The 131,832-nt window shown below is 42.5% G+C and overlaps 1 protein-coding gene and 1 pseudogene across 1 annotated transcript; one reads left to right on the forward strand and one right to left on the reverse strand.

Moving 5' to 3' along the window:
- Positions 1-14,138: 14,138 nt before the first annotated feature.
- Positions 14,139-114,370, reverse strand: GPC4 (glypican 4). The gene is made up of 9 exons (XM_017658774.3): positions 113,703-114,370; positions 47,556-47,714; positions 34,416-34,807; positions 23,950-24,115; positions 18,731-18,861; positions 18,489-18,635; positions 17,474-17,610; positions 16,621-16,796; positions 14,139-16,525 (listed from the first exon to the last, which is right to left on the reverse strand). The coding sequence occupies exons 1-9, from the start codon at positions 113,860-113,862 to the stop codon at positions 16,323-16,325; spliced, it is 1,671 nt and encodes a 556-aa protein (XP_017514263.1). The 5' UTR covers positions 113,863-114,370; the 3' UTR covers positions 14,139-16,322.
- On the forward strand, positions 30,266-31,351 carry LOC108396070 (large ribosomal subunit protein eL30 pseudogene; annotated as a pseudogene).
- Positions 114,371-131,832: the final 17,462 nt, after the last annotated feature.

The raw sequence follows: 131,832 nt of genomic DNA on the forward strand, positions 1-131,832 counted from the left end.
TTATTTTTACACACACGCATTTGCAGAGAGAAATCTTCCCCAAAGGTATATGAAACCCCTCCTGCCCCATTTCCTCCCTCTGGAGGTCCACCTTCAGACCTTGGGTACCCCCTTAACAAGGAGGTGTCCCCCAGGAACCAGTCTGGACAGGCTTCACAGGAGAGTCCACTGGAAGATTCATGACAGTGATCAATACTGCCTCCCAGCCCCCTGCCACCAGTCGCTGATGAAGAACAGGACTTTCTCAGTTGTTTACCAGGTATCAGAAACATGGCCAAAGAACGGTCCCCTGGGGGACACTGTGGAGAGCACCGTTATAGCATTCAAGTGAGAAAATCAAGTAGAGTACTCAAGAAACAGAAACAAGGGCATGCGTCCCCAGCCAGAACAAAATGGAATTTGAAGCAATTACCCAACTAACTCAGCAACAAGATTAGAAAGACCCATTCCATTTCATGGGCGCTTAAGACCCCAAAATGGTCACAAACTAAATGGCCCCCAGTCTCAGCTCTTCTTTGGCTACACAGCTATGCTGTCCAACTTCAGGCTCAGACCCACAGACTGCAGAAAGGCAAAAGGGCTACAGGACATTTTGATGGCAACCAGAAAGCCACCCCATGTTTGCCCCTATTTTTACACGGAACAAAGTTGATCACTGTCCAGTTTTGGAACTGAATTCTGAGAATTGCCTAGCTCTCTCCTGGACGCTCAGCAGATACTGACCTGCAAATTTGTCAGGATTTGTACAAGGCAGTGATTCTGTATTCAGTGTGTCCCAGTAAGCATTTGAGAGCAATGACTGTAAAATCTTGCAGGTTATCTTCCCCATAACTCCATTCATCCCAACAGATAGCCAAATGTGGCCCAATACACTGGAAAAATCTCACAGTAAATTTTCTTCATTGTATTCAAAGCCTTTTAAGATAAACCACAATGAGAAGTGATGCCAACAAGAAGAGCTACTCTTAAGCCGTTGGCTATCTTCCCCTAACTGTATAGGACTAAAGTGATTCTTCAATTTGTCCTCAAATCACTGAAATTTAGAGCAGGCTGAAACCATAGAAATCACATACAAACACCCAAGCATTACCAAAGCCTACTTTTGAGCCAAAGGAGGCTTCCAGAGTGGGCTGGTGGGTGAGGGGAGCCCCACCGTTCCCTCCTTTCAACCTGTCTGAGACCTACCCCCACATCCATGGAACCAGCTCAACTGCACCAACCCACACAAACTCCATTGACCAGTTGTAGCCAATATACAATGGTGAGTGCGGTTTCTTTTTTAAAAAGATGATAAAATATTAAAAATTAGGTCACTTAGGCTAGCAGAGGGTTTTGTGGCTTATGGAATAGACCCACTGTTTATAGGCAGCAATGCTTGGACAAATCACTTTCAGACTTACCCTTGACTGCACTTGAGAAGAAACACACTGCAGGGTGAAGATGAGTGCAGTAGGCAGAGAGAAAGGGAAGAAGATGCCTCATTTAAATAATAACCACCCCTCACTTTAAAAAGACCCATACTCTTACCTGATTGACATCCGTCTCCATGGAAGGAGTTTATGGAAAGAATGAGCGAATGCATCAAGGAATGCACAACTGAATCAATTCTACTTATAAAATACCCTCCACTGCACTATAGCAAGCTTCCAGACAACAGTCTAAGAAACTTTGCTGGATACCACTTGGTTGGTAATTGTGTTACCTTCTATTGTCATCATTTTCTGTACAGCTTATGTTTCACGTTAGCATCTCTCCAACATGCTCCCACAGTGGCTGGTGTATAACTGGGGCTCAAACTAATTTTCACAGCTGCTTATGAACTTGCCCCTCGCAATCCTGGGGTAAAAATGTTGACCTAGAGAATGTGAGCTTCCGGCTGCTCATACGGGTAGCCTCCGTTTCTTTTCCTGCTCTTCACCCTTAGGCAAGGTCTGCAATTTAATGACAACCTCACATCCTTGGTGACCTTCAAGGAGACCGCTACAGAATAGAGGCTGCAGCAGCCTTGTCCTTAGTGGAGATCCAAACCCACAGCAGGCTGAGCCTGGGGAGCCAGAAAAACACTGTGGGCCTCAGACAATCCGTTTTAGAGAGCAGGCAAAAGCCCAAACACCACCTGTTTTCAATATGAGTGTCTCCATTACCAAACACACATTTTTACTTAGGCCTCAAATTAGGTCAAATGCTGAACTGCCCTCCAATTCCCCACTGGCCCGGCCTTCCCCAGAGCAGGGATCCGCCTGTACAATCACCTTGCCTGGGCCTGGCTGGCAGCCACTCATGGTGCCCTCAACCGAGGGCTCACTCAGTTTATCTGCTATCCATGTAGCACCCAGCAAGTCTGGCCATGTCACCAGCCAGGCTCTGCCTGGTATTAAAGGACTGCATGGGACGAGCCATGACTTCCCACAGGGGCAAAGCGGAAAGTATAGACTAAATGGAAAGCATTATCCTTTTGGCCAGTCATGACAAGGTTCTGGAGACCATCTTGGTGGCACGTTCTCTTGAGGATGTTGAACAGTCCAGCGGCTGGTGGTTTTTGGAGCTAATGATTTGGGAAACTTGGAAGCAGACTCCCGCACCCTGCCCTTCCTCTCCACCCTTGCCTCAAATCCCTAAATGACAATGTCATTGCTTCAGCAGAAAACATTGCTCCTTGTCAAAATGCAGACACTCCAGGAGGGAAAGCAGGCCATCAGAGCCTCTGAGGTTTGGGGTGGGCGGTAGGAAGAGGCTGATACCTGGGAGGCTGAGGGGACCTGGGACAAACCTGGCTTTGCTCACATTTTCTCTCCGAGTTTCAGAATCTGTCAGTGAGAGATCACACAGACCTCAGCTCTGATTGGCCTGAGCAGGCCAGCGGTGATTGCCAGAGAAGTTTGTCGGGGATAACAAGATGATGGAGTCCAATCTTTAAGGAAGCTGGGTAAGAGCTAATGATGAGGTTTACCACAAAACGGATGGCACTTCCTGGAGCAACTTCCCATCAGCCACTATGGTGGCCATTCAGTTACAAAACCAGTGACTTTTAACAAAAGAGTGGAACGTGCTCCAGCCATACTGTTACCCTCACCTGACTTGTTCACATGACCTGCCCTTGGAAGCCATTTCTGAGACATGTCAGCAAATCCCTCTCCTCCTTTCAAATTATGTCTCATTACTGAGCAAAATTACTTACCTGGAGGCTGAGGAAAACCCCTGAGAACTCTCCTTCCTGGGCACCTGTATTACAAGCAGAAACAGATCTGGTTGGTGACAGAGCCCTCTGGCTAGTGCTCCAGACTTAGCCTTTACTAACTTCAGGCTAACAAATGATATCCATCCTCAGAGGCAGGAGATATGCCCCAAACTGGGGGTGACTTCAAGGGTGCTGCAGGCTGGGAAGGCATTCCCCACTGAGGTGCAGGAGCCACAGCTGACCTCTTGTGGGAACAACGGAAACACACACTGTTGGAAAACTGAGGGTCCCTCTGGTAAGGGAGAAGAAAGGCCAGCTCATTGGGAAGTGGCAGCAATTTTCTAAAGGGTGATTCCACAGGCCACGTCAAGGAAGGTCTTAGCCACTGCTGGGGAAGTATGAATCTGCATAACCATACTTTGACAAAAGCAAAACCAAAACCAAAGCCCATGTCTAAACATGCGGTGTCTGGGCGGAGAAGGGAGGTGGGAGGAGGTGGAGGGAGGTGGGGGGAGTTGGAGTGAAGTGGAGGGGAGGTGGGGGGAGGAGAGGGGAGGGGAGGTGGGAGGAGGTGGAGGGAGGAGGGAGATGGAAGGATGGTGAGGGGAGGGGAGGGGAGTGGGAGGAGGTGGAGGGTAAGAGAGAAGAGGTGGAGGGGAGGGGGGAGGTGGAAGAGGGGGGAGCAGAGGTGGGAGGAGTTGGGGGGAGGTGGGGGGAGGTGGAGGTGGGTGGACGAGTGCTGCAAGGACTGTGGGTTCAGTGTCATTGGTAGAGGATGGGCATACTGATCAGGAGGGTGGTGAAAAGAGCAGCTAACATTATAGATGGACTCAACCTTGCAATACCAAATATTATTGTGTCTCTAACAATTCAGAAAATGATCTGACAAATTCAGGAATACTTACAAGCACCTTCCCAGCTGGAAATGAAAAAAATCTTTTCATAGCATATCATACTGAGACTTGAAAACAACTGACTGGAATCTATGACTCTGGCGAGCCTGGGCAACTCCCTTTGGTCTGGTCAGGCAGTGGTGATCCACGTAGTCAGAGAAGAAGAGACTCACTGGGGCACAAGTGGTCCCTTGATCTCTACTCTAGGTCTTCCCTGGGATTCTGCCCCTATATGCCACCCACTACAGCATAGCAGTCAATGCTACCAAGCCCCTTAACTGTCTTGGCCAAGGCGGGAGTCATGGTTATTCCCCATTTATGTGAATTCACACAAACATACCGAACACACCACTCTACTCTTGCTGTGTGAGGTGGCACTAAGGCGAATGATCGCCCCCTCTGCCAGGGCCAACCAGGAGTTCAGCTAGGCTTTTCCAGTCTTACTGGGTAAGGAGAAACGTGGGGCCCAAATGTAATGCCTACTTTCAAAGTTCATACTGCAAGGCATTTCCTTAAAACATTTTCCCCAAAATGTTAGTTGTTAGGTGATACTATGGTCTAATATCATGTTAAAATTAAACCATTCAAGCCAAAAATGGGCTTCAATTATGAAAAATATCTAAAGATCTTAACGCAGACAAGCCCAAATTTTCCCAGTTACTTGGTTGTATATTTTTTACAAGTATCTCTTGGCAACATGTATGAGTCTGCAAGGAAATTTTAGTTAGAAACATCTGAAAATGTCCATTTCCAGTGGAAGCACTGACAGCAAGTTCAAAGGCTTTGCCACCTAATCACTGAGCAAACAGTACATGTGTACACACTTTGAAGTTGGCAGAAAGCCCTTTCTAATATTTAGTGCTGCCTGCCTGGAGATAGAACACCATCGTAAGTAGTGAGATCCCTGTCACTGGAGGTATCCAAGCAGTGGTTGGGCAACCATTTGGCAGGATTCTTATAGAGGACAATCAATCATCAGGGATTCAAGATTGACCTGAACAACCTGTAAGGAGCCATGGGAACTGAGTTGAGCTGGTGTATGTCTGGAAGATGATGAACTGATTTCTGTAGCTCTGCATTCTGGAATCTCAGATGCTCAATGAAGGTTCCTATTCCTGCCAAAGTTGCTGATGGTTAATGCTGTGGTGTAGCCCTCCACTTCCATATGGCAGATGCAGCAGGAGTACTCTATGCTTCTACTAGTGTTACATCAGGTAGTACCTGGGTATAGCCCGTCCAGCTGTTTGCCTACCCAATAGCCATTCCCTCCCTTCCTCCATATCAGTCATCCCCTGATTTGCTCAGTGTCCATCCTCCTCCCTGCAGCCACATTGTTCAGATAGGACTGGCCTCAGCCCAGCGCTTGAATCCTGCTTAGCCTTTATACTCAACAATTTAGGGCATGTGAGCTGGTTCTAGGCAGAGAGGTGAGGGGATGTTTCCTGGAAGAAGGTATCTGCTAGGAAAGATTTCTTAACCTTTCAAAGGAGACTCGAGGGGAAAAAATAGTGTATTATTGCCACCAACAGAAAGTGATATGTGAGGATATATTATTACTACAACTGTTACACCCATCTTTCTGTCCAGCTTTATTGAGGTTTTACAGCCATCTTTCAACCATGAGGGAAGGTATCCAACATGCTGAAGTCGGCAAAGATGAAAGATAGAAACAATTTGGATCCTTGATAAAAGCATTGAGAAATAACCATCCCTGGAGCTTCCCTATATTGTGGCTTCTTGTTATATGAGATGACGAATCCCTTATTGTTTGACTCATTTGGAGTTGGATTTATCTTACTCCACTTTTACTTGTAGCCAAGAGCATCGTAACTAATACCCGTCTTTGATGGATCTTGTTCTCTCAACATGTTACAGCAATGTGGTGAACCCACTGTTTTAATCCATGTGGTCTGGGCCAGAAGATTATGGGAAGACAGATTAGGGAAGTACTCAGAATCACCCTTTCCTCCCAGTACTGCTCTATAGTATCCCCATATCTGTATCCTTACTCAGGCTTCCCTTGTAGTGTGATTATGCCGAGGTAACTCCTTGATCCCTTAGAAAATGAGACTTCTACTGGGTCCACCTCACTGACTTGTCTGCACTTGCCTGGCCTGTTCTGGAGTCTGGGGCATGGTGGACAGAGTTTGGGCTCCATTTAGGAATACGAAAGCCTAGCTTGTCACCTTGTCACTGTGGCAAGATGATTGCGGTTTAAGACAATTTAGCTGATTCCTTTCTTCCCAGTTTTTCTCTGGAGGTACCTCTGACTGCCCAACTGGGCTGTCTGTCCTCCATGACAACTCAGGCCAAAACTGGTTCACTTAGGCCATGATTCTCAAAGTGTTGTCTCCAGACCAGCAGCAAGAGCAGCACCTGAGAAACTTGGTAGAAATGCAAATTCTCTGGCCCCATCCCAGATCTACTGAATTTGAAACTGGAGGTGGAACCTGGTCATATCTGTGGCTTATTGATCCCTCCAGGATCCATTCTGATGCACACTCACATTGGAGAACCACTGCCCTAGACCTTGGCTACTTCCATGACTGATAACTCAGTGTGGGGGCTTTCCAGGGCTCTAACTTGATTATTTTATACCGTGAGGGTCCCATATCACTCTGTAATTACACTTTTGTTGCTGTGACAATTTGATTGTCTATCTCCTCCACCAGTGGCAAGCCCCACCAAGTCTATTTTGCTTTGATAGTGTAGCCCCAGTGCCTAGAACAAGGCCTTGCAGATAATATGTACTCCTTCGATGTTTGTGGAATGGACGAAGGGCCCTATGGGCTACATACACTGGATGGCATATTGTGCTCCATACTAAATGCATCCAATTCTTAAGGTAATTATCTAGTTAAGACATTCAAATGGTACAATGTTTCCTAAGCTGGGTACAACTGATAAACTGACTTTCATATTTTCTCAACATGAACTTAACAATGAAGACAACTTCAAATTATTCTACCATGTGACTTGCACTGAGCCAGCTGCCTTGCTAAAGAGCCACAGGTATGGGATACGGCTTATTACAGGATCTGTCTTGAAGTACACTTTTCTGAGTTCATTTTTGCCAAAGCCTCGACTCTGCAGAACACTGAAGACCCCAGGGCTGGTCTAAGAGGAAACATGCAGAGTGCCTAAAAGGCCCAAGAGGGGCTTTTGTTGGCACCAGCCCACCCCTACTCACTCCCTGCCATTCCATGACCACCTTGGATTCTTCGGGGACATACAGATGGGAATTTGATACTGGGAAACACTTCTGTGTAGCTTTCTCCTTTCTCCTTGTCAACTCTGGAACCACGGGAACTGGTGCAGCTTCCCTATGTGACCAGGACAGAAGCTTTAATTTACAAAGGAGATGGCAATTCTCCAGGAACTCAGAGACTGGCAGGAAACTGGGGAGAGAGGTGGGGTCAGGCGGGTGGGAGCATGGGCAACTAGGAGCATGGAGAGGTGCATGTCCTGGCTGCTGGCCTCCTAGGAAAGAGGCTTGGTGTGTGGAATTCTTCTCCCTTAAGCTGCACTGGTAGGGAAGACTAGAAAGGTTATGTTTTATGGATGGGGAACAGTGAAAGGGCAGGGTTAAAGGACCATTTGGAGCTTCTCCTGTTTTGAACCCTTAAATCAGAATGTCATTATTAAAGATTTAGAATCTTTTCTTGCCAGGAAGAACCAGGTTTTATGCTCCCATCTCATTTTCTATGAAACCCCAGCCATAAGCTTTGATCTAAATGCAGCCTTACTGCTATCCCTTGGCAATGGCAGGTGTACAGGCCAGTTTTACTCACAGCATGCAGTGCACAGACAGGGTGCCAAGAGCACTCTAGTAGATGGAGCCGGGAGCCATCTCAGGGGCCCTGCAGCTGCAGCTCCTGCTTGGCCAGGCTCCAACCTGTGCCCATTGCCAGAGGTGGGGCTCAGCGACCAGGCCACGAAGTGCAGTCATCTCTCATCTAGGGGCCCTAGTGTCCATGGAGGCTGGTGAGCAAGGCCTTGTGAAATAGCCACTGCTCTGGGCAAAGCCCGGGTTGGAGCAGCTCCTGGGGCCCTAGTCCCCTAGAAGGGCGCTCCTTACCTTAGAATACCACTCTGTTTTCCAGCTCCCAAAGTCCAGGTGTGAGCACCTTCCCAGTAGTTCCTCATAACAAGCCTGTGCAGTAGACAGGGGGATCAGTATTGTGCATGAGAAAAGCCCAGGAAGAAGTTGAGGAGCTGCTTTGTGGTTTTCAAACTGCGATCCAGGTCATCCAAGGGCTAACACGACACAAATCACCTGGGGTAGCAGAAGCAAGTGGACTGGGCTCTGTCCCTCGCCTGCCCTCTTCAGAGTAGCTCCTCCTTCACCTGGTATTTATTTGGCCCATTAACTCCACTACTTGGCTGTCTGATGCCTGAAGACATTGCCCATCTTCTCTGCAACCCCAGGTGTCTGAAGGATGGTGTCTGGGAAACAAACTCCTCTGTTTCTCTTCAGGGCCAGGAGGCCAGAGCAGAAGAATGGCCTATGATGCCTGGAGCTCTGGGATGCCTGTGGGGTCAGGGCTCTGCGCGTGAGCAATGCTCGAAGGCCTCGATGCTTGAAGAAATGGGGATTGGTGCAGGTGGCTGGCCAGAATTCAAGGGTGTGATGGGGTGGTGGCTGGGAGTACCATTCTTAACCTGTCTATATCCATAGAGTACCCCTTGTGTGGAACTCTGTCAGAAAGCCCCCAGTCGAGATCATTTGATGGAGGCTAGAGGACGGGGTGCAAAGGGTCCCCCTTCAGGTTGCACACACTACAGGGCTGAGCACATTGTCAAGCCCAAGGACGACCCCATGCAATTGACGCCACATACTTCTACTTAGTTCATCTTTATACACCCCAGGCAGCATGTAGCTCCTATTCACTGGCATTAGATCACAACCACTTGAATTTGCAATTAACTTGCCTGGCTTTTGAGGGCTTCATACTCTGATCCAACCCTGCCCCAGTCCTGTACTAGCAAACCCATTACCTCGGCTTTGCAGCCACATTTCCTCTCTGCCCCTTCACTACCCACACCTATCCTACTACCATCCCCAGACCAGTTAGCCCCACCTCCCTGCTGTTGCTCCTTCAGTTCCAAAGCAGCCAGCACTTCACTGTGTGAGGTAGCCTGTAGCACCCAAAGTGTACGAAGAACCTGTGCCAGGTGATGCCCACAGGGAGCTCACACGAGACTTCCCTCTCCTTCCGACAAGCCTAGCTTGAGTGCTGCCTCTCCCAGGAAGCCCGGACCAGGTTGGCAAGTAACACGGCCCCTTGACCTGCAAAACAGCTAAGCGCTTATGCCTTCCTGGCATCTTTCCTGGGCGATGCCTGTCTCCCTGATGGAATTACAGGTGTACTCACAATGAGAACCCCATCTGACTTATAACCTCACTCTTGTCCTTCCATACAGAGACCAAGACCAGACAGGTCACAAAGCGACCTGTGGTTTTGCAGGCCCCACACATCCACAGCTAGAGTGACTGCCTTTAGACACCCCTGTTAACCAAGGGCTGGCCTCTCAAGGTACTTCATCTTTGGAGTCTGTTTCGGTATGACAAGCACCTTCAAATTCTTTGGACGGACATAAACTACTGTTCTGCAAAAGGGTTTGCATGCTAGATAAATATATATATTAGATGCAAAACACTGTTTGCATAATAGATGAATCACGCAATGTGGGGCATGTAATGGTCCATCTAGCCCTGATGCATGGGCCAAGAGGCCAACAGGCAGGTTGAAGAGGCAGATCAATCTCAGATGTTGCCTCCCTCACCAAAGCCTAATTCACCTTAAATCCAGGCTCACTGTCAGCTGGCTACCATCAGCCAACAGCATCTGTGGCTGACCAATATGGAAGCCTCTGGTCATTGAGTAGAACCCCTCTTTGCACAAAATGGAACATTTATTCATTCTAATTAGGCAATCCACTTTTAGTTCTATGAATTCACCCTTCCCCCTGCCCGATTCTATAGGGGGTGAGTTAAGTCACCTCTCAGCTTCCCACGGCAAACCAAGGTATGGCTTTTTACTTGGAGAAGGAGCCCTCAATCAAAATCTCTTGTCCCTAAGGCACAGTTTTTGTCTCTAGAAGTTGTCTTTTCTAATGTGCATTAAGACCAGCCCAGCAGGAAAAACCTACTGCTACACTCTGTGTCTAGAATGGTAGTGCCTGTTACCTCAGTTCGCTGTGTCCAACCTCTGAGCCAGGTGTAACTTTTAAGGTGGAATCTTGCCAAGGGCTCTTTAAGAAACCTAGATTATATTCACTGGGCCCCACTGATCCCAAGACATAGTTACCTCCTCACAAAGGTCCAGCTGATTAAGCAGGTATTAATTTTCCACACATAAACCATGGTGTTTTTCTTGACAGACTGTGTTTAAGTAACAGGTTGTGCCTAAGTGCTCTGTGAGTGGACAGGCACCAACACTGCAGCCACCGCAGCAAGCCCAGGGCCCTTTCACCCAGGGTCATATGAGGCCATCCTAGACAGGATGTCCAGCCACCCCAACATAAATGTCGGTTCTTCCATAACTGGCACAGAGGCCATGTGATCCCTAGGCACTATCATCCCAGCTCTTTCTGCATTGAAGTTTGTTCATCAAGAAGCCACTTGTGGGGTTAGAAAACCTTTTCATCAAGATTTGTCTCTGGGTGGTCCTTGAGTCCCTACCCTGTGCTCAGGTCAGCCCAGCCCACCACCGACAGCCATGATCTTCTGCAGGGCCAGGGCAGCTCAACTTCCAAATCTGACAAGCCACATCCCTTCCTGATGATTCTGACAAGGAATAAGAGGAAAAGGGTACTTGGAGGAAAAGTAGCACTTGAAATAAACAGGCTCTGATGGCAGACCAACCTCTGTCCCAAACCTGGTTCTTGCATTTCGTACCTACATGTCACCCTTTGAAAAGTTACCTAACTTTGATTCCCTTTACTCACCTGCAAAAGGGAGCGACTTCTCTGCAGGATTGTGTGAGTTAATCGACACAGCCTAGCCTTAGTGCTGGGTACAGAGGTCTGTGCCTCTCACTGCTCATTCAGGCTAGTACAGGTGAATGAACAGCAAATAACGATTTTCTTTTTACAGTGAATATATGGCAAATAGCTGTTTATCGCTGCTGCCAAGAGCTTGGTGCAAGTTACTTGGAACTGAAATACCATGGAATAACAATTGTTCATTACATTTTAGAAGAGGTGAGAGCAGGTGACACCTGTAAGGACAAATGCAGTGAGAGTTGGGATCCTGCCTGGGCTTGGAAAATCACGCAGTGACCTTGATTAAGTCCTTGTGGTCAGCCTGGTACCAACTGCACTGCAATGGGGATTCACCAAGAACAGAGGGTCACACTCAGCTTTAGGTTATCGATGGTGATGCAGAAAAGCAAACCCTAGGCTGTGAGAAATCTAAGCAGTTCTATCTGGAATGTATTTTATATGTGGGTGTATTTTTTTCTTGGCAGGAGATGTACCTTCCTAATTGCATTTCCCTTAGGCTGTTAAAATTACTCTGCATTCCCCATGCATGCAGCACTGGCAGCAGGAAGACAGCCTGTAAGTGGCAGGATAAGGTCCACCTGGGATGACGTATGTGAAAATACACAAGTCTGTGTGTATAGGTAGGCATGTGTGTGCGGGCACACGTACCCAGGCTTCCACACTCGACTTCCAAGCCTATCACATAAGGAGCACAAGAACATGGAATGGCAAGGAAGTTGTTTCAAGACTTCCTCACTGCCCTGGGACTACCACCATAAAACCCTTCAGAAGAGCACCTTGAGTCATCACATACCTGCCTTATCTTCATTCTTTAACCACACCTGTCACCTCTCATCAGATTTTACCTGGTTGGATTGATGCATGCAAGTATTTTCTTTCCAACAACCTTAGGCTTTTCAGAATTTCTTGTATTTCTTTCAGAAATGTCAAAAGGAGAGTAAAATGTGCATTCAATTCCAGATGTGGACACTCATGCTGAGAAATGGATTTCTCTAGAAATTACTGATTAATTCTAAAGTCTCTTCAAGCATTGACAAATAAAAATTCAACCTTATGTGAAAACTGAACTTGGACATTTACTTATTCTAATGGCTCCCTTGACCACTGTGGACAGGTAATTCATGCAGTGACCAATAAGTTCTAGTTACATATTTTCCTAATACTCTCATCTCCATCCTCTGTGGTGGTCATGCTGCTTCAAGACATTTACCTGGGCTTGAGGAAAATACTGAGTAGAGCTGACCCTTACCATGGCTTTGAACTGCACGGGTCTATGTATACATGGATTCAATGAATACAAAGGAAAATTTTTTGGAGATTTGTGACAACAAGAAAAAAAAAAACATTCTTTTCTCTCATTCTAGTTTTGGAGAATCAAACATTAAACACGAATTAGACTACGTGGGGGTCAGCTCCCCTAACCCCCACATTGTTTAAAGGTCAACTGTACTTTATTCTAACAGAATATGAGTAAATTCCAGGGCACATTTCCTTTGAGCCATACCCAAGCATTAACGGTGGTATTTAATGTGTTGTATTCTAAGGGGATCTTCCTAATTGCTTTGGCCAGTATCATCTTCACTGATGATAAGGAAAAAGAACCTTACCACAAACAAAGCATCCTCACTAGAAGGCCAAACTGCTCCTCCTTCAATTCAATGCTTCGTGAAAACCGAGAGTACCTGGGGCAAGATGAAGTAAAAATCCAAAAGGTGGTACCACCAAGGTACGACATGCCTTTAGAGGAGAAAGCTGTATCTTTAGGGATACACCCCTCAATATTTCTAAATTAACCTAAAAAAAAGAGGACATTATAGGGCATAATATACATTTCATATATTAAAAAAGTAGTATTCTACATTCCCTGTAAAAATAAGAGGAAAAAAGAGAAAACTTTCTTCATATTTTTGCTTGGATATGTAAAAAGAAACTGGAAGAAGGTATGTACACGTACACAAACTAAGTTATATATGAAATATTGAGGGGTGTATCCCTAAAGATACAGCTTTCTACTCTAAAGGCGGGAATAGGAGGGAAACTTTCCCACCAGACCTTTCGATGTGTTTTAGATTTTAGACCCTATCAAAATATCATCTAATTAAAAACTAAATTCGCCAAGTAAATATTATATGGCATTTCCCTTACCGCTGGACTTGAATTCCTATATTACCATATGTCAGCTTTCAGATATTTCTCACATACATAAGCAGAGAATAATTAGGAGTTTAAAAGTAGAAACAGAATTTGTAAAGTGCATCACAGAATGACGGGTTGTATTTTTCCCCACTAAGTTCTAGGTTGGAAAATTTTTGTGCTTTTCTTGTTTCGAAAAAGATACAAAGTCTTACTGGTAGTATGGCATTTGTTTGAAAGCGAGCACACACACACGGAGACCTCCTGTGGTAGATATAACTTATTATCCTTAGTTATGCAAATAGATGCATCCCCCAACACTGAAGGGCAAGCAGAATTTTGTGTGTAGTACCATCTACACCTATTTTTATTTCACTTCTATACCCACAAATGATAAATTTTACTTCATGTAAACTGTTAGGTTTCTAACACTCAGAAATTAACTAAAAATGCAAGTCAATTCCTTGTACTTTTTCTTTTATCAAAATAATAGGTGCTAATTACTATTTTTACAAAGAAATATAAATCTAAGAGTCGAAAAATGTTTTAAGGTACAAAGTGAGTGAAGAATATAAAGAAAAGTAATTTACAAATGAGTATATAAGACACCAACCGTTCACATGCTATTTAACTGAGACTTCGGAAAACTCACGTCTCCTAACAAAGCCTTTATTCTACCTCATACTCTGAACTCTTAGGGTTTTAAAATATTCAACTTGCCTTTATTCTTTTAGGGTGGGGGTGGTAGGTAGCGGTGAGCCTGCCAGCTGGTTAGAAGCCAAGAGTTATCCAGTCAGATCTGAATGGAAAAATCTATGATTTGTTTATTTCATAGTTCAAGTTCAAAAGCAAGAGACAATTTAAATAATAAAAGGGCAACAGGAAAAAATGCAAAGAAAGAAAACAAATCAGTAAGAGTCCAGAAGAACCTTCAAGAATATTTAATTTGGAAAATGTTATTGGTTTAGAGAACTTGACTGAAAGAAAACAGCTGGGCAGAGTTCAAGGTTTTAAATTAAAAACAATCTAACAAGGTCTATGGGGATAACTCTTTGAGCCGCATTTTGGAGACGAGATTCGTTTCTACCAAGTAAAAGTAATAGCAGTCTAAGCTAAAAAGGAAATTCCTCACAACTGAGGTAGTTACTAAATATCAGCACATTTTCCAAGTTCTCACAAGGCAGCTTAGCTATTTACAATCCGTTTTTGCTCATACATAAATGGAGCACCTTTTCAATTCTATGTCATCTGTGATTCCTTAAAAAAAAAAAACACTTATACACACCAGCCAGAATATCCCTATTTTATTAACATCATGCTTTAATAAATAACTGGCTACTTCTAATAAAATTTAGCCTGTTTACAATAGCCCCCAATATCCCACTTCGACCATTATGCAGAATTTGGTGTAAAAACTTGAATGAAATGTAGACCCTGAGCTATCAAGTAATTAGGTTTCAATATAAAAATAGAGAATTACTCTTATAACTGAAGATTGAACAATAACACAAACGACCTTCTGTGGGTTTTAGCTTCTATAGAATTGGTTGGGATCTTAATGGCTGTCTAAAGCTGGAAGAGACTTGCAGAATTTGATTCTTTCTGAATACTTTTGGTATCTCCTTTTGAAGTGAGCTGTTTCATTCTCATAGTATTATGAGCTGTCATTTGGAAAGGACACAAGAAATAAGTATCCAAGGGGTCAAGGCAGTTGTTAGTCTTTGTCCTGGGACAACAAATAGGATATTTGCCAGCTCACCACAGGGCTAAGGGTCACTGCTAAAATGGTCTTAGCTGTACCTATGCCAAACACACCCCCAAATACCACCACCTGAGAAAAATCTGGGTACCCAGATCTCCCCAAGTGGGCTTATTGGCTGATAGAGCTACCCACATCTGTGAACTACTTCAAGTTCTCTGCCTTTCTGATCAGATGGGTTGGGCAAGAAAAAGACTCAAATTAAGACAACTTAGGAACTCTTAAAAAACTGGGATGCAAAAAGAAGTGAAAATACACATGCACAGATAAAAACGTGGCTCCAATGTTGACAGCTATTCTCTGACCCCAGGCTGTACCCCAATACTGGCTAGCCCCTTGACAGCTCCCTCTACATGGCTGGGTTTGCAGTCTAGTACACTGTAACAAGGGGGACCAAATGAGCTTGTCGGTCACATATTTCTGCGATTGGGATATCAATTCAAAGAGGGTCCGTGTGGACACGAAGACCAGCACACAGGGACTTGCTAACTTAGTTGGATAAAAAAGAAAACCAAACCCACCCCCCAAACTAAGTGTGAACACGTGATAACCAGAACATCCAATACCTTATATATTCCTAGGGAGAATCTATCAAGTTTCTTATAAACGGATTACACTTTAAGCAGGCTCAAGAAATGACCTGTACATGATCTTTGTTTATGCAATTCAACTCAACCAAAATGGGTACTCTGCAGTCTCTTCCAGTCACCAGCTCTAAGTATAACCTTCTTCTTGTATTGGTGCTTGAATACAACCAAACCCCACCATGTGCTTTCATTCTGTCCTAACTTAGTAATAAAAACTCAGATCACCTCCACTTCTCTCCAGATAAGGCAACTAAAACAGGGATAAATGGAAACTTTACTGCTTGTTGGGCTTTTTCTTTTAATAAGATAACATGATAAATAAAACCTGCTTCTGTACAGCTATTTAATATTTCAGAAATACGTACATGTTACATGCCAAGAAAGGACCCTGGTTTTTTTGTGAGAAACAAGGTGAGATCATAATTGATGGGGAAAAAAACCCCACAAACAAAAAGCGAGAACAAACAAGAGCGTGATAAAATCACAAATGCACCACTAACTACGTACGGCTCTGTACCTACACTGTTAGCCACGCTTAACACGATTCCAGGGCAGCAGGAAGCGACTTGACGTGCAAGTCCCTTTCCCCCGTAAAACTGAATGAAAAAACAAAGTCTGCATTTTTTAAACCAGTGGCCACATAGTAAAAACTGTACATCGTTGTCCATTCATTTAAAAAGCAAAGTCACTAGGATGGTAGAAAAGTGATAACCGGTGCCTTTTTTACTTTCTGATGATGAACACTTTTTCTCTAAGATTAGGAATTATCTCCATTCTCTCTGGATGAGCAGGAGCAAGATGCAGGAGATAGTGAGGAGGTAGGGCTGCGCCCCAGCACAGGCACCAGCGTTGCCGGCTTTATCGCTGGCACTCTTCCCAGAGTGGTCAGTTGCGTTGTACTCAAACTCCGCAGGGCACTGCTGGTACTCACATCCACTTCCGCTCCCTTCTCCACTGCTTTCATCACCTATTTAAAAAAAGTGGGATAGAGATTTCATTGCACTTGTTTTCATCCTAAGGTGTACAAAAGCAATGTGTGCATCCAAAACTACAAACACTTACTGATATCAAAGAAGTCCACATCATTCCCATTGTAAGCATTCTTCATTTTACTGGTCATAACCCGAAGAGCCATGATTTGACGAAGGACCAGGACGTCCGGTTTGCTGGTGTCGACCTGGACCTCAGGATTATTGCCCTGGTTGGCTAAACCATTTCCTGTCACTGCAAAGAGGTACCTGAAATGAGAAATGGCACCGTTAAGATGATCAGTAAAACAAGAAGTTATAGAAGGCTATCAAATACTTCTGCCTAGATTCTAGTGTTTCCACTGAGTGCAATTAACTGTAAGTTCTTCTATTTCTAATAAACTTGAATATCTCCTTTTCCTGGGTATATATCTTGTTCCTCCAATTTGATGATGACTTTTTTGAAAGCTATCCCTTTTGCAGAGGTGGGTGGGTTGGACTAAAGTGCTGATAAAGTGGGAAATTATCTAAGTTACTGGGTGGGGTGGGGTGGGGTGGGGTGGGGTGGGGTGGGGTGGGGTGGGAGGGAGGGACACAGAACATCATCAAGTAAGGGAATGAGATCTTTTAAGAAGTGGTGCTTTATGAGGCTCTTACAGATTTTAATACCACACTGCTGAACACCTAGATCCCTGGTTGCAGCCCTAATGCCAGAAATTAACTATCACAAGCTTTTGCCCAGTGCTTTTTTCATGTAACCGGGTGCCTTCCGAATACTTTACAGCAAAGCCCATTCCTAAGAACAACTTGAAGCCTTCCAGGTTGTTGCTACCTACTGTGAATTGCTTCTTGATGCCTCCTCAATTCACACTAAGAAAACCCTCTCTTCAAGGTTACCCAGGCATCTTGGAAGGGAGAGGCCGCAGATCCACTGCACAGAGGCTAACCTGCTTTTGCCTTTTCCATTCCAGCAGTCATCCTCATTGCCATTTCCTGCAGCCATTCTCTCATCGTTGCACACACTGCTGGGAAGAGAGGACCAGAACTTCTTGGCCTGTCTGAGTTTCTCCTTGACATCAGTAACCTAATCAGCAGAAAAACAACAACAAGAAAACACAAAATCTCTGTAAGAACACAAAACTACCTACAGATGTGCCTTTGGATCATTTCCTAAGTATCTCCAGAGTGATATGCATTCATTTTCCACATCAGTCACAAGAGAAAAATGCAGATCAAATTTATACCTAGAAGGACCAAATCACTCGAATGAGTAAGTGAAATGCTGGCACTGAAGGAGTTGCTGAGATCCACTGTCCACTCTACCTCTTCGTTATAACTACGATCTGGGGCCCACTGGGTTCTGTGTCCTGTAGATACAATGTTAAGACACAGGCCCTTCTTGCAAGGCTTTTATACTTGGGATCCCGCTTGCGTGATGTCCCCTCTGGGAAATGGCTGAGTGCCTGTCATCGCCCTGCCTGGACTCAGGTTGCCCCCCACTGCTGTATTTGCAGCATGGTGCTGTGTGCGGAGCAGTGTGCTCTTATTTCCTTACCCTTCTCCCATCCTAGCACTTACGTTATGCTAGTCAAGTCTGGGATGCCTGCTGCTCCCTCTCCGTTGGGGAGTTCTGAGAACAAGGACCTGTCTTACTCCTCTGAGTCTCCCTGCAACTAGCACAGTGATGGGCTCACAGTAGGTGCTTAGTAAATCCATGGTGAAACAAAAGGGAAATTTTGCGGTAAGACTTTTTACATCACTCTAGCTAGAATACATATGAACTTTCTGAGTTAGAAAATGAGAAAGGTAGATGTATTGATGTCTGCCTGCAATTGGCTTGAAAAGTTTCACCTGAGAGACCTGGACGACCCACACCTGCAAGGTTTTCAACCAAAAAGGCACTTTTAGCAGAAGTTTCCAATTTCTGGCATAAAATTTGGCCATTTCTACTGAAGTGCTCACCAGTCGGTCCAAACTAGTGCCAGCTGCCGTGGTTGGACGTTCCTCAGGGTGATGGGGTCTAAAGCGAGCACTGAAGGCACCTTCAGAGATGGAACGGGAAATTCGTCCAGCTGGGAGGGGCTTGGGGGGTCCACAGCCCTGGAAAACCTGCATGGGAGGGAGCAAGCATGGCCATATGAGGACAGTCACATCACAAGCTGGACGGGGCTTCTGGCTCGGCTTTGCAGTCCTGCCTTCATTACCTTCTGAGACACTTGCACGCTATTCTCCTGCATGTTCATAATAGCATCAGAAATCTTCACATCGATGGGATCCATGACTGATTCAATGTTGAAAGGACCCTCTAGCCTCTCCGCCACCATCAGCATAGCATCTAACACGAGGTTTAGGGGAGAACAGTAGAGCATAAAAAGTAAATCATTAGGTCGGCCTTGTGTAATCAGTCTGATTACTGCCTTTGTTTCCTGTGGGGAGGAAGGGGAAGGCACACATCAAAATTAACTCATGCCTTTATATCTATTTATATTACACCAAACTGCATTTAGTCACTATGTGCTGTTAGTGCTCAGAAGTGTGGAGTGGCCAGATGAATGCTTTATTCCATAGCAAGGCAACTCAATCAGGAATATTCTATTATATTGATTATTCATTCCTTCGTGTGCCCCGGGGCTGTGGCTGAATGGCCCTGAGATAGCTCCCAGCTGACAAACCTAAGGCTGGAGGCAGAACAATCTGCCAGCTCTCCTAGAGATTCCTAGGATCTGTTCATTTCAGGTTCCATTTACAAGAGTCAAAAGCATCCATCAGTTATAACCCTGGCCTATCAATTCTTTCCTTTCACTTTTTGATGAAAAACCCTTTTTAGGTCCTCACATGCACAGTTGGAAAATACAAATGAAGTGTCCCGTGGAATTCTAATGATTTCAAATAATGCCAATTTGAAAAATGCAATGTTCATATTAAGCTAGACTTCCCACTTCAGATACAAGGGCCTCGAGTTCTTTTAAAGCAAAACATGTACCTCTTTTCTTTGCATGAAAAGGCTCACACAGGACACAGCACACAAAAACCAGGTGTGCACAATGTGTGTTTCCAGTGATGACTCTTCCAGGGACTTTTACATTTGGGGGGAGTCTAGCATTTTCTACTACAGTGACCCTCTTAAATAAAATATGCTGTAGTTGTTCTCTTGCCATACTTTTTTGTTGGGATTATGACTTTTAGTATTTTTGCCTGATACATATTGTGCAAAATTAGAAGAAACTGGAAATAAAATCTCAAAGCGAGAAAAAAGGATGCTTCATGACAATCAGGGAACTTTGCGACTTGTTCTCTCCCCTGTACATTCTAGTGCTTCGAGCATGGCAGGAAAAGGATAGGCAGGCCCACATTATCCACAGCCTTCAGGGAGCCCAAGGGCAGCTGCTCGAGAAGTTTCTAAAAGACTGTGTGTCCTTCTCAAAGAGCCCTGCAGGCCACAGATGAACTTCTACCTCAGCTTTGCCTGTGGAAAGGACTTTCAGCAACAGCTTATCAATGAAACCAACCGAACGCAGTCATCAACCTTGCACCTTCAACCTAGAACAAATGCAACACACCATTTGGAAGCATGGGAACATTTCTCTAGGCTGCAATCCTGATGTCACAAACCACAAATAGATTTCCATGAAACACAATTTTTTTTTAAGTAATAACAAATGAAGTTTCAGGTTGCTCACTGTGGTTAGCACCAATAAAGTGATGCTTCCAACCTCTGAGTAAAGGCTGCCAACATGAATATACCATTGTACTGGAGGAGAGGAAAAAAAAACTTTTGATGTGCTAGCAAAAGGAGACTTTTGCAAACAAGTGGAGCACAACTTAAACGTGTTCATCACTGTCAAAGCATCAGGGCTGCCACATACAGACAGCACATTCTTCATAGAAGCTGCTTCCTCCAAATAAAAATATTATGAATAGACAGATAATAAACATCCAAAATGCAGAGGTTTAAACAAGAAAAAAACAGCACATTTTGTAACTACTTATTCCCCTAGTGGCAAGGAAAGGCCAGATCACTAATGTGTTTTATAAATAAAAGACTGAAAGGAAACATAAACCCTGATTCTTCTGGCTGTTTGGCGTCTTTGTAAACTCTGAGCCCGCTGGCCGTACACAGGGGCCTGGGAATGGAGGGTGAAGCTGGGCCTTTGTGGGGCCTGGTGCCATGGCATTGAGGGTTGCGCAGCTAAACAATGTGAATGAGGCTGCGTTAGGCTTGTAGCCCAGGAGCCAAAGCTGCCTCTAACCCCTGGGGGAAGTCACGGTTGGCTATCGTCACGGTTGGCTATCGGTTGGGCAGCCAGCTGTGATTAGAAGCCCTGAGAGAATTCCAAAGATGGTTGGTTTTGTGGTTTTTCTTCTGGCCGGTCGAGGCCACGGGTCTCTCCTATTTGTAGGCTATCTGACCTGTTCCTGCCTCCTGTTGGCAGCTGGCTGGCGTCCCTGCCGGCAATCCCAATACCCCAATACTAAATCCTGCTGGCAACAACATGTCATGGTTATAAGGTTGGCTATGAACCAAACGAATGTTAGCACCAGCACGCTGTAAGCTGGAGGACAAGTTTGCACCTAAGCGTAATTGATGATTCTCTAGACACTGACTTTTTTGGTGATGGTGGAAGGGAGAATTTCGTTTGGTTTTTGAACTGACAGTTTCGTCAACCCAATCTCTTACATAAAACCAAGTCCAAAGTGTTTCAGCTATTCGGATGCACTTTGATAAAGGCTGACAGCACCTTAATAGATGCAGTTGGAGAGAGAAGGCGACAGCCTGGTAGCAAGGCGGCAGATTGGGAAAACTCATCCTTAGTCTCTGAAAGAGTCTCTCTCATCTACCTGGAGGATTTCCCAGCTCAGGATGCAGACATTGAGCTCCCCCAACCCCACCACAAAAACAACAAAGCATACCCTTCTCACTTGGTAAAGTGATTACTTTTACACTGTGCTGCCAATAATCAGACACCTACATCTTCAGCCTGAAGACCGCCTGTAATAACAAAAAGCAGTTTCTCAACTTAACCCTGAGATTTTATTTAAAGAAGCAGGGGGGTGGGGGGAGCCCTTGACCACTCATTAATTGCAGGCATTTAAAGGCAAAAGAAAAATTACTTGCAAAGAAAAAAAAAGAAACTCATAGAGGCATGCAAATTGGGACTGAATTCTACAACCAGAGCAAATGAATTAAACCCTTGTGAAAACTCATAAAAAAGCCCTGGAGATTAACGTTTATTACTCCTGTGCTTTGATATCAGCTTATTACAAATACAGAATAGAATACCCAACACAAATCAAGCTTCGGTGCAACTATTTACCTCATCCTTCCAAAAACTATTGCATAAAATAAGTAAGGAAAATTGACTCAGAAATCCTGTCAATTTCCACTTGGGTTTCATTCTGTTTTTTGAAAGACAACACATGCAATTTTAAAAAACACAACAACATGACAGCAGCAACTTCAATTCTCCCTGGTTGAAAACACAGTATGGTTTTGATTTAGTTAGGGACCTGCCAACTCTTGGAAAAGTACGTCAAAGAATTTATATTTTACTCCAAGGATATGAGCTATAGTTTCTGCCAGACACACTAGAGTATAAGAATTGTGCCAGGTACATGGCCTCTGGACCTTATTCTTGATATGCCCATAGAAAAAAAGTCAATAGAACTAGATCACTGTCACCATTCATTCTGTGTACTGTATGGCAGATTCTACTCCTCTGCCCAGAGAATGAGTACATTAGATGTTACAGGGGCCAGTGCAAAAGCTAACTCAACCTTTTTAAGTGGGTGGGTAGTAGTATCTCACTGTGTTTTTTTTATTAAAGTATCATTGATATACAATCTTATGACGGTTTCGCATAAACACAGTGGTTTCAACATTCACCCATATTATCAAGTCCTCCCTCCCTCCCCCCCATTGAAGTCACTGTCCATCAGCATAATAATATGCTAGAGTCATTACTTGCCTTCTTGGTGCTGTACCACTATAAATTATAGTGCCCCTTAATCCCCCCCCCACCCTCCTCAGCCCCTCCCTTTTGCTAATCGAACTTTAAAAAAAAAATGAATTTAGCAAAAGTGAATTGCAAACTTGGCATTGGGTGTGGACCAGAAAAAGAAATAAAAAACATCAACTGCAGATCTGGAAATGCCATGGGCTTTTATTTCCATGGGAAATATTTTGAAGCAACAATTTCTCCCATGGCTTCATTCCGGACATGACAGGCAATCAGTGTGCGTGTGTCTTTGCTGGTCTTACGCCTTCCCTTTCACGGGATTCTGCCTGTCTACGTGTGGAAGATTTTTTCAGGTCTTGCTCTGAGCTATTTAGGCTACAGTTGTGCTGAAGTGCTTAATATTCACATCTTTTTAAAAATTTCCCCATGTGTCAGTGTTCTCAAGAATCTGTTAGAGCCAATTTACTGATGCATTTTCAAACAGAGTTAATATGGTAATTAGCTCTCAGGAAGACTAAAAAGCATTCCCCAACTCCAATCCCTCCACCAAACAAGCAAACAAACAAAAACCCACAAGCCAACAAGTTGCACATGTTCCCATAATGTGGGCAAATAAGTGAAAAATGGGTGCTTATAAAGACACTCAAATTCTACAATTATGCAAATGTGACTGGTGGGGGAAGTGGGGAAAAAGATCCGAGTTTGTTTTTGTGAACAGTCCTACCAACACTCTGCATTTGGAGCTTCAGCTCTGGTCACTCATGTTTCAGGGCTAACAATGGCATTATGTAGGCATCAAGGGAGTCAGTGACTGGACATTTAAATTATCCTTGATTTTCCCTTCCCCATAAATCATAATTAACCCTTTTGGAAACCAGCTCCTTCACTTACATTGCTGGCTGGGTTTCAGTAATGGTTTTCTAGGTCTTAGGGAATATTGAGAGAACCCTTACCTCTAAAAATATTGGGGTAAAATTCCCTGCATTCTTATCAGAGCAGTCTGTTAAACCTGCTACAGAAACAGAACCCCTAAATTTGCACAGATTTCAGCTGATCCAAACAGCCAATGGATATCCAGTCAGTTCACAAAGATCAGTTGCAGTGAAACAGATACAACATCTTAAAAGACACTTTCACAGCTCTGTGATGGCTGTACTCTAGCATCTATATGGATACAAGCCTATGATGCATATCTAAAACACACCTTTAGGGGAGAAATGTGATGAAGTCAGTTTCTTGTTATTAAAACTTGGTATTCACTGTGTCTAACATCTTCAGAAATGTACCAGTTGTTGAAATGGACATTTACTCATAGAATGGTATGAACACCTTTGAGTACAGTTAGAACTCTGGTAAACACTAAATAATAAATAGAAATTTCATAGCTGAGCTATGGCCATACTCCTGATAGCCAGAAGCTGAGCTATCCCCAGCAACACAAATACATACATTCATTACTTGCTCACCTATGAAATTGTTCCACTCAAAGTCAAGATCCCCTTGGTTGGCCAGACAGCCTCTCATGATGTTCGAGCAGTAGTTGTAACATGGCTTCACTGTCACAAGACCCTGGCAGTGGGAGCAGTAGATCATCTTCAACAAGGCGTGCGTACACTGGGCTGTGGGATTTACCTTATTTGAGAGAAGAAAAAGACAATGGTGGTGCTAAAACAGACACAGAAATTGCAAGTCTATCAAACTGACTTTGAAGGCTTGGCCATGAATTTAACTTCAGAAAGTTGTGATAGATCACATTTAGCAGGTCTGGCCTGCTTCCTAAAGAGGTGAACTAGGATAGAGCAAGCTTAGGCAGACAGAACGTGTATGCTGGAGAGGGTGGGAGGGGGGAGGGATGAATATTAATTACATCACCTTGAATAACAAGTTGCATATATCTCCAACCTTGTGAACTCCGCTTCCTTCTCCATCCTCCTCCCTGTCTCAGTCTCTGCCTCTCACATACATATATTCACTCTCACTCATTTTAAATGGCTCAATTATTTCAACATCTTTTTATAAATAAATTTCCAGGCTCAGACATGAGACGCAGTAGCAGAGGCTACCTTTACCTGCCCACTGTGCATGGCTGGCTATGGCCTTTACTATTGCTGTTTGCCTTGCCAGACTGAACACAAACACATCTTTCCAGACACACTGACTGTAAGATTGCCTTTGAAACTTAACCCCCAATCAAGGTTTGAAAGGATACCTGGCATGTCCTCTAGTCTATGGCAACAACTGTGCAGAAGGCAAAGTTACTGTACACTGCAGGAAAGAATGTGAGTGAACTTCAACTTGGGTTTGTGGGAAGGCCTTCCAGGGCTTGGGAGCAGTTAAGCACAGTGTTCAGGGAATACTAGATGTAGGAGGTGGAACTTCAGTATAATTTTGAAGAAAGGGCTGGATGTAAGTGGTCAAATGAAGGAAGAACATCCCAATGAGACTGAAATGAACAAAAGTTCTAAGAAATGAACCAGCAAATCATGGCACTTTGGAATGGGGTTGAGGAACTGTGGGAAGTAAGGCTGGATGCGTAGGAAGGATTATGTGCATGGCCAGAATTTTAGAGGCCTGAATACCATGCAGAAACTGAGACGCCAGGTGTTAGGAGATGGGGGCTACTAAAAGCTCATGAGGAAGCGAGGCAGCAAGGATGAAAGATGTACTGAGGTCAGATGCGCTGGCTGTCCTCTGCAGAGAACTGAGACTCCGTTTCATCTTTCTACTTCTGTAAGGCGAAAAGTGTTTCGGGCATAGAAGAGCCGATTCTATCCTGTCACTCATTTCTTCCACTGCTTATAAAGGGTCATAACTGGGCATCGCATGCTGGCAGCCAACCAAAAACTCCTGTCTGCCATATCCTCTTCCCCTCGAGTCATCATCAGAGGACTGATGCCTTCATGTCTGTCATTACCAACCAGCTCTGTGAACACAGACTTCAGAAAGCATATACAAACACAGACTTCAGAAAGTATATACGAGCACAGGGCATAGATGTGGGGGTGCAGGGCTGGTGGGAGAAAAACTTAACCTGGTTAGGTTCCTATCTGATACACACACACGCATATCCCAAATACTAGTCTAGCCTAAAAGTAGGGTGGGGGGACATCCAACAAGATGGCAATTGTATGAGGTCAACATTCCCTATGAAGAATTAGGACTCTAAGTTTTAACTAGTCCCAAATCAGTCCTTTTAATTATCTATTAATGTACAGCAAACTTTTGGCTAACCATACCCTGGCTAGCCATTCTGGGTAGCTAAAAGTTCCTTCCTATCAAGTCAGACATGGTCAGGACTCTGATACCTGTACCTGCCCCTAGCCCCCATTTTGCAGATGAGCAAGGAGGCCTGGAGAAAAGAGGTTGGCTGGAGAATCACAGGATCACAGACATCAGAGCTGGAGGGGCCTTAGAGATCACAAAGCATAGCTCTCACTTTTAGGAGTACTGCACCTTACCAAACATTTGACCAGAGACAGCAGGTTTCCCTGCCTTCTTAAGCAGAAGATGTGAAGCTCTACTCTTAGGCATCTGTTGCTGCTTCTTCAGTTTTAGTTAGGTTCCACGCAGTTAAATGACTGCATTTTAGAGGGGAAGAATCCATTATGTAAATGCCTACGAAAACCCAGAAAATAGCCCATGGCATTTGTGGAATATTATGTTTAAGAGGAAATACCCTCATAAGAAGAAACGTAGAAGCAGAAAGTGTCAACAAATAGTTAATGAGCACCTGGGATGTGCCAGGGATTATTCTGGAATGTATTTGTGATTAGGTAGCAAGGCAAGCAGGAATTTGTTAGATTACAGAACCTGTTCTAGAAAACAAATTCCAAAATGGTATATAGGCCTTTAGGTAATAAGCAAAGCTTTCAAACTCTGTAGTTAGAGTCAAGAAACATTTTCCCCAGAACTCTTTCCCTTTTGTTTTTCTTTAACCCTAGGAAGTGGTCCACTGTATTCTTAGTTCAATTCTAAGTCAGGGCATTTATGCAGTACATCTTGTAGCACACCCTCTCCTAAAATAGGCTGAAGGAGGCTCAAGTTTTAAAAACAGAGACCAAAGTAAATGACATAGTAGAGTTTTATTAAAGGAAGATTATGAAGCTGGGTTTGGCAGAGTGTTTCCATTTCATTTTTTGGCTAAGTACTGGCTCATGCTCTGCACATGATTTGTTGTATAATTACTAAAAATGATCACAAGGAACTCAGCTATAACATGCTATGGAAACACTAAATAATACCAGAACTGAGAAGAAAGATGGGTAAGTTGCAAGAAAACTGGGATGAGAAAGGACATATGAAATACCAAGGTTAGAGAAAATCTTTTTTCATCTCAACCACTAATCAGATCATCATGCAATGTTTACATGAAGGGAATTCAGAACCTGGGAAATAAACCCTTTGTGTGGGGTAAAGCCCTAGCATAAAGAGAAGAGTTTTAGACCCATCAAGACACCCTTTCCCACAGATGAAGTGCCAGTAATGTGACCATTCCCCAGGCCCTGTGTCCCTATTCTCACCAACCTGACCACACTCAGGACAGTGAACCCAGAGTGCCAAGCAGTGCCTTTTGACTCTGAAGTACCCCAGTGGACATACAGAATGGCTCTCTCTCTTTCGGAACCTTACTGTGGCCTAAATCATGTTTTCTTCTCAGACTTGACTCATTCTGAATGGAAATTCAAGTTCATTTACATTCTACTCCCTTCTAACCCGCAAAATCAATTACTTCTTGAGTCCCCCAAATAACTTCTTTACTGATCTAGATTTACTTTGAAACCCAAGACCAAGTGGTAGATGATGCCACGTGGGGATTAACAAAAAAGGATAAAAAGGGTAACTATACTCCAAGGTCTTCCTTTAATCCTTTAGTCCTGTATTGACTCTCTAAGGCATGACACACCTCTTAAAATGATCAATCTGATTGTGTTCCTTTAGCTCACACTTCTTGACTAACATTTTGATGTATTTTCCTTTTCCTTCTGTTTAGATAGGTCTACTGAGCTCCAATGTCAGTGACTTCTAGAATCCTTGGGCTGGGATAGGAGTGGAAGTGGGGGTTATGACCGCTTTGAGGATTCACATTTTCATGCCTGTCTTGGAGATTATTTTTTAAATGATATTTACAAAGTACAGGGAAGAGAAAACTACACTCCTCACTTTTCCCTCTGAACCACAAAGAATACACTGACACAAAGAATGGAATAATGGTCTCAGAGAGAACATGTTTATTTAGTTTCTATGGTTTTATGATCATGAAGGTCTTGATGTCAAGATTCAAGTCAGAAATATTCTGTTCCATGTCAGAATTACGAGTCTACTGACACCTTTCAGTGGACTTTTTGATTTGTATGATACAGTTATATAGTACTTGCTATGTTCCAGGCTTATGTATTAACTCATTTAAGCCTCAAAATAATCATGTGAGATGAGTATTATCATTTCATTTCACCAAGAACACAGAGGCCCAAAGAGATTAAGGGACTCATAGAAGATCTCCCAGTAAGTGTCCAAGATTTGAGCCCAGACACTTTGGATCTAGAGCACATACGCTAGACCTCCTTGATGTGTACGTGAATGGCTTCCTCTGACTCATAAGACTTCAGCAACCTTGAGGGAAGCACAAGGAGCTGCCCGTTCTCCACAGCTCCCAGACCTTTGGGTACAGGATACCCACACACAGTGAACGCTCGGCTATGGAGCTACAAATTTTCTATTTAGAATTTGCAATTTGCAAACTCCTTTACCAAATGAATCCGTTTTTATGTTGGAGGCCAAGTTAGAATGCAACTCTTCTACAAGGAACAAGGTTTGACTAAACACTTGGGTAAGATGGCATACTGTTTAATAAACAATGACGACTTATTCAGCCAATGCCGTAAACTTAGAATGGTTCAAGAGGCTACAGGGGTGAGGAAAAAAAATATATATATATATATATATATGTGTGTATATATGTACCTCACTCACCAGCCCCTGCTCACAAAGAATGCAAAGGTTCAAGTCAAACACTGCAGGACATGGAGAGAAAGAGTTCACTTGAAAGAAACCAGACCAAAAACAGTACGCATTTTACCAAAATTTTAACCTTTTGAAAGAATTATAGCTTAAATGTAGCAGAGATGATCAATTTGTACTAGAAAGTTGGGCATTATTTAAATAAGAAAAAGGTTTTGACATTATTTATGTAAGAATGAGAGTCTAATTTGTTCCCTTTTGGGGGCAACAGAGAAGCAACATCCTCTGGACTCAGTGCTTCTGTATTAACTCAAAATCAATCCAAGTTACTGACTCATAATGACAATCCATGAATAGCCAATTTCCAAGCCTTATAAAATCCTCCAAGAGTAAGCAAGGTAACTCTAGGAGGTACCTTAGAATTCAGATTTTAGGAGTCAGTCTATGTTTCATGGTAAAAGTCAGTGGAGGGAAGAATCTTCATTTCCTTTACAACTCATTAAGACTCTTAAAAACTCATTCCCGCCATCCTCAGGACACACATTGAATGTGACATCTGCATGCCATTTCTGCTATAAAAAGCCTTTCTGAAGTCCCCTTGTCTGAAAAGACTCTTTTAACATCGATTGAGACTTGCTTCCAAATAACCTGCATTTTCCAAACACCACATTAAAAACTACTACGAGCTGCCTGAAAACAGCAAAAATGCTGGAGAACTCTTCACGCAGCCTGGATTTCATTTCAGTAATTCAGAACGAGCCTTAAGCCACATTACACAGTGATGGCAGTCAGTCACCATGCTGCGCTGAAGTTAAAAACACATTTCCTTTTAGTTTATTCCAGTTCCTAACCTAAGTTTGCTGCAACATTGTTTTTCTATACATCCAGTAGTACCAAACAAATGGAAAGGGTCTAGATTTTATCTGTTGCTTGGTAACATAAGCACCCAACAAAAATAACAGGAAATATTTCCCAAAATTATGGTAAAGGAAAGAGATAGGGAACCCAAATATCCCATGAGATGTGATGAGTTTATTCAACAACTTCCTACCTAGTTTTTAATTCAATGCACACATGCAAAGGATGAGACATTCCTATTTTCCTGATAATTTTAAAGATGTAACAAAATATATGGAGTAAGAAAGGATTCATTCAGGAGTATTTGTAGATACATTATAAATTGAAGCTGTATTACTACTTGGAAGTACGTCTTTTGTTTTAAATTGTTAACTCATTTATGACCTATATGCCAAAGCGTCATTGCATTAACCCCTTGTAGATGGCTCACAATTTGTTTTGAGAGAACACATAATCTCAATTTATTCAGTCCTTGATACTTGGCCACAGCCCTGTCTTCAACTCCATCCCCCCGCCATTGCTAGAGTCCCACCTTCCTCTTTGCAATTCTAGTGTTTTTGGTTGTTGAGTAAAAATAATTTTAAGGGTTGAATGAATGTTTACACTTTGTTCTTACTGTGTTGCATATTGTTAAAGTGTACATTTATAATGACCCGGGGAAATGGCAAAGTCATCTGGGTAGGACTCTGGTAGGTGTCGGGACATGGTGACCGGAAGTGTGGGGGGTTTGGGGGAGTGGCAATGGAAATTGTTCTCAAGGCAGGACAGTCATTTAGACATCAGAATGGTTAACTCACTGATTTCTAATTATAGACCCTGTAGTTTGGGGTGGGGGTATAGACACAGTCCCATTAGGAGGTCAGTGTTAATTGAAACCATGAGAATGCAACTCTCTGGCAAAAGAGCTATTAATTCTCATGGTCCATGTAACCACTTGTGCATTTTCGAAAGACCACAACAGACTTCACCCTTCTAGGCAAAACTGCTGCTACAGCAGGTAAATAAGAAATGTATCATGAACCATGACAAGTAAAGATGGAATAAGTAATACAAAGATGTGTAGCACCAGGGTATTCTTGAACCATCTGCTACTAATTAAGGGGACTTTTCTGAAGTCTGAATCGTAAAGCTCAATGGAGTAAGCCAAAATCACTGCATGTTTGTTTCGTCCCAGAAAAACTGAAGAAAGTAAAGGATATTTCAACCAAGAAGCGACTTTCTCTTGAAGCAAGTTAAGCCTGCTGGTGGCAAATGGCCTTTAAACGGCTTAGTAGGGATAATGAGAATCACTGTTCAAAGTATAACCACAACCCTTTTGTTGTTGCAAAAGTAAGGAAAAGCAGGACATCCACTCAAGAATAGCAAATGGGAACATCTCTGAGTGAAGTATGCAATACCCAGCCCCAAGACCACAATGCTTTTCAGAATTTACTTTGAAGACCTCTCTGTAGATGAAGTGGTGAGGTGCTCTCTTTAATTAGGAAATACACTCTCCACTCTGAAAGGTCTTTTTCAGGCCCAAGGTAATTCATTCTATCGTACTTCCAAAGAAGGCATGTTTCTTTCTTGGGTTGCTCTAGCTCCACCTGTGAACGATATTTACTTGGACAGCAGTTGGCAGGAGTGGAAACCCATATGAAAAACCACCGCTCTTTTCTTGCTGCCTGGCCATCTTGGTGGCTGTTTTTGGTTGGGAGCCATCCTGCATCTAAGGCAGGAAGATGGTGGCTGCAGAGAAGATGAAAAAGTCACTGGAGCCGATCAACTCCAGGCTCCCATTCGTTGTGAAGAGCGGAAAGTACATGTTGGGATACAAGCAGACTCTGAAAATGATCAGACAAGGCAAAACGAAACTGGTCATCCTTGCCAACAACTGCCCAGGCCTGAATACTATGCTACGTTGGCCAAAACCGGTGTCCACGACTACAGTGGCCATTGATATTGAACTGGGCACAGCATGTGGAAAATACTATAGAGTATGCACACTGGCTCTCACTGATCCAGGTGACTCTGGTATCGTTAGGCATGCCAGAGCAGACTGGTGAAAGGTAAGCCATCAACATTTTTCTTTAATAAAACTGTCCATAGCTTGTTTTTTTAAAAAAATGGAGAAACCACTGCTTGGATACCCAAACTGATGGAGAAGCTTATTTATTTGATTAATCAAATGTAGATTTTCAACATTTTTGAAATACGTTTTTGATGCTCAGATCATTTATTGTCTTCCCCAAACCACTGGATCTTAAAATAAAATCTATTTAACGTAATGAATATTTTCTCAAATGTGCAAGTGTTCCTTACATGCTGCTAAACAGAAAGATTACATAGGTGGTAGACTTTTTACATAATTTGCATTTTAACGCCTTTAGAAATGGATTTGATGCCTGAGTATCTTATTATTATGTAATTTAGATAATATACCCTAACTTAGTTGACGGGTTTGATTTCACTAAGCTTAGAAGCTCAGTAGCAAAGCAAAACATTTTAAACAAGTTTCCAGTTACAAACACGACATTAAAGTAGTTAAAAATCAGTATTTTCAACTTAACAATTGGCAAGTAACATTAACTTGTAGTAGATTAAGCACTATAGGTTGTATTCATTGTGTTTTTGTATAACAATGCAAGTATCTCTTCACAGATTCAGAATACGATGAATACAGAATATGATGAATACAGAATACAGATTATTTAAAAAAAATGTTAGGGTTATATTTAGAAAGCGATTTCCTCAAGCAACTTAACAATACTAAAGTACACAGGAAATCTCTTTAAAAATAATTCACACCAAAAACAACATCAGAAATTGACTATGACTCTTGCGTTTTAGGTCACGCACTCTTTATGTGGTGAGGTGTGTTTGAATCTTAAGTGCAAAAGTCAATCTTATTGATTTCCCACAGTTAATTCTGAGAACCACTTCCAGGAGAATGCCACATGGCTCTCTCCCCTGGGAGCTGGGGTCGGGCGGACAACGGCAAGCCTCATGGCCCCCCCATCTTTTAACCTGCAATGAGCTGTCTCTAAGCCACATACATCCTCATTTCATCCACTGCCCTCCACCCCAAGCTTGGTGGGGGCTGGTGGTGGGGGGTGCGGAGGCGTGGTTTCTGGAATCTCAGTTCTCTAAAAGGACTCCAACCTTGCAACGTGAAGACAGGCTTGCAGCAGCCTGGTCTTTCTTTTCCAGAAGTCACTCAAAGGTGGGGAGGGTGGGGAGGGATGGTTAATGTAAAGAGACCACTTTTCAAACACTTGCAAAGAGCCTTCTCCTACGCACCAGCACCTTTCCTCCTCTTCAGCTTAGGATGGATACAAGGACTTGCTGAAGGAGGGCCAAGGTGTTAGGTAAACTACAAGGTAAATAACTTAGATCTGGACTAACGGTGCATTGTTTACGGACTCTGACACAAGTGTTAGTGATATGAGATTAATAATGTAGGTGGACAGCAACTCAGGAATCAGATTATCCCTTTAATTATAGCCATCATCCTCCTACTTGCTCCCACCCGCATATGCCCCAACCAATTTTTGCAATTTACAATGAAAATATCAGGAGGAAAAGGAGTGAACAAAATCATGCTGGAAAGAGTTGTTTCTTGACAGTTAATGGCCTAGAGATAAGAGGGAGAACAAATAAAACTGTAATAATGAATGCAACCAATCAACTAATCCTTATATCACCCCAATGCTAAGATGAAATATCATCTAAGAACTTAATTTTTCATCACCGAGAATTCTTTAGAATCTCTGTCTTCACTCTGGTGCATGTTGAGTTTCCTCTCTAACTAGGGTGACCATGAATCTTGGTCTTCTCAGGACAGTCCTGGCTGCTTATTACAAAATCAGTGTCTCATGTTGCCTGGGGATGATGGTTAATAAGCACCTCCTGGTTTAGAAAATAAGAATCCTGGTTAGGACAATAAATTATATGCTCACCCTAACTCTAAATCAAGTCCCTGATAGGCAATCAGGTTGATATTTTAGTGTTTATATTGTGGTCTGGTTTTTATTTTGACCCCTCCCTCCAGTCCTCAAAACAAACGGCCTAAGTAGAAGCTGCTGTCCTTAGGTCTCCAGACTTTTTAGCAATAGACTAAAAATTGGCTTTTCCTTTGAGGGCCTAAAGATGAGGAAAAGCATTAAGATCAGTCTTGCAAAGATAACTATGCCCCAGAATATTCTATTTCCTCACTGGTATTGAGTCGTGAAAGGTTAGAGGTGGAAAGGCGCCTTCAAGAAGTTTTCAAATTTCACAGTTTTTGTTGGGGGGGCAGGGGGGCGGAGGGCAGTGAGGGAGCCATAGAAACTTTTCCTCCTTGAAATCTTCCTCAAAATCCTACCACGTACAACTGAGGAAAGCACAGATGCCGAGTGTCACCCACCAGAGGACCCCACGGCTCTCCTGCCTCTCCTCCAGGAGGCCCCTGAAGTACCTCCTTGGCTGGCTCCAAAGAACACAGTCTGAAAAATACTGGTCTAGTCCAATTTCTTTAATTTACAAATGGAGAAAATGTACTTCATGTCATCTGGTCTTGCCCACATATTACAATTTCATTCTCTCTCCTGGTTATTCTATAAACAAAGATGCAAGTCAAGAGCGGTGGTCTACATTAATTGTCACAGAAAGCTCTGTCTTGTAAAGAGCTCTGATTACACCTTAGAACAAGGAAACATGCGGTAATGGACGTTAAATACTTTCCTAGACAGTAACTAGCATGCTCACAGTCACTCAGAACAAGCAAATGTGGAACCTATCTGTGTATGTTTCTTTCTCTGGAGGGAAAGTAGAACAGGAGCCAATAACCGAATGGAGGTATTCAACCCAGTTTTAAAATGAAGGTTCCAAAGTGAACATACCTCCCACTTCTAAGTATAGCTACCAAAGAAACCACTGAAAAGAATGATAATGACATAAGGAGATGTTCATTACGGTATTGTTTTTAACTGTATAATGTACATGTATCTGGATACAAGTGTGGAAGAGAAGAGGCAACAGAAAGAAGAGATTGTTAATTTAGCCAAAGGAATTCTTATTTATTTTTCTACCTCTCCCAAATTTTCTTTTAAGATCAAATAAAACAGGACAAAAAACAGAGAATGCAAACAGCACTTACCACGGAGACTTTGCTCACTACATCTCTTGCAACTGCTAAGCCTTGCGCAAAAGTACGGGCTGCTACAAATGCACGGGTAACTTGTAGTTTCAGTTTCCGAGGGACGTCTCCAAAAGGCTTCAGCTGTTCGGTATACTTGCTCACGCATTCCAGATACTCATCTGTAAAGTGGTACTGGGAGTTCACCAGGCGGAACATCCGCTCCAGAAGGCGAGCCCAGAAGTCATTTAGCATTTCTTCCAGGTTCACGTTTCCCACCACATAGTAGCGCTTCAACTCTTCGAAGAGATCTTTAAATAGCTCAGAATTTTGCATGTATAAGTGGCCATATGTCTTCACAAACATGTCATTCAGAGATTTCTCTGCATTTTCAAGTAGTTCTTTGAAGAATTCTAAAAAAAAAAGAAGAGAAAAGGAAAAGAAAAATGTAATTACCTAAGTGCCTTCTCAGGTAAGTTTGAAAACTGCACACAAAGATAAAAACCCATAAAATTAAACTGGAAAACATGATTGTATATAGAGTGGCTTTCCTTTGGGGAATTTGGAATCTCTGATCATTTGTCGATGAAAGGAAACTAAGTCACTAAGTCTCTTACATATACATGTACATCACAGAGGGAAAAAAAAGGAAATTTTAAATCGACAACTTCTCAGGAATCAATATAAAACACACACAAACACTTTCTCCTCTCTCATTCAGTTTTAAGGTAAATGAAGAGCTGTTTCCCATAACTTTTTACTGCAAGAATCTAAACCAAAGTTAATAATGCCCCCTAATTTCAACCTGACCCCAGGGCAGGTGTTTTCAAAAGGTGTTTTACTTGGACATGAATTTTTTTTTTCTTTTCTCTCCTTGATTATCTAAATGACATTGAAAAAAACTGCCCAAGAAATGCTTGAGGCCAAGAAACATGATAAAAACACCCCAAAAGCCATGCCCGTTCAATATTCTGAAAATAAATTCTCAGGTGTTCATTGTGACATTAGTACAAATTTGGGATATCCAAGTGACCTTGGGTTCTTAAAGGATTTGTGGAATAACATGAGATTTCTTCCCAGGGTAACTTGAGAGAAAAAAAAAAAAAGAGGGAAACGAAATGCATAATAGACTCAACCATACCTTTGATATACTTATAAGACAATAAGGAAAAATAACTGAAAAAAATATGCAACAGTACCTGGTTATTTCATATTTATTTATTTGTCCACCACATACCCACAGCCTAAGTGTTAAAGATTTAATCTCTTGAGTACAAATGGCAAATTGTTTTTTCCTGAAGCTTTTCTCAGGAAGTTCAATCAAGAGAGGAGCTAACAGTGCGGAATTAACACTGTATCTATCAATATTAATCATTCTTAAAGAATCTATGCCTGGTACAAAAAACAAACACCTCATGGTATCAAGTGTATATACCAAAGCAAAGTATGAGGACCACATCAAATATGAACCTGCCTCTAAGAGAACATGGAACAGAAAAGTATGACGGACACTTCCTTCAAAGACAGACAAACATTAACGAGCTCATCAAAATGCAAGAGCACTACAAAATCATTCTCTTCCATGTTGGGTGGGCAAGTCAGAAGCTAAGAACTAATTCCAAGTAGTTTCTCAAACCCTGGACTGAAAACATGAAGCCTGTGTGGCTCTCCTTACTTCTAAGAGAGTCCATACCTATGTTCCTAACTCATCACCACATGGTGCCTTGAGGCATGCGGCTAAAGCCCATAGTCCCCAGGGTTCCAGCTTTTCCAACCATGTGTGTTTAGTTTGTGGATTTTTTTGATGGGTGGGGGTGGGGGCTCTCTACTTTTCCTTTTGTCTAGCTTTTCTTTCTACTACCATTTGACTTTTATTTCTTGGCTTTATTTAGAGAGAGAAAGGGAAATGAATTCCCTCTGAAGAGTTTTTTAAGGAACTAAAAGGGGAGCTGGTCAACCCCATTCGAGTGCACAGCCTGGCATTTTTACCCAAGTTATCTACCTGCAAGGAGGCCAGAAAGCACCCAAGGAGCTCCGGGAACCATATGAAAAGTATTACTTAAGTCAGGTACCTGGAAAGGTCTCTGCTTCTCTCCAAAATCCCAAGTGCTGCTCAAGTGTGGCCCCACAACAGGCATGCATCATATCATCATCACTGGGACCCCTGTTAGAAAGGCAAGTCCTTGGGCCCCACTCTAAACCTACTGGATTAGAAACCCTGGGGTGGGACAAGCCACCTGTGACTCTGCTGTTCCCCTACACTTTGAAAACCACTGCTCTAGCTGATGAAAACGATTCCCGTTTTACCTCTCACAAGCAACCACCAGCTCGGAGACGCTGTTGAATGTGAAGCATTCAGGGTAAAACATTAAAGTTTTAATTACGGGAAAATGGTTTTCCACTCTATTGCTTTTTGTTGCATTATTGGGTATAATTTCTTGATGATGTTTTGGGGATGAATTTTCTTGTGTGGAAGTGTCAGGATGCAGGCGGCACTTTCTAGAATTCAAGCTTGTGAGGTCTTGGGGCCAGAAAAGAACAAGCTTTTCATACCTTGGTTGAATCACTAGTGCCCTTGCTAAGTGGTGCTGGCTCATCGGAGCTATCAAAGGCAGACTAAGTGGTGCATGTCCAGTGTGGTGCACACACTGCACTCACGTAATGGAAAAATATAGCTGGTCACTGAGATCAGTATGCAAGCCTTGTGTCAGTCCAGTGCTGTTAGTATTTCCAATCCAAAAGAGATTCCAAAGGGAACCATAGGTCCTTCCCTATATTGGATACTTATATTGCTCACAAAATTGGCATACATAATGTAGTGTAGAAACGAAATGTTGAGAATTATTTGACTTGCGCTTTGATGACTTGTTAATTAATAACAATAACTTTCTGACTGCTCACTTGAATTTCTAATGAATGGCACCTACAGTTGCACTGAGTTTAGGGGTGGGGGCAGAGAGGCACATCAAGTTAAGTTTTAGTTTAGAACTTCTGTAAAATGTCAGAGTTCATCCTTTAGGCTTCAAAGTGCTCCAGGTCCAAGAAATGCTATGACACATTTTATGGAAAAAATAAAACATTCTTAGAGTTCCTTATTCACATTAAGAGCCTATGGGTTGGTGTAGCTGTAGAGAATATAGCTACTTTGGGGTACAGGAGGAGGCCTGATTTTAAACTGGCTTGCCCGTTCAGCCCAGCAACCACCACGGGCCTTCATTTGTTTCCTGCAACTCAAATGCTGTCTAGGAAGATTGTGTGTGTGTGTGTGTGTGTGTGTGTGTGATGTTAATTTATGCTTAAAGAACTTAGCTTGGTGCTATATACATACTTGATTCTAATTCATTTTATCATTCAGAAAATTGAGTTACTATCCTTTACATTTTTAAAGACTAGTATGGCAAGTAAGTTGCAAATGGAATAGAACAGAATAGAAGTTGCAAATACAAACATCATTTGAGTGGGCTAGATACTGAAATTGTGTTAAACTGATGTAATAAGTTAAAATCTGATCATTGAATGTCTCCAAATGGCTACGCAATTTGACAAGTATGTACTGAGTGGCTATCATAGGTTCAAATCAAAGCACACAGTTTTACCACACATTTCAACTTTCCTGCCCAATCAAACTGTAGTCAAAATTTCTAGAAAGACAAATTCCAGCCAATTCACCTTTACTATAGGCCACTCTCCACCTATGGTTTTATGAGTGCAGCAGAGATTTTTAAAGCGTCTATGAAATTCTCAATGCTTCGTTTCATATAGTGTTCAAATATTCATCTATTTCACCTATGGAAATTAACAGAACAAAAGTCAAGGGATCCAAAGGACCCAAACTCATTTCTCCCTAGACTTTTCTTACTGGCCCCGTTAAATGGGACTGTTCTACTATGCTTTTTGCCTCAGAGACCTTGTAAGGATGCAGACATAACTGAAATTCTAAAATCCATACCAATTAAGCACAATAGGAACCAAAGCATAATAATGTGCTGCAAGGAGAAAAGGCGAAAAAAGACCTTTTGCATCTGTTCCTCCAGTCAAACTAGCAGTGCTCATATGTTCTTGTTTAATTCTTTCACATCCTCTCTCCCCCTTTTCTTCCTATGACATTTCCTTCTATGAAGAGGAACAGAGCACAAGTCAGGTCCCGGTCCGCAGCATCAATAACAACTTCATCAATCGCTGTTAATGCTCTTCTCTATTATTTCCCCCATGATTCAGAACTCAGGTTCTGGGTCAGATCTTTACTACTGTAGAACTATGTGGGCCTGAGACACCTAGCAACCATCCCTTCCTTCATCATCATTATGCCTGAAGCCAATTATGAGACATTCGGTGCCAGCGAGGAGCAGTGTAATGTTAAACCAGAATTCCACAACCATTAGAAGCTGAGTTAATTGAAAATTAGACCTCCCTGCAGCAACTGCTTGTCGTCATGAAAATGCTGCTCATGGAGTCTGTTTTAAGTGACGTTACTGGTGTCTGAAAGAAAGGAGATCATTTACAAGCATTTAGAATAGTGTCTGTGGTCACAGTTTATTTTCCCTTCGATTTTCAGTTTGGAGGCTTCAGTATTTATGTGCTAAGGATCAAGCAACTGCTTGCTGCTCCAAAGAGTTCATAAATGAACAGTCAACATAGGGAGGGAAATAAACAGTGTACCGTGCTATGTATCTAAACCAGTGTGACACAGGGAGGAAAGCATGGGACCTGTCATTTGTGAGCTGTGCGGGTCTTGATTGGCCAAAAGATCCAACTTCTCTGACCCTCTGTTGTGTCATCCATGAAATGGAGTTATTACTCCTCACCTAATATGGATAATACCTGGCACACAATAGATGCTCAATAAATAGACACACTATTTGTATTATGTGAAGTGACATTATTGTCATCTTCAGAGTTTCTTTATATCTACAACCACTTAAAAAAATCTTTTAAGGGTGGTTTTTACCTTTTATGGCAAGGTCAAATACTATCCATCTGGGAGACTGTAAATTAAGCCAAAGCTACTAGGAATCGTTTAAGAAGACCCAAGGCCTTATAAAACTGGGAGCAATTTAAATTTAGCCAAAGGAAATGCTTAATGGCTCTAGCTTCCAATGCTGTGAAATGTCCCAGACATCTATGCGGGTGGGAGCAATTAGTGAGTGAAAAACATGGAATGGAGAAATGTCAACGCAGGAGATTTTACATTATGTTCAGAGAGAATTTCATACATGTCACATATAAACACAAAAAAATGTCAGGACAAAGAATCAGGCAAAGAATTTAAGGGAAGGAGAATTAAGAATTGAGCATCTGGTCAATTCCAAACCTCCCCACATAGTTCATCTGTACACTACGTCCTTTGTCTGAAGTCTGTTCAGTAGAAGGACTGAGCTAGGTATTTTCCAGATCTAAAATGTGATTATTCTTAATGTCAGTAGTACCAATCTAACATGGGAAAAACTAGATGTTAAAGCAAAACTTTTCCATACACAAGTTTTCTATGTAAATATCCTGCCTTTTAAAAAAAGCAGTACATCATGTACTTCTGGAACTTCTATACCCGGCCACTTGTCTTGCATCAAATAAACATTCAAAATTCTTCTAACAGGTCAAAAGGCCCCCAGTTCTGCTATTAAATGCCATTAGTTACTCCTTTATAAACAATCGACTGGCTATTGATTAATGAGCTAGAATGCATTCTAGAATTAACCTATGACCTTAAGAGATTGGAAGCCCTCTCTATTCAATCCATTTGCTTGGTGCTATACATTACCACCTTGTATTTATATTATTAGGAAGCTGCCTTTGACATGTAAGGATTAATTTTGTCTTTACTGTAAAGGCCATATTTCAAAGCCCTGGCACAGCATTTAAACATTAAGTTACCACATGGACAAAATTCCTGAGAAAAGAAGCATCCTTGTAAATGTTTTTCACAGTTAGGAAAGCTCAAAGACTTATACCCATCCATTCTTCTGCCCATGATGAAGTATTTAAGAACAGCTAATATAAGCACTTACAAATATAAGAAAAAAAGGACATTAAGCAAGCGTTTTACTGACTGCAACCAAACTGATCTGCTTTATGAATCCCCTCTTCCTTGGCCTTTTTTCAGGAAAGTCTGTAGAAGTTTTTAACCTGCACTTTCTTGTATCTTGGCATAATGTCACTCCTCCAGAGTGCCTGCTAGGGCATGGTGCACTAAAGGACATGAACTTGACTAACGTTTGTCAACTGATAGCACATCACCAGACCTGTCCTAGGAGGACAAGACACTTAACCAGCTGCAGCCCCTATTAGGGGCCATTAACACACAAAAGGGTGCTAGGGGATCCTGCTGGAAGTAGGAATAGCCCTTTCTTCTCAAGGTCAATGTTCTTAGTTCATGCACTTTGAAGGCTAGAGCTTCTTGCTACCCTGACCAGGGGACACAGGCATGGTACCCTTAAGATCCATCCCATTTGTACTACGGGTACCCCCAGCACCAGCTAGAGAATTCACTTAAGCAGACCCATATTCCTTCTCACACAAAAGAGTCCAGAGAAGGCAAGGGGCATGTTCAAGTAAGCTAGGAGGTGGGAGCTGCCATTCCAAGTGTCCCATATACTAACTTCTAGGTGGATCTATTGTATTTTATGGCCTCATATACAAACCTCATCATATAGTCTAGTCTATCTGCTCATGATCCAGTATCAACAGATAAATCAGGATACAAAATAGCATAATCAGTTCTGATTCCAGTTTGGAAGGCTGTATATGTAGTACCTACGTGCACACAAAAAAAGATGAGATAAATACAATGGTAGTGATTGGGCATTGGGGACCAGGGTGACCTTTTCTTCAATGTTTCTTGGTTTTGTTCACTCAATTATTCAGTGACATTTTATAATCAGAAAAATAATATACCTTTATGTTTTCAAAAGTTACTTCATTTTCCTCTATTCTATTCACTCAACTTAATTGCTGGAGGCTTTGATGCATTTTTTTACTTTTTCCAAATTGGGTCCAGGATACATTGTGATACTTAAGAAAAAACCCACACATTCTTTAAAAACATCACCAAAGCAGTTCTTACATTTTTCATTAAAAAATAAAATTTTTCTTTATAAAGTACTCCTTTCCAGTTGTAGCAATCTAAGAAATATGGAAAGGTATGAAGAAAATATAAATTACCCATAATCCCACTGTTAAAGACAGCAACAATGTTTTATTGAATTTCCTTCCTGTCTTTCTCCTTTGATGATATGTACTGTCACATGGTTAAGATCATACTGTATACCCTGGTTCCCATGTAACGCTATATGGTTAGCATAAAAATTTCCTGTGTGATTAAAAGTCCTTTAGAAACATCTTTTAACTACATACTTTGACACCATAAAGATCATCATGTAATCATTATGAGACACTTTGGCTGATTTCCTATTTTTCGTTATTATAAATAATGCTGTGATGAACACTGTTGTACATAAACCTGCATGCAGAGCTTTCATTCTGAGATACCCAGAAGTAGAATTGCGGCATCAAAGGGTAAGAGCGTATTCAAAACTTCTGACATACTGCCAAATGGACCTCCAGAAAAGGTACGCCCATGTAGCACCCTCCTTGTTTGAGTCACATTTATTACAAGAGTTTCAATTGCTCTGCTAACTCTTTCAAGAGAGAGGGTGATGGAGATGGGCAGAGACAATAAATAAGAAAAGCCTGACTGGCTTGGGAATTCTCTCAGTCAATCAATCGGAGTCAGTGCTAGATCAAATGAGCCATTTTCTTTTTGCCAGGACAGACAGACGCAATAGAGAGGGTGGGGCAGAGATGGACAACATTTCAAACTCCCAGGCTCAAAGTGCAACGAACCAACAAAGCACATAAAAGCGGTCGAGCTGAAGCGCTTCCATTTATTTACTTGCCTCCAAACAGCTTGGATGCTTCTTGCTGGTGCCATGCCTTCTTAAGAAGTCAAAGCTAACAGCAGAGCCCCACAGTGAAAGTGCTCAGGGCTCCCCGGAAGCTGCTTAAGCATTGTCAGTCCCATGACATAGCCAGTGCTAGAGCCACAATTGGTCACACTTCAGATAACAACTCAAAAGGCAGAAAACCTTTGTCAATACAGAAATGTGTTTTGTCTGCGCTCTTGATTTGATTACAGTAAGCTGGCAGGGGCTCATTCTCGTCAAGTTTCACAAAGAGATTATAAAAAGAATTAGCGAAAATACCCAGCATTTTAGTCTACTTCAAATGGAAGGACAAGAAAATAGAATTGTAAGAGAAAGAGTAGCAGTGCTTCCCAACTAAGTCGAAGAGCATTAGCATGGTCTGGAAAGAACAGTGCATTTTTGCAGAAAGGCCACAGGCCTAGTGTCTTTCTCTGTAGTTCAGTAGCTACTCTTCCTGTGAAATGTTGCCCACTGCACTGAAGCAGACATTCAAAAAAGCACGATAAAAAAAAAAGCCCTGAATGAATGAAATCCGAGGTGAGGATTAAAAAACAACCCTATATTATCATGTATGTTACACAATTCTACAACACACTGAATGTGAGGATGTTTAAAGACTTTTTAAAATAGAAGAGCCGTCTTAGTTAAGTCAGTATGGCTGTGCACAGGACAATAACGAAACCACGGAGTTCAAAAATACTTCAGGTCAGGGTTCAGGAAAATTCCAGAAATATCAGCTTAGCTAATGGCCATGAAGCTTAGTTGGATGTATTTGTCTTTTACAGTGAATGGCCAGCTCACTCCCACTGAGGTCATAACTCTGGTGGCCACACAAACTCTAATGCCATTAACTCACTGAGCTTCCTCATGGCTCTTCCGACTGGCCCAGGAAAGTAACAATGGCCAGTAGGAAATACGGAAAATTTTCAAGTCAGTGATTAAAATACAGATTTGGCTAAATCTGAGGAGTGCCACATGCCCTGCCTTTGTGAAATGATAGAAAACAAGGGTGCTTGAGTGCTTAAGGGAAGGGTGGCCACACTCTGATTTACACTTGGCCCATGCAGATAGATGGGACAGACAATTATTTCTTTTATGTGCATTTTAAGCTAATTCAGAAAATTTCTACTCTTATTCAAGTTAACAAGCTTCAGGCTCATGGGAGGGTTTTCAAAGACCTGGTGAAAGTAGCGGAGAGTTCAGAAATGATAGGAGGAAAATAGAGGGTACCAGACAGGCGGCTAATTAACATCTTGTAAGACCTTTCACTAAAGCAGCTGGTCTAGTCACATGTTTAGAAGATTCGCAGAATGTTTTTAGAATTGAAAGGGTCTTTGAGAGCATCCAGCTCAACCCCTTCATTTTATGGATGGGAAAACTGAGACCTGGTTCATTGCCCTGGGTCATAGTGGATTCACAGCTCAACCAGATGGACAATTCAGTGTGCTCTGCCTCCTGTCCAACGTTATTGCATTTGCTCCTAAAATGACAAATTCAAGGAGTTTTCCCACTGGACTAGCATCAGACAACATCTTTATTTCTTTAAGATTTCTTTAACATGCAAAATATCTAGTGAACAGTGTGATTTGGGTAGACGTTAAGCAATAGACCTTCACAGTTGTTACATCATTTTTACTATGCAATTCAGAAATACATTTCACATGTCAGCACTAGTCTTCTTAGTCTACTGGGGTTGTTTGATTTAACTGTGCTTCATTAAAAACGCCTAGGCTCTCACAAAGTGTGACATTTTGGGGTGGGTCTTTATGTTGTGGCCCCCAAACACGGATTATGCCCTACTTGTATTATTTCTATTCCCTCTGCCAAGCAATTCTTTCAAAGCCCCATGAACTGAGCATCTTATTAGCATATTCATGAGACAACTGATTCAGCTATGTTAATTAGCAGCTGTAGTTAAAAGGGAAAAAAATCCCAGAACCCGCCAAGAGGGGGAGCACCTAGCTCTGTCACTACCATTTTCTGGTGCTTTGTCTCCAGGCTACTATGGTAGGTTTCTGGTATTGAATATCCTAAATTAGAAAGTGGATAAAGATTACAGTGTAGGTCTTTAAACTCAGATGCACAGGTTTAAAATATGGGAAACCTGGGAACTGGGAAGAGGGGGATGTGGGGGCAAGGTGTGGCCTAAGAAGGGTTCCATACTTCACTCAGGTCTGAACCGCATGCACACATGCAGTTTACTACTGAAAAACTGATTTATAAACTACAGTCTCTTTAGATGTGCAAACAATAGAAAATTAGACATGTAGAACAAAAAAGGACCTTAGTGAGAAGGGCACTGGCTCCAAAATGCCAGAGCTGGCACTGGAACTCTGACTGGGGCTCATCAAGGCCGAATAATGGAATATTGGAACAATGGGATGATTTCTGATTAAAATAGGCCAATCCCCTAAAAGCTGCCAAACTTTATTTTTATTGAAAAGTTTGTAAAAATTCATTGTTCCTGCCTTAGAATGAAGTGGTATCTCATAAACATGCCTAAAATTTGATGATAGAGGAAACAGTTTAGGCTCAGGGTCACTACTTCAGATTTATACCTTGTAAGGTTTGAGGTGGCCAAAGACTCTCCTTTTAAGTTGCTTGACCCCAGGTGCTCCCACGTGTCCCTTCGCTATTTCCCCAGTACTTGCCCTCTGCCTTCTTGGTGCAACGTTGTTGCCCCACCTTGGTTCACCAACCACTGTCTTGTTACTCTGGCCAACTTACTCTCTTCTGTTCACCTCAACAGCCTGGGGTTTGACTTGTGTAATGGCTTAGGCAATTCTTGGACCGAAGCACCTCACCCTTGGATTTCTGAGAATCAAGATGGCCCCTATACAATTTCACTCAACATCCTCTTTAGGCCTTGAGGACTGCTGGCAGGTGTTACTTGCCATCCTTAAAAACCAAATCAATCAATAAATGCAACACCCAACTTGATGGCGGTTTGCAGGATACCACTCAACTGAGGTTTTACCCTACAAAAGCATTTAAGTGCCTGAGAAAATCTGACTTGGAGGAAATAGGCAACGAATCCCAGTATTGTGCTCATCTCCAGACCAAATACATTTCAGCTACTACTCCTCCTTCAAAAATAATTATGCTATCTTTATTTTTAATTTGAAGTCAGACGAAACAAACTGGAGTTTCATAATCATTTTTCAGGACCAGTTTTGAAACTGATAAACACACAGTGTCAACACATTTGTTGAATGTGAGGCCTGGTAGGGAAGGGCAAGAGAACTGGTTTTCTGTCCTTTTTTAAAAAAATTATACTAACACTTACTGATAAAGTTTCTCTGTATGGCTTCTTAAAAACTGCACATTGGAATCCTATAAGCAATGCTATAAAACCATGGGGAGGCAAGAAGGGGAAAGAGTAGCTAAACCATCAAGCCCACAGGGAGAAGAGGCCACTAATGTCTGTGGGCTCCACACCAGGAAGGGGCATGTCTAACAAGAAATGGGGTGACTCGGAGGAGGCGCCCTTGCAACTTGCATTATCTCCACTACATCATGCTACTAACAGGCTAACCATTCCTAAAGAACAGGATTTCTCCCTTCTAAATGCCATTATTAAACCCCCAAGTGGTCATTTTTAAATATCAGCATCTCAAGTTTTCAAAGATGAGCATTTGACTATCTTTGTAAATATTCTCTTCAAAGTTAAAAGAAAATGCCTTGGTTACTGTCTTGAATGAGAAATGCCATAGTAAAAGAATATCATTCTTTTCATTAATCATACTAATCATTTAGTGACCAAGAGAGACAGAGGTGGTTTAATGATGCCTTTTGACAGGTAACACCCATTTTCATGTGGTTTTAATGTATTGCCAAATAATCTTTACAGTTACACAGTGGTGTGTTGGGGGCTATGGGATAGTAAACAGGACCTGTGTGTGTATAATTTCCATCTACCCAGAGAAAGGAGATAAAATTAAAACTAAACACAATTTTGCATAGCAGGTACCTATTTGGGGCACCATAAATGGTATGCTACATAGAAAAAATTTTACTTCAACTACATTGCAAATTAAATATGCATTCATGGTCTAGCCTGGGAAGCTAACTAACACTTATTAAATTGGTTATAAGTTTCAAATAAATCTCAAAGCCAACATTTGAAATACAACCTGTTCTTTAGCTGGGGACTGCCTTATCAGCTATATCAAATCTAATTTAGTCCAACGTCTCACCATGGTAACAAGCCCTTTGCAGAAATACTCAAAGACATTTCACATCTTGAAAATTTGCCTTGTACTTCTCCACCACACATAATGTCAAGAAAAGCATGCTTCAAAGGTACTTTGTAATTAGAGTGGCCTTTAAAAGAGGCACAAAGGAAATCATTCCTATTAAAATAAAATCTACTTCATAACAATCTTCAAACTGACTGAACAACACCGGAGAGAATCCTGAGGTGTTTGGGACCCCATACTCTAGTTTTTAAAGTCTGTCATCTGTAACGTTGCTTCAGATATGATTGAAGTGCCTCTCATTTGGCACATCTTGGCTATCTCTTCACTACTAAAAGAAAGCATGTGTGTTAGAATTCATGTTTAGCACAGGGGATTGAAATGGGTTCGGCTGTAGCTCTACATGGCGGCTCACCATGGAGAGACTAAGCCAAAGCCCCAGCTAAAATGAGTCCAGGGATGGAGCCCAGCTTAATGCAGACTACAGGAGAGTAGCTACTTCTGGATCACTGCTGCATGGAAAGTCAAGAACTGAGCTTTAATCCTGTCTGCTTTCTACAGTTGCTAGGAATGCTGGTTGTCTCTGAGAGATCCATTTTGAAATTAATTTGAAATCCAGCATCTGCAGAATCTCTACGGTTATTTTGACTAAGTTTTCAGATGCCTGCTTTTTATTAGGGAGATTTTTTTTTAAGTGACTTGCGTCAAGAACACTATTCTGTGCTCACCCAAGAAACTAAATGAAAGCACTGAAACCACTTTAATCCCTTTTTTGGCTCCTTGTGATCATATTTCCATAATGCCTACCATACAGCTTCTAGTATATTCAGAAGGGTTTTAGACATAACTCTGTAGGGCTAACTTGCCCCAGGATCCAACAAGGAGAGCATCTTGGGAGAAAAGTTGAGCATTGAGAGAAAAGAGGAGCTCTGAAAAGGCAACTGTACAAACTTAACACTTAAATGTGGCTTCAATGAGAAGTGTAAAACAAATTAGAAAACAAAGCAAATATCAACGCTTACTTGGAGCACGGTTCCAATACATACCATCAAACTTCTTGTAACGGGAAGCAAAGACGGCTTGCAAGTGATTGCACTGCTCACTGACCACACTTTTGAAATCATCTTTACTTTGTAAGCTGTACTTATCCTCCATCTCTTGGGAACAGCAGGTATAACCCTGGGGACAGATCTTCAAATGATCACCTGGAAGATAAAACGTAGGGCAATCAACCTTCATTCTCATTCCCCAAGTCCAAGAGGGAAGAATTTGACTTAGGCCACACTCTTGCGCTTCATTTCCACCTGTGAAGTTCCTGCAAAACCAAGGCATCATGTGTATTTGAAGAGTTTCATTGAACTAAAAACATGTATTCCCTTCATGGAGAAATAAAATAATAAAGCCACTTCCAAAAGACAAAAGAACTTTCCAAGATGGCTACACCACAGGAAAACTGATGTGGCCAAAGAACACATTATCATTTAGTATCAACTGAAATTTCTTTTCTATGCTAAATACTGTACAAGTCATGCAAAGAGAGAGTTTTCCTAGCTTTGGGAGTTTATACTCTGAGAGAGGGTATCCCTTATTTATAAAATATGTGACTGCAAACAAGAACTGAGCAAATATATGAGCAATACTTAAACTGTGGGGAAGCGGAGGGAAAAGCACATTTCAAGGGATTGTCAGCCAGGAGAAAAATCATAGAAGTTGAGGTAATTTGAACCCATGATAAGTCACAAAGGGTGATGTGAAACAATCTTCAAATTCTGAAGATTTTTCTTATCCAGCATCTGTGCAGATGTTAGACACTGTATTGGCCTTATGGTTCTTATGATAAGTAGCCACTCATCCCAATAGAGACTAGTAAGAACAAAAATTGTGCTTTGCAGAAACTATACCTCTACCTCATAATACAAAGACACGAGGTGCTATTCAAAAATAAACCCCACTAGGTACTATCACTTTAGTCATTCCAATATTAAGTGGTGTGGCATAGGTAACTCTAGCATAGATTTGTACTGTTTTTCCAAGGATGCATTTCCATTGGTCCTTCTGCTATTGCTGTCCAAGTCACAGATAAGACAAAGGGTCTGCAAAGACTCAAGAGCTCAGGAACCCCAGGAATGAGTAGGTAGGAGACACTTGAACCTGTCCATGGCAAGCATGTACAATAAAGGGATGGAGAATGAGAGCCAATCCTTCTGACAACACTATTGATGGGTTATGAACCGGGCCATGAGCTGGCCATTGCTGCTCCTTGGCCGTGTGTGCTGAGAGGAAATAAATCCATCAAAGGTAGATATCAAAATGGCTTGGAGAGATGGCATATTTCCGATTAAAAAATGGGTTGACAACTTATTTGACTAAATTACTGTCAACTGCACATACACAAACAATTACATAATCATATATTCATTCCTGATCATTCTTCCTTCCGGGCAATTAAAAAGTCAGGAGAATTGTTACTGCAGACCAAAAGGGGTATGCAGCATTAAAGGAAGCTAGGGAAACAGTCTTCAAATGACTTCCTCACCCAGAAACTGCTGAAAGTTTCTTATGGCATTTTTAAAACCCTAGGTCAACACATGATTCTAACAAAAAAAGTGTGGGGTGGGGGGGCGGCAATTGTGAACCTGCAGAATATATCTCATTAGTGCAAGAAGGGTTGCTAAGGCTCAGTTTTCTGGAAACACCTTTGTTACAATCAAAAACAAAACTCCCTCTCTTCACTGGCTTAACAAGTTCATAGCAGGCCTTGGGTACTGGGATGCATAATTAACAGAGAGACAGCCAACTGTCTCCTGTAGTGGTACTACCACTTTAGTCATTCCAATATTGAGCTAGTACAGTCTCAACCCATGAAATAACATGAAGGAGACTGACTAATACAGTGCTCGTTGCAGCTGTATTAAATAATCTTATCACTCCACAGAAAATTAATTGGAATGCTGAGAATGAGAACTTCAGACACACAGGACTATTTAAATGAATTACGGTAACAGAGCAGATGCTTTTTAAGATTCTCATGGGGTGAAAGTTCATCATGTACTGGTTTTCAAGCACCTGCAAAGATTCTGTTGTGGATGCATTGAATTTCCAAGGCAAAACAATTGACAAGTTTGGAAAATAACCTATGTTCACCTCATCTTAACAGGGTTCACACATATCAGTCATTTATTGTATCAAGAGAGGCTCCTAAATCAAGGAAAAGCACCCCTTTTCCCACCCCCAATGTGCGCGCACGCACGCACACACACACACGCACGACCTGAAGTCAGAAAATGTGAAGAGACCGCAGGAGAGGATAATTTTCTACAGCTAAGAAGCACTAGACTTTGAGGGTTTGAACTTATCCACAAGAATTTTACATTGAGGGGACACCCTTCAAAAATTGGTAACAGTAGAAGTTCGTTTGGTGACGTACTCAAAGCAGACAGCACGGTTTACACGGGCACGCATAAAAGGCCAAGCACGGCCCATGCACCCTGCCCAGTTCACAGCCTTGGGGGCCCTCAGCAGGACCTTATGGAGACCTACTTGTATGTGAACGTTCATTCGAGCACATCTTTGTTTTGGCAACAGCTAATAAGAGTCCCCCTTCATTTTAGAGAAGATCTTTCCAGGAAGACTCTGTCTAATGGTAAAAAGGCTTGCCTTGTACAAAGGATGACACATGGTAGAAACCTGGCTAATGCTTCTGCTGGTAAAGCCATCTTCCTCACAGTGCAAACAAGCCCACTCCAACCTGCCACTTTTGCCCATATAGCCTCGAATGTACCACTTATTCCATCTGCATTTCTAGAGAGCATTCCTTGAAAACGTGACTTGACATTCTTACTAAAAGCCCTGACTGAGACACATACAGTCCAAAACACACTTGTGAATTAAACCCCAGGACATACTTAGGCTACTAGGGATTCAGTGCCATAACCAAGTTTCTGATGGAAAGTACAAGGAGGAAATGGGGGACAATCTTGGAAATGGAATTATAGCTCTGCATTCTGTTAAGAAATCTAGCAACTCATTTGATTTTTAAAGCCTGAATATTTTTACTTTCAGCACCAAAAATGGTTTGGTTTAGTTAAAATTCAAGGCATGCATATTACTTGAAAGACATTGTTTTGTCTGAGCCTGCTTCTGAAATGCTGTGGCTGAACGATAAGTGCCTTTTCTTTATGGAGATCTCTCCTTTCTGAACCTGGGGACCCTATATACTTCTCATTTACAGAGGGTATCACAATTTTTTATTTAGGCTGAGAGAGTTGAGCACAGGAGGAACAAACTGGTATGGGATGGGGACAACCACAGCATGGCATTGCACTGGGCATGAGCATTAAAAACAAAAAGGTCCCAGGTGATTCTGAAATATGCCATAAGAATTATTATTTGAAAGGCTTAAGCATCAGTGCCACAGATGAGCCAGGAATAGTGAACAATCCAATAGTTCAAGTTAGCAGTGGGTTATGATCCACAACTATAGTTTGAGCTCCTTTTTCCCTAACTCCTCCTCCCTTTTTCTCTCCTAGTAACACTTTCCTGTCTGCTTTCTACTCTTTTACACTGTCCATACTGGTCTTTCTTGCCCCACTCCACCCACCTCTTTTAACTGCATCCTGAAACTGAGGGATTTTTTTTATTTGCACTTGTTGAGTGTTCCCTGTTCTTCTTTGAGAAAGCAGGTGAACTGAAAGCTTTATGGTTTTCTAAGGAAGCACCTAAATTAAGTTGCTTTTTGTACATGGCCCTTGATTAGTTTTTTTCTTTATGGGTCAGTGGCCCTTAAGAAAAAACGTCCCCTCGCCCTGTCCTCGGAGGCTTGGATGAGATTCAATGAAGCATGCTTTTAAAGCTTAACTCTAGGGCATTAAAAAAAAAAAAATCACTCGAAAGAGCCAAACTTTCTCAATCACACCAGTTCTATGTAATTTCTCTTTAGTCTTATATCAATGCCTTAGTTTTCAAAGCTGAGCAAAGACAATCACAATAAATTACTACTCAGTCCTGCCGAGTGCGTATTGGTTCTTTTTTCAAGCCACTTCAAATCAATGGTTAAAGAGGTAGGTAGGCATTGAATCCGAGGCACCTACTCCATCCTTTAACAGAACTTTGTGGTGAGCTATCTGTGCAACTGTGTTTTCTCATTTTATCTCATGTATTCCTCTCACTAAAGGCTGGCCCCGATGTACACACGGGACGCAGCTGTCTGTTGATTTTAAGTTGCTCATAAGCCACCTTCCTGTAGTGAATGTTAGCAGTGGTGGTTAGGTTTTCAGGCCAGCCCTTAGCTTATTTACTACTAACTTGACTATTTTAAACTCTATCTCAGTCTTCTACATCTCTCTCAGAAAGTTCATTTTGAAGTCCAACTAGATGCCAAGAAAATATTCTCTCGGGTTCTCACATGTTTTTTGAGGAGATGGTGATAGAGGAATACCTGTAGTTACTGCTACGTGTTAGCTTTCTGTACCTGTAGGAGATAAAGCAGATCTCTAGTGATGACTCCCCCGGAGTCCTCAATGAAGAAAAGGGCAGCTAGAAACCTTTATGGGACACGGGGGCAAAGAACCCAGGCTTGTAAGGCAGACTTATTCTGTACCCCAGTGGATTTTGCCAATAAAGCAAACAAATGTCTTTGGTAAATAACAGAGACATCAACTACACCCCATTTAAGAAGAATAGACTGGAAAGCACTTTGGAAACCGCAGATGTAAGAGGCTATGATTTTGCACTGGCCTTTGTTGCAGAAACTGAGCACCTCACTTGGGTTTCCAAGAAATCTTAGCTCTTCACGAGAAGTTTTTAAAATATGATTTTAAAAGGTTCCCAATACTTAACACTATTTGGATCTGTCATTCTGCAGGGCTAGTCCAGGAGTAAGAAGACTGATCTGGGGAGTTGGGATCTGGGCTTGAGGTGAGTTGGGTTTAAGTCCCAGCTCTACATGATTCAACTGCGGGCTCTCGGGAACATCATTTACCCACTTAAGCCTAAAAAAGCCCTTTGTAAACAAGGAAGTATTACGTAACAAATAAAGAAATGAAGAACATGTAGTATCCCCCAAGGACTTCACTGAAGTTCTCCATGAAGAGGCTTTCCTGACAACTTGAATGAGGAGAGGGAGAGGGAGAGAGGGGCCAGGAGGGCAGCACCTTCTCTCCTGTAGCTAGTTCAGAAAAATTTCTTGTGGGAGGTGGAATTTAGGAAGACAGCCAAAGAAGAGGAGTTAAGTAGCATGCCTAAGAGATGGTGAACTCATGACTAAGCACGGACATCTAAAGGACCATCAAAAGCAAGGCCTTTGGAGCATAAGGAGATGTGATGATGAAATAGAATATGGTATCCTGGAGAGGAGCCTAGAACAGGAAAAGACCTTAGGGGAAAGCTAAGGAAATCACAGAAACTCATGTGAATGTTCATAGTAGCATTATTCATAATAGCCACATGGCCATGAAGGGATGGGTAAACGAAATGTGGTATATATCCATACAATGGAGTATTATCCAGCCGTTAAGGAGGAATGAAATTCTGGTCTGTGTTAAAACAGGGCTGAACCTTAAAAACGCTATGTTAAGAGAGCCAGTTACTGAAGTCCATGTATTGTATGACTCCATTTATACGAAATATCTAGCACAGATCTGTCTATAGAGCCAGAAAGTGGATTGGTGGTGGTTGCCCAGAGGGTGGGGGGGTGAGGAGAAAGGGGTGGGGGGGTGAGTTGAGGAAATAAAGGGCAATTACAGCTCAAAGGTATGGAATTTCTAGGATGATGAAAATTTTTTAAACTGATTTTGGTGATGGATGCACAATTCCATGAGTATATTAAAAGCCAGTGTACATTTGAAATGGGTGAATTGTTTGGGATATGAATTATACCCCAATAAAACTGTTAGTAATAAATACCTCAATAAAACTGTTAGTAATAAAAATGAAGGAAATCAGAATCAGGTATAGACTTTAGTTAATGAGGTTTATCAATTGTGACAATGTCACACGCTAACAAAGTGTTAATGAAGAAACTTGGGTACAGGAAAACTGTGCTAGCCTCCCAACTTCTGTAAATTTAAAACTCTTCCAGAATAAAAAGTTGATGAGAAGAAAAAAAAAGCTTCAGTTTTTTGAATAAAAATGATAAAAATGTGCAGGGCATGGAGTAGAGGGGGGACACTTTCATCAGGCTTTTAAAAATATAAATACTTGATGTAATTCTAATCATGGAGAGCTATGTTAAGCTATTATTTGTGGGGATAATTTCTCAAATAATCCCTCAATTGCTACTTTACTGTTTTTATAATTTTTCTTTGTTCTGAAGCTAAAACAATTCCTTGCCATTGGTCTAAAGAGCCGCTGAAGTTGTTTCTGTTCACCTTCTACATCTAAATTCATGTAGCCACAAAGTGAGCTAAAATGCAGGTTGCTGTATAACTCCAGCCTCTCTGAGCCACCTAAGAATCCCTGGGGGAATATACAATCCTCTGCTTCCTGGGAACAAAGAAAGAAAATCTCTGAAGGTTTTTAATAATCCCAGGGAAGTGGGGAATGTACACATTAATCCATCCTCCCCCTCCTTGCAAAAAGGAGCGAAATTACTGCATATAATGTGCTATGCACATCGAAAACCTGAAGTCACTTGGCCTAAACCTGAATAATAAAGCACATAAATTACAGTCATTATGCAGATGTATGATTTGAGATAACCTACCAATCAGGAGGAGAAATGCAGTTAGTTACTATTTTGTAAAACCTTGCCAAAATATAGCTTGGAGAGCTTAAGACTGCCAATTATTTTTAGGTCCACTAATCCTGCAAGGTAAGATAGTGGAAGGCCAATCAGAAACATACATTTCAAAACCAGTTTCATTATATTTCTCTAAGAACAGTCCCCTAAGTGTAGTTGGAAGAGTTAGAGTAACTCCACACTTCATTTCAGTGAGCTTGAAACAGCTTTAAAATCTGCTCCAGATAAAAATCAAGCAAGGATTTTTATTGCTTTTTAAATGACCAGTAAATTATGAACCAAAGTTTATTTATATCTGGCAATCTTAGAACCCCACTTTAAAAGCCCCAAAGGTTAACTGAAGTAAGGCACATCAACCAAAGTGCATGAATAGCCTGAAATGCACTTTTGCCTTATGTTACCATCACTTTAGAGTACCTGGAGCAATGGCAGCTATTGGGCACATTTACAACCACTCTCATCCAAGGCCCAGTACTCACCAGGAATAATAATACTGGCAATTAACCCCAAACTCCTCTACAATTCTGAGGGGCTAATAAATACCACTAAGCAGACAGTACTAATGATAAAAGACTCCTGGAAATGTGCGGGGGCACTTGGAGGGTAGGGGAGGACAGGCAGGCAAAGATGGAGCTTTCTGGTTTTATAGCCAACAAGAGAGGAGATGATCCTTCCTGCCAACAAGTCAGGTGCACACACCATGGTAGCACCATTTCAGAGTTTCTCCCAAATAATGATGTACCATTTTCACTGGGCTCATAATTGAACAGAATACCTGGGGATAAATGAATGGTTTCCAATGCCTCAGTTACATATTCAGCTACAAATGGAAAGTGGCCTAGAGAGGAAACCCCGTTGGCTAGGGCATTTTTTTTCTTTGGTGCCCAACAGCCCTTCTGGTGCCTACATACTCAGGCCATGTACCATAACCTCTGGTAGACCAAGGCCTTGGCCAGGCCATCTCCAAGACAGCTAAGCAGGCCAGCCAGGGCAGCAGGCAAATACATGTTGGTCACAACACCTTGCTCTTTCTCTGCAGCCCTAAGTGTGCTGAAGTCTTATGACTGGCCATGTGAGCAGTGTCCTGTGGGCAATCCCACAGGACCTCAGAGAAGATGAGGAAGGTCTTGTCATGAAAACACTGGACACACTCCTTCCCTTCTCCCCCAAGAGGGCTGACTGAACACCAGCCTCCTAACAGGGAGTGATTTTCCTTATTATTTCTAAATAATATCCAAAGAAACCCCCAGGAACCCCATTCTCAGATATCCTGCCATAGCCATTTAGGCTTTCCAGCAAGATCAGAAAGGGCTGGTGGCTGAGCATGAGTTTATCACGGGTGTAGAAGAAAGTGTGGTCAGTGGGTGGGGCAGCCATCAGACACTGGCTAAATATTAATACAAATATTAATACCTTCCATTTTATATGCATATCATGAGTTATGAATGTCATAAAAATATTCAAAAAAATTTTTCCAGCTTAACTAGAAAAATGAAAACCATCCTTAACTTGTTTTATTCTCCCTTTCATGATGTACCTAAAAATTCCTCCCTGCAAAATACAGTGTAAGAATAGGTTTTCAGTAAATCTGTTTTCCAGGAAAAATATACCTAAACAACAACATATTCATTTATCGTGAATTCTCCCCTAAGATATTTCTCCAAATGACTATCTAGAAAGCTTTTATACTAAGTGATAGCAAAGTCTGCTACTTCACATAAAGAAAAATGATTCTCTAACATCAGATTTCAAGCCACACTTTAAATTCTTTAAATTTTAGCCAGGCATCAATGAAATGGCGAAGGAGAAAGAAACATTTACATTTCCAATGTTTGTCCTTAATTACATCCCTTAAAATCCACTTCCACAAAATTCTTATTAAAGGTCACAGTAAATTACAGCTTACTCTAATATAGTCTGAGTTGAAGGACTCTTAATTAGTCTCAGTTCCCAAGGACATGGTCATGAGACACCACTGAACAGGGGTTAATTTTTGTAATGAGAGAAGATTTCTTCTGCACCTGAACACAGGCAGATGGAGGAGGGGCACAGTCCCTGGTTTTGCAAGGCTGTTTCCCCAACCCTCAAGAAAGCCCCACGTCACCATTAAGTTTCCTGTCACCCTTGGGGCATACACCCTAGAATTCATTCCCATTTAATGGGCCCTGTAGCATCTAGAAAACTTGTGCTTACAAAAGTATTCAATGCACACTTCCTCTTCTAGGTCACTTACTGGAACTTGCAGTAAAATTGAGCTCAGCTGTAAGTCTGGAGAACATGCCACTATTAATCCACAGAATTATCTTATTCATCCCAAAGCTTGGCTTCCTGAAGCCTTGAAGTCAATTGTAATATTTGATGGAACAGTCCCACAATTCTGTGGTGATGCCAGTTCTTTTTAGTTTCCTTGGCTTGGTGTGCAATCCCATGGAGAGCTTTTGAAAGCCTAAACTGATCACTTGCACTGGTTTCCCTTTGCCCACATTTGCTTTAGACTTGAAAAACATGTGGTCATTAGCCAAGAACAGATTGCCTTTCCCAGAAGACTGGGTTTGCTTAAGTTTTCAGTGTTCCCACTGTTGATTATAGATTTTGCTAGCTGGCCTTTATAATTGAGGCACCCCAGGTATGATAGGGATTTATCCTAATGGCAATCTACTACCCGCCTGGAACCATTCAATTCCCCAGTCTAGTCTTTCAGAATTTTTCCTTTAGGGCCAGACCTGTTCATCAACTACATATGATTTGTTTGTTAGGATTAGAAAATCCAGGAACCTACCACTTCTTGGCCTAGTTGTTTCAACTAGTCCACCTCAAGAGATTTTTCTGGGAATGCAACCCTGCCCTAAAATTTTCCCCAAGCCTAAATCGAATAATTGATTCACTTCTCCCAAACTAACCTTTGACCTGATGGCAACAGAAGAACATTGTTGGTGCTTAATGCAGTATTTATCAAGTAGCTCTTATGTGCCAGATGCCATTCGTAGTGCAGAAAATACAAAACACTTGGTCTCTGCCCTCTTGAAAATTATGAGATGAACAGACTTGACTTTACTGTTACTCTGTGGGCTTTTTCCTTTCTCCCTCTTACTCTATAATCTGAACTCCTCCACATTCCCTCCCTCCCTCCCTCCCTCCCACACCTCCCCTAAAGATCTCTGAGGTCCTCTAACCTTATCTCAGAACAACTCTAGTTCAAAAGACAGGAGGGGAGGTGATACTAATATCAAGGCAAAATCTCCCAACCCATGCTCCTCATATTGGGACTTCGACAGCTGTACCTCTAGACAAACTGGGAGACTTTCACACTCTCAAATATAATGTATGCACTGCCAGATAATGCTGTGTCCATTTTTGAAAGTCATCTAAAAGATACTAGACTGGACTTGAAGCAGAATCTTGCCATGAGGGGAATAAGCAAACTCCTTGGGGATGTAGTTCTGTTCCCTTTCTTGGTCAACAAAGCAAAATCCAGAAAGCAAAAATCTCACATGAATGCTTTTTAGTTATTTGGCATTTGACAACTCAGGTCACTAAACATTCCAATTTTTTAAAAAATTCACCTCTCAGACAATGTTAATGCTTGGATTTTTTAAAGTCTCTAAATTTGGTCACTTGATGACAAGGTTCCCTTAACTTAAGATTCCGATAGTCAATGAATCACTAGCATGGCACCATCCGATTTTTGCAGCTGAGCTCTCAGGAGAGGAGCTTCTATGAGCTCAAGTGACTGATACCAAAAGCAAAGGGACTGCGATATTACACAATTCCTCTCTACCACACCAAGAATAACCCCTGTTTGTCCTTGGCTCTGAAACTCCCATAAAAATGGGCTTCAAGTTAAATGTAAGGTGTCAGGAAATTCTTCAGCTGGGATGCCATGCCAAGCCACCTACCATTTTCCTCACACTTCTTAACTATGACAGAGATGGAAAAATTAAAGCAGGTCTTGGGCACTAAGTTAAAGTATTAATGATTACTTATTTATGACACGAAAAAATTTACGTCAATACAGAAGATGAAAAAAGGATTGCCTCTCTGCCAGCGAGTAACGAGGAAAACAGAGACATCAGGCATTTGCTCTGCACTCAAGTCCCTACAGGCCTATTCAAGTCCTGACCATGCTTAGATACAGACCTGCCAGAGGCCTCTAAAGTCACCCCAGGGCCACAGAGATATGAATGTTACGGAAAGCACTGGTGTACTGGAGGTGGCCCACCCGGCCCTCTTTACTGCACACCTGTCAGGTAACCAAGAATTAAGGGGCTGCCTGATACCATTTTTGCTTTGGGTGAGGAAGTGAGGAAGGAGAGAGGCCTTTCTAATTTGAGCCTCTAAGAAGAAATGAAGGTCGCTGCCCATAGGGCTGACATCAGAATCACTATAGAACGGTGCCGTCTGTCACAGGACCTAGGGGAGGCACCAGAGCTTCAGAAATCTGGCCAAGAGTCAAGCTTGAGACCAGTGGTTCACAAATTCAAAGTGTCAGACAGTTTTCTTCGGCCTGGAATTAGTGGGTAAGCAGGTGCTTATTTCGTTATTTCAATATCCAACTTGCCTACCATAAATTTTCGGGGTCATGGGTTGGCTCTAAAGCAACTGATTTGGTCAAATAGATCTGATCCTAAAGAAGTTCCAATTATTCCTTCAGTACTAGACTGTGACCCATCAACAAGGCCCATTCACTATTTAGGATAAGCAACAACCATGGGGGGTGGGGAGGTCAGGATGACAGCCATGAAGGGGGTAGGAGGGAGAGAGAACTGGAGAGATGGGCCCAGGGAGAGAGCACAAGAAGGAAGATAGATGGCACATGATCCAGGGCTGAGTAGTGGGAGGGCCACTGAAAAGTGATGTGTGGCAATCTGGCACCTGGGCCTCAAGTTCCATGGTAACTCCCATCAAGCACAGAGACATGTTTTTCTCTCTAGTTTCCATTACATAGAGCCTGCAGATGGCACACAGCATTACTACTGCAATTACTGACTATAATTACCATGAAAAGTCTTTGATGTGATAGCAAAATTATTAAAATGGCCCTTCTTGGAAAATAAGGGCAGTAAATACAGCCTCCTTCGAAAAATTCAAAGACCCAGTTTCATACCAGGACCATCTACCAGAAAGGAACAAGTCGCTATAATATACTTGTTTGCAGCTCCTCTCCTTGAAGATGTTTTATCCTACGTGGAAAATGAATAATGGTGTGTGGTTCAGGATGCATTTTAAGAGTATACTTAGAGGTACGTCAAGGGAAAATAAAAAATAAAATAACATTCTTCTTGCAGACACATGTGTATTTGCAAAGCTCCTAGAATTTCCTGATCCCACAGTAAATAACAAGAGGCAATTTTTGAAACTGAATTCAAGGATGAGAACAAATGACAACTGACATTAAACGTTGGTCTTGTTTTAAAGGTAACACTTGGTAGAGCTGCACGTATCTGTTGGAAGAAACATTTTAGTGTACCTAAATGAGCATCAGTAACCAGAAATATGAAAGTACAAAGAATAAGTCACTTTGTTCTCTTTGTCTTTCATAGGCTCATAAACCCTACATGGTCACATTTTTCATCTACCTAGCGTTAGGTTTTAACTATGAATCAAGACAGCATAATCCCAAATTACATTCAATGTTCAGAAGTACATACATTACCATAGTGTAAAATTTTAAATTGTCCTGTAATTAGTTTTGGTGGAGGGTTGGGGGGAGACCATTGCAAAGCTCAAGTAAAACTGAATGTCCAGCAACATAAGGCTGATTTTTGCAAATGAACTGCCTCAGTTAGAATGAGTGCAACCAGACTATCTTGAAAAAATACTTAGGGTTTTTGCCCATGGGTGTTCCTATTTTTTAATATATGACAGACAGTCAACACAGCCAGATACAAGAAAGACCAGCTAACTTAACCCAAGCTTAACTCTACTATGGTAAGTTCACCCATAGAGAATGACAATACTACAATTAAGTAAACTTGGAAAACAACCATAGCCCAATCTCAAATTTCATAAACATATTCTTGAAAAGGCAGCACAAGTCTGAGCTTCCACTTGGCCTAATGACCGGCCGGGTATGGGTAAGTGTGGCGCATACTCTTATAAAAAGGCATTGTTTCATTATAGTGAGATAAACCTTCATGATGCCATGATTTGTGGCCACAAACATAAACAGAAATTATGTCAGGAATTATTACAAAATGAGCCCATGTGTAAAACAAATCATGATGTATTTTGCTTACTGGTTAAAAGTCTTGTAATGGCACTGACCATTCTGATAGCCCTGGGGTAGCACACCGAATCCAAGCTTCTGTTTATCCCACCTGAGTGAGCAGCAACTCAGAACAGGCTCTTTAAGAACCAAGAGTTTCAGCCTAATCAACACCAAGATGCCTCAGTCAGACAAGTTCAGTGCAAAAGTACAGAACAAATTAATAAAGTCACAACAAGAAGGAAACTTAATAAATAAAGAAAACTGAAGAGACTACAGACAGTACTTGTTCTCAGTCTTTGAGGCAGAGTGGAGCCATGTTACATAGAAAGTATACGGGCTTTACAGTTAAATAGGCCTGAGTTTGAACTGGGTTGCTTACTACCTGTGCAACCTGGGGTTAGGACTCTTAACTTCTAGGACTACTTCATCTTCTGTAAAATAGGAACAAAAACAGAAGAGTTGTGACAGCATTAACTGTATACAGTGCCTCACTCAATAGTAGCTATCATCACACATACATTGGAAGATATTATATATTTTCTTCAGAATGGGGATCCTTTCTATGATTCACGGTTCAGCTATATTTAATCGAAGGAAGAGTACTATTTTCTTCTTATTATTTTTACTAGTACTATTACAGTTGGCCCTTGAACAACACAGGTTTGAACTGCATGGGTCCAACTTATACATGGATTTTTTTTTCAATAACTATACTGGGAAATTTTTTGGAGATTTGTGACAATTTGGAAAAACATTTTTTTTTCTAATGTTATTCTAATACAATATATAATACATGTAACAGACAAAACACATGTTAATTGGCTTTATATGTTATCTATAAGGTCAATAGTAGGTCAAGAGTAGGTTACTAGTGAATAGTGAAGTTTTGGGGAAGTTTAAAATTATATGTAGCTTTTTTACTGCTGTGGGAGGTAGGTGGCACCCCTAACCCCATGTCAAAGGTCAACTGCATCATCATTATTGTTGTTGTTGCTATGTCTTAGGAAGCGTTTATTCTAAAAATTACAGACCAAATAGCAATTTAGCTTTATTTAGCCAAAACATGAACTGTCCCTTGGTAAAAATTCAAGCTATAGCAATAGTACTCTGGGATTTCACACTATAGAATCTTTTCTTTGGTTCCGAAATGGCTGTTATGACCTTGGAGATTAATGCAAAACAAAATAGTAAAGGCTGGTTCCTGTGAAATTATTATTTTCGGTCAAAAAGGTCAAGTATTAGCAATTACACATGGTCCAGGCTAGTATTTTGTGGAATCACATTTGTATCAATATCCAAATAAACTGAGTAATTTGCAATCTGGAATTCCCACACTCATGAATACAATTCAAAAGACAGAAGTAAGACACTTCTATCTAGTTAATTAAATATGCAACTTATTTTTAAAACATTTGTGTGCCTATTGCATATATGTATTTGATGTCACTGCACTACCCTTACAAGTGATCTGTTCCCTAATAGCCAATCATTTTGTTAAAAGAACACTCTCCTCTATAAAAGTGTATGATTCAGATATTTAGAATATCTAAGGATAAATGTATGTCAAAGCAAAGAAAAAAAAACCATCCTGAGATGAAGGGAGTTTGTTCCCTGTCACATCAAAGGAAGGGAGAACAAAGATGGAAATGACAGCTCCCTGCACAATTGTGATGCATTTAAGAGCTGACTTTTTGATGTTTCTAATGAGAATATATCGACCTCACATCACTTGTCAGTTTATCACCTGATCGCTGCCTTATACTCTCTTTATTTCTTAAATATTTCTGTCAAATAGGTCTTCCTCTACTAGGTTTCAGACTGGTGCCATAGATTTCCCTCCATTACCCGCTTACAACTGTGCACAAGATTCACAGACATGCATGAGAAAAAGGAAATTCATCAACATAATACCTACCTGCCAAGATGTGTAGGCAAGGCTTGCAGAGATGAAAAATAACTTTTTCCTGAACAAATGTTTCTGTAACGGGAGGGGGGAGGGGAAAGGACGATGCCCTGGGAGATACCCTGGCCTTGGTCCTGAGTGGTCTATCAACCACAGGGCACCGAGTAACTGGACAAAACGACTATGAAATGGTGACCACAGCACTATTCTACAACATGGTGGGAGGGGGAAAAGCAAACTTTAAAACCCATTACGTGTGTTTTTCCTATTCTAGACTATGAAGCTATGACAAAACCAGGCATTACTGAGGGAGAAAGAGTTCAAAAGCAAACAATATGCAAGATGCCTGGAGACGGGTTTAAAAATGGAGGGGGAAACAAAAAACACCTTAGCTATTGTTATCTGAGACTAAGTGCTCCCAAGCTCTCAAGAGGGGTAGAGAGAGAAGAGATTCTTCACTGTGGCTAAAAAGCAGAGTGGAAAGAAAAGAAGGGATCTTTGATGAAATAAAGCCACACTAGGAATAGAAAAGCCCGTAAGGTATAGCGGGTTAGACACAAAATAAAAATGAAGCAGGAGCAACTTGCAAGAGATTGGAAAGCCTCTTTGATAGAGGCTCTTTCCCTCTTTCAAAGGGAAGAAGCCATTTGGAGCATTCAAGGACCCACTTAATCACAGTCACCGGGCTAGAAAAGGAGATGGTTGATAGACTGAATGAATTCTTTGTCTTCTAAGGAGATTCACATTCCCAAACCGCAACACTGAACTCAACAGGTCAGAGGTACTAGATCAAACAGTGGTAAACATGATGCTCTGCATCGAATCAACAAACCAGGAGTAGATAAATCATGGTGACCAGATGGCATCCACCAGCCAGTTTTGAAGTAACTCAAGGGTGAAACTGTTTTGGCCAACATGTGTAGGCTGCCTTTACAAACAGCCACTGTGCCCGAAAGACTGGTGCTTGTCAATGTGATTCCTATTCACAAGAAGGGTTCCAGGAGTGACCCTGGGAAGCAGAAGCCAGTAAGACTCATTTCCATATCAAGTAGGCTGGCCAACTTTCCATAAAGGTAAAATCACTGCATGTTTATAAAAATGAAGCCTGCGAGGGAAATAAAAAACCAACCGTTCTGGCAAAAGAGAAAAATCATGTTCATCAAATAAAGCAGAGCTTGTGGGGTGGGTGGTGCAAGGAAAATAGGCATTTGAAAAAAGGGGACCCAGAATAAAATTTATGGAGGGTGCTAAAGCACAACAAAGTATTATCACGTACATATGCTACTGTGTACTGGCATTGAATCTTTGAAGATCTGAAGGAGATAAGCAAAATTCAGAAGTTAGGGTAAAAATACCAGGGCCATTATTTAAGGGAGGTGAGGGAGACTAAGGGAAATAAATTAAGGTTCAGTGTGGAAAGATGGGGATATTATTTCTTTTAATCAAGCATACAGAGAAGCTTTAAATGTGTTCTTTTTATAACCTCACGATACACTGAACTTAGTAAACAACCCTACAAGTATAGCAATGGCTCACTTTCACATTGCTTCAACTTTTGGGACAACCAAACGCAAGGGAAGCCTTGGTCTTACCAAAAAAAAAAGAAAGAAATTAGAAAGGACCTTCCAAAGTCTGTGAAATTTACTGTAGAATATTGGAGCCACCCTCTGGGACATCGCCTTTATTTTGCACACAAATACTCCAGTTGCATATTTAACTGGCTCTGCTGTCTGATTTCTAGACATTCAGTTCTGCCCAGGGTTAAAAAGGACAAAGACTGAGCCCAAATCAATGACAGCAGAAGTGACAGCTGAAAAGGGAGGCAGAAGCAACAGTGGCAGAACAGTCTGGGGCCATTTAGCTTAGGGGCAAAGAGTTCCTCATACTTCGAAGAGCCCTAAGAATATTGCTGCATTAGAGCACTATTATTTATTAAATGATTTTCATGATGATGACCCTGCGTCTTCTTTAACTGATTAATTACATTTTTTATCCCCCTGTTTCATAAAACAGGGGAACAAATAGTTCAGAAATATTTTCAATGAAATCTTTAGAACACTTTTTTTTTCAAGTTTGTTTTGATAGACAAAAGGGTAATTATCTGGAAAAATCTCTTACTCAAAACATTTCCTTTTCAGATGAAGCAAGATAACGAAGACATTTTTTTAAAGACTCAGCCTAAGGTCAACAGTTGGTACAGGTTGCAATTCAAGAGCTTCACAAAAGTTCTAGATACATCCAGAGAGAACAGATCAATGTGGTTGATTTACTAAGGAAAACTGACTTCTTTTGTATACATTTAGATCCTTTGCATTTGTGTTCCAAAAAAGAACATTCATTTTCCTTCCACCCGAGCTTGGTGTCCTTGCCAGAGACACAACTGACCAAAGAGCTGACCCACGCAGCAAAGCTGCTTTTCCTTTCAAAGGACATCAAACAGCTGATTTATGTTACCAAAAATATTAATCCCAGGAGATTTAGAAGAAATGAGTTAAGAAAACATGAAAATAAGGTTTATTTCTTAGAATGGGGCTTATGTATTTCTTCAAATACGTGTGTTCCCCTTTAGGAGGAGAGACTGCTAACTGCACTTCACACCACTCCATTTCTCTCAAGACAACTTGGGCCTGGTGAAGGAAACAGGTCTGAAACACCCAAGAAGAAAGCAGAACTGAGACGCTTCTGCAGAGCTGAGTCTCACACCACATGCCCTGAGGCAAGCCACTGCAGAGCGCCAGAGAAGCAGCATTGCTCCACTTGGTTGAAAAAAGTGTTACGTGCTCCATGGAAATTAAATGGCACAAAACTTGGGTAACAACATCTAAGGCTGAAATAACACAGTGTTCTGGAAAACAGAATTGCACGAATTGTATCACTCATTCTCCTGTAGATAAGAGTACCTAAATGTGAAAGCTGCTCATCTCTCACAAAAGAGAACAAGTGCCAGGGCAGGATTCTCAGTAAGAAAAAGATCAACGAACAAATTAAATACGATAATGGAAACAAAGACCTTGAAGAAAATGGAGAGAGAATGCAAGAGAAGGAAATACAGCAGCTCATTCTTTCTCATGCTAAAAATGCCAGTGTACCAAATGCCACATGCAGTATCTGTGCCCTGCATGTAGCACAAATGCAATACACATGTTCTACATTTGAAGGAACAATTTAAGAACAGTTTTACAATTTTAAATGGCCTTGATTTGGAGACTGAACTTTGCTGTAAGCCCATCACTTCTCCCAGTCTTGTAAGGCATTTTATAAATGGACGTGTGTGTGGTCATACATGCCACTTAGCACTGATATTCAGAGATCATTTCTTTAGAACAATGCCCTCTTAACATTTCCTACTTCTTAGCAGGATCAGACACCGAAAGCGTCAGAATAATGCCTTGCTAAAGCAGCAGGGATGAAAAGCTTACAATATATTGCCAGCATTTCTGAGAGGAACAACCGTCCTCTGTGAGGGCTGTCCTGACAACAGCCCTCTGTGATGGCGCACACCATCTTTACTTCATGAAAACCCACACAATGACGACTTTTCAATGAAACCTTGTAAACTCCTTGTTTCCTCTCCGAGGGGTGAATGAGTGCTGCTGTGGTTCTGAACCCCCTCAAGCTCCCGTCTACTGCACAGCTGTCCCCCACTACAAAGAACAGGTAAGTCAAATCAGGAAAGCCAGGCTAAGGGCAGAAAGGGGGAGGAGGAGGAGGAGGTTCATTTTGGTAAAACAGATGGTGGTGATGGTTTGTCATTCTGACAGAAATTTGGGGCATGATTGGGAGCTGGGAATGTCACGGCAGGGAGGCCGAGGGTAAGTCATTGGCAACACTCGCTCTGGTTCAGTAACGGGACTTAACCACATGTGTCAGGCCTCCACTCAGTGGTCTGAGAAATCATGTTCATTTTCAAACATATAGCTCTACAGACTGAAGATTTGTGTCCCCTCCCCCAAATTCATGCTGGAACCTAACCCCCAATGTGATGGTATTTGGAGGTAAAGACTTGGGGAGATGATGAGATCCTAAGGGTGGAGCTCTCATGGAATGGGCTCATAAGTGCCCTTACAAGGGAGACCCCAGAGGCCCTCACCAGATCCAGAGTCTGCTGGTGCCTTGACCTTGAACTTCCCAGTCCCTGGAACTGTGAGAAATAAAGGTCTGTTGTTTAAGCCATCCATCTAAGGTATTTTTGTTAGAGCAGCCCCAACTAACACAAGTTCTTTTCTTCTCACCCTTCCCCCCAAACACCCTCAAATCCTTTTATTATGAAAAGGATATGTCATTCTGCATTGGGGTATGGGTGGGGACTTGATAATATGGGTAAATGTAGTAACCACATTGTTTTTTCATGTGAAACCTTAATAACAGTGTATATCAATAATACCTTAATAAAAAATTTTTTTAAAATAAAGGTTGTCATTTTCCCCACTCCTCACCTCCTGGCATCACCCTTCATTCTCTGGAGATGGAAAAAAAGAAAACAATGAAATAAGGTTACATGTAAATTCTATCAAAGTTGCCAACAACTAAGAACTGCAAGGAACCCATGTGATCTCGAGATCTAATTTCTTATCTATAGAAGAGGATAAGATGAAGGTCCCTGTCAATGTGGGTGAACTTGGCCAAGGTGGCACAGCAATGACTCAGTCAGTCAGGACTAGAACCCTGCTCTCCTGTGGTCCACTGGCTCCTTAGGACTTTCCTACCCCTTATCACTCAGCTGAGCCCTGACATTAGCCCCCAGAGAACTGCAGATTGGAATTTCATGAGACCAACATGCTGCTAGATCACTCTCCCCCATAGACATTTTCCTCCAAGTTTTCTTTAACCAAACTATAATTCACATACTATACAATTCACATTTAAAGTGCACAATTCATCAGGTTTCAGTATATTCACTGAGCTATGCAATCACCACTATATGACTCCAGAACTTTTCCATCACCCTCAAAAGATATCTCATACTTCCCAGCAGTCACTGTCACTCCCTCCCTTCCACACCCATTAGCCCTAGGCAAACACTATCTATTTTCTGTCTCTAGGGATTTGCCTATTCTGTGCATCTTGTATAAAAGGAACCACACAATATATAGTCTTTCTGTACTGGATGTCTTTTCCTGAAGCATAAAGTTTTCAAGGTTCATCCATGTTGTAGCATATATCAGTGAGCTGTTCCTCTTTATGGTATATAATATTTCATTGTATGGCTACACCATGTTTTCTTTATCCATCCATCAGCTGATGGACATTGAGGCTGTTTCCACCTTTCAGCAACTATAAATTGACTGCTGCTACAAGTGTACTTATTCATTATTATCACTTGATCTTTATTTGTATGCTGGATACAAACATTGATAGAAAACCCTCTACAACACTAAACTCTTAGTAATCTCCAAATTTATAGCTTTGTTTTTCTTGTTTTTGCCCAAAGGGTTTCAATTCTCTGAGGGTGGAATTGCAGGGCCACATAGCCAAAAAATATTGAACTTTTTTAGTATGCCACCCAAGGACATTTTGGAGTCAAGAATTCCATCTGGATTGGCCTCAGATACAAGCTTAACACAACTATGGGTCTCCACAAGCTGCTCTGGCCATGAGAAACAACAATGGTATTTAAATTGGGTGTGATGACCAAAACAAACTCCAAAACATGGGTTTTATTCTCTCAAATAAGAAAACATGCTTAAATTTAGTAAACTACTTCCTGTTTTCATCCTAAAATTTAGACAGCCATCCTGCACTTCAATACACACATGACAAAGTGGAATGCAATAGTAAATGAGAATCAGATACCTGCCCCTTTAATAACGCTTCCATGAATTCTATATACTTCTCGGGGTAAAAGGAATACACAATCAACCTTCTGGACCAGACCACAACAAATCATCCCAACAATATCTAGATACATACAAATGTTGCTAAAAATCTAAGAATATCCACTGTTACTAAGACAGCTAAAAAATGTGCTTCCTTGTAGTAAGTAAAAAATTTACGACGATCTCATTCTCTCTCAAGAGAACCAACCCACTAATGCAAACATTATCAACTCATTTTAGGAAAATAAATAGCTTGGGTGGGTAAAAGATGGTGAGAGGCAGCAACTGGCCTTTCTGTGGAGAGTCACAGACCTCACTGATTGCTTTTCATTCTGAAATTATTTTTATTCATCACCCAGGCTAATGCACTGAGAATTTTCCCTGATCACAGCTGCAGAATTTTAGCCCCCAAATCAAATAAGTAATTTTTTTGCAACTTCCCTCATTTCTTTTTTCTACACGTTGTATTCTATTTCAACTGTAGTTTTGATGGCTGCCTGTAGACGCACCCTCTGGTTTCCACCTGATTTTAAAAATTTCACCATTCCATCCCAATTTCATTAACCTTTCCCCTTCACCATGTTTGCTCTACTTTTACATTGCCACCAGCTTTCTTTTCCTCCTCTAGTCACTCAATGAACATTTATCGGCTACCAAGTATATGCGGTATTGGTGCCAAATGCTGAGGATAAAAAATGAGCATTCTCTCTGCCCCAGAGGAGCTCGGAGTCTAGCACGATTATTCCACCAACCCAACCCCCTTCTCATTTCCATTTCCATCCCAGTTATGACAATCTTACCAAGCTTCCTAGTCACGATGATGTATCTGAGAGCTCCTTAACTTTCCCTGTTCCCAGGAAACCCTGTGACTAAAAGTGCTCTAGCATACTCAACTCACTGGAGTTTTATGATGGTGGATACAAACATTGGTAGGGAAATCTCTTCAGAACATGAACATCTTAAGAATCTCCACCTTATTTAAGAAACCAAAGTCAGAATGATTCTATTTTCAAAGATCTTACAAACCCACAGACTGTGATTGATTTTTTTCTGGGGGCAGAGGGGAGGGTTAGAAAGCCTGTTAAAACCTGCAAAAATGCACTATTTTCTTCATTACTCATCCTTCCCAAAGAGTTGCCACTCTTTCGCATGCTTTTCTCTGCAAAAAGACGGAGCAACATTCTATAGTGGATATTAGGTTTGGATAATGAAATGGTAATAAGCAATCCCTCAAGAGCTGGACAGAGAAAGAATATAATAGTATAGTAGGAAATTCATCAGCCCTCCATATATTTACATGCTGTCAGAGCAGCTTCTTAAGTCCTTATCAGCTTCATGAATTTCAGGTCTAAAATATGCAGTGAAGCACGCATCGGGTATGCACTGAGCTGATTCAAGTTTAAAAGCATTTCAGATCATAGTATCAAGTTCTGAGACCAAAACTCCAAATGTTATCATTACATAAAAGCACACACATGTTTTTGATGGCTCAGTTCAGGGATTGCCAACCTGTGAGTCTTAGGGATAAATCTATGGATTTATAGGTCTGCCAAGTACTCTCTTCGCACCCAATACTGAGTATGGTGTCACCTACAGAACACGCTAGTTTTCTCATACTACAAAAGGATCCACTGTGGCCAGCACTAAGCGTTCCTGTGCATGGAATCATCAGGGAAGAGATCAGCCAGTTCGTGAGACTGTGAGGGCGGAAAAAGTAGCAGGTCAACCTCAGTGAGCTGGTGCACTTAAGACAAATTATCAAAATGACTTATGAAAGGACAGTGAACCCTTCTCAAGTGTGCACTCAGCAAATGGTCACCACAGATGACACCAAACCAAGAGTCTGCTGGGGCCAAAAAGAAGAGGGTACAACGTTGCACAGTGTCATTTGAAGACATGATGAAGACCAGAACCCTTGGTCCCCACACCACCACAAAGTGGCTGGGTCATCTGGGACAGGTATCCCCCTCTCTGGGTATCAACGGCTTTATCTGTAAAATGACTTCTGACCTCCCCCCTCTGGCTCCAACATTCATAGGAGCTCTTAGATCTTATGTTCCATAGATTGTTTCTTGGGGGCACCCCGAGGCCTCCTGGGGAGAACAGAGCTAAGGAATGTCAGCTCCCACGTGAGTCCTAGACCGGACCTGCTCCCAATAGCCACCGCCTTAGTTTGTGCATCTGCGCATTCTCAGAGCCACAGCACCTGGTGGAGGGGCTCTTAATGAATACTGGCCGGATGAATGTGAAGGCTGGAAAGGGCCTTCTGAGCAACAAATCAGACCTCTCATTTCTTAGTCAACTGGGGTCCTCAGACATTTTTACGAAGATCATTGATCATTTCTGAGTCTGTCTGCAGTGTACCTTCTCGTTCCTAACTCTGCCTCTCCAAGTTCAATGGCAATTTCTATATTGTGCATTCACTAGCAGGCCAAGGAGAGTAGCTGTATTTTTATAAATCTGAGTCTAAAGCTCTGTCTACCTCTGTGGGGTGGTTCAGTTTGTCTATTCTAATGTATGAGTGCTGAAGGCTGGGAACCAACCAAGTTTTCAGTCCATTACGTCTGCAGGGCTGGAGGCCTGCCAGGGCTAATGGGGGAACATTTCTAGAGATAAAAAAAAATGGGACTGCTTTACAGACTTTTGCCTTGGAAGCCAATTTAAACTTACACCACTGACCAACAGAATGATTCCCATTCTATCAAAGGGTGAAGGACTGAAAAGCAGTAACAAATTAAAGAGTAATGAATTAAAGCAAAACATTCTTCCATGGGCACTCCCAGACTAACGTACCCTCAGTGCAAGCCTGGCAGGACAGAGGTTAAGTCTATAGGACCAGCTTCATACACTGTATCCAAGCAAAGCACTTACCTTTTGGGGTCCCAGTTTCCCTATCAAACTGGATGTCTCATGGGCTACTTCAGCTCTAATGCACTGTGTGGTCTTTCTCTAATTTTTCTTTTACAAGAATCCAGGGGAAATCATTTGCAATTGATTAAGGTAATGAAGTCCTAAGAAGTGTTCTAATAGCTACTGAAACTGAAAGTCAGCAATACATAACCTGTTCACATTACTGTAAAGGTCCACTTTTGAAGCCCTTGAACCAGGGACTGCAAAAGCACAGGGCACCCTGGACAGCATGCTGAGGTGGTCCAAAAACTTCTTGGCACTGAATCTGGACTTTATGCACTAAGGTAGTTTCTAAACATGGGGGTCTGTGGTTCCATCCTTGCTAATTGCCCTATTCTCCTCTCTATCATGGTATCTCTGAACCAGATTGCTTAAAGAGCACTTACCAGCTGCTGCCAGGTAATCCAGCCATCTCAACTGTGATATTCAACTGGTTGTATAACTTTTAACTGTCCTACCCATTCCTGTTCAAATAACCTAAATTTTACTACAACTGGCCAAGGCTAGACTGGGACCCCTCCTGGCTGACTTAAAGCTTTATGTGGGCCCTGCTGCTCTGCTCCAGGCTCCAGTTTAAAACGCTGCCCTGGAAAGGGAGCTGGCCCATCCTTGAGGCCCCAGAACTAGTCATCCTGCAGGCCTGTGGGCTGGCCAGCTCTCCAGGAGGAGCGAGTACTCAGGCCTTCTTACCCTCTGCTACACTTAGTAGCATATTCCTGTGGAGGAACTCTCCGCATTCTGAATCTCACGCTCTGGACAAGGGATGGAGCTGAAGCACTTACATAAAGCCCTCCATGTCCTCATCAGTTTTAACAAGTGAGACACAAGGCTGAGTGAATAAACACATCTCCTGGAAGCAAGCCATTTACTTCTTTAACCCCAGAAGAGGATTTCCACAGCCTGGTTAAGCCTCAGAAAGTAGAAAAGGGACCGAAGTCACAGAGGGATTAAGTGACTTATCCAAGGTCATCCAATAGAGCCCAGGAATCAGTCTCCTGGCTCCAAGTCCACTATACCACACATCATAACAATGAACACATAAATCTGACTCCAAAACACCTATTCTACACTGTTTGGACATTTCTGTCCAACTCAGGTATTATGGTATTCCCTAGGCTGACGACATTTGATCACAGGTACAAAACCATAATTTATACTTTAGCCTATAGCACTGTAACCAGTTTTAAAAAATAAAATGCACAAATAAAACAGAAAAGGCTGCCTCTTTGCGACACTTTGTTGCTCCCTGGGAAGAAGTTCACAAAGAATAAAAGATTTGCTTTATAGGTCATTTCAGGTCATTTCAAAAACAAAAACACTAGCAGGCCCCGGAGAATGCAGCTGTGGGTTCTGCATTCTACTTTCATACAGAAATTAAACTATATGGAAGGAGATAGATATTTTGAGAGCTGAGTCCACAAAATCCCTCCGAGAGCATGAGCACTGGCTCTCCCTGCATCTGCAAGGGTAGCCAGGGCAAGTGTAGCCCTGGGGTGCCATCAGAATGACACTTAGTTCTATTCTGTTGATTTTTTTTAGACACTGGCATATATGGCTATCGTGCCTCTTTGAAAAGTGTTCCCAACATATGCAGAACCTGCTTAGCCAGGCGATAGATCAACCTGATGGTGCCACATTCCTCAACCTTAGGCTAGGTTATATCTAGCAAAGAATGTAAAGTTCACTTACCCTTTTTTTGAAGCAAAACTACTTTAAATCATTTTTAATTATCGGGTTCTTCACGTGAATATACTATTTACTGTTCTTAGGATGACCATAAATTATAGTCCCGCACCAAGACACATGTGGGAGTGAAAGGAGACACTATTTAACAACTGTGCTGGGACAACAGGTGTAAACTAGGACATGCTGGGCAAAAGGGAACAATGAGCCCCTCCCTTACCTGTACCTCTCAAGTAAAGTATCTATTTGCTGAGATTCTTTAATAAAAGGGTAAAAATAAAAGAAAGGCATGACTGTTAAAACTCCATGCCATCTATCTTTCAACTGTGAATCATCTTGAAATAGTACTAGAGATGAATCAGATGCACTATTTTTTTTCCTGGCTGCATATGAAGTCTTAATTTAATCTCAATTATCTGGATGGCCAATCTAGGCCCTTCAATAAGGACACAGGCCTCTCTGAATTAGGCACCCTGGAGACAGCAATGCAGTGCATTTTATCACATTATGCAAACTGTCAACCATCCTTCTTTCCATCCTCCACACCAAAGTCTAAGGGGATGTTTTCAATTCATAAAAGCACTACTAGTAAAATCAACCATCTTTCAACGTGTTTTATACTCATGACTTTTCTAAAACATTTTGTCTATTCCTTTAAAGCATCACTCTCTCAAGAATTTTAAGAGCATGGTAATTTTATCATCTAAGAAAATATTGAGACCATTACTTCAACAGAAAGTAATATAATATTGGGTGAGTGGCACATTTTTATACTTTGACATGGCTTCCTGATTTTGTTCATGTACCCAAGTATAGGTCCTCAAACACAGATGCATACATGGAAGATGTCACCAATTACAGTATATTATGATATGCAAAACCGGGAAATTAATTTTATCTTACCTATAATTAATTTTATATAAAACCACATATTTTAATTCCCCCCAAAGTAGGATGTACAATTAATTTAATCCTTACTAATGCTATATATTTGATTTCAACTGTTACTGCATTCTGTCATGCAATCAAATGCACTTTAAAAACTACTATATCAGTTCAGTTTGCCTCTTCTGAGAAAGGTTATGACCCTTTTATACCCCATGGGGCTTTTGACCCTACTTCCTGTTTTTCTTATATTTCTGTTATAGTTCACAGAGAACCATTGTCACTTACATGAGATAACTAGAGTCTGTCTTTAATGATATTAAACTTGTACCCATTAGACAATACGAGCTAAGCAAAGCAACCTAAGTTAGTATTACAATGTACTTGATAAAAGAATGACATGAAAACCTAGTAAAGAATGTCAAAATATTTTTCAAATGCTTTGCTTCCACAGTGAATTACAATGCAGCCACTCAATCCATGGTACTATTCTCTTCAAAATGAATTTAAGTTGCATTAAACACCCCAGTATTTATAAAGCTTTCTTTCTAGGATAAATAACTTTTGCATATGGTATGGACATTTAAATGAGGACTTTTGAACAGCAAGTAACTTGCTAGAGGTACAGTACTGGGCACTTAATTATTCTGAGGTATTGGGGGGCGACCAAGGTCAAAAATTAGGGTTTATGTAAATAGTTGTCATCAGTAAATTGTTTAGTGACCTATGAAACGTTCAACCAAGGAATCTGGAGCCCAGCACTCACAGCCCAGCTGTGACTAATATTACTATTAACAACCCACCATTCAAGAGGCAGATCAAAATAATTAGCACTCAACTTGATAAAAAAAAAAGGCCAAATTACTCCCATATGACTGCTTCTAAAATAAGCAAGCTATGTCAACTAGTTGATTACTTAGTTAAAAATGCAAGCTGACAAGGTAGATTGAGTGGAGGTGAGAGGTCAGGTCTCAAGCCAGTATGTATGAAAATAAAATTTCAAAGTCAGGTGTCTTCTTACCAAATACTTTAAAACAAAAACAGAAGAGCTCCTCAAAACCCACCCACATCGCTCCAGAAATAAATTTTACCCTGAGAATAGAGGATATGGAATCTGAGGTTTCTGTTCACCAAGTTTTCTGGTAAAGTCTTTTACTGTGTTAACCCAAAATAAAAACATGGTTGGAGTGGGAGCAGGGGCGAGGGTGGGGGCGAGAGCTATTTTGCAAGAGTTGGTTCAGAGTTCTGGAGTTGTTTCATACCACTTGAAATAAAGAGGCAAACAACCAGACAGGGAGATTGGGAAAGCTCATCATTCTAGTTCAGTTCATCTGAGTCCATTGATAGTTCCTATGAAGTTCCTGAGGTTTGCTTGGAGGGGAGGAGCTCATTTTTCATGCCTTCATTGTTCCATCATCTCTACTTTTCAATCTTGATCACATTCCCAGGCTTACCCAAGAGATGCTTTATATGCTTCAGTTGTAATAAGCGTTTTTCTACTTGGATTTCTTCAGCCTCCAGAAGCCACTTTCAGATTTAACTCATTTCCCTTCCAAGGATTGAATGACCACTAGCTCAATAACTACTTGAGGACCTAGTTCTACGTTCAGGAAAATTCCACAGAATTGCTAACCAAGAGAGATGCTCTTTTAAGACTGTAGCTCTTGGAAGGGTTGGGCAGGGGGGAGAGCTCTAAGCACAAAGGAAGTTTCAATTACTTTGTGAAATGAAGCAGAAAAATTAAGTGAGATCCAAGCAAACTTTATTAGCTATGACAAGCAATCCTTAATGCTTTTGTTTCCTGAATGCTCTGAAACCTTTGCTAAATATTTGAAAAATTCAAACTATGGCATCCCAATTTAGTTGCTGTGTGGATGTATGTGCACGCACACATACGAAATTAGTCCTTATGCAAATTCCCATTCACTGTGCTTCATGAGCACCATACCATTAGGAAATTAAGAAAAGTCCTAAGCCTTCTTGTTCAAATACAAAAGTAATTAGAAACTATGGCAAATTTAAAAACTGCTCATTACAAGCCTACTTTAATTCGTGACTTCTAGGCCTAGTCTAGCTCAATATCTCTTCTCTGAGATTATGATAGCCACTGGAACAAACAAGACAGGGTCTAAATACAAATTGCTAAAAGGCAACTTGTACTCAGTTTAGGCAAATATGCAGTCCTTTGGATCACGGTGTTCATTATTTTCAAAACTTTCAGTTTTAGGACTAAAAACTCACACACACACACATTACTACAAACTCTTTTTAAAGTTTGCCCAAATCACTGCTGTCTTTCGGGGGAAGTCAGCAGCCTCCCTGCCCCAATGCTGAAATATGCTCACGTTTGGTAATCCAACCAAACTCATCAAAATAAGGCCTGCAGCCATCATTTCTAAATATAAATATAGCCATCTTTATAAACGAATGTCTGTAATGGATATACCATTTCTTTGACAGAATGCTTGAGTCGATTTCTTTTTCCAAATTGGTTAATACAAATACATGAAACCTTAGGCCATCACACCAGTTTCTCAGGGGACCGAGGCAATTAGCTTACCAAAAAGAAACTGAGGCTCTAAGTAATTTACTTTGCAGGACATTCTAAAAGTCATTCTACAATTGAGTCAAGGGCTGCAGGTGATCTCACAGAAATGTGTGCTGCTCCTCCCCAAATGAGCATGTTCACCCCTTCAGCCCCTTACCTACCCAAACATCAAGCCACTCCATCCAAACTCTGGCTCAACAGCTTGAAAGACATTATATAAAATTGTGCTTTTAAATTTCAGGAAGTGTTTTAGAGTTTTGTACGGAGGCCCCCAAGGGTATAAAATAAGAGTAATCTTAACACGCTGGTGACCATTTTCTAGAAGGAAATTTCTGACCCACTCTAAAGTTTAACACTTAGAGCCCTCTCTCCAGAGTTATCTACACCTACTTGTGACTAAGGACCCCCATAGCCAACAGCTTCAGGGTTACTCTTGACAAGCACTACTCTCAGATGTTCACAGAAAAAACACCAGAAAATGTAGTTTCTGGTTCAGTAAGAACATCTACTTACTAGCTACTTTGAAATTCTTCCAGTTTCCAACATTTTCTGGAAGTCATTAAAAATTGAGACACATGACATAAAGAGGGATGTGTTCTCTCTCCTCCTCTGTTTCTGTCTCACACACACAAGCACACATCCCCCCCACCCCCAAAGACAGATTATAACAGTTTTCCTAAATGCCAAAATATAGTAAAAGACTTTTATTCCATTGCCACATGTTAGAGAAAAACAGCTGTGGTCTCCACTTACTGATAAAGAAACCACTATCCATCTTTCCTGAGGAAGATTGTATCATTTAAAAATTGTGGTTGCTGACAGTTGTACTTACAAAGTTACATACATTGCATCTCCTAAAATATTTCTGACCCTCTCTTTTACCAACCTACTTAAAAGCTTCTCAAGAAACACAGACCATAATTCTAGGAAAACAAGTTATTGTTTAAAGATCACAGACACCAAGATGTTTTCCTAACATGGAGTTTGTTTCCTGAACCATTAAAAATTCTTTATAGGAATTAACAATGAGAGCAAATTTTTATACAGGCTTGATTCCTAGTTGTAATGGCTAAATGGGGCCTGAGGGGGGAGTAGTGAAAATTCAGAGCTTAACATGAAGCTAGTTTTCACTGAGGTAGTTAACATTTTTACTACGAGCTCTAACATCTACAGTGCAGAGTAGGGACACGGCTCTTGGTGGGAAAGCCATGCCAGTTCTTAAAAGAAGATGCTCTCAAATTCCCTTCCTTTTCTTATCCTTTTTCACTGGCCCACTATGTCTGCTCTCAGAAAGTCCACCTGCTTTGATAGTCCTAAGTAGAATGAAATGATCATTCCCACTCCCCACACCATGACTCAGAAGTTAAGCTCAACTAAAACTCATAATTGCGGAACTGGAAGTTCTGCAAAGCTCTTTGATAAGGTCTCCGGCACAAATTAGGGGCATTTTAGGCATTAGCTTAAGAGCAAGCATGTGTCCTAAGAACTGCTTACCACTTTTTGAAAGTGGCTGGGATATTTTAGGTAGCAAGATTTGAGAGTTCAAAGCAATTGTCAATATTCTGCTCCTCAGTGTGTGGCTTTTAATATCCTCTTGTTGGACATTAAAACCAAACGACTCTACAGTTTTTGATTCTGAATTTCTGCCAATAGCAGAGGGATGTGAACATGTGCTGTGCCTCAAAATGCCCTGAACTCTGAGTATCTGCACTAACATTTATTGACACTCAACTTCTAAACCAGGACCACTGTTACTATAATCAGAGGAATCTGAGGTAGAATCTCTTCACTCCCATTTATTTTCTGACTGCACAATTCAATGTGTGTACTCGATGGCAAGAAAAAACATTCCTTACCAGACACTCTTCCTCAGACAAAGAGCAAGCTAAAAACAATCCAAGCAGCTACCTGTAGTGCTAATTTCTATAGCATTAGTAGGAAAGTTCATAACCATATCCTCTAAACCTTCTATTTTTTTCCCTTAAAACAGAACATCATCTTGTTTTCTGCTAGGTAGGACCCAGACTCACAAGACAAGAAACGTAAGGAGAGACAAAAGCACACATTCCTGATTAGCACATGAAATGGGATACATCCAGAATTTACTCTGACATCAGTTTTGTGTGCTATTTTTAAAAGGTTTCTATATGGAGAAAGGGGAACCCTCCTGCACTGTTGGTGGGATTGGCAACCTGTGCAACTGCTGTGGAAAGCAATATGGAGGTTCCTCAAAAAACTAAAAATAGAAATACCATTTGACGCAGCAACTCCACTCCTAGGAATTTACCCAAAGAAAACAAGTTCCCATATTCAAGAAAACACATGCACCCCTCTGTTTATCGCAGCACTATTTACAATAATAGCCAAGGTATGGAAACAACCTAAGTGTCCATCAGTAGATAAATGGATAAAGAAGAGGTGGTACGTATTCCTATTATGTTAATATGTGTGCGCAAGTTAGTCAGTAGTTTAAAACCTATACATGCTTAAGGTACTCTACAAGAAGATATGTCAAAGAAATAATCAATCCTCCCATGTTTTCTTCCATATGCTACCTCTATAGCTTTTCTTCTTCCTTCCTAATTACAACCCTTAAATAGAATTCGTGCCTCATATCGAATTTACCGAGTATCATAATTCCTCCAGGTGGTAAAGATACCTCGAGACAAGTGCTGGGCATAGAAGCCACAGGGCATAAATCTGCAAAGAAGTAAAAAGCTAACCTTTTCAAACAATATGGCTTCTCTCTCACTTACCAACATTACATTTCCCTGTATGGCCCCGGAAGATGACTGGTTAGCCAGAGACGGGTAAGATTCCTCAAGGGAGGAACAACCTAAGACAGGCACAGTCGCAGGGGGGCCATCAGGTGAGAAATTGGGGAACAACAGTGGTGAAGCTTAGAACCTCACCCCCTCCCCCGTTTTTAGAGAAAGCTTCTGCATCCGTGGATGTTTTATTGCCCTTGTCTAGCTTGGATTAGCACATAGTCTACAGGCACACACCTGATCATCTACAATTGCTCTCTTACAACACTAAACTATGTTTTCTACCTTTATCTTGCATATACCTACCACTTCAGCATTTTATTAAAAATAAAAATAATAATAATAATAAAGGGAGAAATGTGGGATCCACATATAAATCAAGTATAAAAATCAAACAAATACTCATATTTGACCTGATTGTTTATAGTTCATAATGAGTGATCAAAACCGAAAGTTTCTGTGATGACTGCCCTTGTACTGTTCACCATGTAAGAACTTATTCACTATGTAAGAATTTGTTCACCATGTAAGAACTTGTTCGTTATGCTTCAGAAGATTGGAGACTGATGAGAATTAGGCTTGAGATGGATTAATGATTGTGCATTGAGCATTGACCCCCCTATACAGAATTTTATTGTTGTTAACAACCATTTGATCAATAAATATGAGAGATGCCCTCTCAAAAAAAAAAAAAAAAGAAGAGGTGGTACATATACACAATTGAATAGTATTCAGCCAGAAGAAGAAAAGAAATCCTTCCATTTGCAGCAACATGGATGTAGCTAGAAGGTATTATGCTCAGTGAAATAAACCAGGCGGAGAAAGACAAGTACCAAATGATTTCACTCATCTGTGGAGCATAAGAACAAAGAAAAAACTGAAGGAACAAACAGCAGCAGACTCACAGACCCCAAGAATGGACTAACAGTTACCAAAGGGAAAGGGACTGGGGAGGATGGGTGGGAAGGAAGGGAGGGATAAGGGGGAAAAGGGGACATTATGATTAGCACACATAATGTAGCATGGAGGGGGGACATGGGAAAGGCAGTATATACAGAGAAGACAAGTCATGATTCTATAGCATCTTACTACGCTGATGGACAGTGACTGCAAGGGGGAGGGGCGTGAGGACTTGACAATGCAGGTGAATGTTGAAACCACAATGCTGTTCATGTGAAACCTTCATAAGATTGTATATCAGTGATACCTTAATACAAAAATTAAATCATTCTATAATTGGGTTAATTAAAAAAAGTTCCCAGCAGCATAAATGAGCTCAATTAATTAACAGTGACAGGTATGTGTCAGAAAGCTAGGGCAATTTAATCTTCATTAATATCAGTACATTAGCTCATTCATTCAGTAAAGACTGGGTGTCTACTATGTGGCAGGCAGGCACTGGGTTCATAGCTGGGATTACAAAGGCCTTGCCTTGAGGAAGCTTCCAGTCTAGGGGTTTCCCATCACCAGGGCTCAGGGGCAAAGAGTAAATGATCATCTGGCAAAAATGGGGTTGCAGACAGTCAGACGTCAGAAAAAGAGTTCACACAGAGGCTTTCCAAGGTCCCACTGCAGAGTCTATACAGTAGGAATGGGAGTGCAGAGGACCCTCATCTCTAAGTTTCCTTGATGTGGAAGTAGTGAGGAGAAAATGGGCCAAAACTAGAAAGGCCACTGTCCTGTCAAGGTGCAAAAGTAAGGAGCCAAGTGAGTCCTCTTATCACAAAGAAGTGACCATAGACTGGGCCCTCGAGATACAAATCTGTGCACAGAAAGCAGATCAGAGGTGGCCTGGGGGCGGGGGATAAAGGCGACACCACTAAAAGGTAAAGGGGTTTCTCCATGAGGACTACAAAATGTGCTGTAACAGACCGTGGTGATAATTGCACAACTGTGGGAATATACTAAAAACCACTGAACTGTACACTTTTAAAAGGGTGAATTTTACACTACTCTATGACTGATATCTCAATAAAGCTGGGGGAAAAAATAAAACAATCTATGATACTGCTTTAGCTTCAAGTGTCTGGCATCATGGGGAAAAGTTAGAGAAAACCAAAACTCTTCCCCTATAGCTGCCAAGGGAAAAAAAAAAAGCCCTTCTTTTTATAAAAAGGGTAAATTCAATTGTACCTAGAATACCATGCTATTCTCAAGCCTCATGAACACTACGAAGAGACTGTCTAGAGAAGGGCAGCACAGAAAGGAAAAGGAAGTGAGAAAGGAAAAGGCAGTGAGAAAGGAAAAGTAAGGGAGAAGCCCACTGGGCAAACCAGAGTCAAGGTGGAAGGCACATGGGGGAAAGACAAGGGAAATACGCAAAGTCACAGAGAGTACGGCCATGGTGAACCAATAACTTTGATTATGGAAACCTTTAACAGCTTGGGTATCCAACTGGGAGAGCAGGGGAGAAGGGCAAAGGCAACCTACAGTTGGTTATATACGTTGAGAGGAAACAAGGCCTAGTGAGTCCAATCTGCCTCCATGACCTTGAGAACAAATCAGTGACCCTTCTTGGGCTTCCACTTCCAGTCTTCAAACACCATGTGCTTCCTCATTATGCTCAAATCCTCTCTCATTAATCAAGCAGAGCCCTTAAAGAACCAGGAGCTCCTCAGCAAAGCTATCAGATTCCACTCTGCATTCGCAATACAGAAATTTGCTAAGAAAATCATTTAACAGGTATGTGGATGACATATTAATGGACGAGCATTTCACATGAGATACCAAAACCCTCTGAGCATTCAGTTTTAAGACCTTGGCAAAACCTTTGACAAACCTTGTTGGCTTTTGTTACAGGCTAAGCTTATAAAGCTCCCCTAGAACCTTGGGGCTTGTTATGAAATTGTTGCAGCCTATTATGAGACTGTATTTTTTGCTGCCGTGTTGGCCAATATAGTCTGAAATAAGTAATATAAACACTTCTGCTTCCACATACTGCCTAATAAAGCATCTTCAAAGCTTCTGACCATTTCAGACCTCAATTTGTAAATATCATCTATCATGCATGACAAAGTATCTCACAGGATTAATACAATCGCTGAAATCCTGCCAACATTTGCGTACTGGGGGATTACAGACACTCAACTACACACCCCTGGTATGTGTATATGTACTAGTCTACAACTTTTTGACTTGTTAATGTGTCCTCAAGGAAATAATTGGAATGGAAGCATTCATAGTAAAGTTCTCCCCAAGTACCAAAAGAAACATGGTAGATGGATAGAGGCATTTTTGTATATTTACACCAAAGGGTAATTTATGGAAAATGTGAAAGTCCACCCATCTATCATAATAATCAGATTCTCAAAAATAATTTATTCATAACCATGGAATAGGTTTTTTTATGGGAAAAGGCATTGACACTAAAAAAACAAAAGCTTAATAAGAAACCACTTTACAACTGAGGCAATTCCCATTTCTTAAGAAGAATAAGCTGGAGAAACTATAAGCAGTTACACATTCTTGAACGTGGCCCACTGGTACTTGGGAATGAATACCACAGCCCCTGGCTGTTCAGCAATCCAATTCTTAAGCTCTGTTCAGGACAGCAAGGCCTCCCTTCTTTCTTTTTCTTTCCAGCCACTGACAAGCAGGCTTTTTTCTTCCTTAGAGAATGAGAAATGCTAACCCAGGAAAGCAAAGCAGTGGCTCTAACTGGTACAACTATTAAAAACAAGCACCCAAATTTGAACTTTCCTTCATATTGTCCATTTCAACAGTCCTTAAAATATTTTCTTGGTCCAGATACCACTCTAATCCTCTCCATAGCTGCAGGGGATTACACCGTGCGGTTTGCAACAGTAAAAACTCGTTTAGGAAGGAAGAGAAGAATGTAACCTGAAATAAGACAGAGAGAAATGGCCCCTCCTCAAATTTCCCAGCACAGCTTTGAGAGCTGTCCTATAGCCAAGTCTCCCCAGGGTTCTCCTAATCCTCGGCAGCCACTGAAGAGAGTCAGGATGAAACTTTTCTGAACAAAAAGAACTGAAAAGGGCCAAGTCTCAAAGTCACAGGCTCCCAGCTCGCCACTGGCTCAAAGCCAAGGAGCAGCCCGAGAGCTCAGGCCAGAGGCCCTGCAGCTAATGGACAGATAGCAGGCTTGGGAGGGCCGGGAGGACTGGGAGAAGCCACACATCTGACCCCAGGCTCTCTCCTGCTGCCCAGAAAACCCCCTCCAGGGTAACAGGCTGCCCACTCCGGCCCCCAGTCCTTGCCAGTGGCATTTCACACTCACCGGCCTTCTGGCAATCAAACCCCCACATCTGACACGATTGCCCAGGCATGTATTTGGGTCCACTGTGCATGTGTGTGTGGCTTCGACATAGCATTCCTACCTCCGTGATGGAATCCAACACAAATAGACCTTGCAGGGGCAGACATCCATGCTGAATGTTCTCTCATTGACAAATTACTTAACATGTTGGTCGGTAGCTCAGGGTTTTCCCAGCTGTAAAACAGAATCAGTCACCGCACTGCACTGGGTTATTGAAACGAGATGCAGAGTGAGGTGGCAGAAAAGCCCCTTGTGAAAATAAAGCGTGACCCAGGTTGCCTTGGCACTTTGCACACTGGGTCTATAGCCTGTCCACTCGCACTTGCAAGCTTGTTCTCTGCACATGTTCTTCAGTCCCTTCATGTTTTTGCTCTGGGTCTGTCTCCTCAAGTGGCTGGGGGTATGGGAGGCAGGCTGTCTTTGTTGTCTGTCTGTCCCTCATTGGGAGGCTGACTGGGGGATGGTGACTGCAAGGTGCCAGGCAGATGCTCAATACCTGGGGCCGGCACATATGAACACAAAGTACAGTGGGGATTGTGTTTTTCAGGATGGCCTTCAACCTGACAGCAGCATTTGTTCTGCTTTTTTGCTAATAGATCTGTGCCTTTTAGACTCCTGCCTTCCATCCCAGCCCAGAATTTTGCCTCCACGTCCCTTGAAAAGCTGCTGGCTTCTTTATTAGCCATGAGCACCTACCTCCAGGTATCTCAGGACCCTGCGGATGGGAGGCATTAGAGGAAGAGAAAGGAAAACATATCCAAGGAAGCTAATCTATACCAGGACTCCTCCAACTGTGGGATCATGACCTCCAAAGGAACTGGAGAGAATTTCAAGGAGGTCAGAGGCCCTGGAGCCCACAGCCCAGGACCTCCCAACATCTGTTGTCAGTGAGGGCAGAGCAGCCTTTTTAATACAATTTCCTCTCCCACATCAGCCCAATATTCTTTTTCTAGCCTCCAGGTCTACCCAGTACCCCCTGCCACATGACCTCACCTCCCATTACTATCTGAAATACTGCCTCATGACATTGTCCTGGATTGCTCATTTCCCTCGGCAGCAGGGTTGAAATACAAATTCACACCTAAAGAGGAATTCTATGTATTTCCTGGCTTCGTTGCCCCATCATGAACACCATCTATCAGTTGGATCTTCAAAAAACATTTAATGGTGCTCATATTAATAGTTAGCAACACACATTGAGTACTTACGTGTTAGGCACCATGCCAAGCAGTCTATTATACATATTAGCTCCTTTGATCTTCACAAATCTATGGGGTAGGTGTACAACTATGATTTTACACCCCTTTACACATAGAACACCGGTGCAGAGTCAGACTCAGAGCTAACTAGCAAGTTACATTTAGGGTTTCAGAGCCTACATTATTTTTTCATGTTTTAGTGAGATACCACACAATTCACCCATTTAAACTGTACCACATAATGGTTTTTAGTATATTTAGACTTGTGCAACCATCAACCACAACCAATATTAGCACATTTTCATTACCCCCAAAAAGAAACCCCACATTGGAACCCTCCTACACTGTTGGTGGGAATGTAAATTAGTTCAACCATTGTGGAAAGCAGTATAGAGGTTCCTCAAAAAACTAAAAATAGAAATACCATTTGACCCAGAAATTCCACTCCTAGGAATTTACCCAAATAAAACAAGACCCCAAATTCAAAATGACATATGCATCCCTATGTTTATCACAGCACTATTTACAATAACCAAGATATGGAAGCAACCTATGTGTCCACCAAGATGAATGGATAAAGAAGACATGGTACATACATACAATGGAATATTACTCAGCCATAAAAAGAAAACACATCCTACTACTTGGATGGAGCTAGAGTGTATTATGCTCAGTGAAATAAGTCAGGCAGAGAAAGACAAATACCAAATGATTTCACTCATCTGTGGAGTATAACAACAAAGCAAAACTGAAAGAACAAAATAGCAGCTGACTTACAGACTCCAAGAAGGGACTACAAGTTAGTCCCTTGTAACTACAAGGGAAGGGGTTGGGGAAGGTGGGTGGGGAGGGAGGGAGAAGGGGATTAAGGGGCATTATAAAATGAGCACATAATATAGGTAGCTCACGAGGAAGGTAGTATAGCATGGAAAAGACAAGTAGTGACTGAATACCATCTTACTACACTGATGGACAATGACTACAATGGGCTGTGGGGGGGAGACTTGATAACATACGTGAATGTATTAACCACAGTGTTGCTCATGTGAAACCTTCATATGATTGTATATCAACGTACCTTAATAAATAAAGAAACCCCATACTTTATTCGTCACATCACTCCTTAAGTCCGAGGCAGTCACTGATCCTACTCCCTCTCTATGGATTTGCCCTGGACATTTCTTAAAATTGCAATCATACAATATGTAGTTCCAGAGCCTATGTTCTTAGCCCTGACACCAAGGAAGAGGAACAGGATGTCCATTAATAAGTCTCAAACACCTGTCCTTTCCGCAAGCCAAAGTCATACACCAACAACTTCCCCTCATGGCGGGAGATACCTTGCACCATGCTTCTGTAGCTGGCTGGAGGTGAGAGTTGGCAGGGGTTGCTGGAGCCCTTGGGGAGTTATTAGGAGACAGCATGGCCTAAAAAATGGGCATGGCTGTGGAGTCAGACCTATGTCTACCTCACACACTGCTGACAAGAATGTAAAATAGTGCAGCCACCATGGAAAACAGTTTGGTAATTCTTCAAAAAGTTAATCATAGAATTACCACGACACAAGCAAACTCCTAGGGTTTTGTATGTGTGTATATACTTAAGAAAATTGAGAACGGGCGCCCAGACAAAAAATTGTATACAAATGCTCACAGTGGCACTACTTACAATAGCCAAAAGGTGGCAACAACCCAAATGCCCATCAAATGACAAATAGATTTTAAAATTATGGTATGTCCATACAACAGAATATTATTCAGCCACAAAACGAATCAAGTACCAATAGATGCAACAATGGGGATGAACCTTGAAAACATGATGCTAAGTCAAAGAAGCTGGACACAAAAGGTCAGACATGGTATGATTCCATTTATACAAAATATCCAGCCAGAACAGACAAAATCCAAAGCGACAGAACCAGATTAACGATTGCCAAGGTTTGAAGCAGGTAAGGAAAGATGACAGGTGGTGGCTTAATGAGTATAGGATTTTACTTTTGAGATGCTGACAGTATTCTGCGATTAGGTGTGTTGATGGTTACACAGTATTGTTAATGCACTAAATGCCACTAAACTGTACACTTCAAAATGGTTAAAGTGGGAAAAAATTTTGTTACATGACATTTGGCTCAATAAAAAAGTAAAAAAATAAAGTCACAGTAAGGCAGGGCAAAAACCTCCTCCCAAAATCATATAGAACATGAAAACACAACAAATACAGGTAGGGCTGAAATCAACCTGAAGACTGTGGAACTGACCACCTGCATCTGGGGGAGAAGAGAAGACCCTACAGAAAAATAAAGTCTTTGGTACAAACTGCATGCTACTGGATCCTATGAAAGTGATTTAGAGAAGTCCCAGTTCCAGTAAGTGGAAAATGGAAAGCGGAAGTTTATCAAGAACTGAAAGAGATGTGCATGAAAATCAATGCTGGCACAGAAGAAGTTCTCAAGGAAGAGAAATAATCAGGGAGCAGAAGATGGAAACCAGTGCCTTCCCTCTGGAAGCCCACATACCAACTCCTACTCTCTACCTCCAACAGCTTTGTTTCTGTAGATGACAGACTAGCCCTGAGCAGCCAATCATAACAGAGAAATCTGGGGCTCCATGAAAACTGGACTGCTTTGACCTGGAGATTGGAGAGTCCTGCGTTTTCTGTACAAAACCTCTTTAAATTCAGATTCTAACTCCAAGGACCCATTCCCAATCAAGCATACAGCAGCTCCATCAATTTGATGTAGCTCCTGGATGGCAAAAAGTTTTAAGGCTAAGGATCTATCAAACTCAGCCAATCTACAGAAAAACCCAAAGCTTTCTAAGATTAAGAGAGCCACTCCGAGTCCAAAGCATCTTTAGTGAGGGGGATTATAGGGAATGATACACACCAAACAGAGCATTTGTACTTTCTAAAGAATCCTTCCCTCCAAGTTGAAAATAAGGTATTTATTTCCTAGAACAGAAGGGCAGCATTTTGGTGGTGGTGGTGGTGGTGGTGGTGGTGGAGCACGTCTATATATTTATAGGCAAAATGAATGTCTGTTTTTGAAAAAATAGATTCCTCTCTTAAGGTGTTGCTTACCCCTTGCAAATGAGTCTTTATATATAGCATGATCGAAAGATTCCCTAGCAAGAGATGGTTTCTGTAATCCATAAGGGGAAAAGAAAAGTGCACAGAAAAGAGATGCAGACACAACTGAATACAGTCCTGTTAAGATCCATGCCAGAGACTGGAAAGCCCTGCTTCCAATAAGCTTTTTATCTCTCTGTGAAGACAGTCCATTTGAGGGCTCAAATATACAGCCAGTCCTAGTCAGACCAGCTCCACGGAAGCATTCTTGCCATTCAGTGCTGGCCAGTCCTTCAGCCACACCAGCAATTTGGAGCAAGCAATAGTTCTTCAACAACCCAGCATTACCCCTCATACAATAATGCCAGAAGTCAACTCCTTGCCTGCTAACTGGCCCTCCCCCAAGCAGCCCAAGAGGGCCCCTGTGGAGGGACATATTGGTGAGAAGAGCCGTAGTCAGTGGGCCCTCAACAGCAGTACTTCTGGGCAGCGCATGTAAACGAGGTCGTATGTGAGCAGCTGGCATGAGGATGAAAGGACCTACATCCAAGCGTACAACAGAGGCTCTCTCCTAGGGTCTGCTATGCTAGAATGACTATTTTGAAAATGTGATTTTGTTCCAATGCAACTGATGTATTAGGTAACAACTTGAGCATGTGAATCTCACATTTGCTAACTGGTGATTTAGTCTTCAAGAAACACTAGGCAGAAGCAGGACTGCCACCAGCCAAAAGAAACCATGTAGGAATACATAAAACACACGTGCGCACATAAACGTACACACACACACACACACATCAAACATCCACCAGCTCCCTCAGTTCATTGTTATGGAGTTACACCCATTCACATTTAGTATTAATGACTTTACATCTGATTTCAGATAACCTTCCCTCCACTACTTCACAACTCCCAAGTACAAACCCTTCTGACCCCTATGTCCACAAGCAAACTACAGGTGTTCTTTAAGGTAAAGTGCCATATTTATTGTAGCATCTATGTATTTCTTTACCATTCAGCATGGGCAAAACCAAACTATTGTTCATGTTAGGTTCCTTTGTTAACGTGCCACTGGGAAGGTTTTAGTGTTGTACTCTAACCCTCATTTTCCCATAAGGCCTGTGGTTTTACTGCATGTTTTTGCACAGCACAGTGATTTTTAGGAATGATTATGTTGCACTGTAGCAGAACTGACTGTACTTTCTTGCAAGGTTTGTACATTCAGTAGGTTAATTGGCAGCTGCACACTTAGTTGATGGCTAACTTTTTACTTGCCCTTTCATGACAATTACGTTAATAAAAGTGAATCGTTCAGCAAGCCCAAAGGAACATGTATCAGGCATGACCATGACCTGCCTTAAACCCTACACACCCAAGTCAGATGTAACCAAAATCAACATGTCCAGCTGCCAGTTAGACCAAATTAACATCTGTCATGGGATGAACAAAGTATTAGTAAGAAAACAAATCACCTGATCAAAAAAAATCGGGCAAATACCTGAGCAGACATCTGACCAGATATATACAGATGGCAAATAGATTATGAAAAAATGCTCCACATCATATGTCACTGGGGAATTGCAAAGTAAAACTACACACCTATCGGAATGGCCAAAATCCAAAACGCTGATCACATCAAATGCTGGGGAGGATGTGGAGCCCCAGAACTCTCATTTATTACTGATGGGAAAGCAAAATGGTACAGCCACTTTGGGAGACAAGTTTGAAGTTTCTTACAAAATGAAACATACCCAATGCTCCTTGGTATTAATCCAAATGAGCTGAAAACTTTTCACACAAAAACCTGTGCACAGATGTTCATAGCAGCTTTATTCATAATTACTGAAGCCTGGAAGCAGCCAATATGGCCTTCAGTAGGTGAATGGATGAACCGTGGTATCCAAATAATGAAATATTATTCAGCACTAAGAAGAAATGAGCTGTCAAGTCATGAAAAGACATGGAGGAAGCTCAAGTGCATATTACTAAGTGAAAGACACCAACATGAACAGGTTACATACTGCATGATTCCAACTATATGACATTCCATAGTCATATAGAAAAGGCAAAACCATAGAGACAGTAAAAAATCAGTGGTTAGCAGGGGTTGGAGGGAAGGATGACAAGGCAGAGCACAGAGCATTTTTAGGGCAGTGAAGCTATTGTATATGATACTATAATGGTGGATACACATCATGACACATATGTTTGTCCAAACCCACAGAATGTACAACACCAAGAGGGAACCCTAAAGTAAACGATGGCCTTCAGGTAATAGCATCAAGGCAGGTTCACGATTTTAACAAATGTACCCTCTGGCCCAGGAGTTCACCATGCTGGCAGTAGGGGAGGCTGTGCCAGTGGGGAGGCAGGAGGTAGATGGAAACTCTCTGTACTTCCTGCTCAGATTTGCTGTGAACCTAAACTGCTCCAAAACATAAATTCCATCAAAAATTACTAAATCAAAGTGAAAAAGCCCTTTCAAAAACATTTATGCTTATGACAATGCAGCATGAGAATTTTCTTCAGAGAACTCAAAATTACCCTTTAATGTGTCCAGATGAACCCCCTACCTACCCAGGGCAAATGGCCATGCACAAGATAAAAAATAAAATGCCTAATTAATTGTGACAATGTGGACTCCTTTCTAAAAAGGAGCCATGCAATCTTTTTCCTGGAAGGAATAGGGCTACCAACTTTTTAAAAGCGAACAAGTCTCAAGAACCTCTGTTAAACAAAGCCATGTCCTTTAGCCGAAGACAGGAGCAGGGCCATACCCTGTTGTTCAATCTGCAGTGAATTAAAGTCGTTCCTTTAAAAGAAAAGGTTTTTTTCCTTAAGATCTCAAAGTTAAAACTTTGAGAGAGGACAGAGAGATGAGAGGGACATTGAGAGGGACTTTTAGGGTTGCTATAAATGTCTCAGTCTTCAGTTTTAAAAGGTTAAATAAGGATGCACAATTACCTGAGTAGGAGAGTGAAGAGCCCAGACCAAAGGCAGACTCTGTGCATTGTCTTTAGCACATGGAGAGCATTTTCAGAAGGCTTCAGACCTTGGGCTATCAAACTACACTTATAAGAGGGACCTTGAAAGGGCCCAGTCAGTCATCACTCCCCACGGGTGTCACCCAAGACCTTAAGAGTAACGAGGAGCCTTAAGAAACCACCAGCACAGATGTCAGGTCCTAGGCACACCCATCCCCACCCACCTGCAAATCTCTTAACTAGCTAGCATTCCCCTTTCTGACCCGCCACTCGCTCCCAATAAAACAGGAAGACTATCTAGATTCAGCCTCAAAACTAAGGCCCTCTCTGTATAGTTCCTAACCCTGCTGGGAAGGAAGCACTGCCCTTCAGGATCCTCCCAGAGCCCTTCTGAACTCAGAGAAGGCCTCGGAATGGGGCCAGAGAACCCTAAGCCAGACTCATAATGAATGCACATCTCTTTTCATAAAAATATTAAAATGCGTTTTAACACAGGTAACTGATGCCTCCAAGACCCTAGTATTACACCTTACCAATTCCCTGCACTTTTCCAATTTGGGGGGTGAATAAAGTGAAATGTATTTATGGGCAACCTAGCCTCAGCTTCACAGGAACATGTCTTTTTTGACTTTGTAGCAGAGCACTCAGTTCAAGGACTCAGTATTGCCTGCAAACAGGTTGACCTGCAGCAATGTTTGCAAATCAGTCTTTATGGGAGGGGGGGTTAAAAATGTTTGTAATTGAGATGGTCTTAGGACAGATGTCAAAAACAGTAAAGAATTCAGTTTTAAAATCAAGAACAGTCAAAAGAATGGGCTCATTTGCTTTTGATATTTACTTGAAAGTACGTATAATCTGAACAGAATTGTCTTAATAATGGCAACACCTCACATTCATGTGGTGCTTAAAGCATCTTCACACACATTCTTTTGTCCTCACCATGAGCTCTGCAGATATTTATCCTATTTTACAGTTACAGAAACTCAGGCTCAATTTCTGATCAGAAAAATGAAGATAAAAATTCTCTTCCAAGCTACTTGTGAAGTTAAAATAAGATTCATTGAAATAAATACTTGAAATGCCTGGCCCCAAGCTTATCCCAGAACAGGCACTCCAGGACTAGTTAAAATGCAGGTCATCTAACTGCCGAGTGCTTTGAGCTGTCCCACGTCAACATCCCGGAAAGCCAGACAGCCAAAGCTAATGTTTGATTTGTGGATGGATTATACACGTGTACGTATTATTAAGCTAATGTTCAAATTAAAGGACATTCCTAAAATAATACCAGTTTGGCAAAGGGGTAGGAGTGGGATTTGGTTGAGGGCACTGAAGCTTGCTCTTCGTGTGGCAGCTTTCCTACGTGGGGGCCCTGGGTGGGCAGCAGAGGCTGTTAATAGCAGTAAGGGCACTGGAGTGCGTTTTACTTACGTTTTTTGTGGAGTTTTTTTTTGTTTGTTTCGTTTTGTTCTGTTTTAAATCCTAGTAATTCTTTCAGAGGATTCTACCCGGACACAAATGGAATTGCAAAATGTTTAAACAAAGAATACGTATTTGCTTGTTTAAATTAAAATTACTTGTAGGCACACTATTGAGAAACTTTATCGGGAAAGTAATTGGGCAAAGCACAAGGGCTCTTAATTTTAACACATAGTGTTTCAGAGAGAATAAAAGGGACATGATTTTATTCCCTTTCAAAGAACTGCAATAAAGAGCCTGATGATCCTGCATTATACTCGATATGCAGCTCTTAATGACAGTAATGGCAATGGGAGGCAGGTGCACGTACTCAAGAGACTAAAACAACCTGAGCAGTGGCTATCAAGTCAGCGATCTGTCTATTCAGATCCCCCTCGCTGCCCTTGTTTTAAGGACCAGCTCAATAACTAGCAGAGTTGTTAAAGCATTAATAGTCCTAATTCACTCTGACACACTTGACATAAAAGTACCTATTCTCTGAGTACAAAGGACTCCGCCCCCCACCCCAGGCTCTAGTTGCTAGTCTGTTATGTTTTTGAGACCAGAGCTAATTTTATGCAGAATTAGATTTTAGAAAAAATAAACCACATGTTAATCTACCAGTGCTTCTGGACCCCAAACTGATTCTCGTGGCCCTTAGAGACCAGATTCCATCTTAATTTTTTTAGGGGGCAGCAGCCAGAAGGCCCGAATCCCTCCCTCAGAGTTCAGTCAGGGCGTTTCACACAACCCGGCATGGTGGTGGTGACAGCAGTTGGAACCTGTTGGACAAAAAAAGGGGACCTGCCCCGCTGATGAACAGGCCATTTAAATCTGTGTGGGGACTTCTGATGAGCTATATCCTGGCGGGATCCTGTATTCACATATGTCCACTAAATCTTACTTGGCCCTAACACATCAGCCTCAGTTCACAAGAGTGAAGTGGCTTTATGGATGAAGCTCTACAGTTATCCCTGGGGTGGGATGAGTCTCTCCATTGGTCTTCCAGTACTTCCTGTTAATGGAGTAACACCGCCTGAAAGATGTCAGTGGGTTTCAATTATATGCTGCAAATAATTGTCCTAAAGCATTCTGTAGTGATATTAATTCCTTGCTATTTACAGTTGTCTACCAGAATGGACACAGCAGAAAACTGGAAGCAATTCTGGTGAGTAAAGGTTAATCTTTGAACAATAAATAAATAAGCAAGCACAGAAGACTAAATGAGATTTCCACCTTCTTAGTGAATTATAGTTTATGGGCTTAAAATATGATTCTCAAATTTTTTCCTGAAAGGTTTAACAGTAATTATATAGCACTTAAAGGACAGGCATTACCAGATAAACCTAGTAAGTTTGTAATTTGTGCTGGAGACAGACATTCCTGCAAATGAGAGCGGGATTTAATTCCATCATGTACTTTCAGATGTCTGTTGATTATCAATCACATGCATATGGGACTTGTGAGCTTGTGGCCCTTCATTTTCCTAACTGTAGAGCAGCCCTGATATGTAAGGGCTCAAATGCTTTAACAGAGTTTCCCCAATAAGTTCTTGGGTGTTTAACTTTGAACACCCATTTGTGCTCAGTGTAAATTCTCCCTAGCAGTATTATTTTCAGGTTAAACTTAAGCTCAAACCTAGATGATCAGAAGCTGTTTTTTCCTAGTCCCGCTGTGTGCTCTAAGAGCCTTATTCTTCTTGGGACAAGTCTTCTGCTGGGCTCTCCCACAGCCAAGTAAACGGCCTCAAGTTTTTTCACTGGATGCATAGGTTTGTAGCTAAAGGCACATAAGCAACTCTGGGCTTAATAAGATAGGTGGCATGCTGGAATGTGTCCTTATCCACAGGCAAAAATGGCATAAGTCCTTACCTTTGAGGGTTCACAATGAGAAGACCCTTCCTGTACCTGATAGTGACCCATCTTAACCCTGTGTTTTTAATCTACTTGATGTTGGAAGAAGTGTGCTTCAAGGTCAAACATCCCCAGTGTTGTTAAATCAAAGTACTATATACATGAAAGCTGATGCTTTTGCAAAGGACTTCTGGAAGGTATGCTTTTTTTTTATGGGAAAGAAGGTGGGTGGTTTTCAAATCAAGCTGGTAATTACTGAGCCCCTGTACTGTTGTCAAAGGCATGATAGAGGGGTGTAAAGCTGAGCAGGACATGCCACCTGACTTCAGGAAGCTTACAACCCAACCCTGTAGAGATAATAAAACCAATAGCCTATTTTAATGTAAGGTGAGTAGAATTTTCTTGAGTACTGAGACTGTATCTGGCTTATTCATTTTTATAGCCCTAGTAACTGACACTTAGCTGGTCACATAGATATTTAATAAATACAGAATGAATGAATGAACAATTCACTATTCTAATGTCCATTCACCCATTCATAACAAAATGCTATGGGGAAAGGGGGGAGATGTCCAACCATGGGATGGGTTATCAGAGAAAACAGGTGCTAAGGTCTAATGAGAAATGAGCAGAATTTTTAATCGGCAGAAGGAAGAACACATGGGCCATGGGGAGGAGGCGACACGGAGCTGTTCTTGGGGAACGAATAGCCTGACTTGGCTATATGTAGACAGAGTACAGGGTGTGGGAAGAGGGGGACATACTAGGAAGGAAGAAAAATGAGGGGGGAATAACCTATACCCCAGGCGACTATCATGACCATCAAATACATGTGGGCCAGTGCCACATACTGCTGCTGGGGTGATGGCCAGAGAGTCTATTCTGAACATAATGATTGATCATTTGAGTTTTATTTCGTGCAGGAGCAATTTAAAGAAAATGTGGACCAAGGAAGCACATCTGGATGTTAATGTCTTACTGTTTTAACTTTCCAAAGGAAGAATAGCCTGGTTCAAATTTCCACTCTGGGACGGTGCTCTGAGGCAAGGGTAGCAGGGTCTCTGTGGCCTTCCAGAAGTTGTGTGCAACATGCCAGGCACCAGGCAGGCAAGCAAGCCCTAATCATACCAGGGCTGAGGCAGACTGCACTTCCCAGCACCCTACTTCACGCATAGAAGCACACCCAAGCCACATTTCTCTGTAGAATCCAAGCTACAAGTGAGACACCTGCTTTCTCAAAGAGCTCCTTATTGTAGTTCTTCAACCTCATATCGCTTTTTCTAATCTTTTACAAAATGAGGTCTGTTTGACGCACGTCTGTTTGGCTAGAACCTGGGATGTGTATACTACCTCTCTCCCCGGCCCCCTCCCTAGTCTAAGTGCTTTCTTGCCTCCTCTCATCCATCTACTCTTCTTTCTTAATTAGCATACAGAAGAAATGTGCTTATTAACTACATTATTATCTAGCCTAAGACAAATAGGGATATGGTGACACATCGCCTATCTGGAACCTAAAAATAAGCCCCAAAGGCTGATCAGCCAGAAGTCCATGGCTGGAGTCCATGGGCTGGAGACACAGTAGAGGCCCTCCCCTCACAACCCATGTACACTGACTTGACACAGAGTTCTGATGAGCTTAATGCTATGGTTTCTAAGACCACAAGGGAAGCAGCCAAGAAAGAGGGACAGGAGTTGCTAAAAGCAGGCAAGCTGACAGCAGCACAGAATGGCAGCTGATGGCAGGGAAGGAGACAAAAACCATTCAGAAAGCTCACTTACCCAGAACTGCTCATTTCAAGGTTTTATTGTATTCAAGAATACATATGCAATAAGGAAAGGGCTTTCCTCATATTCCTCTTATATTTCCAGGTCATCTCATCAGCTCTCAACACATTTGCAGTGAAACACAGAATAACTGAGCCAGAAAGGATCTTAGCGATAAATTTAGTTCAACACCCTTATTTTACCAACACCAGGAGCAAGTCCCCGAGAGGACGACTTACTGAGTACGAGTGCCCATCACCCAGTTGGGCAGTGGTGCAGCAGGGAGCAAGGAGCAGCCCCAGGTTCCCTGACTCACAGCCCAAGGCTCTTTCTCCTGCCTAGCAGTGATGTTCATGTGCTGATGTTACCGTTTGTGCCCACTTACTGGAATGGGAAAAACAAACAAAAAATCAGCTTACAATCTAATTAAGTGCTGAAATTTAATAACTGGAAAGTAGCTTACAATTTCTGAAAAGGTCAGTAAAAGCAATTACAAAGTATATATATATATATTGTCAAGTTTCTAGAAACCCCCCTCCCTAATCAACTTTTCACTGTTGTTGTTGTTATGTGATCAGCTGCCTTCACTTATGAGACTGACATCTTCTTTAATATCAAGGCTCTGTAAGTTACAGTGAACTCCTAGAACAGCATGCAACAGGCACCCCTCATGACAGAAAGCTTTTTCGGCCTCAGCAGATGGCCTTCTTTCCATGCCGTCTTTGTTAACAACAGAGTTCTAGTACAAAAAGGCAATGTGAACTGCTTGCAGCTCCCGGCTTTCACCTTTAATGATCACTCTGTTTCCTCTCAAGAGGCCACTTGTAAGGCAGAACTGGGAGAGAATAAGAAAAGGGGGTCTGGACAAGAACTGCCTGGATCCCAAATCCTTTTAGTTAGGTACTGTCGTGGCTTTGGTTGTTTTTTATTGGTTAATTCTTTAAATCAGTTTGAACCTTACATCTTGTTCATAATTATTAACAGGCTTTCATCTGTGAAATGTTCTGTAGTCAGCAACACCACAAAAAAAAAAACGTTCATGTACACAGGGAGAGCATGGGGATCAGGAAACATTCTCCCACTTTTCTGCAAACCACCTGGATTACTGTGGAATTCTGGGCTGTGCACGTAAAACAAGAAACAAGTTGAACTGAAGGCTCAGGAAAGGGCAGCTGAAATTATGCAGAGTGAGGGGGGAAAGGTGGGATGAACTGTGAGGGGAGTCCAGTACCGGAGAGGAGATTCAATGCGGTACATACATAGTTCTAGCTCTTATAACATAAGGGTCCCACTAACCCTAGAAGTGACAATCTCGGGAAGCTCCCAACAACCAAAAGTTAAAAGAGGTAGAGTTATTTTAGTTGTAACAAAGCAGCACACCCTTCCAACAGTCAATCTACTATCCACCACAGTGGTAGAAACTAAAGACAGCACGGCTCTAAGGCAAATCAGAGCTATTGGGAGTATCTCTGGACACCAGGGTCCCTGGGACCACCTAAGACACGGGGCTCGCTTGGACCCTGTGGCTGATCCAAAGGGACAACTCCTCCTGATAAAGACACCTAGCTTTTGAATGATGTAGCACTCCTGTTCATTACAGGTAATTCATCTACCCACTTGCATCTTTTACATCCTGATTCTGTTCCCATAGAAGGTGCTTTGGTAAAAGGCAAAGCCCCAGAAATGGTCCTCAAAAGGGTACAGCTGTCTCCCAAGTGCAGGCCTTACTGGCAAACTCCTCTTTGAAGGCCCTATTGAGGAAAAAGAGCATAATAAGCCCTTGCCATTTGTCAGGCAGCCCCCAAAGCAGCAGCTAACCTCTCCCCTCTCCCCCCATGCCCCTCCCCCTGCACCCCACCCTTTAAGCACCTCTTTCACCAGCCACCTGTCAAAATAAAGCAAGCCAAGGAGCTTTCAAACACTGACACTGGAAAGAAGCCCTTGGATGATTTCTTTCCAGGACCTGTTGAAAGATAAAAGATGAAGCAGACAATTTAAAAGGCGAGACTGTACCGTCCCGATCACAAAGCTGAGAGCAGACAAACCGTGGAAGCCAATGACACAGGAAACGCCCTTTGACCAGGGACAGACATTAGGCATAGCAAAGTTATTTTCCATAAAGAATAAGAAGCTGAATTAAGCCATTTCACAACTAATAGTCATAAAATCTTCTCATTGTAAAAAAGTGGGAGGGGAGGGAGAATGATGGGTTATTACGAGCCCCTCCTTTTAGTAACAATGACACTGCTTTCTAGGAAGTTCTGTTTAGATGACAAATGTTTTAGGAAGGGTTTTGTTTGGGTTTTTCCCCTTGTTTTGTTTTTTAAAGCGGGACACACAGACATGTGGGAAACTGTCCTCCACTCAAAGGGCGGAAGAACCACAGAAGGCGGCACTGCCCTTTGAGCAACCAATTCGTACTCGCCTGCAGGTTTAAGCCCCCCTCCCACCAGCCAACAGTTCGTTTTCTGGGAATACTGCTGAACTAGAATTTTAGGAGCAAAAGTAGATGTAGGTCCCTGGCAAGGGCTCGAGAAGGTGCATCTGGGAAATGCTGGGGTAAAAAAAAGCAAAAACTGAACTCTTAGAGCTGACCAGGGTGAAATCTGAGATTTCTTCCCCTTTCCCTCTGCTGCAGACCCGGCACACACGAGCTCTGGCATGTGCTGTGGTCAGACTAGGCTTTCGACGCAAGGGAAATTGTTTCCTTCTCTTAAACCTTCTGCAGGTTAAAAAAAAAAAAAGAAAATGACCATAAAATTTAATTTAAGGAAGTTATTCAACAGAAGCCACACACAGAAATAAGGATGATCATTGTTGTGCTCAATACACAACCTGCACACACACACAAAGATGCATACCTACAAACCACCAGAAAGAACCTAAACGTCTCTACCTATGGGGTGCCTCAAATACATTACGGTACCTAAACAGGGAGTATTATGCAGCCATTTGAAAGCTAACTGTTAACAGAACTCTAGAAGCACTTTTCATGCTATGTTAAAAATGGCAGATCTACCAAATACGGGATACTATAATTAAAACCACATGAAACGTAGACGCATGAATAGGGATTGGACTGTGATATGCAAAGGATGTAGCAGTTACTCTTTATTATTGTGGTTATATCATCTTTTTCAACTGGAAAAAAATTTAACCTACCATAAACCATGATCTCTGGAGGCCAAATGACATGATGACAACTCTGAGTGCCAGGTACAAAGTCCTGAGAACAGAGCTGGGCAGGGCAGGGAGAAGGAAAAATGGCTCAAGATGCAGCAAAGATGCTGTCCAGATCCCCCACACAGTTTCAAGTCCTCCCCATGTAAAGTGGCTGCATCCCACAGGCGCTCACTTGCCCTGATGTACAACTCTTCCTGGTTTGCTGGCCACGCAGGTGGCTCTGTCTGCTGTCATCGTGGTGGTGTTAGCTACTGAACGCTCTGACTCAGAGACCAAGAGAGAGGAATTCACACACAAAAAGGAAGCATTTACTGATAAAGATGGGAAGAGTTTGATTCTCCAGACTGAAGAAACTACCATGGACCCAAATGCTTTGAGTTTCTCAAATGCTGTTTCTTTTGAGTTTTAAGGGCGATCAGCACAAGAAATGAAATCATGTTGATGACACAGATGATTATACTGTTTAACGTCTTTTACATAAGAACCTATATAATAAATTCTTTCTAGACTTAGCAACAAGAAACTGTCTTGCCTGAAGAACTGTTATGCTTCTTTTCATCAGACAAATGAGCAATGCCTAACACAAGTATGGCATCCTGTTTTACTCCTACTACCTGGAAGCCTACTGGTCAAGTGATGATGGCTTGTTCAATATAATAGTCTTGCTTTTAAAATTCCATCCTCCATGTATCTTTTTATTTTGTTTTTATAAAATGGATTAACCTCCAAATGCATTCAAGAAAAAGACCACTATTGAGTGCTCAGTAAATGCTAGTGTTGTTAAAATGACATTATCAATTATCACTATGACAGTAGGAATCTTACTGGATATGGATTAAATAATTTTAAGTAGGTAGGGTTTATATTACAATTAAATTTTTAAAACCTTGGAAGAAAATGACGTGACTTCTTCAAGTTTCAGGCCCTGCCAGATTTTTAAAAATTAAAAACATATGGTTGAAGAATTGGTCACTAGTTCCTTTCAAAACTGCACCCTAGATGTTTCAGGACCAACAGACTTCCATTAGTGAAGCAATTAGAGGCCTGAATGAATGCTAGTCTCTTCTTGGTTGTTTTTTGTTAATGGGAAAAAATTATCAATATTGACTGAGTAAACAAAATGAATAAAAATACTAGGAAAGAGGAGATGAGAAAGGTCCCGTCAGGCTTATAAATGAACTGTTTAAAAAGGAACAGGGGCACCATGTAAGAACTTATTCACTATGTAAGAATTCGTTCACCATGTAAGAACTTGTTCGTTATGCTTCAGAAGATTGGAGACTGACGAGAACTAGGCTTGAGATGGATTAATGATTGTGCATTGAGCACTGACCCCCCTATAAAGAATTTTATTGTTGTTAACAACCATTTGATCAATAAATATGAGAGATGCCCTCTCAAAAAAAAAAAAAAAGGAACAGGGGCACAAAGTCAGCTGCTTCAGCAGACACAATTCAGCACAACTAAGGAACATACTTCAGTTACTCCGACATTTTACATTTACCTGGAGTAAAATGCCCTTCTAGTCTTAGTCTTCCATATTTAAACTAATGACCGAAATTGTCCTTCATTTCAAAGAATGACTATCACAATTAAAATACTTTTTGGTACACTGTAATAGTCCCTTGGAAACTGTGTGCCGTTGGAGTAATACCTTCCTCAACAGGAGTGTATGCTGCTAAATAAAAAGTATTATACAAATTTAAGGTTTGACATAACTGATTGCACAGCCAGTAACTGTTGAAAAATGGTATAAAATTCCTGTACAACCAATTTTTGTTAAGGAAAATACTTAATACTTGAGGCAGTTTATATTTGGCAAAATGTAGACTCTAAATCTACTTTTCTTAAATGTCACCCCAGAAAGTCAGAGAGCACTAGTATAATACTCAAGCATACAGCACAGATTCAAAGACATTTCTGAAATGTAACTGTGCCAAATGCAATCAGTTGCCTGTATTCTTAGTGATCAGCTTGCATGCCTCTCACATTAAAAACACATCTCAATTTTGGGCTTGTTTTTCCTTTCTGCAAAATATGAAGATACAACAGCTGCTGGGACTTCAAGAAGGAAAACAAATACCCTGTCCTAACAGCAGAGTTGCCATTTAGACTCTCATGTTAATATGGTCAATTACAGAAATGCCTTCAATAAATCCGACTAATTGGAAGGAACATGGGCTGAATTACACAATATTTTTTAAGAAACAGACATCATTTTCAAACCAAGTAGGCGGTCCCAGCAACTCAAGCAACTTAGAGACCTACTTGACTGCACAAGTATTTGTAATTCACACAAGGGTTTCAATTAAAACGGTTGTTCCTGGGGTGTTGGATATGCTCTCCCCCTATGTAGGTTCAACATCTCCTAATATTGTATTTACACCCTTCATTTGCTAAGCAAACCCTTTCAGCATTGACCCAGGAGAGAGAAACTAGCTTGGTGCCTTCACTCGCCCAAAATCTCATTGTATTTTACTTCATTCTTGAGCTTAGAGCTCAGAAAATCGCAGAGCTCCAAACACTAAGAGGTTCCTAGTGAACATCGTACTTGGGTCTGCTTCAAAACTAAAAGCAGAGACAATCACTTCTCCCTAAACTTAAAGCAGGGTTTAGATAGCTAAGGAGTGGTTTGCCCTGAGATGACCACTTCATCTTAGCCCTCACCACGGGTACTTCGTATCATGGGAACAATCTGATTGATTAGACAAGAAATTAAATGCTTATTTCTGTTCTTAATCGGACAATTTATCTTTATAATAATGGCAAACCAATCTATAGTATTTAAAATAGGGCATATGCCATAATCTTCATATTTCAATTTGTATTTAAAATAGGATACACCTTAATCTGCAAGACCTGGCTTTCGCACATTAACATATTCACTGGGCTTTCCTACAGTGCAGTCAGTAAATAGGGAGCTTGGAGCTGCGGCCTTTGTTATTGCCGTGTAGTCTGCCCTCCTCACAGGAGTCTGCATTAGAAGATGGGTGAAAAGACTGGCCTGTAACCAGGAAACACTGGGAATAGTGGGATCTCATGACTGTTCATGTACCTCTAGGTAAAACTTCCAGGCATGTGAGGTCGTGCCTGTAGGTACGCCAAGCCCCAGAGCTCCTCATTAAGGCTTGGAATTTCTGACAACAAGCTAACAAAAATAGGGCCCTATTTTATCCACAGTATTTCATCCGAAATTCTGAAAAACATCAATTCTACTTCAATGTTTAAAAATAAACCAATTTAAAACATAGTCTTTCTAGAAATGGAGAAAAGCCTATCTGTAGAGCCATGCTGCATGGCTTATATCCTGTCTCCCTGGCCAGCCTCTGCAAGTGCTCCCCATGCCAGGGCCCACCTCTTCTCTTGGCAAGCTGTATACTTGGTCACTGGTAATAAAGGCTTGGGGAGGGGAGGGGAGGAATCCTGCTACCAACTGACAGGTGTATCTGGCCCATATTTCATTGAACCAGAGTACTATTATAATGATCACTGCTGGGCCAGAGGGCTTCATTTTGAGCCACTCACCATTCAGAAAAACTAGTTTTTCTGTGGTCTATGGAAATAAAAGTTGACACGGACCCTTCACAGAAACCAGAAGGCTCTGGTACTCATGGTTCTGGGGTGGGTCCTCTGCAGATCAATCCAAGAACAGAAAATAACAGTGCCAAGAGACAGGAGAGCTCACTTTGTATTTTCTGGTGCCCAATGCCCAAAATGATGGTCAAGTATACCAGAGACAGATGCTCCATGCAAACCTTGCTAACTTAGGCCCATCTGCCTTGCATTGCTCCAGAATTTCCCTCACGACCCATTAACAGAAAACAGACCCTGACCATTCAATTATCAAGGGGGGAGGCCTTGTGGTCATAAAGAGCACTACCCCTGGGAAATGAGAAGAGCCCCACAGGCCAAAGTACAGAGTCTACATGCTGAAGAAAACTATGCTTCAGCCTGATAATCATTCACCCACCCAAGACCAAGGGTTTCTCCTATTTACAAGGAGTACTCACTCATGCATTTATTCAGAAAACATGTTTTGAGTGCCAGGCAATGTGCTAGGTATTGGATATATATACAGGGCAGTGAATAAAAGAGGCCAAGTCCTTGCCCTAGGGTCAGATGTGAGAACCGCAAAGAAGAATAAAGCAGAAAGGGAGAGGGACAGAAGTATGTGTGTGTGTGCCAGAGGGTGTTCAGTTTCATGGAGAGAACAGGAGAGGCCTCTCCATTAAGGTGATAGGCAAAGCCAAGCCCTGACACATGTGAGGGAGTGACCCTTGCTGCTGCTATCTGAAGGCAGAGTGTTCTAGGTACTGAGATTAAGGGCAAAGGCCCCTCTGAGTGTGCCTGTTGTGCTCAATGAGAAACGGAGACCAACCCATGGAGAGGGGGCAGGGTGGAGATGACAGGAGGCAGGCTGGTGTGGGCTGGCATGGGAGATCAGGATTATAAACCCTGGCTTTCACTTTGGATGCCAAGGAGAACCACTGGAGCATTTTGAGCAGAGAAGCGATGATCTGCGTTTGTTTTAGCAGAATAAGATCAACAGGATTGCACTGGCCCAGTGCTGGAAACAGTCTGGTGGGGAGGAGGACGGGGGAGCAAGAGCCAGAGCAGAGAGCCTAGTTAGTGACAACTGCAATAATCCAGGGAGGAGGTGATGGGGGATGAGACAGGACAGCAGTTGTCAGTGTGGTAGAGGAGGGCAGATCCTGGATACATCTTGAAAGCAGAGCTCAAAGGTAGAGAGTATAAAAGAGCACCTCTACAGAAACATTTCCCACCTAGTCATCTAAATCTTTGTTGGGATCACAAGAAAATGGACACAGTCCCTTAATGTGGGTGGTTGTGATTTCATTTGCCCTCCCAACTTGAAAGACACAAGACCATCTTCTAAGATTGCCACACTGCTTAATAATCATCCACCTGCCACCACTACAGCCTTCTTTCCCGAGTATGTACAGGCCCATCAAACCCCCTGAAGGGGAAGCGAAAAAGTCAGTTTCAAACTGGGGACAGATAAGCAAAGCAGAGTATTAACCAACCAGCCAGCTGGGGGCATTGAGTTCGAATTCAGTTTCCAGTGAACCCACTGCCCTCCTCACCTTAAAAAAGGACTCTCCCCAGAACACAAAAAACTACTCCTCATCGTAGCCTCCAACATCCTATTCAGGGAGGGATTCGGAAAGAGTACTGCTAAAGTACACCAGTGAAAAGCGGTCTTGTTTTGCTTTTTAAAATCTTAGCATGGGGAAATAGTCTTCAATTAAGGCAATCTTAACAATAGTAGATAATAATTTGACTATAAATTGTAAGGAATGTAATGACTGCTTATTCTGGCACCACAGAAACAGGACTTTCTGTGAAGTGCCTGCCAAGAAAAATAAAACTCCCACTCAGACTGGACCATTGCAAGCAGTAACTGTGAACCACATGCTTTACACTGCTGTTTGCAAGGAGAGCGCTTTGTTTTTGTCTCTGACCAAACAACCAGACTGAAAATGCAATGGAGGCAAACCATGTGGTGGAAGAAAACAATAACTGAAGGAAAAAATATTCTGCGGCTTAATACTCGCCCGGAAGCCGACATCAAGGGTTTGGAGAAGGAAACCTCTACAGTCCAAAAGAAACCTCTTCCAGGCTGTTCCTGTAGACAGAAGCCCAACAATATGAGATATGGGCCCGCCTTCAAGAGGCTGGCGAGAGCCAAGTGACAAAGTAACTGTAAGAAGAAAGGATCAACGTGTAAAGAATGGCTGGGATGAAGCAGAGACCAGGTGACCCTGAGCTAAACTAGACAAGAGACAGCAATCCTGCCTCGGGCCAGACCTGGCCTTCCCGGGGATGGAGAGGGAAGTGAGCACCTGTAGGAGAGGCTGAAACAAGGAGAAAAGGCAGCCTCTCTTTTCTAAAAGCACCTCTGCATGTACAGCTGAGTTTCTGTTAATGTCTGGAATAGACAATAGCAGAAGCAAACATTTGTCTACCAGGATTAAAAAAACCACATCAAACACTTGGCTCCCACCACGAAGCCAGCCAAGAAGTAACACTACTTTCTAGGTTTGAAAAAAAAAAAAGATTCCTTTGCCCTTTCTTGCCTAGGCATCTAGGACTGATTGTATTAGAAATTTTGTAATAATGTAAATAGCTTAAAATGAAATTAAACAGGGTGAATAGAAATACTCCTAGAATTAATACAAAAGCCAAAAATCATGCTTCAGCTTATTTCTGAACCACAAAATTTCTCGAACACCTGCCATATGCCATGCAGTGTGACAGAAACCAGAGATACATGCTCTCTCAGGTCTAGCATGATCTGGCAAGAAGGGCTTTTTTCTTTTAATGTTCAAACATCCACATGGTCAGAGACAAGGGCCATCAAATGTGACCCCATCCTTAACATAGTACTCCTATCCTTCTAGGGTTTTAGTTACGGCTATACATTTGCTCAGTTTGGTACGTGTTTAAAAGGGGAACCGATATTCAAATATTTAAACCTGTCACCTAAAAGCCAGCTCTTGCCTCTTGTGACTTCAGGTCAGAATCGTGCCCTTGCCAGCTGAACATAGCAGGCGGGATGGTATTAGGAACTAAATCTAACTTGGATCTTCTAGAGGCCTTAGGAGAGAAGGTGCAGGAGAACAAAACCAACAACCAAAAGCTCTGAAGGGGATAAGCCACTGAATTACTAACATACTGTCTTTAACTTATTATTTTAAGAAAAGCACAAAGTGACATATAGGACTGACTCCTCATTGATCCGGCACTGTTGGGAAACTAGCTACTCTAAAAAGGCAAATGTTAACTTGCCTCACTTTCAAGATTTTTTTTATTTCCAAATACATCCACTCTTTCTAAAATATACTTTCTGAACATTTAAATCAGAGCATCAGCAAAAACAATTATTTAACACTGCCCTGAAATATACTAGTGAGCCTTCAAGGGTTACAGACATTACTCTGAGCATTCACTCCATCGTAAAAGGCCTCAAACCGCAGACATCAGCAAGTTCTGAGTTCTACTGTTTGGCTCCTGGCCTCCCCCATCCTGTTTGACTCCGTCATCTCTCATTTGTCCCAGATGTCAAGTCTTGCCTGTCTCTAAGACCATCCCTTCCCCTGACCCCTCCACTCCCCAATAAGCACAACTTGCTACTTCTAATCAGTCATGGACTGGGATGCCAGATAACCAAAGTATTTTATCTTCTCACCTTTAATCACTATCTACTTAATTTGAACGCAAGCATCACACAGCTTGATTCCCATTTTAAACCTGTTTGAATCCCCAGTGCCTCATATTCGGCTCTTGATAGAAGAGCTGTTCAATCAATGATTGTTCATGATAAATTTCTGAAGGCCTTTTCTCCAAGTAGAATGCATGGGCTTTATGACAGCTGTTTCCATCATTTAGCTTTTCTGCTTACTTCCACATTCCCAGCTGTGTTCTGGATGGTTGTGCAGGACAGAAGCCTAGGGATTTACTGTACTTCTATTTCTTGATAAGATACTTGAAGAGAATAAACACATGGCAAAGAGGACATTAAAGTAGGGGATAAAGAGACTTTTTATTTTACCAATGAAGAGAAAGACAAGAAATACCACCTAGCACACTGACACTTAACAAATGACAGCAAGGCTGGATTCCTTTCTAATTCTCTCTAAAGTACCCTCAATGGCCAAGTCTTATTTCTCTACCCTCCGCAAAGCATCAGTGGTTATGGCCTGTATTTGCATCTTGATTAAAACTTATTTTTTTCCAAGCTCGACAGACCTTCCTCTCAAATCCAAGTTGGCCAAAATTAAAACAAGCCTGCACTGAGTCTAAATTAAAGCTCTCTTCTGAGACAACACTTTGTGATGAAATTCCATTGAAAAATTTAGGAGCACAGTCTCAGAGATGGAAGGGACCTCCGAGGGCATCTAGGACAGTAGCTTTCAACCATGGCTGCTCATTAGAACCACTGGGGAGCTTTTAAAAATTACCATGACCTAGCCCCACTGCCAAAGTATGATTTAATCGGTCTGGGGTGGTGCCCAGGCATTAGATTTTAAAAGCTCTCCAGGTGGTTCTAATGTGTAGCCAGGGATGAGAATCCCTGATCTAATCCAGCTTTCTACCACCCCCACTCCCATTTTTCAGACAAAGGAGACAGAACTCACCAAAGGTAGCATACAACTCATTTGTCACAGAGCTAGGCTAGAACTGCTCTTTCAAGAAGCCATGTCCTCTCCATGTAAACTACTCTTATCTAGGGCAGTGGGATTTCTTCCTGTTATTTCCACTCACTAAACCACCACCCCTAACCTGTTAAAAGGTAAAGGCATTTTCTGAGTGTTCTTTGCCTTAGAAGTCCACTGTATAACTCTTGAAAATCCAAGTGATGTATCTATTATCTGCTTCCCTGTACCATTTGCTTCTTTTCCCTCAAAGAACTCTGGGAGATTAATCAGGCATGGCTTCCCCCTCAAGAAGCCATGTTGCTTTTTCCTCTGGTTAAGTTGGGCTCCCTTAGCCATCCTTCTCAACATTATCATCACATGGGCTTTCTTTCAAATCCCCTGCAAGGTTCACCTCCAGTTCTCTTTCAGCTCTCTTCATTTTCTAGTTTGTACCTGCCCTGCCATACCTCGTGGACTTCCCTCTTCCTGTGGCTTAAACCCTTTCCATTTTGTGAAAGATGGCTTTTTCCCTGAAGCAGCCTCTTTTCTCTGCCAGTTAGTCATGCCGGGTTCTTTTCTTCTTCCCCTAAGCAGCTGGTCTTTTTGATGTCTGGCACACATTTATCTGGGCTTCCAATAAGATGTTTTTACATAGTTTCCAGGCTTCCTGGAGGTTATTGACTTTTTTTTTTCAACTCTTCCATTCAATTTTTTTCCTAATTTCTAACATTTGTTAAGAGTTTCTTTTTCAAAAGTTGAATACCTGGCTGATGGATCTCTTTGATTTTTCTCTCCCACCAGATTGCTGAATTAAATACATCAGAACTTAAATATAATATTTCAAATTACCTCCAGGATGGAACTGCTTCGTGAATTTTCTGCACTTTTATGTTCTCTTTAAGTAAGCAACAGATGTTTAACTAAGTAGAATTGAAAATGCTAGTTCTTACCCATTTGTATTTTAGTGTGTCTGCTTATATAAAATATTCTGATATACTTAAGCCTGTGTTTAACCAAGTGGAATTGAAAATGCTAGTTCTTACCTGTTTGTATTTTAGTGTGTCTGCTTATATAAAATATTCTGATATACTTAAGCCTATGTTCTTTTTACTTGGTAAAGACAACAAACCTAAGATTTTATTTTAAAAGATAACTGATGTGCATTACACAGCTCTTTATACAGAATCCAAAGTGTTAAATTACCCTTCTAAATTTGCTTTAAGTTGCCTAAGCACAGAAGTCTCAATTGCTTGTTTCTTTAAACATATCTCAAAAACGGGGATGTGGGGGGACAGAATTCTGAGTCTTTCTGAAAAATTCCTATAGCACTCAGTTATGAATTAAGTAGTAAAGACAAGTACTCTCCCAGCAGAATGAAAACATTCTCCAAGTTATACCAACATATCATGGAGATTTACTCTAAATTTACTTCATTTAACTATGTTTAGATCCAAACGATTCCCAAGAGAGCAAGAGACCATGGGATGACAATCTATCATGAGGCAGTATAATCTCATTACAGCACTAGTATCCTGGCAGAGAATGTGATAGAATTATCTATGTCATCCTCCCCACCCCTGCACGTTTAACAAACATTGCATTAAGCTATCTCACTTGAACCTTGGGGCACACAGAACATTGGGAGCTGCCACCTCTGTCCTCAGGTTGCCGACAGGGAGGGGCACATGTGTGCCTGCACATACAGTCAAAACTAAAATACAAGACAGTTATGTGCAAAGACCATGGATGAGATTTAAGCAGGGAATTAGGAGGAAGAGGGCACATAACCGTGGGGAGTTCAGAAGTGACTCAAAGTATCATCTGAGATACCTGGAGCCAGTGAAGCCGCAGAGGAATGATTCCATGCACAGCAATGCTGTTAAAATGAAGCTGGCGATGTTCAGGATGGAATGGGAGGACAACCAGACAAGAGGCAGGTAGTTCAGTTAAGAACTATTTAAATAAAACGACCTTCTAACAGCTCTTCCTGCCTTTATTTCCCTTGCCTTCACAGCCCTTAACATGAAGGACCACTAGTTCTCTTCCTAACAGCCTAATGACATTCTAATCCTCCAAAACCATCACCGACTCCCCATGACCCGGGAAATATAATTTATATTCCTTCTACTGTCACCACCAGGTTGTCTATGTCTGCGTATAACACTTTGCCTGCAAAGGACATGACTGGATTCTATTACAGCATCAGAAAAGTGCCGTGATGATGGTCTTTTACTAGTTAGTTGATGGTCCTCTCATAGCTTGCATTTCTAAAGCCAGCCCTCTTTCTTTGGGAGTTGGGAAGGTACTTTGTCTTACTATCTGTACACAGCATAGACTATACTCTGAGTGAGATAAGACCTGGGTTTAAGTCCCACCTCCACTATTCACCAGCTGTGAGACTGGGCATGTTTCTAAATCCCTCTGAATCTCAGTTTCCTTGTCTGTAAATGGGGATGATGATAAGATGCAGATTAAGTTACTAATTCTGACTTCATAAGGTTGTTTTGGACTTTAAATGAGGCGATCAGGTAAAGTCCTTAGTAGGGCCAGGCCCAGAGAAAGCACTCAATAGTTATTAGCTCTTTTCATGAGGCCAAACTGCATTTTTCTGTGAACATGCATGGTAAGAACCTCAGCACTGAAACAGTTAATGTTCTTGGGGAGGCAGACTCACTTCCAACCAATTTAGTTAACACTGAGATTTAGTTAACACTGACTGACGTTGTTTCCCTTGTAGAGACAACAAAAAACTTCCTTTTCCATTTCTCTATTTAGTCTCCAGCTAATCCTGAAATTGCATGCAACCCAATGTGAGTCAAATAAAAAAGGAAAATAGTAATTATGCTGCATCAAGCATTTTATATTTGTTACATTCTAACTAGAGATTGAACTGCATAAGCCAGAACTTTTGCTAAGTTGTTTAAAGTATGTCCAGACCATTTCTTGGGACAACTTCTATGCTGACAGGCCCTGCGGCTCAGTTAGACTCTCTTCTCAACTGAAACACAGGGAGCCCAACAGATGATCCCAACGGAAGATCACAAGTTGTCTGCAAAATCCAACCCATCTACTTCAAGTGGCAACAAATACAAACCTGGAAGACATACAATGTCTTACATACAATAATGAATTCAGTATCATCAACTATTCCTACCTCTCTAACACACACATGCATTTTTCCATGTAATCCTAACATGGTTTACAGAATTCCCAGAATCCTTTGAGGCATACAGATGTGCATATGTATGTATGTGTCCACACAAGTGCATTGCTTGTGAACAGGAAACAAAAACTCATAACCACAACTATGACACCAAGTTGCCCCTGGTATCACTCAGTGTCACTATGGAAGGGACTTTTGGCAAGCATAAGAAAGCTTCTAACCAAGTGCCACAGTCTTAAGGACAATTTGAGATTAGACTAGTATTAAAATGCTAATTATCACATTAGCATTTACTCTGGCTTTGAGGGAAAGACAATGAAAACAGACTTTTAAATTTTTCATTACCATTAATACCACTTTTTTAAACTAGTGAACTAGCATTACCTAGTTACTACTCTACTCCCAATTTCCTTCTCCCTTGGAACTCTCTGGGCACTCCTTCTTCATCTGTACCACTCACATGGTACTTCTCACATACCATGCTGTATTCCAATGTGTGTGTATGGCTCATCTCCCTACTGCCTGGAAAGGTCCTGGTAACAGAGGCCCCTTCTGCCCTTCTTGCTGCCTCCACGATACCCAGCACATAATACTGCACACAGTAGGTGCTCCAAAAGGATACACCCATTGAATGCCAAACAAAACCTACGCTTTGTGTTAAATAAATATCCCTTTTGATCACGGCATCCAGGCTACACATTATTTGATAAGTACAGGGGTCAAGCAGATAGGCAATGCAGGACCTCAGTTGGAAGGCCCATCAGCATGACATACTCCCCAGCATCCTTGAGAGCACATCAAATTATCTTAATTACAATCTAAAAAGACTGAGACTCCTTAAGAACATGGAGTATTTCTTAAAGCTGTTCAAACCTCTAGAAGGCAAGTACAAGGCCATAGGGTCTAAAACCTTAAACTTGGGCTGAACACCCAGACCTTGTGACCCTTTGCCTGGAAAACCATCTTGGACTTTTTACATTTAGAAATAAAGATTCCCCTCCCACCCCACCCCACTGGGGAAAGTGCCTGGCAATTCATTCATTCAGACACAGCCTGAACCCAAATCACTGTACTGCCTCTGCTTCCCAAAATGACCAAAATTGTCTGAGGGTAGCCCAGGGAAGACAAGTCTAATATGTGCATGTGGAGCGGCCAGGGCGATGGTAAAGATTACCCCTGTTTCTATACTGGCCATCTAAAGGTATTTACTTGAGTCTGTCTGTGTTGTGACAGTGTCCTAGACTCAAATGAATGCCTCTAACACTCCACATTTTTCAGCCATTCAGTCATGCATTTTTGTTATTGTTGAAAGTGGTGCGAAATTGCACTGCATGAGCTGAAGTCCTTGGTGGTCTTCCAAGGATTCCAGCTAAAAAGGCACTTCCTTTGTTCCTCAGGAGAATGCAGTCCAGTAGGTCATTCAAAAGGGGAAAGAAAAGCAGCAGCCCTGGGAGGGAGACGAAGGACAAGACAAAAAGAATAAAATGTTTTGGGTGTGAGCACATTAGCTTCCATTTCCTGCTGCTGGTCACTAATAACTCTCCAATTTTGGGGGGCAAATGTCCTGACAGACATTTATGCAAAAATATTCCTCAGGTGTTTTCTAGGGGCCATGACAATCAAAGGGAACACCTAGCACACCCTTTGGAGCACAGTTCAAACTTCCTTTTTCCTGCGATGCTGGCTGGGGAAGATGCCCTGCCACTGCCAGCCAGCACAGAGCTTAGCTGGACAAAGTGGGGAGGGCAATTTCACAACCCACTCCGTCAATGCCGCCCGTCCATCTCAAAGACACATATTGTTCACATGAGCAGAAGATGAAAACTTGTCACGTTCCCATTAAGGGCATTGCTGCATCTATCCCTTCAAAATGTGAGAATGACAACTGTAACCTTCACGCCAATCATCTCCACTGGGCCAAGGACCAAACTGAGCAGGGCACAAAGACCCCAGGTCTGACCTGCGGAGCCCCCGAGCTTCAGAGGCTGCTGGTTCACTTCACTTTTTCTGGCTGGGCGGGAGGGAGAAGGGAAAGAAAGAGGGCTTTTCAGGGCTCTACAACCAATAAAATCGCGCCGCTGTGAGGACACACTTGAGCTCCCAAAAAGACAGGCAGCTCAAGGGCAAACACTCTCTAATCAGCAGCGTGCGAGCTACTTGATAACTGCCAAGGTGCAGGGGCTCCCAAGCTGCTCCAACCATTTCTTGGGTTCTATTTCTAGACAGATGCCCGTTACAGTCTACAAGTGTCCAGCGACTTCCCTCAATTACCTTTGTTATTTGTATGTAATTGATGACTGCACTTAATCTCCAAGGTTATTAATAGCCCTTTCAAAAAATGACCCCCAAGTCTTCCTAAGTGTTTGGAAGCGCCAGGTTGAAATTACCCTATTTCCTTTGCTGGCTGCCGGCCCCCCGCCCGCCCCACACGGGTGACCAGCACCGCGAGGCAAAGGCGCGCGCTCTGCTCACTTCCATGAAAGGTTCGGAATGGAGGCTTGGCCCCCGGGGCTCTAATCGCTCACTTCTCCGTTAGCTTACTCTGGCCAGCAGCCAGCTAGATTCGTGGTTCTTTCAGAACCCGCGGAGAGAACCGGCTACCTGCGCCGCCGCTGGCCCCAGCGCGGCCAGCGGGGCTGCGCGCAACAGTTGGCTTCTGCGAATGGGAAAGTGGGATCCGGAGGGAACCCGCCCGGCCAGGGCCGCCGGCCTCGCGAGGAGGGGTGAAGGGCGCCCGCCGGAAAGCTGCCTCCCCAGCCTTCCAAGGGCTTTCACAAACGCCCCACGCACCCTCCAGCGTCAAAACCCGGTGAGCTTTTTCACAGGCTACGGCGTCTCCATTTGCATAACCATCTCCAAACAGAGATTCAGGCTTCCTGTAATCCTTTCAAAGGTTTATAATTGAATGTGCAATTAACCCTCAAAATGAGGTGAGAAAAAAGAAAGGAGGGAAAAATACCCTTCTAGTCCAGCACCTTTCGGAAAGCAGGAGAGTTCCTAAAAGTCAGGGTTTAGACGGGTGGACAATCGTTTTCTTTTTAAAGGGGAGATCTAAGTCGCTCTAACTACAGAAACTCCTAATCCGCGTCAGCAGTGGAAGAGAGGCGGGGAGAGGGAGAGGGCTTCCAAAGAACATCGATGGAACATCAATGGAAGTTGCACGTTCTGCGCCCCCCGGAATCTGGCAAACTGTTTCCCCCACCAGTACCCCACTGGCGATTCTCACCCTCCACCCGGCCTGTAGTCACCCATACAATAAAGCGGGGAGCCCCGTAAGGAGTTCGACCCGGAAAAGTCGAAAGAGATGTTGACACGCACTTTGCGGGCCAGAGTCCTCTGGGGCTTCCTGGAATCGGCTAGACAGCGGCGGCGGCGGCGGAGAGGACGGTGGGAACAGAGCGCGCGAGTGCCACCGGGCAACTCGACGGCCCCCATCCACTTGCAGTCCCGAAGGCCGGCCGCGTTCGCGGGGACATTCTGCGCCGGGGTTCACTCTAGCGCTTGGTCGCCTGCCCATTTCTCCCCCTTGACTACCTGCGTCCCGCGCGGGGGAAGGCGGGGAGAGGGGCACACCACGGCCCCTTCTCCAGGGTGCCTGTCTCTGCGTTCACCTCCCGGGGGCTCCCACCTACCGTTGATCTCGTGCGTGGGGGCATCGTTCTTGTTGAAACCTTTGGACACGTACAGACGTCGCACTTCCGAGCAACTTTTCGACTTGAGCTCGGCAGCCAGTAGCGCGGCACTGAGGACGGCCAGAGTGCAGAGAAGCACGGGCAAGCGGAACCGTGCCATGGCGCGGGCCGGGGCGGACGCGCTCCCACCTTCGGACGGGCCGGAAAGTGGCGGGCGCGGGCCAAGGGGCGCGGAGTTGGGGGCTCGCGAGTGCAAAGGGCGGAGGTGAAGGAGGCGAGCAGTGGGAAGAGGGGACGCGGGGCGAAAAGTGAAGCTGGGCCTCGGCGCGTCAGGCAACGGTCCCCAGTGCCAGGCGCCCGGCCGGGGGAGGAGGAGGAGGAGGAGAAGAGAAGGAGGAGGAGGAGGAGGAGGGCGTGGAGGCGGCGCGCGGATCTAGGGAGCGGAGGCGCGGGCCGGTGACCTCGGGGCTCTGCGGGGCAGCGAGCGGGGCGAGCTGGCGGGCCGGCGGGACCGGGCTGTGGGGAGGGAGGTGGCAGGCGCCGCGGGAGCCGCGGAGGGTGTGGGCGACGGCGGCGGGCGCTCGCTGCGCGCTGCTCGGGCGGCCCGGCGTTGGTCCGCCCTCCCGGCTTGGCTCGGCTCGGCTCGGCTCCCTCTGCCCTCGGCCGCTTTGCTGCGCCCTCCGCAGCTCTGCCGCTGATTGACTGGCCGGCGTGCGCGGCGACGCTCGACAAACTTGGCCCAGCGGGCGGCACTCAGGGGGAGGGGGCGGGCGGCGGGGGTGGGGGGACAGGAGACAGGCGGGAGCACACAGAGCCGGGACGGGGGAAAACCTGGAAGCGGGGTTGGATCCGGAGCAGCTAAATCCACTTCCTAGGGGGCCGCACCCGGCGCGCGGCGCTCCCTCGCGTGACACGCCCCGCCGGGCTCCTCCTCTCCTCTCCTCCTCCTGGGAGGCGGGGGGGCTGCCCGCCGCCCCCCACCCATAGGCAATCGCAAACTTCGCGGTGAAAGGCCCAAGTCCTGAAGACCCAGCGGCTGCAGATTTGTCCTGAAGCCAACGTCCAAGACAGGCCCCCTGCTCTCGGCCACCTGACCCCGCTGCCCGCGGGCCAAAGCCGCTCGAAGCCCTCCAGCCTCGGTACCTGCTCCCCGACCCCCCACCCTCTGCCACGGCGCCCGCTGCAGGTTCCCAGGCCGGAGGGCGCTCCTAACCCGCCGGCTCCTGGCTCAGGAAAGGAAGGCGCTGACACGACTCGCATTGTATCGCTACAGACACTAGGGGCACTTGGGAAGCCGGGCTGGCCGTGTAGCCTCACCTGGCCTACTGAGACCTGCTTCACATCAAACGGTGCTCCTGGAATACCGACTTGTTACAAGCCCTGGCAGGCATTCTCCTCCCCTACCTCGTCCCCTTTCCCCACACAGTTTCTGCTACTACAAGTCTAACCAAACTCTGAAGCAGAGAAACCCCCCCAACCTCGAAGCGATGGGACAAAGTCAGGGTTGGTTCCAGAGACATTAATAACATTCTGGTCCCATTTCTCCTCCTGCCTATAGGGAAACAGGCCCAGAGAAAGGGAAGCAACTTGCTAGTAGGTCCAGCAACTTGGAGCGGGTCCAGAACCCTGGTGTGGGTTCCTGGGGCACATGGAATAAAGGTAACCTGGGACCCCCCAATTCCCCTCCACCCTCAAGCCTCTTGAGAGAGACTCAACCTCTCTCGAACCCAGTCTCCGCTTAGCCACCAGAAAACTGAAAAAAGGCGAGTCTTCCCACCTTCCAAGCTTTGTCAGATTCCATTAATGAGTGTTGTTGAAACTCCCAGGGCTCCTTTAATGAAGGGAACTGCGCAGACTGGGAACTTGTCATTATGGTTGTTATTGTTACAATCTGCCTTAAGAGGTTAGGGTGAGAAGTGCCTCAGACACCTCGGGAGTGTGCTGGGAACGGGGCAGATAAAAGGGGCTGGAACTTATTATTTGGCTAGACTCTGAATTCCCATAAAATTACGTAGGGTGAATATATGAACCATCATTACAGTTATCACCCTCACAGGGTTTGTTGAGACTTCCTCCACTGCTGTTCATAAACCACGTTGACATGGTTGGCTATGAAGAGCTGTAGAAACCAGGGTAGCTGTCATTTTGAATGCCCACTGCAAACTTTTCTACATTTTATTAACTCTTAGAGATCATCAGCATAAACAAACAGATTGTGACCAGTCTATAAGTGGGACTTAGAGTTTCCGTGGGTTGGCAGAACATCTAACTCTGAGCAACGAGGAGAGGAGTTTTTCCAAATATACAAACTCAACTACAGATGAGTTTCCTGCCATTCTAGAGGGACTTTCAAATAGACCATGTTGTCCTCAAGCTGATAACCATCAGGTCCTCAAGGCATTGCTACCTAGCGCTTAGCCCACGACTTTTAACTTTCATTGATTGATGCATTTACTTAAAGATGTTCTTTACCAAAGAGAATATGATCTGAGATGCAACCAACATTAATAATAAAATGAAATCCAGTGACCATGAGCGAGAAAAAAACACTCCCAAACCCCGAAGCGCACGTCAGAAAGCTTATTTTCACACCATGTCCAGGGGAAACTCATTCCTTGCCCCCCAATTTACTCCTGCTCTTCCTGTTCATATATTATTAACCAAAACTTGAGCCTCTTCCACCAGAAACAGTAACCTCTGGCTAGAAACGGATCTGGACAAGTCTGAACTTTACCACACAAGGCAGGCACCCCAGGTCCTGCTCAGAGGCTGCTCCCACTTCAAAGCCTCCTTTCATTTAAATACGAACAGGGTGAACAACTGGCAATCCATGAAACAAATACCATCCAGCTTCCCTTTTCAGATGGCCCGTAGCTCCTCCTTCCTCCTTCCACCCCCGCTCCAACTCTTCTCTTCGAGAAAGAGGCTCCTTAGCCAAAGAGACGCCTTAGTGGAGATGCACCTTCTCTGTGAATTCTCTGAACACCAAAAGATAGATTGGGGGCTGCATGTAGAATGCAAGCATCAACAACTCAGGATGATTAACCCTCACATAGCACTTTTGGGGCTTTTTTTATTGTGGTAAAATGCACAAACATGAAATGTACCATTTTAATCATTTTAAAGTGCACGACTCAGTGGCATTTAGTACATTCACAAGAGTGTACAACCATTACTGCTATTTTGTTCCAGAATATTTTCATCATTCCAAAAGGAAACCCCCTTAAGCAATTGAAGTCCAGTCCCTTCTGGAAACCCCTAATCTGCTTTCTGGCCTCTAGATTTGCCTGTTCTGGCCATTTCATATAAAAGTGAAATCAGGCAATGTGACTTTTGCTGTTGCTGCTTTCACTTATATTCGTGTTTTTAAGATGAATGTGGTAGCTTCCTTCCTTTACATGGCTGAATAGTCTTCCATTTTATGGATACACCACTTCTGGCTGTATAGTACTTAGTTTGCAAAGTGCTTCCAGGTGCACTCTCATACTCTTCGAAAATTGTAGTGTTTATAAAAGGAATAGATAAGCAAATTGGGTCTCAGTGAGGTCGTGTGGCTTGTCCACTACTACAGAGCTCTTGTGTGGCTGAACCAAGATTGAAAAATGTAAGGCCTCTGACTGAATCCCATGTGATTTTTTGGTTAGGAAGCCACAGTAGTCTGGGTCTCAGGGTCAGCAGTAAATGTGCAGGTACCCAGATCCTATAGAAGTCTCCCTGTTTCAGATTAATAAAAGCTCATTGGGCACCTGTTATGTGGCAGATGCTGATCAGCTGAAGAAGGAGGGGAGATATTCAAGCCAAAAGGAGTTTACACTTTACTCTGCTGGGTAAGAGTTTTATGCAAAGACTGACTTAGGTAGAATATACTTATGATATACTTGGTTTTCCCAGGTGAGGCATTTCTCCTGATACAGCCCTAGGAAACATTCTCCAGTGGGCAGAAAGTTCAAAGCACGTGCTCACTGCTGCTGTCCTACAAGCCAAGAACTAGTTGAGTCAGGTCCACTGTCTCAGCTTTGGGGGCACTTCTCTTGGCCTGCTGGGGAGCTGCCTTGGTTGCCAAATATGGGGATGAGGGATAGGATATGATTTCCTCCCTTGGGAAAGCTGGTTGTTCAGCAGCCCTCTAGTCTCTACCCTATCCAAACCATCCCCCCACCACAGCCATCAGAATGAGCCTTTGACAGCATCACTTGAAAAATGTACCCCCTGCTTAACCCTGCCCCCTCCCCCATGGACCCCATCGCTTTCCAGATCAATTCCCAAGTTGTTCGACAGATCTGAATCTTTGCTATTGGGCTGTAAGTGTACCCTACCAGCTTTCTTCCTGGCCCTTCCTCAGCCTGTGTCTTGTGTTGAGCCCCACAAGAACATGTCATCATTCTCCATCATGCCTCAGACTTCCTTATGCCCTTACCCTGCCCCTGCTAGGAATACCTTTGTCTCTCCCTCCATTCCTTGGACAACTCCTTCATACTCATCCATCAAGACTCAGCTGAGATATCACCTCTTCGGGAAAAGCTTCTTGGATTTCCACAAGCAGAACTAATGGCTCCTGCTTCTAGCCCTCCAAACACTATCTGTACAAAATAACCACCACACATGCCCCTCAGCAGAGGTTATGCTTTCTCTGATTCCTCCAGCCCCAGCCTCCAAGAGCTCTCTTAGGCTTTATTTTTATTTGAATGCCTATGCCTGCGATAGTACACATTCACCCATGGGTAGTTTCCCAGAGAAATAAGAGTTAGAATTGTATGTGATATCTCCTGACTTTTAAATGTTAGTGAGGACTTTAGAACTCTTAAAGGTTTACCAAACAAACTCAGCCTGTCTTCAGCCTACATTTCACCAAGTAACATTCCTCTTTCACTCCACATCTCTGTTTTTCAAGCAACCAAGCAAGGAGTGTCTTCCAACCACTTGCTATGTACAAAGGTTGGTTTCTACAAAGGCTCTAGAAACTTGAAAGACTAGAGGCCTTTGAGGAGCTGCCAACCTGTTTGGGGAGATAGGATCCATATCTGTATGAAGAAAGACATTGGCAAAGATAGCACAAGGCAATGAGTGTCCCCCAGGACAGTCATCCCCATTTGCTCTTTCAAGGTTGCCGGCCTCCTCTTCGGGCCTCTGGAAATTTACAGAAGTACCAGTAATTGAGGGATCAGCCCCTTGGAAGGAGTTGATGTGTGTAGTCTACTCCTGTCTCCTAATTCTACACTCCCTTTGGTCTTCTTCCCTTATGCCTGAAGTGCACCTTATCCTTCCTTCTTCCTCAGAGAGCTCCTCTATACAAAAAGTTTACAGCTTTAGCCCCACCTCCAGGTATCCAGCCACCATATTTCCTGTTTGGGCCAGTGTTGTCCACTGTTTTCCCAGTGCCGTAGTCATCACCCCTCCCTCTCTCTTCATTGATCACCTGGACTAATTGAGTCCCCCTTTCCACTCCATGGCCATGATCAACCCTTGTTCACATTCTGTTAGCTCTTGTGTAGACTGTAGAGCCAACCTCCTAACAGGTCTTCTGGCCTCCAACCTCTCTCTCCATCCAACTCCCAGGGACTACCACAAAATCAATCTTTCTATGGCATCATTTGCAAGTGTCACATTCCTTGTTTAAGAAGTCTTCTGTGGGAATAGTCTCATAATACAACACATTTGTTTAGTACTGCAGAGTTTAGGAATTGCTTCCACATGTATTATCTGCCAAGTATGTATTATTTTCCATACTTTATAGCTGAGGAAGCTGGTTCAGAGTCTTAAACTGAGGCCCTCTACGTCCAAGTTCAATGACACAGCCATGTCTCACTATGCTCCAAGCCCAAGACATACCTGGGAAAACTTTGAAGACAATGCAAGGCTAAGGGGTAAAGGAGTGGAGAAGGTAGGACTTCCTTTAGCCATGAGGGATGGGGAGGAATCACTAGGCAGAGAGAAGTGGGGATGTCTGAGGACAATGCAGACACGGTCTTGACTGAGACCAGTTCATCTGGGAGGTTATTAGGAAATAAATTGCTGGATCATGGGGGCACATTGCCCTGGGATGACAGTGCCATCCAGGTCCTGTCAACACTGAGCTTTATAAGCAGAGAATGAAAAGATGAAAGTAGAGCATCAGCAAGAATGACCTGGGGAAGTGAGGAGGCCTAGGATGGACTAAAAAGAGGCAAGGGAGGCTGTTGCAGTCTTTTCAACAAAGTAATGAGGACCCAGCATTTCTTCTTGCAGGGATTCTGTGCGAAGGGCAGAAAATAAAAAAGACAGACAGAAAGAAGAAAGACAGTGTTTCCCAGTGAAAGAGGTTAGACTACGGGTTTAGCCGACTGAGTTGAATCCTGACTCTGCCATTTACTGCCCTGTGTCCTTAGATAAGTAAATGGCCCTCCCTGAGCCTCACTTTTCTCGAGTGTCATGCCTACATTGAGAGGATTACAAGAGAACATAGATGAAAAACATTCCTCTGGGCCCAGAATATCATTGAATTCCTTTTTGTGCCCTTAGCACCAGGCAGAGTATGAAATACATATAGAGTTAACCCTTGAAGAACACTGGGGTTAGAGGTAACACCCTCCAGCGCAGTCGAAAACCCACAACTTTTTTTTTAATTTAAGTATAGTTGATACACAACTTTATATTGGTTTCATAAGTATAACTTTTGACTTCCCAGAACTTTACTAACAGCCTACCTTTGACCAGAACCTTTAACAATAATGTAAACACTCTATTAACACATATTTTATAGATGTATTATATACTGTATTCTTACAATAAAGTAAGCTAGAAAAAAGAAAATATTTTTTCAAATTGCCACAAATCTCCAAAAAATTTTCCAATATATATATTTTTTAAAGTCCATGGATAACTGGACCCACACAGTTCAAATCTGTGTTGTTCAAGGGCCAACTATACATTGGAGCAGTCAGAAACTACTTAGCTTACTGCAGGATACAATGCATTCATTTATTTGTCCTGTCATTCATTCCTTCATTCAACAGGTATTTATTGAGGATCAACAGTCTTCTAGGCTTTGGGAATATGGTTATGAATAAAACATTCTTTCATGGAGCCTTAGAGTTGGGGCTCAATGAATATAGCAAATACCATTGTTATTATGGTTATTATAAAGTCCATCTACTTCACAATTTGCTCAGACACAGCCTTGCCAGCATTGAAATGCCATTTAATATGATAGTATATTGATCTAATAGTTTTGTATTGGGATACATGAATTACATCTGTTGGTCCATAATTAACATTGAATCATACAAGTTGTAGAACAGGGAGGGATCTGAGTTATTTCCATACAGTGTGGCTCTGTCTCTACAGGGAGGGTGTTTCTTATCATCTCCATTTTCCTGATGAGATAACTGAGGCCCAAAGAGTAACATGGATGTTCTTATGTAATATTCACATATCTACTGGTATTGACATTTTTTCATACTTTATTATTGGGGCAAAGGTTTTATGAAATACATAGCTTTTGTAAAAATTACAACTCATGTCACATGCTCATAGGAGAATAAAGACCAAAGACTGTGGGAAGAGAGCTGGTTAGTCTTCTCTATACCTAAGCTTTTATTTATAGATAAAGAACACTTCTAATTATTAAAAAAAATAACCCACTTTTCAGTGATCACACTTCCATGTGATGGCAAAACAGTTGCCATAGATATTCATTAATTTAGCTTCTTGCACATGATTTGATCTACAGTTTTAGAGGTACAACGTGAGCTTCAATACAATTGGGAGACTGTTCCTTCTCCAATACGCCCATTGGACATAAATGGTTCATTCATGGAAAGAAAATTATTTTTTTCATACCCTTTTCATTAAATAAAAACACTGATACTTTGTGTTTGACACTTTTGTGAAGACTGTGAAGGCACTTCTGGAACATTCATTTCTCAATATTGTTTGTATTACTCTTCCACATGTCACCTAGCTGATGAGAAAATCGCATAAGCAAAAAGACAGGGTGGAGGCAGGGAACCCAACATTGTCCAAGCAGAGGCTACTAGAATGTGAGCTCTGGAAGGGACCTTGGCATTTGTCTAGTCGATCCACCTCAAACTTGACCTTTGCTTTCTTGTTTGAAATTTCAAGCCTGTGAAAGACTATCAGAGGCAAAACACATTTTCATGAGAACAGTAGCAGTAGTAACAGTGTTTTCTAACACTGCTGCTTCTACTCATGATTTCACCCGAGAACAGGGGTTCCTAGGCACCAGGTATGTTGTGGCTCAGTATTGCAAATGACATCTGGTGACATGCGCTGTTGCGTATTGCATTTTATATTCATCCTTGACCTTCTTTGGAAAAACAGACAAGCTATCTGGCAGCTTCACTCCTGCAGCGCTCCAAGGAGCTGAAGGGCACCCTCCCAACTCCGGCCCTGAACATCATGAAACCTGTTCCTCCTCTGTGAGTCTCAAGAAACTGAGCTACAAAACCAAGGCCCCAGTAGAAAGTGATACAATGTTTTAAATAACATAGGAAAGTTTTTAATGAAGTGTCAATTTAGCCCAACAGGTTTTTGGACTTGCACTTCAAACCTGAAAAGTCAGAGTGAATTCCTTTTCTTCTTTTCTCTTCTCCTCCTCCTCTTCTTTTTCTTCTATTTTTTTCCTTACCACCACCATCCTGGCCTTTATGTGAAGAGACAACAGGCATTTTTAAGAAGACCCAGCAGGGAGTAGGCATTTTATTCCAAAGAGATATCACAGACAAAAAGAGCTGAAGAGAGTCAGGGTCAGACATAGTTTGCCATTTGTCATTTTCTAATCACTGATGGGTGATGTCTACGGAACTGCTGGTGTAACAGTAATGCCTTCAGAGGAGAAAGCCACTATTAAACCTGGACAGACATTCCGAGCATCTAGCTGAATCCAGCACAGGATGGGGGGCTTTTCCCATGACCCCCTCTGCTGACATATACAAGTTTCCTTTACCCAAACTGACTTTCAATAATTCCAACCGATATTTTCTTAATTTTCTGAGTACACAGGACCACTGTCATATGCCAGCATGCATGTGTCTTGGAGGGGAAGGAGGAAGACACCCCAAAGTTGGCAGAAATGAGCAAGAGGCTCTTGGCAGCCCCACTACTTCCACCACCTCCCAGGGCACCCTGCCACCACTAAAAAAAGGTATCAAGAAAATTTTGTTTTTGTGTGTCAAATTTCTGTTTTTAAATAGTACAATCTAATTTCTGTGGCTCCTAACTTGATCTCCTTTAAAGTATGGATTCACATGATTTGTCTACCTGTAATAAATATGTACAAATGATATGATTTTGAAAGCTGGCTTGTTTTAGTCAATATTTTTGTCACTATGAATAAAGGAATTTGAGAAAACCTTCTGGGAGTGCTAGAATGCCCTATATCTTGACCCAGGTGGTAGTTACCTGAGTATATAAATACGTAAAAATTCATCAAGCTATCCACTTCAGATTTATGCACTTTATGTATGTTATATAAAATGGGGGATACAACAAACCACAACTATAATTTTTTTCAGTGGAAGGATTGGGGTAGTGTATACACACATGCACACACACACGTGTGCTTGTGTATGTATATATGTTATATATAATTTGGAAACTTCCCTGAGTCTTACAGTAAATATATGTGACTTTCACAGTCTTAAAAATAATAAATATATGTGTTTGAAAAGAACATCATTGCCCTGATGAAGAGAAGCTCTCATTTTTCTTACTTGCTTTTTTCTTCCCCACCCCTACCCCCAGCAATGCTCCCTTTTACTTACATCATATCTCAGCTCACTTAAACAAAAGTCTTCTTCCTTGCATTACTCTCAAACATTTCCCAAGCAGCCACTCTCTAAATTTGTCATCCTGGGGCTCTCAGGTGGGCATGGGTATGGCGATGGCTAGCATACGGCACTGTTAGCAAGGCTTGTCCAGGATGTCCAGAAGCCAGAAAAGCTGGAAGAATGAAAGTGGCCAAGTCCTGGAGGGGAATCTGAGGAAGAACAAGAAGTGGCTGGGTATACATGAGCATCCCAGGTTCGAAATGGTGGCATTACCAGCAATGGGGCCAAAAGCGGAAAACCAGGTAGGAACTACAAAAGTGCAAAACTTGGTTGGAAACTAGGGAGGAATGTCACCGGGACAAGCTACAAATTCTGTTGAGGTCCATGGCCCATCGTTATTAGCTCAGAGAAGCTGAGTCCCAAACTGTCATACAGTTTGAAGGTCATACCATGAGATGGCCACACACTCTCAACTGAATATTGTTGGATGCTGCACTTTTAAGGCCCAATAGTCAAGTGGCTCCTTTGTTGTTCATTTCAGGCTGGTGTAAGAGGTTGCTGCCCTATCCTGGATAATTGTACTGTTTATTGAGCTTTCTCGTATATTTACCTTCCCTAAAAATACTATTTGTCACCTTTGAACACCTGCTATGTGTTCATCTTTGTGGCAGTCCCATGAGGTAGGTTCTTAAATTATTCCCGTTTCCCAGATGAGGAAACTGAGGCTCAGAGATTAAATCACTTGTCCAAGGGCACCCTGATGGTCAGTGGCAGAGCCAAGAGTTCCACCAGATTCTAATACTAAAGTCCGTGCTCTTGACCTCCATGCTTGCCATACAACAATATTTGTATCCCAGTGAGACCCTGTTTGGTGTGGGGGCAGCTAGCAGTCAGTCATGACCAAGATCTGTGAACTAAGATGCTAAAATTCTTTCTTCTTTTTTTTTAACTGAGTTGAAATTTACATAACATAAAATTAACCTTTTTAAAGTGAACAATTGAGTGGCATTTGGTGTATGTACAATGTTGTACAACTACCATCTCTAATTAGGTCCAAAACTTTTCATCACTCCCAAAAGGAATTCTATACCCATTAAGCAATAACTTCCCATTTTGCCCTCCTACTAACTCCTGGTAAGCTCTAATCTACTTTCTTCTCTATAAATTTGCCTATCCTGGCCACTTCAGATAAGTGGAATCATACAATATTGTTTCCTTTTCTGTCTGGCTCATTTCACTGAGCATAAAGTTTTTGAGGTTCATTCAAATGGTAGTACGTATCAATACTTCATTCCTTTTTATGGCTGAATAATATTCCATTGCATGGATATACACATTTTATTTATCTATTCATCAATTCATAGACATTTGGGTTGTTTCCACTTTCTGCATGCCCAGGAATTCATACTAAGGAAATAACCAAGGAGATGGAGAAAGAATCGGTTATAAGGATTTTCATTGTGTATACATACACAATTTGTTAATCCATTCATCCTCTGGTGGACACTTGGGCTTTTTCGACCTTTTAGCTACTGTGAATAATGCTGCTATGAACATGCATGCATATATATTTGAGTACCAGTTTCCAATTCTTGTGGGTGTTGACATAAGTACTTTATCATGGATTCTGTCTAGGTATTTTAAGAGAAGGTTCTATGCCATTGCCCTCTGTGGGGCAATAGTTGAGTAGTCTGTCTTTGAAGACCTTGGAGAGTGGTGTGGTGAGAAGTCACTGGGCTGGGAATTGGGAGGTTTCTGACTGATCCTAACTCTGCCACTTACTATTTCCATGACTCCAATGTTCTCATCTCTGATATTTGAGCTCCAGGGTTCTTTCAGCCTAGAATACTTGATTTTCGCTCTAGACAAGGTCCTGGCTCTCAAGAAACTTACAGTTTTACTGGGCAGACAAGACATGTCTCCCAAGAGACAATCAATGATCGACAACAGTATGTGTGAAAACACCAGCAATGAGTCTTACAGGTATGTACGAAGACAGTTTTTCTTTGAGTCTACTTTTCGCCACTCAACATGAGGAAGAGTTTACAATGATTTTCAAATTTCTTACCGTAACAACTGCTGCTGCACCAGTAATTTAGCCATCCTAGGCACTGCTAAGTTGGGATATTACTCATAGGGACCAAGGGCAGCAGTGAAAACAGAAATGTTACCAAGGTTGAAGTGCTGAGCTATCAGCACTACCCAATTCTGGCTGCACAAAGCTGGCCTTTTAGTAGGAAGTGAGCAGCAGCTGGCCATAGTCCTCCCCCCACCTGGGAGGTGGCTGCTTCCCTAAGGGGAAAGAAAAGTAGCAGCAACCCCAGTTCTACCCTAGACCCAGGCAGAACCCATGCTCTCCCGAACCTGCACTGCAGCCTTGCATTCAGCCTATGAGGGGACAGCTACAAACTACTGCAGCTTCTCCATTCATTGCCATGTCCCTTCTTTGAATTCCACTTTAAATGTTACTTGACAATTGGATAAAATCATATTCCAAAGATTGCACTGGACAACACGCAGCAGGGATCCATTAAAACACTGCTTTGGTATATACAAAAATATACTCCTTTTCACAGATTTAAATCCTCAGCTCTCTCCAAAGGACTGCCTGACAGATGGTTTCAAAGCGAGTCACATTTACAAACAGCAGACAAAAATATTATTTAGCAGATTCTCTAAGAGCTCTTCCGAGCTTGCCAGGACCAGTCTTTTCCCATGGGCTCTTTTATTTCTAATTTGTGGAGGCCCAACGAAAAAGTCTACTTCCTAGCAACCTCTGTATATCTCCTAGGCTTGTAGCATGTAAGAGCTGAAGGAAGTTCTAGGGCTATGGAGCTGGCTTTTTTGTTATTTTAGAAAATATACCTTGGCCTGAAAATATGAATTATTAGCCCATCACAAACACTAAACTAAAAACCTGGCAGGGAGGAAGGAGTGGATTGTGTAGAGGAATGAGAGGAGAATGAACTGATAGAGGAATTGGCACAGGAGTTAGAAATCACGTTCGCAGCCATTTAGTTAGTAAATTAAGCCTCAAGGAAAGTCATCAAAGCAAGGCCCACCTCCTGGACAACTCCTTTGCTATTAAAGATTTGAAAAAAGGTATGTGTCAAGCACAAATTATGAACAAAGAATAAGCCACAGCCTGGCCTATCCTCCAGGAGCATCCACTGTTTGGGGGGACCAACATGTTAACTCACAAGGCAGGCAGGGACTGTTAGATCCAGATAGCTGGTGGTTCCCATGATCACAGGACGGGTGAGGTCACTGGGCCTTCTGGGGCAGGGTCCAGGCGAGCAGAGATATCCACACCAGCGAGGACTCAAAGAGATAGGACGAGGGTATGTTGGATCAACAGAATGCCTTGAACAAAGGCCTAGAGGATAAGGGACATCTGGGAATGCGCAGGGAGACATTTCAGCCTGAGGGAAGAATGGCAGCAAAGGTAGGGAGCAGCAAGTAAGCTGAACCTGTGGGGCTCAGCAGCTCGGAGACCTGTCTGGCTGGCTTGGCAATGTAAGTGTGGCCCACTCGGTCATGTTCTCTTACTGTGCTAAAGAAGATGGTCTTCTTCCTCTTACTGTTAGCTTTACCCTAAAACCAACGGTATTTACACCATCTTTAACATGTAGGAGGGAAGAAGGAGAAGAAAAAGCCTGAGCAGAACAACAATATCTCCAGCCCAGTTTCTGATTAATAGCACAATTGTGGGCTGTCAGAGTGAAGCCATCCTGCAAGGAGTTGGTGCATTTTCATCTCATACAGTGAAATTTTCCTGTTTATTCCTCCCACTCATGTTCTAGAATTTTATTTATAACACTTTTTGGCCTGCTCTTTAAAGTGTGTGTGTGTGCCTCTGTGTGTGAGAGACAGAAACTAAAGTACTCTACTGGGCTGTGAGCTTCTGGAAAGCAGGCCTCACATCCATCCCAAGTGTTATAATTATGATCCATATGCATAAGGAGAAGCCATTTAGATGGAGCCCCTCTATTCCGGCTGCACCATCTTGCAGAGCCACCTCCTGGGCTGATAGCAGGTTCCCTTTAGGGCCCAATAAGGCTACCTGTCCCCCAGAGCCATGGGGCTTCCTGGGAGTCTGACTCACTGTGCTCCAAGGGGCTTCAGAGCCCACAGGGCCAGTGCTCTGCTGCCAGGCAGGCCCAGGACCAGACCACCCACAAGGGGGGCTAAAGGTTTCAAGAGAGAGGCCACTGGTCCCGCCAGGCACCTGCACATAGCTGAACCAGCCCAACAGGCAGCAAGCGCTTCCCCAGGTGCAGCAGGGAGGAGCGGGCTCCTTGCCCTTGTTTGTGGCCCATTGCAGACAATGCCCCTCCCACTGCTGCAGAGGACCTGCCAGGTGTAGAGGCCAGAGTGAGCCCGGGCACCTTGCTGGGACAGGGCTGCGTTTTCAACCCTGACCCCAGCCTCACCCTCACTTGCGCTTTCACTGGGGTGAGGCTCAGAGATGGCAAATCCCTCCCTCCCACTGAAGTTCAGGGCTGGGGGTTGGGGGCTCTTCCTCTGGCCCACAGGGAGAGAAAGAGCGACTCAGCACTTTGCCTGGGGCTGGATGGACAAAACTGAGGTTTGTCCTAGTTTGTGTCCAATCGGAGTTAAGTCATCCATTGCTAGAGGGCAATGTGATGTAGTGGAAAGAATCCTAGATTTGGAACTGGAGAAACAGGTGTTTGAATCCTTGCTCTACCATTTTGTTCATGTGTGATCTCTGGAAAGTTATTTAATCTTTCTAGGCTTCAGTTTTCTCATCTGGAATATGGGCATGAAAATAGTGCCTTCCTCAACCCACTTTGTGAAGACTAAAAGTATCTTAAACATAATAGAGAGATGATGAATATTAACTCCCTTCATTTTTTTCCCTCGATGGGCCACAGCAATTAAAAAAATACATTTCAGAAAACATGAAGGATCTATCTCAATTTCTGTTGATCTAAATATTGCCTGAAATAAATGTAGCACTGCCTAGAGTTTTTGCCAGCATTTTGTGAGATGTGGCTGTGATGACATGTTTTACAGTCAGATCTCATGTGTATATTCAGAATTTTTTATTCCTTTGGTGGTTTTTTTTTTCCCGGGTCCTCTTCAGATTTATTTTTTGCCATCCTGCAGAACTCCACATTGGACTCAGTGGTAAGTTTTCATCACTGCCAAGTGGAGTGGAAGAGTGCCTTCTTATTTTTGCAGATTAATGTTTCTGAACAAGAAAAGACCGATAGTATGCATGGTCTTAATTTAATTTAATAATAATCCTTCCTATTGTATTAAATGAAATAACATATGTAAAGTGTCTGGCAGAGTAGGTATTCAATAATTAGCAGCTGCTATTATGATTATTACTTCTATTATTATTATAAAGCAGGAGATGAGAGGGGAAGACACTCAAGAGGAATGCTTTATCATTCCTATCCTTGACGGAATGCTGAGCTCCAAATGGATATACATAACTTCAAAGGCCTATTCAGCCATCTCAGCAAGATATTGAAATACCCCCATCTGAAGTCAATGAAGTTCCCCTAGTTGTCAACTTGATCCTGAGCCTGAGACCAGAGAGAAAGAGGGGGCTGGCCAGCCTAAAGTTCTTTTTAATTGCTCCAAACAAAAGGTTAATGAGGAAGTGGAGAGGCCCTTCCTGGAGGGACACAAAGGCAGGGCCCTCCCCTCAAGGAACTTAGACTCTCCCCTTGACTCACTTCCCTCCCTATTATGCCCACTTGTATGTTGTTTTGTAAGTGTCCTTAAGTCTTTTCTCAAGAGAGTCACTTGGAGATGGCTAATTAGGCCTATAAACCCATGAGAGAGAAGGGCCCCTGGCTTTGCTTTCTTTTGTCCCCTCTCCTCTTGCTGCAACTAGAACAGTACTCAGCCCCGGGTGTAGCCTCAGTAGAAGTTGCTGACTGCCTGACCTTGGGGACTAGTTAGTAGCCCCAGCTTAAGTTGCGTTAAGTGGCATTGACTGGTGACTGCGGCTGGCTGGCTGGTTGGTTGACGCAGAGAAAGCAAAATGAACTACAAAGTACAAGCCTGCCAAGGGCAGTTGAGTTGGCAAAACCAGGCTGTGAGCAGATGGGGGTGGGGGAGGTGGCAAAGTGGGGTGGCTCAGTCATCTCCTTTAGTAGATTGGATATAATTACCTCTACAACGCGTGCCCAGATCACCTTCTGTGGAACTGAGTCTTTGACAGCAAACTGCCTGTTAAAAATGACAGAAGCCAAAGGGAGTGGGCAGAGGAAGGGGGAGAGGGAAGGGGGTGGTATATTGAAAAGCCTGACCTTTTAAGATATGTTTAATACAGCAAACATCTGATGCATTTTGATTCCTACTACCGCCACCACAGTAAAGGCAGTAGCTCTTTAAGGTTTGTGTGGTATTTGCTTCTGTTAGCTAAGGATTCATTGGCCACATTATTAGCCAAAGCACAACAATCTGGTTGATAAGGGAAATTCAGGGCAGCCTTTTTGTCTTTAAGGGTGGGTAGAGGAGTGCCTACCTGGAGTCAGGAATGATTCCTAATGGAACCACGGAGATACAATGTGACTTAGGGAATGTCATATCTCTGTGTAGGATCAGTTTCCTCCCCACATAGAATCAGAAGTATGGAAAGGCATCTCACCAACTGAACATCCCTATGGCCAATGCCCAGCCAAATCTGAGAGTCAGGGAACAATGTTCCTAAGGGCCACTGGGGGAAGAAAGCAGATTTAATCCACATGGCTCCTGAAGGAGGAACTGGGAACAAAGGATAGAAGTTACAAGGAGGCAGATTTCCACTCTATATAAGAAAGAACTTTCTAACTCACTAGAGCTGCTAAAATCTAAATGGGTTGTCTGCTAAGGTAGAGTTCTCCATGTGGGTGTTTATATTTTTGATTTAGTCCTCCTAACCACGTGTCCTGCTTCTTTGCCCAGATTTGCTAAACCAAAGCTCTTAACCACCCATGATTCAAAGTGACTAAATATGACATCCTGACATTCCAACCTCGGTGGCTGTTGGGTCCAGAGCACTGCCAGTCCCAGAGGGTACAGTGAGACTACATTTCCATCTCGAAATTGAAGTTGGGTTCCCCAAGCCTGTCTCCTGGAGGGGGCATGGCTCCAGGCCAAGCACTTTCTGGGGACCCTGGGGGACTTGGGCACTCTAGCAGCTGGACCTTCCTTCTCTTGTTGTGCTTTCCAGATGCCAGTTATCCCTCTGGGGCTGGCCAGCAGGGCCAGGCCCAGCTGTAGCATCCCACCTGTTCAGCCACTCTGGAGGCAAGTCCATTCTTCTGCCCCAAGGAAATGCTGCCACCAAGCAAGCTTGGCAAGTAAATATAAGACGTTTAGAAACCGCCAAGCCATTTTTCACCAGCTTGCCAGTCCCCTAAAGGTACTTTCAGAGTAAAAGACAGGAAATTTGCATTCTTGACCTTTGACCCTACACAAATCATCCTTCCTGGAAAAAGTGGCTATTCGCAAAGCAGAATTCAGCCATTCAGGCCACAGAGACTCAACCTGGAGACGAGCACTTTGAGAGGCAGATTTAGAGCCACATCTCGAGTTCCATCTAAGTTTCAAGTATATCCAGCCCTTAAATGAATATTTATTTGAAAGAAAGCATTCAAAAATTTTGAGTGTGACTTTCACTAATAATAATACCTTTACAGTTTGGTGGGGGGTATCTATTTATAATTTACAGAGCATTTTCAAGAAACTGGACTTAAAGCAGCAAAGATTCAGCACACCCTGGAACAAATGTGCTCAATGAATGTTAACATCTCAACAGAAATCTCACAGGCCGCTGTCCCACGGGGGTGTGGCAGATTAGGTACTGTCACCCACCTTCAGTTTACAGATGAGGAAACTGAGGCCTACAGAGATTCAGCAACTTGCCTTCTTGCATCATCGGCCAATCTTGAGCTAAACAGAGTAAGGCCAAGTCCTGAGAACAAGCTGGGCCCCTGTGCTGTTCAGTGTTAAGGAAATCAGTCGGGTGGGGCGGGGATGGAGGGAGCAAGGCTCTCCTGCAGTCCCTTCACGTGGCTTTGCCCCTTGCCTCAGATGTAAGCCGCAGAGTTGTGGCTGTCCCCGAGGTTTGGGGACTGAAATGTCTTCTGCCCCCTTCAAATCTTACCGTATAGAGGTAAAGGAAATGCTTTTCATTATTTTAGTGACTCAACAACCCAGATATTTTCCCAAGTTTCTTTGTTGTTTTTGTTAGATTTGAGAAAGACTTTATTATTGTCAGGTTCTTTTTGGTTTTTAAAGGTTTTTATGGTGTTTTCCTTAAAAGGTTTTCTTCTACTTTCCCATTCTTCTCCTCTTCCTCTTCCACCTGGGAATACTCTACAGCCAGTACTACCTCA

This window comes from Manis javanica, chromosome X (genome assembly GCF_040802235.1).
Source record: "Manis javanica isolate MJ-LG chromosome X, MJ_LKY, whole genome shotgun sequence".
Lineage (NCBI taxonomy): Eukaryota > Metazoa > Chordata > Mammalia > Pholidota > Manidae > Manis > Manis javanica.

What these genes read in the sequence shown, in the direction of transcription:
- GPC4 (XM_017658774.3), bottom strand. Translation starts at nt 113,862, where the DNA reads ATGGCACGGTTCCGCTTGCCCGTGCTTCTCTGCACTCTGGCCGTCCTC. An exon ending in TGAGTGGAACAATTTCATAG is followed by an intron (nt 18,862 to 23,949) that starts GTGAGCAAGTAA and finishes ACCTCGTGTTAG; the next exon opens with ATGCTATGCTGATGGTGGCG. An exon ending in GCGTGCAAGTGTCTCAGAAG is followed by an intron (nt 18,636 to 18,730) that starts GTAATGAAGGCA and finishes CCTCCCATGCAG; the next exon opens with GTTTTCCAGGGCTGTGGACC.